The following is a 144,179-nucleotide window of genomic DNA, read 5'->3' on the forward strand; positions in this document are numbered from 1 at the left end:
TCTTAACATAGATCCCAAAAAGACACCTGGTATTGATAGCAAACCTAACGCGTTCCTTGTGACGTATGCTGAATGGTTCTCGAAGTTTTTGTGCATAATGTTTCAGAAATCACTGTCACAGCGCGCGCTTCCAAATGACTGGAAATTCGGAAAAATTGTCCCTATACCCAAATCACCTAACACTTCTCTCGTCTCCGCCTATAGACCGATTTCTCTGCTTTGCTGAGCGCGAAGGTGTTAGAAAAAATTATATTCAAGTACCTCTGAATTTTTCTCGAAAACAATCTAATCAATGACCGACAACACGACTTTGGAAACGGATTCTCAACCGTCACACAGCTGTTGGAAACCGTTCATTACATTGCAGCTATTCTAGATAAGCAAGGCCAGATTGACATAATTTTCCTAGACTTCTAAAAAGCATTTGATCGCGTGTCGCATCCAAAATTTCTAGCGAAACTTAAACCTATAGTGAAAAACGATACATTAATTTCATGGATTGAGGCCTACCTTTCTTGTCGAAGTGAAATAGTTTCTATCGATAACGTCCACTCCGATTCACGACCGGTGAAATCGGGAATCCCTCAGGGTTCTGTGCTTGCGCCACTTCTTTTTTTTTAGTTTTTATAGGCGACATTGCCCATGATATCCCGGTTACTATTAAGTTATTTGCAGATGATTGCATTCTTTATCAGGAAATACGTAGTACAGACGACCAGGTTCTTTTAAACGCAGCGTTAACGGAAATATCTTCTCGGTGTGCAGTGTGGCAAATGAAGGTTATTGGACAGAAAATGGTAGCTATGACCGTAACACGCAAGCGGCTTGCTTTGCAACACTCATATTCCATGAATGATCAAAAACTATCGTTCGTTAACACTTATAAATATCTGGGGGTCGTATGAAGTGCAGATTTTAAGTGCAATGAGCATGTTGCCTACATTGAAAAGAACGCTTTACAGAAATTAGCATTTCTAAGACGTTCTTTGCGCAAATCTACCCTAAAATTGAAATTAATTGCATATAAAACTTTTATTCGTCCGATCCTCGAGTACTCATCTGTGGGTTGCGACCTTCACAGCGAAGTAAATATTAAAACACTTGAAATGATTCGAAGAAAAGCAATCCTCTTTGTTTATAATCGCTACAGTGCTTTTACGTCACCCAGAGAACTGTTAAAAAATTCTGACCTAGATACATTGCAGGCAAGACGACAACACGATCGATTGAAGTACATGTTTCTACTTTACTATGACAAGCTGCGCATAAACAAGGACGCGTACAAAGAAACGGTTCACCGTCGATCAACTCGTTCCGAGCATCCAAAAAAACTGAAGGAGTATTCCTGTAAAACAAAAGCTTTTAAAAACTCATTTTTTCCGCGCACCGTCACTAATTGGAATGCTCTTTCTGCGGATCTGATAAACTGCAAAACTGTTCAATCGTTCATGGCCAAACTTAAACACCAGCAACCCGCTTGACTTTCATAATTCTTTGCACTTCGCCCTCCATTATTCCACCACGCATCCGGAACAAGCTTCAGTTTATGTTCCACTCTCTAGCACTTTTTCATTTCAATGCGTTGTATTCTGAAAGGTTGCTGATTTTTGCCCGTTATATGATGTTTGCTCTTTAGTTGTGTATGAACATATGTTTGTCGTCATTGTCTTTTATGTTGTTTTCTTCTTTTTCCACTTTTTTTTTCTGTGCGTGTGCGCGTAAATCACTATAATTGGGTAAGTACTGGCGTTTCACTTTGATGCACTAGTTCTCGATGGTGCAGCTCTGCGTGATATGTTTTCTTTTCCTGTTGTATTTCCATATCTGTGTCACCCACCCCTTCCTAAGGCCTCATGTTAGAGGCTGACAGTACTTCGGAAATAAAAATAAAAAAAAAGTAACGCTGACCTTGATCAACGCATAGCTCGGCACGAAATTTCAAATGCACCTTCGACCTTAATTTTCTATTCTATTAATAAACCTATGTTGATGAAACTAATGACAGTCGCGCTTTCAATGAATAACCTATCAGCCTAAACTGATTTATTGTTTCACTTTAGTGTCCTTTTAATGAATGTTGGATATTATGGAAGCCAGCACAGTTATAGCTTCAGAGTTGTTAATAATGTAAGAGCGAACTTCGGAAAAACAACAAGCCCTTTCCATTTGAAGAAAACAACTACCAAATCGAGCTTGCTGATTTTAGCAAAAAGAGAGTGGGTGGGTACGGGTTTCGACAACTGCCTTTGCAAAACAATTGTGAAGTCTCAAGCTTGGGGCAGTGTAGGGGTTACACCTACCCACTGGTTGGTTGAACTGTTCCGACAGTTTCGCTAAGGTTGCCGTCGCCTTCTCGACAAACATTGAGCGGTAATTTTTCTCGCGCTGTAGTCGATATAACAACGTTTACATTTTGTTTTTCCCAGAGCGAGTTTCCAGGGTCAACCGTGCATGATTCTTCTTTCCGGCCTCTTTTCAATCTGTCGCGCACATTTTTAATTTTCTTTTTTGCGTAAGTCTCAGTGGCTCGCTTTTTTATCGAGCGTGGGAGTTTCACTTGCACGATCAACAAAATCAAAGATAGTCGTTTCGGGAAGGCGAAGACTTCGACCTCAGAAGCGAGTGATGCCCGCGTTCGAGACGGACACAGTTTCGTTCGAAAAGTTTATAATGTTATAAGCGGAATGCTGGAAGCGCGTAAAGATGGAATACAACGCAGTGACGGTAGTGCTAGCTTGAGTCGTTTCTATGCTCTTATTGGAGATAAGTATGAAATTGTTGCCGTTATTCAATAGTGCGGACTCGTTGTCCGAGCAGAGTGCTCAATACAAATAGAAAAGGAGCAGAAATGAAAAAACAACAACAAATGCCGAAAAATTATTTCGTAGTCAAATCTACGTAGTCACTTGGCTTGGTATGGCAGTTCCATTCTTTAATGGTTCCTTGAAATCAGAAAAGTTAATACGTTAGGACGAGCGAAATACGGGGCCAGGGCGCATTGTTGGTGGTGCCAGGTGGGCCTGCTAGTAAAGGGTGCCTGATACGGGGATTGATCTAGGGCTAGTGTGTTATCCGACTGTTGGGAAAAACAATCATCATCTAGATTTTGCCTTCGTGCCTGTTATAGGGAAATGTCACTAGCTCACAATCAATTAGAGGGTGAGTCTAACGCGGAAAATTTCTTACATGTAAATCTTGCAGCCTTTCTTTGAGTACGTTCAAGACTAAACGGTCCCCTATTATGCACGCGTACTCTAGTCCTGGTGGTACGAGGGCGTCCCCTTGGAACGCGCAGGGCAGTATGCCACCAAGTTAATACATTTAGGCGCAAGTCATTCTATGGGCAGTAAATGTTTCTATAGCAGTTGTTAGGGTTCACCTAAACAATATCGTTTTCGAAGCAAAAGCTGGAAAAAATAAGAGCGGTAAAGTAGGACATTTCAACTGTCATGTGAAACTATAATCATTCTGGAATATAAACCGCAAGATGTAACTAATTTTAAAAAAAGGCGATTAGGGATTCGTTATGACTGATTGAGAGAGTGAGCAAGCAAGCAAAGCCGAGCTATCCCTCGACAAACTTGGATTAAGCGCTTTCAATCATGTTAAAGATCTTCCCTTTCGCCCGAACCGTCGCGTACTCTCTGGCCGACACTTGCCTTGCCACGGGAAAGGTTAGGTGATTGGGACCCTTGCGTATATGTTCTGGAAGCGGGATAATGGTCAGGACCAGACTGCCCCTTGCAAAACCGGACGGCGCGACCAACAAGAACGAGAGAGGGAGAGACGAGAGACATTCGAACAACGAAGGATGAAAGATCCTCAGCTCCCTCACCCGCAGTTGTGAATATGTAGGATAAACCTTTTGTATCATCTAGAAACCTCAGCGTCATAGAGTTATTGAAATCGAACTTTCTTATAACAAACCACGCTCTTTTTTTTTCATGCACGCGAACGCCACGAAGACGAATTCAACGCGCAGCAGCTCGAGCGCCTTGCGCCACAGGTCGCATGGTGTATTTTGTACCGTTTCGTGATGATGAAAACGTTGCTTTATTAAACTGCCAAGAAAACAGGGAGGGTCCTTATTCCGGGACTCCTATGACAACCACTGCGATAGCCCGGGCCACAGGGGTGCCGTCGTGAAGGGTGCCTTCTCGCTGCTCTGGTGTACGGGTGGACTGAAGGATTGGTGGGAGGGAAGTAGGCAGCGGTGCACTCTACGGTAGAGGTTGTGGGGATGGCGCCACATCATGGACTGTCGTCGGTATAGCGAGTTGGATATAATTTGTGCAGGAAGTGCAGATTTGCAAAAGTTCGGGTCTGCAGCCGGCGAAGTGCGACAGCGTCCTCTCTTGTGGAGGGTGTCGGTGGGGGTTGATATCGCTGGTCGTTGGCGTATGCAATGCTGTGTGACCTCGTGATATTTGAGAAATGGGGAACCTAGCTCTGTGTTGGCCGCCTCATTGCGCGGGGCTGCTCGGAGGGTGAGTTCTTGAGCGGCCGCATGAGCGCGTTCATTACCCGACAGTGAGGCATGACCAGGAGTCCAGAGCAGGTGTATGGTGTGGCAGATGTCTGAAGCAACTTTGGATTTACGTAAAATAATATAATGTGGGGTTTTGGGAATGCCGCGACCTGTTAGGAAAGCCCGACATGCCGCTTGCGAATCGGTGATTATGTAGCATGTTTCTGCGGGGAGGCTCAAGGTGTGTTGGATGGCCAGGGTAACCGCCAGGATCACGCCCGAGCTGGTGGCTTAACATGGTGAGGAGATCGAGGCAGCACTTACTATCTCATGAGTGCCGCTAACCACCACGGCCGTGTGTCCGTTTGCCGTGCAAGCCCCGTCCGTGTAATACACCCTATCCTCTTCAACCTCGCTGAGAGTGCGGCTTAGGTATCTCACCCGTGCCCGCCGACGACCGGTGTCGCGCTCAGGGTGCATGTTGCGTGATAGGGGATGCACGCGAAGTACTCGAGTTATTTGGAGTGGCACGGAAGTCCGCTGTGTTTCCGGAGGTGCATGGGTGACTGGGTGACCCAGGCGGGTGAGTAGCTGTCTACCCGTTGGAGTGAAAAGGAGGCGTTGGCGCTGACTAATCCACTGGACCTCGAGCACATCATCGAGGGTATTGCGCACTCCTAGCGACAAATGGCGCTGCGTAGAAGTATAGTGCGGAACCCCCAACGCGACCTTGGTGACCTTACGGATGAGCGTGTCCACTCGTTCACGTTGTCCTTGCGTTACCTAATGAAAGGGAAGGTGATAACTAAAGCGGCTTTGAATGCACGCGTCTGTTAGTCGAAGCACGTCCCGCTCCCCAAGGCCCGAGCGTCGAATGCTTACGCGTCGGAGCATGGCGATGATCTGTTCCGTCTGGCGTCAGAGTAGAGAGATGGTGTGTCTAGCAATGCCATCTGCTTGAACGTAAAGTCCGAGGATGCGTGATCGCTCTTCCTCAGGGATAAGTGTCCCTTCGACGAGTACATTGATGTCGGGATTCTTACTGCGGCCGCGGAAGACGAGGAGCTTAGACTTGTTCGAGGCACAAGTGAGGTCGCAATGTCGAGAATACTCTAACACGTCCTCTACTGCTTGTTAAAGCCGGTCGTGAATGGCACCGTCAGAACACCGAAGGGGGGGGGGGGAGGGGGGGGAGTATCACTACATCGACTAAGAAGAAGAAGATGATGGCTTTCACCTTCGAGTGAGTCGTTTTATGCGAATACATAATGGACCCTGTGAGCATTTTACAGCGAAAGCTGTTATGAGATCATTTCACCGGCCGTTTTTGGCGCCGTAGTTGTCCGCCGCCGCCGCCGCCGCCGCCGGTGTCCGTAACCAGTATCGCTCGAAATAAGAAAAAAACGAAATAAGAAAAAAATTCCAGGATGGAACGAGGTTCGAACCTGGGCCCTCTGCGTGGGAGCCCAGTATTCAACCTCTGAGCCATTCCGGTGCTTTTTTTTTTCTTTCATGGTATTTATTACAAATGTGTGTAATTAGCATACATAGCGAACAAAATCCTCAAGGCGGCCTCTACCAGCGTACAAGCGTTACACAGAAGTCCTAAAAGGGTAATAAAGCTATACATTTCATGAAGAGTGGATACCAGTCCGGTTGAAACTCTAATTGTTCGTAAAAGTCTTTTAGCTGAAGAGCCATTTGAATGAGATGCAACCGCGATGATACCATGGGTTCCGCATGCCTGTCTAACATGCGAGTTTTCCATAAACTGTGCATACCCATTAGTAATAGCATGTCAACAGGCATAGAATGGCTTTTGGGTGGCATGAGATAACGTATGCTATACGAATTTAAATCGAGTTGTTTTTTAAAAGCCCTTTGTAGAACGTCCCAGAAGAGTATGGCGTCTTTACAGCTGATGAAGCAATGTTCTATAGTTTCCGGAACTTCACAGAGGCGACAGTTAACTGAAGGTACAAAGATGCCTTTGCTGCTTAACCAGGTCTTCACAGGCAGCGTCTATGTATGCACTTTGTAGAAGAATGTCTTGGATGTTGGTGAAATAGGCATTTTCTTCACACGCACAAGCACGTCGTGTCCAGGCAGTCCAGCGTATAGTGAGCGGTACAAAGGTGCAGGAAACAACATATCTAATATGGCATTATATAGATCTTTTCGTGAACTAGAGAATAAATAGTCGTTAGAGAATCTTACTGTCAAAAACCGCACTGATTCACACACTTCACGCAAGAATCCTTGCAAATAGGGAGGCGAGGCACAATTAGCAGATACCACTAAACTTGGTAAAACATCGACGAGATTCACTTGTAAAAATGTTCGAAGCAGCGGATGATCGCAGTCCCGAAAGTAGAAAAAACGGGATACCAATTGTTTAATAAAGAGATGCACCAACCCAAGACCACCTGCGCAAACTGGTCTAAAAACATTGTCACGCCTCATCGGCTCGTAACTTGATGACCAAATAAAGGTAGCAAAGATTCGGTGAAACTTCTGAATGTAAACCCTGGAACAATGTAGTATTTGTAGTACGTAGAATAATTTTGTTGCCAGGAATAGATTGCATGCTTTAGCCCTGCCAAAAATTGAGAGGTTATGGGGAATAAACGTCTGGGCGTAACGCTTTAGGCTGGGTACACGTTCTTTCCAATAATGTGCGCTTGACTTATATGCATCCAATGGAACGCCAAGGTATTTCGGTGGCACACAAGACCATGCAATACCCTCGAAATTCGTTGGTTTATAAGCCCACGGGGCAAACCACAGTCCTAAACTTTTAGCAAAGTTCGAGCCATTCCGGTGCTTGGAACTGCTACGCAAAAAGGTCCTATACAGACTTCATGTCGGGAAGGAACTACATTAGCATATGCAATATAGCGTGGTAGAGAGTAAAATAAGCACCAAGCGTCGCGCAACGCGTCGCACAACGCGAATTCTGTAACCAGGTGTCACACAATGCTAATTGTGCAATGAGTACGTTGTTGAATGCTTCCAACCCATTACAAAGGACTCTGCCATAATTCTTCTTCGTCGTCAGGCACAGCATCAACAAAGTGCGCATAATGCCTTACATGCGTTTAGCAGGTACGACGGCTCTTCGTAGAATGACGAAAAATGGCCCAGTGCCTGCTGCCCTACTTCTCAAACATTACAATGATTTATAGCGTAGTGGGTTCCTCGCAAGTGCACTTGTATTGGTTGCCAATGAAGCCCGTCAGGGCATGATCCATTTCCTCGGGGTCTCAGTAAAATTACAATGATTTAGAGCATAGTGGGTTCTTCGCAAGTGCATTTGTATTGGTTGCCAAAGAATCCCATAAGCGCATGATCCATTTACTTGGGGTCTCAGTAAAGTTCTTCACCCCACCCGGTCTTTCTCCCACGGCAACGTATGTTATACAGCATGACGGGAGAGGGAAATAGCAACCGGGCGTCACCCAATGCAAATTACTTAACTGGTGGGCCGTTTAAAGCTTCCAACCCATTACAAAGGGCTGAGCCATAATTCTTCATCATCATCAGTCGTCGCGTCAACAAAGTGCACATAATGTCTTACAGACGTGCGGCTGGTGCCTCGCTTCTCCGCAGAATGACGAATAATGGCTTAGTAGGTGCTCCCCAACTTCACAAAAATTGTGATTTATGGCGTAGTGGGTATCTTTCTAGTGTACTTGTATTGTAGCTCCAAGAGAGCTGACAACGGGCTCTAGAAACGCCGCTCTCCCAGCTTTCGCTGTGACTGTGCTGCGGTTTCAGCGCAGGCCTGGCGTTTTTTATTATTATTATTAATATACAACAGTGCACGGGATTTTATTCTGCTGGCACGACAGCGTACGACAGCCGGCACGTCAGTCCAAGGAATTAAAGTGTATCACACGAAAGCAAGCGCAACATGGCGGAGCTGTGAACACGCGACTACAGTGTCGCCTGTGCGTGTTTTCCAATGCTTTTGCCTGTCACCGCCACTGCTGGCCTAGTGTCGTCTGCGCGCAGCGTTCCATTCGTCTTCACTAGGAGCGGCCGCAACAGAGGCAGCGGCACTCGCACCCACGCGTGAGCTGCCTGTCTGAGTGGCAAGTTCCACGTGATATTAATGCGCCCACGGGCCCTTGCCGCATCCCAGCGTCCTTGTCTTGGGTAGGCGCCTTCTTGGTGTTTCGCTGCTGTCGCTGTTTTTTATTCGCGTGGTTTCTTATTTCACCGGAGGCCTGCTTTTTCCTGGTTAAACCAATGGTCTCGGTTCGGCCCATGGCGCATGGCTGGTGCGTGCGTCAGCGTCGAGAACTTAGTCGCCACATTATTTTGCAGCAACGAAGAAAAAAAAATAACAGTGAGACAGCGTGTGGCAGCCGATGATATGCAGACTAAAGAGAGATGAAAAAATACGTCGGGAATGAAGCAGACGACAAAAGAAATTGACTCAAAGTAGCGTGATCTGTATTTATAAAAATAATCACAAAAAGCTAACAGCACAACTTAGGAAACTTCCATTGTGGTTTATATTGCGGTGTTCCATCCAGTGCAACTGACTGTAAGGGTTACTTATAAGATGAAGTGTTTCTGAGAAGCCTTCTTGGAAATGACTGATGATATATTGTGAATCCCCGGTGCGTGAATTTCAGTGTGTAGTGCTTTCTTCTTCTTTTTCCTTCTTGCATATATACTCGCTTTAAAGGGACACTAACGAGGAACAATGAATTGGCCTAGATCGATAAATTTTGCTCTGAAAACTCTAATGTCGTTAATTTCGCCATCATGGGCTTTTCAATAGGGGAGAAAATCAAGTTGAAAGTTTCGTTTTTAAATTTCGTGCCAGTGATGTCCCCTCGTGAAGTCACGGATTTCAAACTGTATTTATCATATTTTGGCGCCATTGGCTCAACAAAATTACCCCAAACTTGGTTTGTTAAGTCTATGGCCCCGTCAGAGGAATATGTACTTCCTTTTTACCAATTAGGAACTAGGCCTACTAGTCCCTAGTAGGCGCCGTCAAAACATGTGACGTCACGTGGAATGGTGCGGAAACTTCAAGGTGGCGTCGCCACACACACTGTTTTTGCGCGTTTTCTCGCTTACTAAGCGTCTTCTAGCAGCAAGCGTGGTGTTTTCGGTATCGTGAAAGAGTACTTCACTAATATGAGAAAAAATCGTTTTGCTCTTTACTGTCCCTTTAACTTCAATCGCCTGTCAGAGCGAGATGCTCACGCCGGTTTTCCGCTAGTAGGCAATGTAGAAAGAGTCGCTTCATGAAGAGATAGAAATTATAAAATACACACTGTCTTCACGCTCTCACTGCGCAAAACGCATGCGAGCAGCGTCGTGGAGAGAGAGAGAGAGAGAGAGAGAAAGTGAAAAGGTAAGGCGTGGTAGATGGGTAATCAGACTGAACCCGGTTGGCAACACTTCACTGGAGAAAGGGACTGAAGGGTAACAAGAATTCCCTCTCTTTTTAATATTAGGCACATTACAAGTTCCGACAGCGGCGCTCTGTCACGTGACATCACTGTCTAAACATTTCAAAATTAACACACCACGGACGATGAGTAGCCTTTGACGAAGATAGCCAGCCTGTCTGAGGCACCTATTCCTATTTAAACAACTTGTATAATAGAGTTACTGAATATGCTACCTTTAGGTAGCAGAGTTGCGCATCCGTCTTCCAAACACCGCTAGCAACCATGCGTTGCGGAGAAGCTGACGCTCGGGCCAATTCTTGTATTTCTAGATCGCGCCGCCGCAGAGAACTGGATTGACACTAGTCATTCACAGTAAAGTTAATCACCGGTCTTCGACACGCCAAACTTGCCGATCGGTGACCCGGTAGGCATGTCGCCTGCAAAAACGGAGCGCGTCTTCGCCGCATAGCTGTGCTTGTTAGCCAGACCTATGCCCAACTCTGCTACCTAAAGGCAGCATATACAGTAATTCTACTGCATGACACACTGTGCTTCCATCCACCGGTGCCCACCTGTACTTTGGAGTAGGGAAAGAGAAGTTCGCGCTTTGCACACACACACACACACACACGCGCGCGAACGCACAAAAGTAAGCATTTATTCTTCATTTCATTAAGAGCGGTAACACTCTTGTGCGTCTAAAAATGTGCAGCAGCACCTGTGTGGCTTTTTAATATCGCGTACGCAGCGAGACCACGATCTGAGGTGCTCTAATACTGTCCGAAGGGCAAGACAAGTATTCGTACGTCACAAAGCGTGAAAAACGACCTGGCCCGAAACGAGAGAGGGCTTACACGTTCTGTCTAACTTCTCTATTTTTGTCATGCGTAGTGCGAGCGCTACTACAGTGATCCTTTTTAAAAGAATTCAGCAGTCAAGATTTGTACCTCATTGAAAGATTGTCGTAAAAAACGCCAGGCCTGCGCTGAAACCGCAGCACAGTCACAGCGAAAGCTGGGAGAGCGGCGTTTCTAGAGCCCGTTGTCAGCTCTCTTGGAGCTACAATACAAGTACACTAGAAAGATACCCACTACGCCATAAATCACAATTTTTGTGAAGTTGGGAAGCACCTACTAAGCCATTATTCGTCATTCTGCGGAGAAGCGAGGCACCAGCCGCACGTCTGTAAGACATTATGTGCACTTTGTTGACGCGACGACTGATGATGATGAAGAATTATGGCTCAGCCCTTTGTAATGGGTTGGAAGCTTTAAACGGCCCACCAGTTAAGTAATTTGCATTGGGTGACGCCCGGTTGCTATTTCCCTCTCCCGTCATGCTGTATAACATACGTTGCCGTGGGAGAAAGACCGGGTGGGGTGAAGAACTTTACTGAGACCCCAAGTAAATGGATCATGCGCTTATGGAATTCTTTGGCAACCAATACAAATGCACTTGCGAAGAACCCACTATGCTCTAAATCATTGTAATTTTACTGAGACCCCGAGGAAATGGATCATGCCCTGACGGGCTTCATTGGCAACCAATACAAGTGCACTTGCGAGGAACCCACTACGCTATAAATCATTGTAATGTTTGAGAAGTAGGGCAGCAGGCACTGGGCCATTTTTCGTCATTCTACGAAGAGCCGTCGTACCTGCTAAACGCATGTAAGGCATTATGCGCACTTTGTTGATGCTGTGCCTGACGACGAAGAAGAATTATGGCAGAGTCCTTTGTAATGGGTTGGAAGCATTCAACAACGTACTCATTGCACAATTAGCATTGTGTGACACCTGGTTACAGAATTCGCGTTGTGCGACGCGTTGCGCGACGCTTGGTGCTTATTTTACTCTCTACCACGCTATATTGCATATGCTAATGTAGTTCCTTCCCGACATGAAGTCTGTATAGGACCTTTTTGCGTAGCAGTTCCAAGCACCGGAATGGCTCAGAGGTTGAATACTGGGCTCCCACGCAGAGGGCCCAGGTTCGAACCTCGTTCCATCCTGGAATTTTTTTCTTATTTCGTTTTTTTCTTATTTCCAGCGATACTGGTTACGGACACCGGCGGCGGCGGCGGCGGCGGCGGACAACTACGGCGCCGAAAACGGCCGGTGAAATGATCTCATAACAGCTTTCGCTGTAAAACAGAAATCTATTTCACTGCAAGGAGAATATCGTCCGTAGCGACATAAAGTTTTCTTCGAATACATATGGTTTTCGTAAACGATAGGTCATAGTCTGTCGCCCCGCCACGGTGGTCTAGTGGTTATGGCGCTCGACTGCTGACACGAAGGTCGCGGGATCAAATCCCGGCCGCGGCGGCTGCATTTTCGATGGAGGCGAAAATGTTTGAGGCCCGTGTACTTAGATTTAGGTGCACGTTAAAGAACCCCAGGTGGTCTAAATTTCTGGAGCCCTCCACTACGGCGTCTCTCATAATCATATCTTGGTTTTGGGACGTTAAACCCCAGTTATTATTATATGATCTATTATTAGGTCATAGTCTGTCATAACGGTATCCATTGGTAGCATGAGCTTAAGGTATCCATAGGACCAGCCTAGTACCACAGTCGCGATAAGGATAGCTCTTACGTACATACTGCAGGAAAAGGGCACAACGACGCGCTCGTAACGTGCACTTTCCTGCCCTTATGTTCTTGCACTGCGATATGTAATAAGAAATTACAACGGATAGGAAAATATGTGTCATCGTATCAACAATGATAACATGACAGTGTATCAACAGATTTTCCACTAGAGCCATAATCTTCTTATGACTACATTTTTATTCCTGTAAATAGAAAGAGAAATTAAGGTAGGACGTGTGATCAAAACTGGAACGAGCATTACAGGAATGCTTGGGCGAAAATCAACAAAAAAGGTGCACAACTCCTACTCCAAGACCGTGCTGGAATATCCATACTGTAAGCTCACCCACCCCACACTATGAGCCCTCTTAGTTTGAGCTTGCTTTCGTTATGGCATCCAAAGAGATTATCAGCTTAATGAGCTTCATTTCCTACTGGTGATTACGCTGTGTATTAATTTTTATTAACGGCGCTCCCCTCGCGAGCTTCGCTCGAGGCGAGCTTGTGCTTCGGATTTTAAGCCGTGCGCGGATGGCAAGAAAGTTAAGTGCGGATTTAGCAAAAAAAAATAATAACAAAGACATGGAACAGGAATATCTCAAATTATTAACGCTCCTCTTTCGACTGAAGCAAGCGTGCTTATAGCGCCCTCTCGATCAACGCGCAGGAAGAAAAAAAGCGAAAAGCGAAATCATAATTAAATGCGGGCGCGAAGAATGCAAACTACCAAATGATCTGAATAGATCATTGAACAGCCATGATGGCGCGCACACACCATACGTAGCCGCCGGTCTCTCTCGATATAGAACCGTGCTGCATTGAGGCAGATACGGACCCTAACGCTTGAAACAACAAGAAGGCCAAGGATTCAAATGCGCCTGACGAAAGAACAATTTCTGATTGGGTTACGCTATCGCTGCTCTTGCTTCGGCTTTTCGTGATTGGTCATATGCAGCGGGGGAGGGGGGGGGGGGGACATATACCTGGAACATGTATCGGTGTAGTTCTAGTTTCTTCCGATGCTGCACGCATTTTCGCGTCTCGGGGAGTGTGTATAGCGGCTGCAACAGCTCGGCTCAGTTTGGGGAGTGGCGGGCGCTCGCTTCGGCAGTAATTAACCGAAAGATTATGACAGCACGCTCCTAAATCAGACTCTAAGTGTATTCTGCGCTGAATTTTTAATTATACGCTAACTCGCGCGGTAATAGGAGCAGACAAGCACCGGGGGAGCCCCGGGTTTCGGATGAGAAACGAACTTGCGGAGCCGTGCGCCAACAAATTGACCAGGCTACGTACACCCTACAGGAGAAGGCAAGCAAAAGATAAGCGAAAGAAAAAAAGAAGGCAGCCATTCGGGGGATTCGACAGTTTGGAAAAACCTTAGCGAGAGAGAGAAAGAGAGAGAGAAATGCATGAAGGAACACTGCCTAGCCCCTGCCGGTTAGCTACCCGATATTAAGGTTAGGAGACGCACTCACGCACGAAGGTGAAGTGGGGATGGAAAGAAACGCAAACATGCGGCATCTACGTTCTCTGCTGTTTCGCATTTATTTTCAAGTGGTTGTAGCCTGGATGGTGATAAAAAACCATTAGAGTCATCCATGATACAATAAAGAACCATTTAGCATGTTTTTATTGCTAGCAGGGTCAGATCGTGATGAAAACAGCGTGCCGCGCTGTTCGCGTTTCTTTCCGTCGCCCCTGTACATTCACTCACACAGTTGAACGCCCTGTGGTGATTCACTTTAATTCAATTCAATTGAATGCTTTATTTATATTTCATTGAAAGAAAGGAGCAGTCACAAAAGGCTACTGCAATGAGTAGCTTGACGGGGTGACAGCCCCCTTAGAATGACAGCAACGGCAAGTGCGTAGGACAAAAAAGAAATACCGATTGAACAAAAGATACACAAGAAATAATGATAACGTTAGTGGAAGGTTGCTGAACATTGGTATAACAGGAAACCATGGTGTAAAAACAGTTTTAATAATAATAATATCTGGGGTTTAACGTCCCAAAACCACCATATGATTATGAGAGACGCCGTAGTGGAGGGGCTCCGGAAATTTCGACCACCTGGGGTTCTTTAACGTGCACCTAAATCTAAGTACACGGGCCTCAAACATTTTCGCCTCCATCGAAAATGCAGCCGCCGCGGCCGGGATTCGATCCCGCGACCTTCGGGTCAGCAGTCGAGCGCCATAACCACTAGACCACCGTGGCGGGGCCTAACAAGATGAAACGGATTAGGTAAAAAAATGATAACGGTAGAAATAAGGCAACGTACATAAACGTCGCGAACACTGGAAGGATTTGTGCAGATACAGTCTAATAATATGATTAGTGCTGTAGGATATTCATGAGAGCATGTCCCGAAGCTCTTTCAATGTGATGTTTAAATGTTATGCTTGCTACTTCAACGCCTTTTTTTTTTTTTTTGCAGCCGGTTTAACAATGAAGGTAGCTGGCTATTCCGTTCTCGAGTTAGCGAGTTCGAGTGCTTTCTCGGAGTAGCAAACGCCACATTTCGAAGGAGCTCCAAAGTAAAGGTGGGAGTTGAGGGATGGGAACACAACGTGATGTAGAGGTTTTATGAACCGCAATAGGTGCCTCGGGCAGGCTGGAGGACGTTTCCATAGGTGGAATTATTTCTGTCAAAGGCGCCTCGTCATCCTTGGCGTGTTGGTTCTAAAGGGGCTTAGTTTTTACGTCACGCCATGCGGTGTCGCTGTTGGCACTTACCATCCGGAAGAGATGAAACTGGAAAAATGAAAATGAGCATGTCTTTTCAGATTGTTTTCTTCAACTTATACTACTTCGTTCTACGATTGTTTTTTTTTCTTATGAACCAGCCGCCATCTTCCCCCAACGCCCCCCAAAACTATAAAACATTTGCTGAGTCATATTTATTGAGAAGCAGGACGTTACGTCTTGTCGCTTGTAATAAAAAAGAAGAAACTTGCCACTGTTTGTGGTGACCTTGTTACACTTGTATCGTGCGAGATCGTGGGAGCAAATGCCAGCTGCTGCAGCCGTACTCCCAAAGGGTGGATTTCAATCACGTTCGCGCATCGCACCCAGAAGTGGACAACTGTTAAGGAACCCCAGGTGGATAAAAAAAACTAACAGTGTCCCCTATGCATCCGCCTAAGGCGACTCGAAGGCGAAAGCCGTCTTCTACCTTGTCTTCTCTGCCGATGTATTCGTCCTCTCCCGCTCCCCTGCGAAAGCTTTGGGCACTTAGCGTGGTTTCGCATTGCCTCAAGGACCGGAGGCATTGCAAGCTTTCTGCACCTCACATGGTTTTGCACTGCCTCCATGATCGGCCCCCTTTTGACCGAGTGACGATGTCATGTGATGACGTCACGTTATGTGACTTAATGACGATGTCACAAGTTTTGGCGAGCTGTGACCTCATGATCAAGTTATTTCGAGAAGTCATCCCGTGATGATGTGTTTTGAATCACTCGCGTCGACGCCGACGCACGCCGGTCAGTTTTCGCGTTTAATGAAGCATCTAAGTCTTTCGCCTTATAATACAACCGGAGTCTCCTAGTGCGCCGTGCCTAATTTTCATATCCTGGTTTCGGCACGTAATTCACTCCAGGATTATGTATCTAAAACAGAGTATCATTATTATAATCAATAAGGATGATGCTAGTAGCCTGCATAAAATATATTGCGTAAGGCTCACATGTCTCTTGCCCTGATTTTTTTAGTAACATAGACAGACTTACGAATTCCGATTTAGATGGAAAAGCCCTAAAAATGTTCAGGTATATTGACGATTATTTGATTTTAGGCCTTAACACGGAATGGGATATGCTCACCAAAAGTGTGCTGGAAACATTCAGAAAAAGAGGCAGAGGCCTAGTTGTCACATATGAAGAGGCCACTGATAGCTGTTTACAGTTCCTAGACGTGACGCTCATTTTTGAAGACAATTTATGCTGGAAGTATTGCGCGAGAACGCGGAAAAGTCTTTGTTACAGTATGCTTCCCTCCATCCAAGGATAATCAAAAACGGAATTGCGTGGGGTGCTTTCAATCAGCTTTAACAAAAACGTGCAAGCACAAGTTGAATGAATCGATCCTGCAGCAGAAATTTCGGCTGGAAAAGGCCGGATACCCCACCTCGGTTCTTCTAACTGCAGGCGAAAGGCTAAAATAAAGTTTGAGGAGAAAGGGGTGCAAAGGAGCCGAGACGCTAAGAAAATTTCGGTAATCCCCTACATGCATGGCTTTTCACATAAACTTAAGAAGCTGGCCGCATGGTGTGAGTGCAGTATCTTCGGCAAGAAACAAAGTAGGGGGTGTTTGCCCTGCTGTAAATAATCTGTACGGAGACAAGCCTAGTAGCATCGCTAAATGCTCGAAGTGTCCTGATCACCAGGTTGTGTATTGCAAAAGAAACGTAGTTACCAGATCCCGTTTAAGTGTGGCCAGTGCTACGTAGGTCAGACCGGCCGATGTTTAAATGTAAGAATAAAAGAACACTTGGCCAACCTGGGGGGAAGACCTGACACGCATATAGCATTACATTCCGTGCGTTGTTCATTGAAGTCAAGTAGTCCGTTGTGTAATCAAACTGCTGTTTCGTACGTTCACCCTAATCAGACAACAAGCGAGGTCGCAGAAGCTTGGCATATCTCCAGACTTAAAAACGCCTGTGTTAGTGATCCGTCCATCGCGTTGAATGAAGAAGAAATTAACTTGCTAAACAAGATGTGATAGTGTATCGGTCTGTTAATGGTTTTATCCTTGTTATGTAAACGAATATGTGCAGAGATTGTGAGGTACTTATCGGGAATGTATATGTGTGCTCTCTTGTGGAATAAAGGTCCATTGTTAGGCTGCGGTGGTCTTTGTAAACATTTCCTTTGTGTCTTCGTGGGGTGTGCGCAAATTTTCCGAAATGCAGTCAAACCAACTAGCCCGCCTTTCCGTCTTATTGTTGACACAATCGTTCAAATAAATTAGGCCTACTACGGTATGTGTCATAATTATGGAAGACTTCCTATGGAAATGAATCGAAAGCCACAGGATTTGCATTGGCAGTGTTATTGCGCAAAGTATGCCTCGGAATTCTGACAGCGCCTTGGAGTGGACAGGAATCAGCGTAGCTTCCACATGCGATGGATTTGGTATCTGACGAAAGGATGGGGATATAAAGAACGGATAAGTCATATTCCGTAATCTTATTGCCTTAATCTTATTGTAATACATGCGCCGTGGAAAGTAAATGATGTTTCCATTTCATCCTGTTTAGCTACAGCTAATGTGAATTAAGCTTTGTAACTCCTTTAACTAGAGCAGTTACTTGTGCTAGTCAGAAAAAGATCTGTCCGCCGAGTTTAGCTACAACAGTCAAAAGGTGTGAGAGCGAGAAAGAGAAAAGCTGTGCGCATATATAGCGGATTAACGTCATGCCAGTGTTGGCGGGAAACGCCGAGGGAAAGGCTGAAAAAAATTTCACTCCCCGCGGTGCGAAACTCCCCGCGAACCTCCGTTCTTGTGCCCGGGGTTTCGTGGAACCAGATGCACTGAATCGATCCGTGTTCTCGGAACACGGCGCTGCGTTTGAACGCGTAGAACTCAAAGGAGAGCGATGCCCCGCAGACTGTTTTGCTTTGCTGTATCGCCCCTCCCAATCTTACCAAGTTTGTCGAGCACTCCCTCTCTCGACTGCGACAGAGCACCGGGGAAAACACGCTTCGATTCCGGCACGCACAGCGCACGTAGAAGACATCGCGGGATTCATACGGGCAACTCGGGTGACAAAGCATCGGGCATTTAGTGACACGGGTGTTCTGTTTTTGATAAATCACAGAGTGCGGTTATGGTTGCATTGGCAACAAAACTCAGAGCCCCTTATGCCTTATCCTACGACGTCTCGAAGGCCAAAGTCATGTTCTTCTTCTTCACAGTCGTTTAAATTAAGGAGCGCTCCTTCCCCGTTGTGCAGTGAGTGCAATGAAGCTGGGGATCGCCACATCTGGTCGTGTGAGCGCTTTTGCTCCGAAAGGCGGAGACAATTTGAAGAGCGTTTGCCCACGGATGCTGTGAAGACATTGTGTTTCCGGTAGGTGTTGATTCGCAAGCGAGTGGCTACTATACTTTTATGTTTTCTACGAGAGACGGGTTTTGGTGACATGGAAAGAGTCGCTCAGGCGGAGCAATTGCCGGCCAGGTCTGCCAGGCTAACGTGGTGATGATGAGGCAACATCATCACCACCACCTTGCTCCTCCTTACAAAAATGCTTATAGAGATTTAATTGAGGCCAAATTTACTTTTCTCCATAGGATGTATTGTGTTTAAATTGAGCGCCAATTGACTTTTTCTATGGAGTTACACAAAAATATTGGCCACCATGTTTCATTGAAAATCAATCTTTGCGTGTCACTTAGCGTCTTTTGCGCGAGTCAAAAGGAACATAGTTTCAATTGAAACAGTTTAGGGGAGTGTATATTCAAACCTGATTGTGTTCAGTCAAAAGCATCTGGTATGGAAGGGTGTTACGCAATTGTCAGAAATGGTGGCTGAGCCCCTCCGCGTTTAGGAACGTAGGCTATTTGCGACATTTCTTGAAAAGTAGCCACTTAAATCTTGTGTTTTAGAGGCGGTACCCAATTATATGCATTAAATGCAATCAGTGCATTCTTTTAAAGCGACACTAACGAGCAAAACGATTTTTCTTATATTAATAATAATAATATCTGGGGTTTAACGTCCCGAAACCACGATATGATTATGAGAGACGCCGTAGTGGAGGGCTCCGGAAATTTCGACCACCTGGGGTTCTTTAACGTGCACCTAAATCTAATCACACGGGCCTCAAACATTTTCGCCTCCATCGAAAATGCAGCCTCCGCGGGTTTTCTCATATTAGTAAAGTACTCTTTCGCGATACCAAAAACACCACGCTTGCTGCGAGAAGACGCTTAGTAAACGAGAAAACGCGCAAAAACAAAATGTGGGTGGCGACGCCACCTTGACGTTTCCGCACCATTCGTCGGGACGTCACATGTTTTGTCGGCGCCATCTGGGGTCTCTGAGGGGGCCATAGAATTAATATACCAAGTTTAGGGTAATTTTGACGAGCCAATGGCGCCAAAATACGATAAGTACACTTTCAAATCTGTGACGTCACGTGGGGAGATTTGGGCGCGATATTGAAAAATGAAACTTTGAACTTTATTTTCTCATCTAATAATACATCTATGATGGCGCAATTACCTACATTGGAGTTCTCAGAGCACAATTTATCGATCGAAACCGATTCATCGTTTCTCTTTAGTGTCCCTTTAAGCAGTTTCTAGCCATAAGGCTCATCATTCGAATTTACTCCGCCCAACATGAAAGAAATTATGCATGCCGCCTTCAAGACTTTGATCTAGCAATTGTTCAATCCTACATTCAATCCTACGAAGAAGTTAAAAACTGGGCGAGAAGCCGCAAATTAGGACACGGGCACGCAATTCACATGAATGACACCATACACGCATATGCACAGTGATGCAGATGTTGTGATTTCTTCATTGTGTAAGTTGCAGCTGACCTTTGGTGTTCAATAAAGTTTTCAAGCCAAAAAGGAAGGCACAGATCTGTTAGCATCTATATTTATTTATACGAAACCTCCAAGAGACGAATGCCATCATTTAGTTAGTGTAGCACCTGTTTCCAAATAACCAAGGCGAGGCCTGCCTGTAAGAAATACAAAAAAAGCGAGGGAACCTTGTCATAAAAATAAAGTAGCTACACGAGGACGGTTTAATAATGTGAACCACAATAATTACGCAGTTGCATACTCACAAAGCATCCAGCGCACAATACCTCTTCAAGATTTTATAACTTTCGAATAGAACGTACGAAGGCAGTGAAAATGACAAACTTACCTTCAAACTTCAACAATCGGCGCAGAACAGACAAGGGACAAGAAAGGGAACACATATGAGCACTATGTTCCCTTTCTTCTCCCTTGTCCGTTCTGCACTGATTGTTGAAGACGGATGACCAACGAGCCCAATCTCAAACTTTGCTTCAGTTACCTTCAAAGATAATCAACAGAGGCACGTGGTTTGCAGATCCAGAAAATGCAGAAAACTTTGATCACACATCAAGGTGACGGTGCCCATCTCTGCAGCTTTGCAGAAAGGAAGCTGCGATGAAGTCTTGCATGTAAGCTTAGGTGTCCATTTTTCCACAGGAAAGTTGCGATGCTGGGTCTGACGAACAACTGTTCCTCCGAAACAAAGTTCCATATACGGCCACAATAGCAGCACATGAGGTTCTTCACAATTTCGTTGAAAGCCTGCGTAAATTGCGGCACTCGCTGTCCCCGAAATCGGAGCAAGAGAGATCACAAGTGACGAACACGAGCGGCACTCGCGACTCCGGTGAGGGATTCTGAAGAAGAAAGTGTGGCGTGGAGGGATATACAACAGGAGCTAAAGTGACCGTGAGAAATTTACACGGGTATAACTGCCAATAAATACTGTGAAGCTTATTTGTGAACTAAGTTTCAAGTTTTCATAACGCAATATTAGCTCCCAATAAAATAAAAATTCATCTTTTCTTGCGTTATTTTCTTGATCGCAACAGTAGACGGGCAGACGCACCTCCTTGTATCTGTGTAGTGGACGTTTGCGACGTGCGTTCTCCGAATTCTTCGCCCGTCATGGTCCCGCCACGTCCAAGGACTACCACCCGCGACTTACCAGACAGGCAAGTTTCGGTACAATACAGGGCGCGCCTTTTGCCCCCACGGGCGGAGAACAGCTACAAATTGCACGACCTGTGAAAGACGCGTTCGTCGAATCATCAGACTTTTCGCGTAAGCCGGGTACAACGACGTGTTCGAACCGCATTTTTATCTTCCTTCTCATGAATAAATAGTAATAAAATAATAATAATAAAGACACTGCCTGTCAAAGCATTGAATATACATTGCGATAAACATTGAATCAACGGTATTTTTTGCTAATCTCGGAAGGCAAAATTTTATCGCATCATTGAAGCAAATGCACGTGTCATACTTGACCGTTATAGGATCCGTCTACATAGTTCACAAGCACGTGCGCCACACAGTCAGTACCTGAAAGCATATGCTTGCATGCAGTCTTGTATAATAAACTGCTGCTCCACTGACTGCACTAACTGTATCCTCTAGTTTGGTTTATGGCTTATGCAGGACCCATATTAACGAATGCGTCTTGCAGAGAAGTAGAAAAATATGCGTAAGGGAAAACTACAGCCAATCGTGGTGCTGGCCATATCATTTGAGAAACCGGCCGACCAATATGAAGGGGATCGTGTACACACACACACGCGCGCGCACACGCACACGCACACACGCGCGCGCGCGCGCATTAAGTTTTGTGAATTTGGCCCCTGAAGTTAATGTAGGCGTCAACATCCCTCACTGAGAGTGCTCAATACTAGGTCGATTAAATATGTAGTGACCGTGGGTCAGTTGACTATTGCAAACCTCATATGAATTAAATTTTAATGAAAGTACTAATTAGAAGCTGCAGTTTAATTGATCAGCTGTTCAGTCAAAAAGGCCTTGGTTCATGAGCCATTGAAACGCAAAATGCATTTTGCCCCCCTCTCCCCCCCCCCCATGTCGGACAAAGCTTTCTGCACATAACGCGGTTTTGCACTGCCTCCGTGACCGGCCCACTTTTGACCAAGCGACAATGTCGCGTGATCATAACGTGACGTCACCTTATGCACTGTCATCATGACGTCACACATGTTGTAGATCTGTGACACACACAGATCTCACACACAAACTTTCACAAACACAGATCACAGTTCTCACACGTAGATCTGTGTGACAAACACACATTTCGGCCAGAGTCTGGCCGAAACTGTCGAAAAAACACTTCCGTTGCGACTGTTCGCACAGAGGATCTACTTCACTGTTTGCAACTCTATGGCCACTTTCGCCACCATGCATGTATATATTATATATATATATATATATATATATATATATATATATATATATATATATATATATATATATATATATATATATATATATATATAAGTGATCTTTTCGTCCATTTTACTTTCCTCACATTTATATCCTAATTACTACACATAACATCGCCTATACTTTCCTTGCCATTATTGTCTGTTCGTTCTCATAATATTGTGTCTAACAAAGAAAAACGAGCCCTCAAAAGTCATCTTCTTTCCTTCATTCATAGCGAGGGTCTCGTTCTGACAGACGATGCCGTCAGGTAGTACTCGCGCGCCTTTCCAATCCGCCCGTGCTCAAACTTCGTTGCATTACCAGGAACGCTCACCTTTCAAATATATAGACCCTTTCGCTGTTTACAAACAAAGCTGCTGGACGACTTCCGGTTTTGTGCGCCGGAGTAGCCGAGTAGCGTTGGCGAGGAACAAAAGCCTTAGCGAGTAACCGGCACATTTTCAACACTTTTCTCCCTGTGCCTGGCCAAATATTTTATAAAATATTTTACTGAGCTGCACACACAACATTATAAGAGTTAGTCCTTCACTTTCAGCGACTTCTTTTTACCTGAAAGTGGAAAAAGAGTCTTTCCTTACTTTGGCACAACTTCAAAAGCATGCTTTCTGCTTCGGTGTTAGAGAGTGATAATTGAAGTGACCGGAAGTTTCTTGGGTGCAACACCTGCTGCTGCTATCGCAATCTTGAAACCGACCGAAAAGGCGAATAAACACAGCTGCTGGCCGGCTTCCGGTTTTGTGCGCCGGCGTTGCCTAGTAGCATTGGCGGGGAACAAAAGCCTTAGCGAGTAGCCCGCACATTTTCAACACTTTTCTCCATGTGTGTGGCCAAAAATTTTAAATAAATATTCCTCTAAGCTGCACACGCCACATTACAAGAGTTAGGGCTTCACTTTAAGTGCCTTCCTTTTACCTGAAAGCGGAAAAAGGGTCTTTCCTTATTCTGGCACTACATAAAAAAATCCGCTCTCTACTTCGGCGTTAGAGAGTGATAATTGAAGTGACCGGAATTTTCTTAGGTGCAACACGTGCTGCTTCTATCGCAATATTGAAACCGACCGAAAAGGCGAATAGAAATACTTGTACTAACCCCACCTCCAACGTTGCTAATTTGTATCGGTCTTCGTCAGAGTCACGAAGACTGGTCTTCGCGTCGAACTACACATTCCGTACGTGAGTCCACCGGTATTCCTGAATATTGCAGCAGATCTTTTGAACTTCATCATTACATGTACGCGCGTTAGAGGCACGAACAGAGAGAGAGCGGCGAATGCCATGGGCAAGTGCTGGCGTAGAGGTGTTGCGGGCGTCACGCCTGCTCCGTGATCGACCGCGTCCGGACGCTGGGACAACGCCCAGTCTTTGCGGCACGGGCGTGTTAAAAGCGGCATGCGACGACGGCCCACCCCGCGTTGCTGGCCGTGCACCGCCGTTATCGTGGTCAGCGCCATCAGCCTCGGCCGCAAACGCGCGTGGGTTTGTTTACATAATTGAGGCTCCGAGAAAAATTCCAGGCCTGCGCGTAGCGGCTAATTGACCTCGCCAGGAATGCAGGGACGCTGGCCCGTCGATAAGACACCAACCACGCTCACACCACCTGTCCCTGACATCCCGGAAACATCCAGTGAGGGGATGCTTCTGCACGCACATTTGAGTGTCTCGGCTCACGGTGTGTAAGTACCCCCCATCCTTACAGCTCACACGTTTTAAGGCAAATACCTTATGTCTCATGCGAGCATGACCCTGAGCGAAAAGCTGGAGTCAACTCGAAATCGTACAAAGTGTAACTCGAGGCGCGGAAGCTACGCGTTCACTTCCTGTTTGCAGTACTCGCGTGATAAAATGGCTCGGCAAAATAGCCACGCCGGATGGCTTTCGCCTTCGAGTCATTTTAGGTAATAGCCTGTGAGTTGTTATTTAGGGCGAAAACCTTAGGTGCCTCATCAAACGTGAAAATTGACTTGGCCATATGACGACATCAACATGACGTCATCATGGCGTCACATTACGTAACGTCATATGATGGCGTCATCACATGACATCGTCGTTTGGTCAGAGATGGGCCAATCACGGAGGCAGTGAAAAACCACGTTGGGTGCAGAAAGCTTTTGGAGGGGGCCGGGGGAGGATCATTGCATCGACTGAGAAGAAAACGTAGATGGCTTTAGTCCTCTAGTCGTCTTAAGCGAATGCATAACAGACCCGGTGAGTTCTTTTTTTTTTTAACACGAAGGTGTTTTATGCCGGGGTCCACCACGGCTCCACTGACGTATTTCCGTCACGGTTATGACGTTGTGAAATATAAAGACTAACAGTGGGCAAAGAAAAAACCAGAAGAGAAAGTTCCGTCACCGGGAATCGAACTTACGACCCCTCGCTACGCAGCGCGCAGTGCGAAACGATTCGGCCACGGACGGCACGTTCTTCGCAATGTTAACGGCGAGCTATTTATATACACCATTTTCCGGTGGCTGTACTCGGAGATCTGTGTTACAGCGTGTTTTCGTTATCACTAGCGAGATGGCGCGAAGGGCTCGAAGAGCGCGCTTGAAAGGTCGTGGCCGTTGCGACGAGCGCCCGCGTCTACAGGGCGTGGTCGCTTGTGCGTGCGCTTATCTCGTGATCGCGGTGGTTTGTACGCCTGGCGTTGAGAGCACGAAGGTCACTTGGCTCACTGCAGTGGCCGCTTTTGCGAAAGGAGCGCGGTGCTCACGCAGAAATAAGTTACAAATGTGACAGTTAGTTCGCTCTCATCCTGTGTATGTTCGTTACGTGCATCCTTTGTGGTTGAGCAGCGCGTTGCAAGTTTCGAGCTGCTTGCCGTTCTTCGCGTGACATTACAATTTGTTGCTGTAGCATTCATTCCTTTGCCCTTGGGGCGAAAGAATGCGCAACAAACGCTCAACTACGTCCGTGAAGACACGTTTCACTTTCGTGTTATACCGATTCCTATGACAGAGGGATCAGCCATGTTTTTTTTTTTTTCATCCATATGGTCAATGCAAAAGGGGTGATCGTGTATACAGAAAAATAGGTGTGTATTCAGCAATCAACCACAACGACTCGGAACCGCCCACTCATTTTGTTAAGGGATGCTGGGGCGCTAGAGCAATACGAAAAGTGCAGAAAAAGGAGATAGAGAGTGGCTCTTTCGCTGCACGAACTGTAGTCTGAGGGCGTCTGTTTAATGTGCTCTTGTAAGAATCAACACCTGGATGTGTTCTTAACAGGCGTTAGCCATGATGACGGTAGAATCAGTGTTATCTGGCATGCGACTTGCCTATACAAAGCAAAAATGTTGTTCATCCCTCCGTCATAAGAATCGGTATGACACCAAAGTGAACCGTATCTTCACAGGAATATAGTTGATTGTTAATTGTACATTGATGTATGACAGCTTGCACAATGTATGTTAGTGTTTGGCAGCTATAGCGCCATTTGATGTGGACGCACCCACGTTGACGCCTAGATGCACATCTCCATCCCGACGACTAACGTCCATGATTTTAATTTAACCATTGCGGTAGATGAAGTAATTAACATGCAACTGGAAACAGCATAGGCTGAATCGCGCGCAAACGTGGCGTCAACAAGCACAAAACACTAGTACTCGATATGCACTCATTCAAAGCGTCGTCATTTGAGGAGAGAAACGCCAAGGTGTGCGTCCCTCAATAATAGGGTAGCGTACACCTGTGCTTATGCTTATACCACACAGCGCCTCAGGAACGCGAGAGGCATATTTCGTAGCTTCAGACATGAACGTGGGAAGGTGTTCTGCTTCGCGCGCTGGCGTGGCTCTCGCTGCACCGAACGCTGAAACTACCGAAGCGCTTCCTGTCGGCTCTCGGTGGTGCCATGATGCAGTACTTCACCGATTCCAGATGGCGATACCGCACCCCGCCAATCAAGGTTACAGTGAAAGGGAGAAGGTGTGGAAGATTTAAGGAGCGTTTCTGAAGCCTGATGCATGAGCATTGGTAGCGCAGTGTGTACAGTGCTCGGTGCCTATTGTTGCGAACCGAGATGTCGTGGGTTCGACTACCAAGTCATCCAAATCAAAGAAACTTTTTTGTCTGGTTTTTCTTTGTCATCTGTTCATGCGCATTTTACAGAGGTCACGTCCTTGACGGAAATGATGTCATTGAAGTCTTGGTGGATCCCCGCATAAAACACTTTCGCGTTATAAAGGAATAAGGAGCAGAGTGTTTACGTTACGGGAAAAAACAACAGTCTGATTATGAGACGCGCCACAGGGAAGGACCCCAGATTATTTTTACCGTCTGGGGTTCTTTAACGTGCACGTAAACCTGAGTACACGGGTGTTTTGCATTTTTAGCAGGATCGCGGCTTCCGTGCAACTTTCCCTTAATGCCTTCTTTTTGTTTATGCGCTTGATATGTGATACCATAAAGAAAGTGCAAATATTATGTCAATTTGGAACAGTGTATTATATCAATTTTCATAGAATCGCTAACGGTATGAGTCACCCGAATGGTGCACGAGTTTTTGACTCATTTCCAGCGCCTGAGAAATGTGGGGAAATGAATCAGAGTTTCATCGCAAGGGCGAAGCAATGAATGAGATAGCAAGGAATTGGAATGTTATATTAAGACAGGCTAGCAGCTAACTCTTTTGGGTCCGTTCTCACGTAACTCAAGAAAACGCTGGTTTAAGCGAATACGGCCGCTCCAAGGAGCGAAGCGGTTTTCGTGTTCTCAGTCGTCTCAACGTGAAGTAAGCGGTGACAGCACAGCACGTATACGAGCCGTCTCCTGCTGTATGTCAAGATACCGCGCGCGCCGGCTTGCGATAGCGCCCTTATGAGCGGCGTTGCGTAGGCGGTTAGACAATGCTAAGACGTGCTTTCATCCACTATACATGCTTTTGGATTGCGCAGGCTTTGAAGACACTCGTAACCACCGTCTTGAGGTCGGAAAAATTCTGGAGAAGTGGGCTTTAACAGTGGAGCGGTATAAGCTCTTGGTTACGCCGTGTAGCGTCCGCAAAAACCAGTTGACGGGTATACGCTAAAGTATTAATTCTAAAAAGACAGGGGGTGCAAACATAAGAGACAGTAGGATTGGGCGTTTTGGTACAACATGATAAAAAGTGCTTAACAGCGCAAACGACAGGAGGGGATAGAAGAGAGGAGACAGAGCGCTGAACTGCCAACAATTTATTCCATGCGAAAGTCTTCGCTTTTATACAGTCACCAGTTCCACCAGTCATGCGCGAACACAATGACGCTTGTGCAAAGTGCCCGTTCCAGCGTCCAGACCCACCCTCGGGTGCACTACCAAACATTCAAATAAATTTAGAGATTGCATTTGTAATGTAGTGTATCAGCTACCGTTGTCGTGTGGAAGATACTACGTCGGCCAAACAGGTCGTTGTTTAAATGAGAGGCTGAAGGAACATCTGTACAATGTGGATCGGTATAAACAAGGGTGGCTGTCTGCTCATTGCTGCACGTGTGGGTGCAGGCCAAAGTTTTCAGATTGCACCATTGTCGCAAGATGCAGGGATCGCACTACACGCGAAATCATCGCGCCAGAAAAGATTTTTTCAACGTGGGAGCGGCCCGCTGCACGTTGAGTCGTGCACCTCAGGACTTACAATAAAGTTTTGCATCCATCCATCCATTAAAAGATTATTGTGTTAGCACCCCTTTTGTCGCGCTCACCGATAAAGAAAAGTTGTTCCTTGGCTTGACGTTGTGATGTACTTGTGCAATATCATTGTGCTTCGGGCATGACTTGTGGAACTGGTGACTGTATAAAAGCGAAGACTTTCGCAAGAAATAAATTGTTGGCAGTTCAGCGCTCTGCCTCCTCTCTTCTATCCCCTCCTGTCGCTTGCGCTCTTAAGCACTCTTTATCAGGGTGCAAAGACAGACACAAGAAAGAAGTCAGGACACCACAAACTCCGACTAACAGCTCTTTTTAGAATGAATACTTACCAACTAGCTCAGCTCTCTGTTATTTTATGCCAGAGGAATCGGGCAAGCCCCACTATGGAACCATATGGCTGCGTTGCTGGTGGGAAAAGAAAGTGAAGGTGAGGAGGAGTGACGTGAGGGGGAAGAGGAAGGAGGGAGAGAGGGTTAACCATAGCATAGCCATGTATAGTATAGTAAAGCAATAGGTCAGAAAGGGAAGTGAAGGTGAGGAGGAGGGGAGAGGGTAAATATAATCAGATATAGTACTGCAAGGGGGTGGAAAGGAAAGTGACGGTGCGGGTGACTGACGCGAGGGTGTGCAGGAAAAGGTGGAGAGGAGGCGGTGATGCATAGCAATGCCTTGTATAGTATAGTATAGCAAAGGGTGGGAAAGGGAAGTGAGGGTGAGTAGGAAGGAAGGAAATGAAGAGGGAACGCTACTAGCTCCGCTGTATCCTCTGCCTTCGCAGCACTAGTGCGTTTCCGCCCCAATTTTTGCCTCCCGCGACGGGGGTCCTTCGATCCACGTGGCACTTGACCACGGATATTGCACGGACAGTGGGATATAGGTCATCCGGGGTGGGGTGCATAGTCTTTCGTCACCGTCATGGGCGTTGACAGTCTTAGCAGCGTCTCAGTATACCTTCGACGGCAGCGAACGGTTTTATCCCAGCCTCTCTTCGGTACACCGTACACATGTTCTCGCACTCCAGCATAGGACACAGAGCTATTTAGCTGCCTTGGTGAAATTTATCTACTAAGGAAAAAGTGGTATATGTCTCAGTTATGCCGTTCATAACCCTTCCGCCACCTTGCGGGATTCCGCAGAACTCATTTTCGATATTCTGTGTCCATGTGCTTCGAATTATTGAATAATTCGCCCTCGCGCTGCTAATTGCTGGCATCCTGGTTGGCTCAGTTGGTAGAGCGACCGCCTCGGAAAGGCTTTGGTCCCGGGTTCGATCCTCGGACCAAGACGAATTTCTCTTCAACTAGAAGCTTTGCTTTCTGAGAAATTCGTATGAATTTCCATGTGTGTTCGTGCTACGAACGGGTGGTTGTCAATTATCCCTTTCATGTCTCATGTGAATGTGACCTTTAACGAAAAGCCGGCGTAATAAATTCAGGTAATAGTGACGACAAAGTGACCAGGGGTTACCGTCCGTAAAATGAAGGAAACCAGAGGGATGCACACATTTCGCTTCAACTATTTACTTTTCCAACAAACGTAAAAGAAGAATACACACAAAAGGTACTGTCATCTAAATTACATTTCTAATGGCTGATTCGAGTTCGACATCGCTAATTAAACGTCCAAGTCACAACATAATTTCGCTGCACGTAAAAAACAATAAAGTTCGAATTTACTGTCGTTTGGGGCAGCTGACTTCCGGGGTTGCACTTGACACTCGCTGGCGCCCTCGGAACGTAGCTGGGGCAACGATTTGAAACCAGGGACCGGAGACTAACCGATGTGGGTTCTATCCAGAGGGAGTCACTGCGCGTCTCTCTTTCGCCGGAGCCAAGGTTCGACTGCCTCGAACTCTAGGTCAGCTCCTTCGAAATCTTGCTGCCCTCTCCCGAGATTCCTTCGGGGTCAGTTGTAGGAGAGGAGCCTTGCTTCATGCCGCGCCTGTGCGCACGGTGTTTACACTGAACTTGGCCCGGCGCCGGGACCATGGGGCCCTCGCAGTGGGCAACTTCATGTACGATTCGAGAGGCTTCGAATTTGCACTGTTTGGCGACGTCTTCTCTTGGCGCAAATTTACTTGGCATTTGGTTATTCAACGAAGTCCATTTGAATATGCACGCTCATAACACCGGGTGAGCTGCGCGTTCACTTGTTTTTGCGTCATTCGCGTGATGCAAAGTGCACTGTAAGATATTGTTACGAATATATTTAACTTGTTTACAGTATGGAATAGAGGTGACCGGGAGCGACGATCGTGTGGGGACGGCGAACGGCTGGAGCGTCGGACCGATGTCGTCGGAGCCTCATCGTATGGTGCACCGTCGCGAGCGGGAAAATGCAGGGGTCGGTGGTTGTCGTCACGTCGATAGCCAGCAAACGAGCGAGATGGAAAGGTGCGAGAACGACAGTAGCGGGAAATATGTCCTACACCGTGGCAACGAAAGCAGATCGGCTTGTCGTCCTGTGTTCTCCACTGGGCAGGGTCACGATAGCGGCGAAACATTTCCGGTGCACGAGGAGGCGTTATGGAACTGACACGAGGTTCTGTCAACGAACATACCGGCTGCAGTCCGACATTTGCAAGCTCCTCCCTCACCACCTGCTGGATCAACGAGATCGTTGGTCGAGGATCATCAGATGGCCGCGTCAGGAAAGATGATGGCGACGCCGCCTCGATTTCTAGGCGCACGATGCGAACTACGCTCTCGTTGGTAGGCGGTTGACCGCATGGCGGCTGAAGGTCCTCGCAGGATGATGTAGCGGCCGTGTTCGGAAGTCGCATGAAATGCTGGGCAATGCGGCGACTCTTCAGCTCTTCGAACCGGCGGCACTCTTTGATGATGTCGTCCACGGTTGAGCAGTCTTTAGACACAAGTAAATTAAAAGCGTCGTCCGCAATTCCCTTGAGCAAATGGCTTACTTTGTCGCCCTCTAACATGTTGGCGTCGACACGACGGCAAAGGGCCAGGACGTCAAGGATGTAGGAGACGTATGATTCGGTGGAAGTTTGTGCCCGACAGGAGAGTTCTTTAGAAGCGGCCCGCTGGCGTCCGACGGCTCTACCAAATAGGTCGCGAAGCTTCTGTTTACAGGCATCCCAACTTGTTAAGTCAGCTTCATGAGCCTGAAACCACGCGCCTGCTGTACCGCAGAGATAGAAGTCAACGTTGGCGAGCATCATTGTAGGGTCCCACCAGTAGACCGCTGCAAACCGCTCGTACTTCGCAATCCAGTCATCGACGTCAACGTGGTCGGTGCCGCAGAAGTTACCGGGATCGCGCGGTTGAGTCAATACGACCGGCTGTACCGGCTGTACCGGTTGTACCGGAGTCACGGTCGAAGCGGCAGCAGCAGAGTTGCTTTCTGTTGACATATTGAGACCGTCCAGGACACGTCCGCTGCGGAGTTCCGTCTTTCGTAGTACCCAGCACCTCCACCAAAATGTTACGAATATATTTAACTTGTTTACAGTATGGAATAGTCCAGCAGTCAAGGTGGCGGTTGTGTATCTTCAGAACACCGACACGTCGTCTGCCTCCTCTTCGCACACCTCCCCAGTCATAGCTGCAACCCCGCTACAATATCACGGGGTACCCTTCGCCTTCGAGTCGACTTAGGCGAATGCATTAGGGACCCTGTGAGTTTTCCCTTCATTAATGAACGACCGTTTTGTTTACGAGAGCAAAGTGAAATGTAAGAGTGCATCAACGCGGCCTCAGCGGAGAGTGGCCTCAGCGGCATTGCTAAGAGGTTTATTAGTAGCGGATGCGGGGGAACGGGCAGAGGTCATCAGCGTTCGGCCAAGTTCAGCAGCCACGAGCTCATGGCGATGGCCATGCTGTTGATCGACAGAGCAATGCCACTAAGGCCACTCTTCAATTAAAAAAAAAAAAGATGGTTGATCCCTCCTTCATAGGAATCGGAATAACACGAAAGTAAAGCGTGCCCTTGCAGAAGTAACTGAATGTTTACAGAAGTAACTGAATTGATATAAGAGAGTTTGCACAATGTATATTGATGTCTGGCAGCTACAACACCGTTTACCGTGTACTTAGCTTTATGTGCACGTTAAAGAACCCCAGGTGGTCGAAATTTCCGGAGCACTCCACTACGGCGTCCCTCATAATCACATCGTGGATTTGGGACGTTAAACACCAGATATTATTATTATTATTATTATTATTATTATTATTATTATTATTATTATTATTATTATTATTATTATTATTATTATTATTATTATTATTATTATTATTATTATTATAGCACCGTTTAACGTGGATGCACCCACTTTGATGATTGGTGGTACATCTCCATCCCGACGACTAACGTCCATGTTAAATGATTAAACAAACCCTTCTAGTAGCTGTAGTAGTTAACGGTGAAAGCGTGATCAGAGAACGAGGTGTTATAGCCAGAAGAGCGTCGCATATTGGGCGCTGAACTTGATCGCCATCCCATGGCATGGTTAAAATGTGATTGAACACCACGGCCGGACTAAAGGGAAACGCAAAGCGCGTCCTGCCGCCCCGGTAGCCCAGCTGCGATTTTTCTCGGGGCGATCGCGTTAGCGGTGAACGCGATGTTACAGCCAGGTGGTAGGCGCGCGTCGCAGAGCTATATTTGGTTTGGATTAGCGTGATGCTATGAGCGAGGCCGATGCTCTTACGACACTTGGTCTAAGATCGCCACCTCGTGGTGTATTAAGGCATTGACAAAATTGAACTTCTATTGAAAAGGCGCCGAATGGGACGGACGTGTACCGCGTTGCAGGTGCTAATCGCGGAGGCCACAGTAGTGACAAATTACTTTATCGCTCCCAGAAGGCAACACCACCCCGCCGACCGGGAGAGTGGTAGATATAAAAGGCGCGATTGTAAAGCCTCTAGAGTCTGTGGCCGTGGCGCAGTGGATAGCGTGCCCGGCATCTGTTGTTGCGGACCGAGCGGTCGTGGGTTCGATGCCCGTTGACGGAACTCTTTTTCTTTGATATCTGACCGTGTAAATTTTTTTGACGTCATTTCCGTGATGGAAATACGTAACTGAAGTCTTGGTGGACCCCGGCATAAAACACTTTCGTGTTAAAAGAAAAACAAGTTGACTGTTTAAGCGTAAAAAACAGTAACCCCGCCACAGTGGTCTAGTGGTTATGGTGCTCGACTGCTGATCCGAAGGTCGCGGTATCGAATCCAGGCAGCCGCATTTCGCTGTAGGCGAAATGCTTAAGGCTCGTATAGTTAGGTTTAGGTGAACGTTAAAGAACACCAGATGGTAAAAAATTCCGGAGCCCTCCATGCAGGCGTCCCTCATAATATCGTGGTTTTGGGATGTAAAACCCCTACAATTACTATTAATAAAACAGTTAGTATATGGTGGTGGTTGACTAATTCTAGCCAATAATAATACGCCGGGCCAGTATTACGAACAGTCGCGTACTTTCTTTCCGGCAAACTCAGAGCATCCTGAAATGGACCACTCATTAGCCAGCACATGATCCCACTTCTAGGGCACTGCACGTAATTGTGTGGTCATGGCTAGCAAAGCGCATAAGGATCTCACTCAACGAGTACGACAGACGTGGCGCCCCGAGCTCTATTTGCCGGCGCCGGTCGATGACAGCACGACGCCAGAGTGCGTCACTGCGGCTACCTGTGCAGCTGTCAGCCACTGGAGGTTTGTTTACGTAACGCCAGCGTGGGTGTCGACAGCGACGGTAACAATGTTGCCACTGGAGGACGGAGCGATAAGCACGGAGACTTGGAAATTCCGAAAAAGCAGAAATGAAACATGTGCTGCTCCCGTAAGTTGCATATGAGGAAGGAGAAAGACGGTATATGCGACACGTCGATAGCTTCGGCTAGAAATCTTCTGAAACGAGCGTGCCTCACGACACCGCCTCGCGAGTGCGCAGTTAATGAACGAGCGAATGACCTCGGCGATCGAACGAGTGCTCTCGCGGCTTCGTCCGATTTGAGTGCCGCCGAGCGGTAGAAGGTCTCTGCTTGGGACATGTTTTTGAAAGTGCGAAGCTTTGTATGACGCTGTGCTTTTATCGAAGGCAATTCGACGAGCCGCAAACAAATGCGAGATTGATTCATGAATAAAATTAGCTACTCTTTAAGAGTTTATTAAGGAGAAACCCCTAGATGCCTCATCAAACGTGAACAAGGAAAGCAGGGTGCTTTGCAGGGCGAGTTGGGACGAGATGAACGCTTAGACGGAGAGCGCTCGTCCCGTCTTTTTGTATTTCTGTGTCAAGTTTTTCTGCGCTCGGCTTCTTTTAGGGGCGAAGCACCTTAGGGTCAAGGCTTGTCCGTTGTGCGCTGTTGTCCGCGCTCACGCCACAACACCATGTAAAATCGAAACATCGGGTTTAACAACAGCCTAATGCCAATCATAATTGCGACGAAACAATAAAAAACACCTACAAGCACGAACCCTTTATACTAGTCGGCGACTTCAACGTACACATTATGAACCTCAGGACCTAGCTTTGTCGTCGACTCTCACTGTCGGCTGTAACGGTATATAGAAAACCATTGCTATAGTCGAAACATATATGTGTGTATGTGAATGAAAAAAGTATACAATAGACGAATATCAATCATAATTGTGACGAAACAATATAAAACACCTACAAGCACGAACCCTTTATACTAGTCGGCGACTTCAACGTACACATTATGAACCTTAGGACCTAGCTTTGTCGTCGACTCTCACTGTCGGCTGTAACGGTATATAGAAAACCATTGCTATAGTCGAAACGTATATGTGTGTATGTGAATGAAAAAAGTATACAATAGGCGAACATCAATCATAATTGTGACGAAACAATATAAAACACCTACAAGCACGAACCCTTTATACTAGTCGGCGACTTCAACGTACACATTATGAACCTTAGGACCTAGCTTTGTCGTCGACTCTCACTGTCGGCTGTAACGGTATATAGAAAACCATTGCTATAGTCGAAACATATATGTGTGTATGTGAATGAAAAAAGTATACAATAGACGAATATCAATCATAATTGTGACGAAACAATATAAAACACCTACAAGCACGAACCCTTTATACTAGTCGGCGACTTCAACGTACACATTATGAATCTTAGGACCTAGCTTTGTCGTCGACTCTCACTGTCGGCTGTAACGGTATATAGAAAACCATTGCTATAGTCGAAACATATATGTGTATGTGAATGAAAAAAGTATACAATAGACGAATATCAATCATAATTGTGACGAAACAATATAAAACACCTACAAGCACGAACCCTTTATACTAGTCGGCGACTTCAACATAAACATTATGGACCTTATGACCTAGCTTTGTCATCGACTCTCACTGTCGGCTGTAACGGTATATAGAAAACCATTGCTATAGTCGAAACATATACGTGTGTATGTGAATGAAAAAAGTATACAATAGACGAATATCAATCATAATTGTGACGAAACAATATAAAACACCTACAAGCACGAACCCTTTATACTAGTCGGCGACTTCAACATAAACATTATGGACCTTATGACCTAGGTTTGTCATCGACTCTCACTGTCGGCTGTAACGGTATATAGAAAACCATTGCTATAGTCGAAACATATATGTGTGTATGTGAATGAAAAAAAGTATACAATAGGCGAACATCAATCATAATTGTGACGAAACAATATAAAACACCTACAAGCACGAACCCTTTATACTAGTCGGCGACTTCAACATAAACATTATGGACCTTATGACCTAGCTTTGTCGTCGACTCTCACTGTCGGCTGTAACGGTATATAGAAAACCATTGCTATAGTCGAAACATATATGTGTGTATGTGAATGAAAAAAGTATACAATAGACGAATATCAATCATAATTGTGACGAAACAATATAAAACACCTACAAGCACGAACCCTTTATACAAGTCGGCGACTTCAACATAAACATTATGGACCTTAGGACCTACCTTTGTCGTTGACTATGTTTGAAACCCGATGTTTCGATTTTACATGGTGTTGTGGCGTGAGGGCGGACAACAGCGCACAACGTACAAGCCTTGACCCTAAGGTGCTTCGCCCCTTAAAAGAAGCCGAGCGCAGAAAAACACTGGACACAGAAATACAAAAAGACGGGACGAGCGCTCTCCGTCTAAGCGTTCATCTCGTCCCAACTCGCCCTGCAAAGCACCCTGCTTTCCTTTTCACTATTCCTTTCCTTTTGTCCCATTCTGTTACTTTATGTCACTCAATTCACATTATATGGGGCAACGCTCGTATGGTTATTCACCCATACGATACCCAGTGCTTCACCCACTCGTCATGATTCACTTCGTGGAGATGCGTGGATTTTTTACATTTTTTTATTTTCTTTTATTTTTTTATGGAAAGCAGAGTGCTGCAGGAGACCACGAGATGGCACCTTAGAATCTTTTTTTGTAATCTGGTTGTATGCACACCGCCAACTGCGTCGTCCTTTCTAGAAGCCACGCGATTACTCTGAAACTTTCAACGAGTCATGTGTAAAATCCGACTCGCTGGACCCACAGACCATGTTTTAACGCGATAGCGTTTAAGAGCTCGTGTCGCAAAAATTCCGGTGCCGGTGGTGTCGTCGGCGGGGCCCTTGGTTGTGAGCAAAAAATAAGCGGTTTCTGTGAGCGAAAATTCGAGATAGATGCAAATAAAGAAATAGTAAAACATATTCGGTTCGAGTGAGACCGCGGATGAAAACCTGCGACCCCTCGCTCCGTGGCGCGATGCGTTTGGCCGATCGGCCACGGCGCATTCTTTTTTTTTCTTTGTTACACGCTGCCATCACGCATACATCCTTCACACTAAACAAAAATAACCAATGAGGTAATAAACTGCTTGTCTTCTAGCGCATTCCCTTTTCTGTTTTATTCTACTACGTCCCAGCCGACGTAAAAATTTAATGTCATGCTAACTTAGTTTTTGAACGTAGAAAAAGGAATTATTTACCCCGCTGAGGTTTTCAGCGAGTATAGCCAGAGTAATTTTTTACTGCCTTTACCAATTTTTCCCGGTGATTTATGAGAGTTATTTCTTGGTCGAGAGTTTCCTGTGGCTGATGTATGAGTACTTCTTTACTTCCGCACCTGTTTCCGCGGCTATTTCTGGTGGTAAGAAAAAAAATAAGGGTTGCGATCGCACCATCAGCCATCGAATTTCATCAACATCGGGGGACGCAGTATTGGTGACATGTAGAAAGATAAACATGCACACAAACACACACACAACCAATGCAGAATAAAACACTACATAAACCGACTGCTCGCGCGTTTTTTTTTTCGTAATTGCCAGTATTCGACATGTATCACTCACGCTGTAAAACTGTACACCGGCCACCCGGTATATATAGGCACCGCATCTTGACCGGCCATGTAGTGCCGGTGAGAGACTTATGTTTTGCGTGGTTGAAGTCACAGCGTACGTGCAAACTTAACGCGGGCTACAAGTTGCCATGAGTCACACCGACCTTTTATTATCCTGCAGGCCCCACGTTGGGCGCCAAATGTGAGGTTTCGTGCGGCTGGCCCAGAAACCCCTCAGAGACGAGACCAAGACAGACCAGCAACCATCTTTACTCTGCCGAGCCTCGGCCGCAACTGCCCGCTGCCAGTGGCTGCTGACCGCGTGACGCGAGCACACACATGATCATCGTTCCCTTCTTCCATGAGCGCTCACAGCCGCCGAGCGCTCCCATACTATAAACCCGCCTGATCTCACCTTTTTATTGCGATACCAGTTATATGGACAGTCTTGGCTGATTTTTGCCGTCCCCGTCGCCGCCGTGATGTACCGTATATATATATATATATATATATATATATATATATATATATATATATATATATATATATATAAGCCACAAAGAAAAATAATTCAGAAAAACTTTCCGACGCCTGGAATTGAACGGGCGACCTCTCGCTTCCCAGCGCGCGGCGTTAGACGGTTAGGCCATGAACACTACAGTCTTTCAGACTGCTAACGGCGAGCAATTTATATGCACCATTTACTTCAGCATGCTTTCTGAGTCACCACATAGATGGCGCGATGTCCTCGCGTGGCGCGCTTTAAAGATCGTCGTCCCGCTCCTGCGAACGTCGTTGCTCTTCGCTCTACAGGGCGTGGTCGCCTTTGAGTGCTTATCTTGAGGAAAGAAGGGGGCGGCCGGAGGGTTGGAGCAGGGGGTTGTATGTCTTGTGCTTTCCGCGCGATGTCCGCGCTGAAGTCACAGAGCGTACGAAGGTCACTTCGCTCGCTGCAGCGGCCGCGTTCGCGAAAGGAGCGCGCTGTTCAAACATAAATAAGTAACAACTGTGACAGTTAGTTCGCGCTCGTCCTATGTGTACCTATTCGTTCGTTTCGTGCGTCCTGCTTCATGTTTGAGCAGTGCGCTTCAAGTGTCGAGCTGTGACACATGATAGTTCGTGCTCGTCCTGTGTGCGTTCTTTTCGTGCGTCCTTTGGGCTCGAGCAACGCGCTGGCAATTTCGAGCTGCTTTCCGTTCTTCGCGTTACATTCCTATTTATTGCTATGATTATATGCTTGTTAGCTCGGTAGCATCTGGCAACTCTGGTAGGAGCTGGCCCGCGTCCACACTTTGGCTCTCCTTGCGGCACGGCACGGTTTAGGTGTCGACCGAGGAGCGAAGACAGGCTAGCGATTGGAAAGGTGATATGATCACGGTCCGATTACTCTATCGCGTTCTACTTTTGAAAGCGAAACTCAAGAGTTTTTCAAGTTTTTTAACACGATATGCCGGGGTCCACCAAGACTTCAATGACGTATTTCCGTCACGGAAATGGCGTCGAAAAAATTTACACGATCAGATGGCAAAGCAGGGGCGTAGCCAGAAATATTTTTCGGGGGGGGGGGGAGGGTTCAACCATACTTTATGTATGTTCGCGCGTGCGTTTGTATTGTGCGTATATATATATATATATATATATATACGCAAGCAAAACTGAAACATTTCGGGGGGGGGGGGGGTTGAACCCCTCCAACCCCCCCCTTTGCTACGCCCCTGTGGCAAAGATAAAAAGTTCCGTCAACGGGCATCGAACCCACGACCACTCGGTCCGCAACAACAGATGCCGGGCACGCTATCCACTGCGCCACTGTCACAGACTCTCGAGGCTTTACAAACGCGCCTTTTATATCTACCACTCTCCCGGTCGGCGGTGTGGTGTTGCCCTCTGGGAGCGTGAAGTAAAGTAATTCTTCATTATTGTGGCCTCCGCGATTAGCACCTGCAAAGCGTTACACATCAGTCCCATTGGGCGCGTTTTCAATAGAAGTTCAATTTTGTCAGTACCTTAACGCACCGCGATGTGGCGACCTCAACCTAAGCGTCGTAAAAGCGTCTGCCTCGCTCATAACATCAAGCCAAGCTAATCCAAACCAAAAATAGCTAAGCGACGTGCGCCTGCCTCACCTGGCTGTAACACCGCGTTCCCCGCTCACACGCTCGCCCCGAGAAAAATCGCAGCCGGGCTACTGGGGCGGCACGACGCGCTTTGCGTTTCCCTGTAGTCCGCCCGTGGTGTTCAATCACATTCTAACATACCGCGGGATGGCGACCAAGTTCTGCGTCCAATATGCGACGCTCTTCTGGCTGTCACACCTCGTTCTCTGATTACGTTTTCACCGTTAACTACTACAGCTACCACAAGGGTTTGTTTAACCATTTAACATAAACGTTGGTCGTCGAGATTGGGATGTACCACCAATCATCAAAGTGGGTGCATACGCGTCAAACGGTGCCATTAGCTGCCAGACATCAATATACATTGTGCCAACTCTCTTATGTCAATGTACAGTAAACATTCAGTTACTTCTGTAAGGGTACGCTTTACTTTCGTGTTATTCCGATTCCTTTGATGGAGGGATCAACCATCTTTTTTTTGGCCAGTTCTCACAAAACAATAGGCAAGGACACCGGTGGAAGCGCTTCGTCTGTCGCAGCTGCTAACAGAGCTGCCCGAGCAGAGGCTATGTTCCAGAGCTGCCCGATCAGAAACATAAGTATCGAGAGGCACGCGCCACCGAAGCACAAGCTAGGCACCGTCGCCAAGACGACCCGCTCATACTACAATAGAGCGGTGGGTGCGGCTGTCTCCTTGCTTACGTGTCTGTCTGCAATACCTCTAGAAGTTCTTGGGACATCAGATGAAGTGGGTGTACTGTGTGACCCAATATGGGTCAACGGCTTGCTGGTAGTGTCTCTTTACTCCTAGAACTTGTTCCTGGGAGAGTTGATACCTAAGTTTGCTAAACATGTTATTTCTGGTGCGATGCTTAGAACATGAGAGACCAAACGGCGAGGGAACTATTAGAAGCGTTTCACATTAGATTCAAAGGGTCTGCCTGTGTCAGTGGCACATCTGTCGTGCTATATAGACCTGAGGTATGCTTTTTTAATGGACAGCTTATGTGATGACATACCTGACGTCACTCTTTCACGCTACTGCGCATGCTCGGAAGTTTGTTTTCCAGAGTTTACCGTCAATAAACAGTTGGTAGTGGTGCTCACCTGTCTCTTCTCTGTTCTTTCTTCATGTTTCAAGCATTGTGCCAGAAATGACATGTTTACTCCTCGCCTACCGCGCTCACACAAAAGACGTGGAGCTTATATCCACCCATTGCTTTGGCCATAAGGCTTTCTTAATAGCCATCAAGCACTTGGAGAGAGGTGTTTTTTGAAGAACAAGTGTGTGTAAAAGATGAATAGTGTGTACGTAAATATGTGTCTCTTTCGAATCCTTTGCTTCAATATATCGCGCTATAACCTACGCATGGAGCGTCGCTGGACTTTCGCATTAGGGAGTATATATGACTTGAGGCATTTAATTTCATAGAGGAATTCACAGATGAACTGAGCAGTTTAAGTTGTACAGGCACAATTACATAACAGGAAAACAATGACAACAACACAAGAGAAAACAAGCGATGCGTAGTTGTTGTAAGAAAGCGTTTTCATAATAATGGACAGACGTCAACACAGCGGCTCTTGGAGATACTTATTCAAAAGGTTGGCATGAATTCCGCAAGGCGTGGTGCATACATTCACGTCAATAGTTTTCAAGAATGCCCGTGATGGATGCATTGTGCAACGCATATGCATTTAATGATGATAAAATTCATTATTGCGCTTACTGCAGTGATACAGTTTTTTCCAATCTGCGGCTTCGTTGATACGGCAGTATTCCCTTTGTTGTCAAGAGAGGTCACCGAACTTCCTTATAGCGAAATGTTCCACTAAACTTCCTTAGCCGAAGGGTGACCGTGTGACACGAAGAGCATCTACCTTAACCTAAAGACGAAGGAGTTACAAGAAGTTCAGGAGTACGCACGTGACAGGAGCTTTACCGGTACGTCATGTCTGCTAGGTGTGCTAAGACGCAGCAATAGGTCGAAGCGGTAGCCGAAATGCCAGTACACTCACTAACGTCAATATGCGCCACAATAAAGGGCTCCGAATATTCCGATACTGTCACTTCTGAAACATTGCAAGTGCTTCAAGATTTTAGCATCGCAAATTCAGAAGAGCTATACTCGGTTACATCCTGCGAGAAAATGTACGCTCCGCCTAAAGCCATTGCTGTCTCTCACACACAATATCTGCATAAATGCTCCACTCGATAGCGCTTACTTATTTTCGTGACGTCAAGCACTTCTCAAGAGTTTCATATAGTTGACTTTCTCATGCAGACACACGTGCCCCTGGTTTTAGGTCGGAAACATACCGTACAGGTAAATTTCGCGAAGGATTCTGACATCGCAGTTCAGAAGAGCGTGAAATTTTCCAAAATTACGACGAGCCTTTAACTCTTAATACGCGTAGTACTGACATTAGCCGAGTAAATTTACTTACAGATCGAGCGGAAACCAGCGTGCATGACTGTCTTTCACAGGAAAAGGGTAGACGCGCCGCGGTTTTCTCGGGCGGAGCTTATCATTTTTCTTAATTGTAACCGAGTAATACGTTCTCCGGTAAGGTCAGAGTTGACTGAATATGGGGGTTTACCAGCCAAGTTCAACAACGTGCGTTCTTTTCGAAAGTCGAGCAAATAGCCATTCGAAAATTGTAGAGCAAGTCACTTACTCGTGTCTTTCACTTCAAAACGATCTCGTGGAAGCACGCCACCTCTTCATCACACAGGGCGGCAACAGCACAGGGTACGATGCCCGCTGCCTCGGCCCACAACGAGATCTGGTCGTGGCTATAGTATTATGTACACTAAATCAGCAAATGGATCACCGCCCGTCACAGGCGAATCCGGCAAAACCGCAAGGTTAGACACACAAACTCCTGAAGCAAAAAATAAAAGCAAGGGCGAACATTGACGAAGTCGAATCGTTCAGCCGCCTGTATCTACAAGAGCGTAGCGTTTTTTAATCACCACAGAGTGTTCATCCTTCACCATGCACTCAGAAACATGTGTCCGAGGCTGTCGGTTGACAGGTGCCGTTACGGATGAGCCAGAGCCAGGCAGACCACTCGGTGATCAACGCTTCTTTTGGGGCAGTCGCAGTTTCCTGCCATAGCGGCCGCCCTCTGAAGCGCTCTCCATCTTCCTGTCCTAGTTTTGTCTCGCAGTGGTTTTCTTATAAAAATGAAAATGATTTCCTTAATTTGTGTTTCTTTCTTGGTAGCCTAGGGTCCTCTAATGCCCAATAGGTATAGTAAATAAGGTTACCCGCTGCATCTAATTTGGCAGCTGAGATGCCAATTACGTTAGAGCCGAGTATACTGAGCGAAGGCTGCTTTACTTGCCATAATCTCGCTCCTGAAAAAAAAAAAAAAAAAGGCACGGGACGCGGACCTTTGCTGCGCTGACACTGCATGAAACGGGGTTAAGCCTTTTCCAAAGCATCGAGAATAATGTTAACCCCAAGTAGGAATGTCGCTTTGGGGTAAACTAGCGTTGACCCGCCTCGTATTTCTTGCTTAGTAAGTAAGCAAGAGCGCTGCCGGCAAACTAATGGATGCCAACTCGAAACACCATGCATTTCTCCGGCTATGCCGGAGTTAAATGGTGCTCTATTCTATAGTTATTTATCCTTTCTTTTTAGTATTTTATTCCTTGTTTCTTCACTCTATTTCATACATTTCTTAGTCGTTGAACTTTACTTCTGATGACTATTAACCGAGCCTTCGGTGCCTATCAGGGTTCTCCCCACGGTGGGTGGTGGTGGAAATGACGGCAACCTTCACCACCCACCGCTCTGAATCATCGCCCACCGCTTTCGAAAGACTGCCCGCCACTTCGATTGTCCTTTGAAATGCGTGCCTAAGAAACCAATAGATAGGAACTGTGCGCGCGCAACGCCAGCGAAACGTGCCTCCCGCCACCGGGTTACGTAAAAGGAGTCTGAACAGGTGGCCTCGTGGTTTTAAAGATCGCCAACTCCAGTGCCAGCGCTAGAACAGAAGTGGATGTGTGTTGAAAACGGGAAGCTTGAAAACTTGAAATTCCTCAACTTAATATACCCCCTCCCCCCCCACACACACATACGCCTCCCAATGTCCGCCCCTAAAAAATTTCAGGTGTCTTTTTTACCCTTTGCTTCTAGTTTAAAAATGGACTTTTCTTTTCTAACCAAGTTTACAGCCATGGAATTTCCACAGGAAGACTAATATATAACTTAAAGTACCATTGTTTTCATCAAACAGAGTTCTGAAAAAGTATGAAAATCCTAATTCGTATGTTCCAGAAGTAATGTTTTTTTTTGCTCCAATAGTTACTATCTAAAGAAAGAGCTGGGTTCGGTAGGAAACTCGTGATGCCGCGGACGGGTAAAAGGAGGAAAAGTTCCGTGAAGAGCTGGGGGCAAGCACTTCTACAAAAGCACGCCAGCACTTTCGTTTGGCAAGAATAACACAGTTGGACAGTATATTCACAAAGAAACCAACTATGGCGCAATGACCAGGCAAGCGGACGCGTGGTGAAGGATGTGCACCAGAGAGAGAGAGAGTGAAAAATAAGTAGCGCGATTGCTCCCGATTGCGGCCATCCATTCTAAAGGAGCGAGTCTGGGGTCCTCCTCCCGCAGTTCTTCCTTGGCGTTTCTCTTTCTTCGGGCAAGACTTTGCTTCGCGCGCAGACTTCTCTACTCGAGACACTGAGGGGATTTTCTGGGCGATTTCTTTTTTTTTCTGTTTTTTTCTCCAGCCTCTGTGTGGTTGCTCTTTCTGCAACGCCAGCGAACTTCAGCCTCGCTGTACTTTGTCGCACCAACTTGCTGCAGTGTACATCTTAAGAAAAACTGCGCAGCAGGACGAGACACCAAGAAAGAACTGACGAAAACGAGCGCAGACTCACAACTAGTTTATTGAAAACCGTGTGAACCTTAAAAGGCCGCAGCAAAGATGATGTGTCACAAACAACGAAAGAACACGTGAAACCGCGTAGCCTAGAAGCAACACCGGTCAAAGATTTCAAAGTGACAATCACTCCCGCTTAGTTAATGATAACACGTGGACCGCAGATAATCAAACTCCTTGTCGGACAAACTGATAGAGGGAGCGCTGACACATCTTTCACCCTTTCCTCTGACGTGGAAGGTCTCTATTATCTTGCGGCCCAAGTACCTGCTATCCCTGGACACTACTTTCGCGTCATTAAAAACGGCTTCACACCCACACTCTCCGAAATGCGCGGGCAAATGCAAGCCCGGGGAAAGTGATCGCTCGTGCTCTCTTAGTCTGACGTTGATGCATCTACCGCTTTCTCCGATGTACGATTTCCCGCAAGTTAAGGGGACCTGATAAACTATGCCTTCCTTACATGGTACATATTTATTCCTATGTTGTACATGACATTCATCGCTGTGCTTCCTGCTATCGCGTTCCATCCTATGGTTAACTAAACTGCAGACCTTCGAAAGCTTAGCTGGTGCTGAGAAGGCAATACGTACGCCATACTTTGCGCCTATTTTCTTTAACCCATGGAAGAGGCCATGGATGTACGGGATCACCGCGAACTTGGTCTTGTCAGTGGCCACCTCTCCCTGTGCATTTCCTTCTCTTTGTTTGATTACGCGAACCAGTTTATTTCAGACATTGGCAGTCACATGGTCTGGATAACCAGCGGCGTTTAGCCTCTGTTTGTTTAATAAGACTATTCTGCATTTCGGGAGTACACGATTTGTCTAACGCTGCTTGCAAGGCCGTAAAAGCTATGCCTACCTTAATAACCTTCAAGTGACTCGAACCATTATTTAAGTAGCGGTTTTTTGGCCATGGGATTATATGTCCAGCACACATGGTCAGTCTTAAATTGTGTCAGCGCTCTCTCTATCAGTTTGTCCGACAAGGAGTTCGATTATCTGTGGTCCACGTGCTATCATTAACTAAGCGGGAGTGATTGTCACTTTGAAATCTTTGACCGGTGTTGTTTCTTGGCTACGCTGTTTCTGGTGTCCTTTCGTTGTTTGTGACACATCATCTTTGCTGTGGCTTTTTAAGGTTGACACGGTTTTCAGTAAACTAGTTGTTAGTCTGCGCTCGTTTTCGTCAGTTCTTTCTTGGTGTGTCGTCCTGCTGCGCAATTTTTCTTAAGAAGTTCCCGTACCAACTTGCCCAACTTTCAACCCTTGTTGCTGCAGTGCCCCGAAAGCAGTGGGTCGCCTCAGCCAATCAGAAGCCACAATCATGAGCTGAAGCGCCTTTCCAATTGTACAAAGAACGTTTGTTTCCTTCAGCGAAGTTACGAAGAACTAAAAGTTACTGGCAGGCATATCAAACCGTTGAAGCTGAGTAACGTGCAGCGCTCTGTCACGCCAAAGATTACTACTTTACTTACACACTTACTTGCAGCCTTTTTAACAGACAATCCTAAAGCATTTTGGACAAGCGTAAATGTGACGGAAAACACTGTTATTTATCTTAACAACCCTACAAATGAACCTATACCATTTAAGAATGCGCCTTAGTGTTTAAGAGGAATTTTCCGAAGTAATTTACTTCATGTTTATTAATCGAACAGACAAATTTGTTTGTTGGATTCATTTAGTTGTGTCCAACGCAGTCAAATGAATATTACTGCACGTGTGACTCCGGCACTTCTTCTGTAGGACTGAAGTGATCAGGGAGAGAGTTGTAGGCCTAACTCACTCACTCTCAAGAATTTCATTGCTTCGTTATATGGGCTATCCGCCGCTGTGGTGTAGCGGTTACGGTCCTCGGCTGCTGACCCGAAGGTCGCGGGTTCGATCGAGGCAAAATACTAGAGGCCCGTGTGCTGTGCGATATCAGTGCGAGTTAAAGAACACCAGATGATCAAAATTTCCGGAGACCTCCACTGCGGCATGCTTTATAATCATATCCTGGTTTTGGCACGTAAAACCCTTGAAGCTGCAGCTGCTATATGGGTCACGCTATGGTGTGACCTTGCGTTTCTAAAGATAGGCCGTGTGCGTAGTGACATGTTTATTCTTTGCTGTGCATTTACGATTGGTGAAAACTTCTTTAAAAATTCAGGCAACTTCGCACTAGTGGTGCCAAGTCTGAAGGAACAGCGGAGCTGGACGGCCTTGCTTCTTTTTCTTTATTTTTCTCTTTCTTTCGTTCCGTTTCTCTATTTTTTTCTATCTATTTGTTTTCATTCTTTATTTTGTTTCTTTCTCTCTTTCTTTCTTTCTTTCTTTCTTTCTCGATCTCTCCCTGTTCCTGTCTTCCTTCTCTCTCTCTCTCTCTCTCTGTCACTTTCTCTCCTTTCTCTTTCTCTTATCTGTTCTGTGCTTCTTTTTTGTTTTCTTCAGAAGGCACACGCATTGAAGAAACGCCTACATTGCACATCCATCGTGTCAACCTCAATGGGTGTGCTGGTCACATGTCTTAATAGCCAGAATACTAGGCGATACAGAAAAATATACTATAACTATCCTCATTTCTCGAATGTACGCTGCCAAAAGCAAACTCTCTTTATTTATAGTCAATCCTAAGAGGAAGAAGAGCACGAAGAGAGCACGCGCCGGTCGAGTTATTGTGTTGCACGCACTGGGCGCAGCTAGGCCGTTCATGATGATGACAGTTTCTGTTAACGCGAAACGGCATGATGGCGAGCTTAAACAGTTCCACTGTTCAAAAAGTGGGTGTTTAGTCCAGTGGTTACGACACTTGTCTTTGGAAAGGGAGTGCCCCCCGCTCAAAACCCGCCTCGCCAATAAAAATTTATTTCGTTTGACCTATTTCTTTATTTGGTTCAGCATGACTGCAGTGGCACCGGCGAGCGCGCTCACACCTCCTACCCGAACGGAATTCATGGCGACAAAGACCGTCTGAACTGCGCGCTCTCTTTTACTCGACAGCGTTAAAGAGCTCGTTTCGCGGAAATTCCGGTGTCGGCGGCGTCAACGTCTTTGATTGTGAGCGAAAAATCAGCGTTGTCAGTGAGCGAAAATTCAAGGCAGATGCAAATAAAGAAATCAAAATTACACCATCTCCCACTCAACGGAACCATGAGGGGATGTGGAGCACCATTGGGGCCGCAAACCAAGTTTCCGTTACGTTCACTCGGCGTTTCCATTAGTGTGTGAGGTTTGTATTTAGTGTTTCTGTTATCATTACGTTGTGTTTGTGCGTTGCTTTCTGTTAGCGTCGAGTGGACGAGTGGCGCCGACGTTGACGTTACCACTCATCTGAACGGCAGCGAAGCGAGAATGACGGAAGCCGACCGAGCGCATGCGCTTGTATACACATGAAATGGCGGAGGGAGAGGACAGAGTGGGTTACAGGCTGTATTTGGCTGTGGCACGGCTGCATCACGTGGGAGGAGAGGCTGCGCCGTGGCTGCAGCGCGGGGGAAGAGAGGAGAAAAGGTGACCGAACATCTGCGTAAAGAAGGAGAGTGGGAGAGAGAGTAGGCACATGCGCAGCGGAGCGCGGACGACACCACCGACGACGGACACAGCCCCGAGAAAAAGTAGCTTCGCATATAAAAAAATCTTCGGTTCGAGTGGGATCGGGGTTTAAAACCTGCCACCTCTCGCTCCATGGTGCGATGCCTTAGCCTCTCGGTCACCACGCATACATGCTCTAGCATACTAACGGCGAGCTATTTATATACACCATTTAGCGTTTGTGGTACTCACACCACGAAGGTTCTTCAGCAACATTACAGAAAAAGTCACAGTTTCACCGCAAGGGCAAAGTAATGAATGCGATAGCAACAAAATGTACATGAAATGAGACTAGCTAACTCTTTTGTATCCGATCTCGCGTAACTACACAACGCTGGTGCAAGAGAATACGGCGGCTCCAGGGAGAGATGCTCTCTGCATAGACACTTCGCGTTGAGAGCGCAACACTTAGAAGGGTATACGAGCCGCCCGCTGTGGTGGCTGTCGAGATAGCGCGCGCGCCAGCGATCGCGACCACGCCTTTAGATTCAAAGTTTAAAGTTGCTGCTCGCGTGAACCCCCACCCCTCGCGTCTTTTCATGGTCGTTAAAGACGGGCGGGGCGTTTCCTGTCTGCTTCGATGGCAGGCCTCCCGGGCGGCGTGATGTTATCGCATGCACCCTCCGAGCTACGGAAATGGTCCGGCTCGTTTGATCTCTGTTTCGGCCGCGTTCGTCGCCCCGCTCGCGCGCTTTATACGCGGTAGAACATACGATGCGTGGGGGGATCTTATCAATTTGTACTTCATACGGGAGGGACATGACGGCGACGGCAACGGCAAAAACCTGTCGAGACTGTCCATATAACTGCTATCGCAATAAAACCCACGAGATGGCGCAAAGGGCCCACGGGCGTGTTTTCTCTGTTCTGTCACGCCGCAGGCATGGATATAGGAGCTGGCCTGCGCCTGCGCTTTGGCTTTCCTTGCGACATGGTTTAGGTGTCGACCGAGAAACCAAGCCAGGCTAGCGATTGAGAAGGCGATACTAACACTGTCTGATTACGCTATAAAGTTCTACTCTTGAAAGCTAAGCTCAAGCGTCCTCCAAGTTCTTTTCCTTTGATTCTCCTTTCTTATCACTTGCCGCGAGCTACTTGGCTCTCTCGAAGCCGCGCCCCTCGCAAGGGCGCTGAGTTTTGTGAAGTGGTGGCGCCCTCTCTATACCCAGCGGGGAATCAGTGGTGAATGCCATCTGGAGTGTGACATCAAGGAAAACGGACAAGGTGAGCCTCTTAATAGCTCCGCTGTTAGAAAAGTCACTATCGGTGTTATTCGTATTCGAGAATGTTCGATTTGATTCACACTTGGTATGCATTATTTGAATTTGCTAGGAAGTTGAGTTTGATATTCACGCGCCACTAGTAATCAGCCAAATGTACATTTGTGGTTCTAGTGCACGTAATGTCCGACTCAAGCAATCCGTGTTATAGTGAGTCAACCTGTGTTCTAAGGTACACGCGCTTTCATTTTATTCCAGTACGAATTATATGGAAACTCTCGGCGGGTTTTGGCAGTCGGCGTTGCAGTCAGCAGCAGCGAACTTTGACCATAAGCGCGCGCATTATCTCGATAGACATCGCTAGACGGCTCGCATACGTGGTGTTCTCTCACCGCTTTGTGTTGATACGACAAAGAGCGCGAAAACTGCTTCGTGCGCTGGAGCGGCCGCAGTCACTTAAACCAGCGTTTTGTAGAGCTAAGCGAGATCGGTTCCAAAAGAGTATGCTGCTAGCCTTACTTTTTATAACATTCCACTATGTTGCTATCGCATGCATTGCTTCGCCCTTGTGGCGAAAATGTGATTTTCTTTCGTTGATTCTGAGGATAACATAACAACTTGTTTTAATTCGTTTACATGTGTGGGCACGCATATGCTCCTAATAAGAAACCTCACCGGGTCCCTTATGCATTCACCTAAAGCCTCGTTCACACCTGCGACTAGCACCGGTCGCGCGACCATTTGCGACTGGCGACCAAAACGCGACTCACAGCAACAGATGTTTGCGCATGCGTGCAACTCATCATCATCATCATCATCATCATCATCATCATCATCATCAGCCTGTCTACGCCCACTGCAGGGCAAAGGCCTCTCCCATGTTCCGCTAATCAACCCGGTCCTGTGCTTTCTGCTGCCACGTTATACCTACAAACCTCTTAATCTCATCTACCCACCTAATTTTCTGTCTGCCCCTCACGCGTTTGCCATCTCTTGGAATCCAGTCAGTTACCCTTAACGACCACCGATTATCCTGCCGACATGCTATGTGCCCGGCCCATATCCATTTTTTCTTCTTGATTTCAACTATGATATCCTTCACCCCCGTTTGTTCCCTGACCCACTCTGCTCTCTTCCTGTCTCTTAAGGTTACACCTATCATTTTCCTTTCCATCGCTTGCTGCGTCGTCCTCAATTTAAGTTGAACCCTCTTTGTAAGTCTCCAGGTTTCTGCTCCGTAGGTAAGTACCGGTAAGATGCAGCCGTTATATACCTTCCTCTTGAGGGATAGTGGTAGACTACCATTCATGATTTGATAACGCTTGCCGAATGAGCCCCATCCCATCCTTATTATTCTAGTTATTAGATGCGAACTATCTTAAGGCGGAGCTCCATTCGGTGGTGGTGGTGGTGGTGGTGTGCGGCGTGACCACCCTTACTGCGCATGCGCATACCCTCCCCACACACCACCTCTCCACTCCCCCTCACCATTCCCCCTGTCCTCCATCCTCTCCCCTTTCCTCTCTCCCCTTCCCCTCTCCCTCTCCCATACCCCTCTCCACTTCCCCTCCTCCTTTCCACTCTTCCTCTGAAACGCGGGCTAGACATGCCGAAATTCTCTCCTGCGCAACGCCGCGATGAGCTCGAGCGCATGCGCGTCCTCTCCCCTTCTCTGTCCTCTCCTACGCTGCCCCCCTCTCGCCCGCCGGTCGACCGCGTTCCCTGCTCGCCCTGTGAGAATTAACGGCCAGGCTAGATGGGAGATACGACGCGCGTAGCGTCCCTCTTCGCGTTCCACGACGCGAGGTCGTAGCACGCCCAACGAACGCCAACAGAACGCGATCGTGCAAGTGATCCGGCTTCGCATCCGCTCATGGTCCCCTTTAGCGGGAGATGGTGTAATTTTTTTCACTCTCATGGTTCGGCTCCGCGGTTACTGCCTGTCTTAAGTAGACGTACTCCTTTACAACTTCCAGTGTCTCGCCACCTATCGCAAAGCGCTGTTCTCTGCCAAGATTGTTCCAGATTACTTTAGTTTTATGCATATTAATTTTCAGACCTACTCTTCTACTTTCCGTATCCAGTTCAGTAATCATGAGCTGTAATTCGTCTCCCGCGTGACTCATCAATGCAATGTCATCAGCGAAGCGCAGGTCACTGAGATACTCTCCATTACCTCTTATCCCTAATTCTTCCCCATCTAGGGCCCTGAAAACCTCCTGTAAACAGGCGGTGAATAGCACTGGAGAGATCGTGTCTCCCTATCGTACGCCCTTCTTTATTGGGATTCTGTCGCTTTCTTTATGGAGGACTATAGTGGCTGTGGATCCGCTGTAGATTTCTTCCATTATGTTTATGAAGGCTTCGTCGATGCCCTGATTCCGTAGTGCCTGCATGACTGCTGATGTCTCCACCGAATCAAATGCCTTCTCGTAATCTATGAAGGCTATGTATAGGGGTTGGTTGTATTCCGCGCATTTTTCTATCACCTGATTGATAGTATGAATATGGTCTATTGTTGAGAAGCCTGTACGAAATCCTGCCTGGTCCCTTGGTTGATTGAACTCTAATGTCGTATTAATTCTGTTGGCAATTACTTTTGTAAATAGCTTGTAGACAACGGACAGTAAGCTGATGGGCCTGTAAATTTTCAGGTCCTTCACGTCCCCTTTCTTATGAATCAAGATGACGAGAGACACTTCGTATGCACGGTGGCCAGTTTTTCTAACATAATCTCCCCACCGTCTTTCAACAGGTCTAATGTTACCTGATCCTCACCAGCGGCTTTGCCTCTTTGCATTCCCTTTAGGGCTTTCTTTACTTCTCTGTCAATACTGGTGGGATGTCAGATCCCTCTGGGCTATTACTGCTTCTTACGTTATCATCCTGACTGTCTCGGCTGCTGTACAGATCTCTGTAGAACTCTTCCGCTACCTCAACTATTCTATTCATATTGGTTGTGACCTTGCCTTCCTTGTCCCTTAATCATAGGCGTGTGCACAGGGGGGGGGGCGCAAATCTGCCCTAATCATCTAAGAGGGGGGCGCAAAATCTGCCCCGTACATTGACCCTTCTAGTCACCTAAGAGGGGGGGGCGCGCAAAATCTGCCCCATACATGGACTTAGTAGGGTGGAGGGGGCGCTGCGATGAACCTTCGCCCCCCCCCCCCCCTAATGAGGAACCCTGCGCACGCCTATGCCCTTAATGCATACATCTGATTTTTGCCTATGCACAGTTTTGTCTTCATAACATTGAGGCTTCTTCCGTTCTTTAGAGCATGCTATATTCTCTCCATATTATACTTTCTTATGTAGGCTACTTTACGCCTATTTATTAACTTCGAAAGCTCCGCCAGCTCTATTTTGTCTGTTGCATTTGAGGATTTCATGGCTTGACGTCTCTTAATGAGGTTTTTCGTCTCTTGGTATAGCTTACCACTGCCCTGTCTAACGACTGTACCCCCGACTTCCACTGCACACCCTTTAATGATACTAGTCAGATTATCATTCATTGCGTCAACGCTAAGGTCGGTTTCCTCGGTTAAAGCCGCGTACCTATTCTGAAGTGAAACTCTGAATTCCTCTACTTTCCCTCGCAGAGCTAGTTTATTAATCGGCTTCTTGTGCAACTTATACCCGTCGCCAAACAGAATTCACGTCTGCTCGCGTTGTCATTGTCGCGTAAAATAAGCTTACGTCCTTTTCCTGCGCATGTGATTGCTTTAGAGGTTTGTGACTGCAGTCGCACGACTGAAAAATCGCGCAGCGAGCAGCTGGGCCAAGGTAGTCGCTTTTCGACCAAAGCGGCCATTAGTGACCAGTCGCTTTGCAACTAACTTGGTTGCGCGATCGGTGCTATAGTCGCAGGTGTGAAAGAGCCCTAAGTCAACTCGAACGCGAAAACCATCTTTTTATTCTGCATATCGTAATGAAAAATTGGTAAACAGAGTATGTCAGCTAAAGTCGACGTTTAGAAACGTCTTGAAAAGACTTAAAGAAGAAGAGAAGACTTGAAAACGCAATTGCAGCCTTGAAGACAAGGCCGCGTGTCGAAGCGCTGGCTCCATACACATACCCTGTTTACCAATTTTTCATCGCAAGCTTCCAAGTTTAAGTCTGAGTGAGTCTGAGTGAAAAAATCCTTTGTGAGTCTGAGCCCGAGTGAACCCTCAAAGCGGAATGTATTTCTTCAGTGAGTCTAAGTGAGTTCCACCCAAATTTTTTGCTTACCAGTATGTAAGCGCAGCGTCTGATGAGTTCAAATATAAGACCATCCCTCGTTATCGTTGCCACTGCGTGATTCTACAGTAAAAACTGTTGTTTTGTTTCTAGCGATTGGTCTATAATTTCTTTTTCATATTTCATATTTTCTCCGCGTTAGCACGCTGCTGCTCGCGGCTACCAGGCCGCCGATATTTCAATATCGCTTGGGAACAAAAGTAAATTAAATATCAAGTTGATAAATGTGAGAATGCTGAGTTTTTTTCTTCAAGCTGTTGCGCAAAACAATGAAGGTACCTTACTGGAGCGAGAGAGAAAACACAATGCACTGAGATGAAGATATCAATTATGTTTTTTCAGGAAAAGAACGAGATACACTGACACCTTGGTACCATACCCAAAGTTTGCCTCCCAAGATTATCGGGGGGTCACTGCTAGAGATTATATTTATCAACTTTTTTTCCAAGGCCTGAGGACGGTGCATTAGCACAGACTTTTCGAGTTTTTGCGCAATAGCGGTAATATACGTATATAAACAACGAACCCACTAAAAATGCTCTTTTTTTACGCCCATTGAAGAGATGCAAGACCATGTACATAAATAAATAATTTAACAACAAAGTGTAAAGGCGAAGCCATCGCCAAGGAATGGCACTGCCGCCTTCACTTATGTTGTATTTATACAAAAAGCCTACGTAAGAGGAGAATATATATATATATATATATATATATATATATATATATATATATATATATATATATATATATATATATATATATATATATATATATATATATAGGATCCCTAATTGAACGAGGCACCAGCTCAAGAAAGCCTGGCTGTCTTTAGTAGGTTCTCTAGAGAGTTTTTTTTTTCTTTGTTGATGATGATAAAGAAATACCAAGCTGAAATAAGCGTTAATCTGATATTTGCATCGGGAAGGGGTGAAAAGGAGCGGATGATAAATGCGTTGTCGTGGAGGGAGACGACGGTGAAGCCCAAGAGGGTGAGGCGGTTTTGCATGCGAATCATGCGTCTGCTCCCTCAGGCCGTTGCTCCGCGCAGATTTGGTCGTAAAACGCGGCGGGAGCGCCCTATCGTGGCAAGTAATCTGCGGCAGTTACAAAGACTCACCTAATGCTGCAACTCACGTCAGCTCAAAGAAGCGAGCAAACAGAAGCTTCTGTTTCAGCTATTTTTCGGCCCAGCGTGATGGAAGACAGCGTTCGATTTCCTCGAGTGAATGCGGTCATGTTTGTGCGCGCATTGCACCGTTGTCGTTAAAGGCAAAAGCCTTAGATGCCTCATGAAACGCGAAAGTTGACCATCGGCGTCGACCGTCGTCCCGCGGCGTCGGCTTCAAAACGAGGGACGCAAACAACATCATCATGTGATGACGTCACCATATGATGCTACAATGACTTCGCAGTTCGCGAACTTTTCGGCGTCACCATGACGTCAACATGTGACACAGTCACTTGGTCTAAGGTGGCCGATCACGTAGGCACTGCACAGCCAGGTGAGGTGCAGAAAACTTGCAATGCCTCTCATCCCGAAAGCAGTGCAAAACAACTTTAGGTGCTGAAAGCTCACGGAGGGAGTCAGGAGATGATCACTACATCAACTGAAAAAAAAAAGAAGATGGCTTTCGTCTTCGAGGGGTCTCTGAACCTCAAATGGCTTTGGATTGCCTCCGTGATCGGCCCACCTTTCACCAAGTGTCGGTGTCATGTTACAACGTCATCATTTGACGTCACGGTTTGTGACGTAATAGTGACATCATGGTGAGTTTATCACGTCATGATTTATGCATCCCTCGTGTTGAGGCCGACGCCGCGGGACGCCGACGCCGACGTTCAGTTTTCGCGTTTGTGACACATCTAACAATTTCGCCTTAATATTATCGCTGTCCTATTTGGCTGTACAAGGTTACGTTTAACATTGGTGCGCTTCTCTACATTGCAGCCCATAATGCCGACACTTCTTACAAGTATACACTTCTCGAGACCCCACTTAGGCATTCGGCAATTGCAAGCAGTTAAAAAAGGCAGGGCCTGTGTTAGGATATAGAGAAAGAGCCGCACACTTCTGTGAGGCATATCAACGGAGAAAAACGGTGCATCGATCGTTCTTCTGGGTGTAAACTAGCACGTCCGAAGCAAATTGTTGTTCTCTGTAGAAGGGATTGAGACCGCGACAGGAGATAAGGCGAGAAGGCCCACGCATCTCCCCTGTTCCTGCCAATTCACGCAGTTTGCGTTGTTCCAGTTCACTGCTCCCGGTGACGCAGAGTTGAGTCAAGTTTCCAGAACGCGGGAATCGCCCTCGATCCCAGGGGGATGTAAACATTTTCCAAGCTTAATATGTGCACCTGAGCCCGCGCTCTGCACCGCGTATTTTGCCAATATTGTTTCTGAGCAACGTGCGCTGGTTATACCATAATTCAGGTAACGATTCTTCATGTGCCCAGTTCTGTGTTTCGTGTGTCCACACAACGTGGCACGAAAACTATACGAATTCAAGCAGCTATCCAAAGCGGCAGTACTTCTATCAGAATGGAGCAAAAGAGTAAATAAATAAGCAGTATAAAGCTATAGGGGAGATCAGATAAACGACAAAACGGTCAAGGGTGTGCTCGCTGCTCTCGTTTTCAGTATCACTAGGGGCGCGGTTCTCACTTGTATCCAAACCTTCTTGAACAGCCAATTTGCCGTAAAAAACGATCTATTTCGGTCTTTTTCCTTCTGTGATTCACTACATAATCTAAATGAAATGAGAGGCTTGTCCTTTCACATTATATTACCACACTTAATCTGCCGGAAATTGCCTAGGAGAGGCTTGACCTTTCACTTTACATTTCTACATTTAATCTCCCTGAAATTGCCTACGAGAGGCTTGACCTTTCACTTTGCACTTCTACAATTAATCTGCCTGAAATTACCCAAGAGAGGCTGGTCATTTCACTTTACACTTCTACATTCATTCGGCGTGAAATTCCATATGAGAGGCTTGTCCTTTCACTTTTGTAGTTCTACACTTAATGTGCCTGACATTGCCCAAGAGAGGCTCGTCCTTTCACTTTACACTTCTACATTTGATCTGCCTGAAATTGCCTACGAGAGGCTTGTCCTTTCACTTTTGCACTTCTACACCGAATCTGCTTGAAATTTCCTACGAGAGGCTTGTCCTTTAACTTGACAATTCTACATTTAATCTGCCTGAAATTGCCTACAAGAGGCTTGCTTTCACTTTACACGTCTACACTTCATCTGCCTGAAGCGTCTGACAGGATTGCCTATGACAGGATTGTCCTTTAATGTTTCGACGCTTATACTGCCTGAAGTTGCCTACAGAGGCTTGCCCATTCACGTTACACTTCTACACTTTATCAGCCTGAAATTGCCAACAAGAGGCTAGTCCTTTCACTTTAAACTTAACATTTAATTCACCTGAAAATAAGTACGAGAGGCTTGTCCCTTCACTTTACACTTCTACACTTAATCTGCCTGAAATTACCTACGAGAGGCTCGACCTTTCACGTTATACCTCTACACTTAATCTGCCTGAAATTGCGCACTACAGGATTGTCCTTTCAATTTACACTTGTCCATATAGTCTACCTGAAACTGCCTACGAGAGGCTCGTCCTTTCAGTTTCCACTTCTATATTTAATCAGCCTGAAATTGACTACGAGAAGCTTGTCCTTTCACTTTACACTTCTAAACTTAATCTGCCTGAAATTGCCTACGAGGGACTCCACCTTTGACATATTATTGCGATAGCAATTATATGGACAGTCTCGGCTGAATTTTGCCGTCGCCGTCGCCGCCGTCATGCACCGTATATGTATAAGTATGTATATATATATATATATATATAAAGCCCCAAAGAAAAATTCAGAAAAATGCTTCCGAAGCGCGGAATCGAACCAGGGACCTCTTCCTCCGCAGCGAGTGGCGCTAGCCACTACGCCACGAAACGCAGATCCTTCACGTAGCTAACGGCGAGCGTTATATACACACCCTTTACCGCTGGACGGACTCGGAGACGGCAGGCGCTTATAAGCGTTTCTTCATTACCAGCGAGATGGCGCGAGGAGCGCGTCGGCGAGCTCGCTCGCTTCTTCTTATGTTTGCGCCGGGAGAGCCTTGCCCTTCCGCTGTCTGCTCGCGCGGTTTTCTCGTGCTGAGGGGAAGGGGGGTGTTTCACGCTTTCACCGCGATGTCCGCGCTCATGTTACGGAGCGTACGAAAGTCACTCGAGCTCAAGGGACGCCGCTAAACAAACAAACAGAAGATGAGCCCGAACTATCAAGTGTCACAGCTCGACACTTGAAGCACGCTAGTTTCCTTCGCTGCTTCGGCCGCCTTTGCAACAGGAGCGCTGTTCAAACTGAGAGTATCCATTGGCGAGCCTCACTTCGTATAGCATTAGTTTCTTGCTATCGCATTAATTGCTTCGCCCTTGCGGCGAAACTGTGACTTTTTTTCTACACTTAATCTGCCTGATATTGCGTACGACAGGCTTGTCCTTTCACTTTACACTTCTACATTTAATCTGCCTGAAATTTTTTACGAGAGGCTTGTCCTTTCGCTTTACACTTCTACATTTAACCTTCCTGATATTTTCTAAGAGAGGCTTCACCTTTTCGCTTTACACTTCTACATTTATTCTGCCTCAGATCGCCCAAGAAAGGCTCGTCCTTTCACTTTTGCACTTCAACGGTTAATCTGCCTGAAATTGCCCAAGAGGGGCTTGTCTTTTCACTTTACACTTCTGCATTTAATATGCCTGAAACTGACTACGAGAGGCTTCTCCTTTCACTTTACACTTGTACATTCATTCTGCGTGAAATTGCCTACGAGAGGCTTGTTGTTTCACTTTTGCACTTCTACACTTAATCTGCCTGAAATTGCCTACGATATGATTGTCTCTTCACTTTACACTTGTACATTTAATCTGCCTGAAATTCCCTACGTGAGGCTTCTCCTTTCACTGTACACTTCTACATTTATTCTGCCTGAAGTTACCTACGAGAGGCTTCTCCTTTCACTCTACACTACATTTAATGTGCCCTAAATTGCGTACGAGAGGCTTGTCCTTTCACTTTACACTTCTACATTATTCTGTCTGAAATTGCCTATGAGAGACTTGTCCTTTCACCTGACTCTTCTACATTTAATCGGCCTGAAATTGTCTACCACTTAATCTGCCTGAAATTTCCCAAGAGAGGCCTCTCCTTTCACTTTACACTTCTACATTCATTCTGCGTGAAATTGCCTACGAGTGGCTTGTCCTTTCACTTGACACTTCTACACTTAATCTGCCTGAAATTGCCTACGATATGATTGTCTCTTCACTTTACACTTGTACATTTAATCTGCCTGAAATTCCCTACGTGAGGCTTCTCCTTTCACTGTACACTTCTACATTTATTCTGCCTGAAGTTACCTACGAGAGGCTTCTCCTTTCACTCTACACTACATTTAATGTGCCCTAAATTGCGTACGAGAGGCTTGTCCTTTCACTTTACACTTCTACATTACTCTGTCTGAAATTGCCTATGAGAGACTTGTCCTTTCACCTGACTCTTCTACATTTAATCGGCCTGAAATTGTCTACCACTTAATCTGCCTGAAATTTCCCAAGAGAGACCTCTCCCTTCACTTTCCACTTCTACATTCATTCTGCGTGAAATTGCCTACGAGTGGCTTGTTGTTTCACTTTTGCACTTCTACACTTAATCTGCCTGAAATTGCCTACGATATGATTGTCTCTTCACTTTACACTTGTACATTTAATCTGCCTGAAATTCCCTACGTGAGGCTTCTCCTTTCACTGTACACTTCTACATTTATTCTGCCTGAAGTTACCTACGAGAGGCTTCTCCTTTCACTCTACACTACATTTAATGTGCCCTAAATTGCGTACGAGAGGCTTGTCCTTTCACTTTACACTTCTACATTATTCTGTCTGAAATTGCCTATGAGAGACTTGTCCTTTCACCTGACTCTTCTACATTTAATCGGCCTGAAATTGTCTACCACTTAATCTGCCTGAAATTTCCCAAGAGAGGCCTCTCCTTTCACTTTACACTTCTACATTCATTCTGCGTGAAATTGCCTACGAGTGGCTTGTCCTTTCACTTGACACTTCTACACTTAATCTGCCTGAAATTGCCTACGATATGATTGTCTCTTCACTTTACACTTGTACATTTAATCTGCCTGAAATTCCCTACGTGAGGCTTCTCCTTTCACTGTACACTTCTACATTTATTCTGCCTGAAGTTACCTACGAGAGGCTTCTCCTTTCACTCTACACTACATTTAATGTGCCCTAAATTGCGTACGAGAGGCTTGTCCTTTCACTTTACACTTCTACATTACTCTGTCTGAATTGCCTATGAGAGACTTGTCCTTTCACCTGACTCTTCTACATTTAATCGGCCTGAAATTGTCTACCACTTAATCTGCCTGAAATTTCCCAAGAGAGGCCTCTCCTTCACTTTACACTTCTACATTCATTCTGCGTGAAATTGCCTACGAGTGGCTTGTCCTTTCACTTGACACTTCTACACTAATCTGCCTGAAATTGCCTACGATATGATTGTCTCTTCACTTTACACTTGTACATTAATCTGCCTGAAATTCCCTACGTGAGGCTTCTCCTTTCACTGTACACTTCTACATTTATTCTGCCTGAAGTTACCTACGAGAGGCTTCTCCTTTCACTCTACACTACATTTAATGTGCCCTAAATTGCGTACGAGAGGCTTGTCCTTTCACTTTACACTTCTACATTATTCTGTCTGAAATTGCCTATGAGAGACTTGTCCTTTCACCTGACTCTTCTACATTTAATCGGCCTGAAATTGCCTACCACTTAATCTGCCTGAAATTTCCCAAGAGAGGCCTCTCCTTTCACTTTACACTTCTACATTCATTCTGCGTGAAATTGCCTACGAGTGGCTTGTCCTTCACTTGACACTTCTACACTTAATCTGCCTGAAATTGCCTACGATATGATTGTCTCTTCACTTTACACTTGTACATTTAATCTGCCTGAAATTCCCTACGTGAGGCTTCTCCTTTCACTGTACACTTCTACATTTATTCTGCCTGAAGTTACCTACGAGAGGCTTCTCCTTTCACTCTACACTACATTAATGTGCCCTAAATTGCGTACGAGAGGCTTGTCCTTTCACTTTACACTTCTACATTATTCTGTCTGAAATTGCCTATGAGAGACTTGTCCTTTCACCTGACTCTTCTACATTTAATCGGCCTGAAATTGTCTACCACTTAATCTGCCTGAAATTCCCAAGAGAGGCCTCTCCCTTCACTTTACACTTCTACATTCATTCTGCGTGAAATTGCCTACGAGTGGCTTGTCCTTTCACTTGACCTTCTACACTTAATCTGCCTGAAATTGCCTACGATATGATTGTCTCTTCACTTTACACTTGTACATTTAATCTGCCTGAAATTCCCTACGTGAGGCTTCTCCTTTCACTGTACACTTCTACATTTATTCTGCCTGAAGTTACCTACGAGAGGCTTCTCCTTTCACTCTACACTACATTTAATGTGCCCTAAATTGCGTACGAGAGGCTTGTCCTTTCACTTTACACTTCTACATTATTCTGTCTGAAATTGCCTATGAGAGACTTGTCCTTTCACCTGACTCTTCTACATTTAATCGGCCTGAAATTGCCTACCACTTAATCTGCCTGAAATTTCCCAAGAGAGGCCTCTCCTTTCACTTTACACTTCTACATTCATTCTGCGTGAAATTGCCTACGAGAGGCTTGTTGTTTCACTTTTGCACTTCTACACTTAATCTGCCTGAAATTGCCCAAGAGAGGTTGGTCCTTTCACTTTACACTCCTACATTTATTCTGCGTGAAATTGCCTAGGAGTGGCTTGTTGTTTCACTTTTGCACTTTTACACTTAATCTGCCTGAAATTGCACAAGAGAGGCTTGTCTTTCACTTTACACTTCCACATTCATTCTGCGTGAAATTGCCTACGAGTGGCTTGTCCTTTCACTTTTGCACTTCTACACTTAATCTGCCTTAAATTGCCTACTAGAGGCTTGTCCTTTCACGTTACACTTCTACACTTAATCTGCCTGAAATTGCCCTAGAGAGTCTTGTCCTTTCACTTTACACTTCTACATTTAATCTGCGTGAAATTTCCCACGAGTGGCTTGTCCTTTCACTTGACACTTCTACACTTAATCTCCCTGAAATTGCCTACTAAAGGCTTGTCCTTTGACGTTATACTTCTACACTTAATCTGCCTGAAATTGCCTACGAGAGGCTTTCCCTTTCACTTTACACTTCTACACCTAATCTGCCTGAAATTGCCTACGAAAGGCTTCTCTTTTCACTTTACACTTCCACATTTAATCTGCCTGAATTTGAGTACGAGAGGCTTGTCATTTCACTTTACAGTTCTACGCTTAATCTGCCTTTAATTGACTACGAGAGGCTCGACTTTTCACTTTATATTTCTGCACTTAATCTGCCCGAAATTGCCTACGTGAGGTTTGTCCTTTCACTTTACAATTCTACATTTAATCTTCCTGAAAATGCCTACGAGAGGCTTGTCCTTTCACTTTGCACTTCTACATTTAATCGGCCTCAAATTACCTACGAGAGGCTTGTCCTTTCACTTTACACTTCTACACTTAATCTGCCTGAAAGTGCCTGTCCTTTCACTTTACAATTCTACATTTAATCTTTCTGAAAATGCCTACGAGAGGCTTGTCTTTTCACTTTGCACTTCTACATTTAATCGGCCTGAAATTACCTACGAGAGGCTTGTCCTTTCATTTTACACTTCTACACTTAATCTGCCTGAAAGTGCCTGTGTTTTCACTTTACACTTGTGCACTTTATCTGCCTGAAGTTGCCTACGAGAGGCTTGTCCACAAAATATTCATGCACAAAATATTACACAAAATATTCATGCGAAGGAGGGCGTTAAGTCGAGAAAGAAATGCGAATAAACGGAGAAAGACAGTGAAAAAAGTGCTCATGCTTGTCACTGTTTATCACGCCTGCAATCAGTCCCACTGACACGAAAGAACCCGAGCGTCTATACTGTCACATCGCAACCACTGTTAGTAACCAGACAGTGCTAGAACTGTGAATCCGAAATATAGCTCTTTACAGTTCTGAATTGCGCCCCAGAACAACAAGAAAGCTCAAAGCACAATGATAACGACGAGAACAGCCCTCGTTCGTCAAAATCTCGATGCGAGTTTTAAGTGCATCGGTTATTTGTACACAACTCATCGAGATTTCCGGAGTAATCTCTGGTCATGGGCATTAGCGTTTTAACTTCGTTTATCGATCACAAATCGATAAGGCCGAATACGCGCAGAAGCAGAAAGGTAGACACGGGGAAACTTTGAGCCGATGAAGACTGGTGGAACGCGTCGCACTAATTTTTTTTCGCACGTATGACTGTTGCGCCATCGTTTGGGACAATATTAAGGATTTGGAAACATTGGAGCCGACGTCCAATAATAACTGTCGCCCAAGAGCTGAGAAGACGCGTGATCCACGATTGCTCTGTACAACCTCTCTGCCTCCCCTTTCTCGCTTCCGTCTCCGCAGGAGTTCAGAAAGCACGTGAACAGAGACCCCCCTCCTTCGCAGCACCTACGCCCGCTGTCATGAGTCTTGCGCAAACCCCAGCCGTCTCGTCATGGCCTGACACCTGTCACGACCGACGCTTCCTAGAAGACACGTTCACTCTCATCAAGGTAGGCTCCGGCGCGACACTCAAGTTCATCGCCTCGCTCATTCGGCAGGTATGCGCACCTTCCAGTGGCCGCACTGTCGTTAGGCACGCACGAAATGCACACTGATGGTGTGGTTCAGTGGCGTCCCAGAGTCACGTGACAGATAGTTCCAGCGCTTCTCTACTCCTTTTCTTGTTACCCCACAAACTATATGCATTAAATACCCAGCATCATGTGCGCAAATCGATGAAGTAATGATCAGCCCACACAAAGCCGGCCTTTCTAAATTCTGATCTCTTCGGTCAGATCACGACGTCACGCATCTATGATGCTCTTTGCAGCACGTGACATACAGCACCGTCACGATAGCTTAGAGCAATAATAAACCTACAACGTTAGGTCGAACTGCGTACGTGACTTCAGCCTCACCAGTGTGCAGATGTTTGCTGCGTTACAATGCTTTGCACGTGCGCCTGCAGTCGCGTAACAATATGTGCCAAATTCCCATGATGTAAGAACGGTAAAAATGGCAAAGCTACGAAGATTTCGACCATGGATCTAAGTTTTCAGTGCACGAACGCATAACCCTAGAAAAATGTCACAGCGTCACCACAAGAGCCAAGCTATGAATGCGAAAGCAGGATATGCTAATGTTATACAAAGTGAGGCTGGCAGCTAACTCTTTTTGATTCGATCTCGCGTAACTCTACAAATGCCTGGTGTAAGAGAATACGGCTGCTCCGGGGAGAGATGCTCTTTCCGCACAGTCTCTTCGCTTTGAGATCGTATCACATAGAAGGGTATACGAGCAGCCCTTTGATGGCTGCCAGGATTGCGCGCGCGTGCGTGCCCCTAGAATCAAAGTTCAATGTTGCTGCTCGAGCGACACCGCCCCCCCCCCTCTCGCGTCTTTTCATGCTCGTTCAAAACGGGCGAGGCGTTTTCTTTCTGCTTCGATGGCAGGCCCAAGCGGTGTCATGTTATCGCATGCGCCCTCCGAGCGACGGAGATAGGCCGGCTCGTTTGATCTCTCCTTCGGCCGCGTTCGTCGTCCCCGTTCGCGAGCTTTTACCCGCGGTAGAACATACGATGAGCGGTGAAATGTTATCAATTTGGAGTTTATCCGGGACATGACGGCGACGGCAAAAATCCATCGAGAGTGTCCATATAATCGCTATCGCAATAAACAGATAATAAGAAATTGCGGGACCCTTAAGCTTCGCCTTTAAGATTTGAACGCGATAGCGAAATCCGGCCCCTAGTGTGCACTTCAACCACTAAGTACATACGTAAACTCTATGCAATTTCCTGCACTGGCATGGGATGCTACATCTATGCGCAGCGGTGAGTGCACGACGCTTTGCTAAAACTGTCAAATACAACCGTAAAGCGGCAACGTGGCAGCAAACCAAGAAACCTAGCGGTCTTCAGCCTCTTTGAACAACAAAGGCACTGCTTGAGTGCTTTGCAACGCACCCCACTGCCCACGCCTCGCGAAGCAAAGAACGAAACTTAAACTATAGAAAAAGATCCGTAGACAGTTCGCTAGCTAACCAAATCCAATCTGAAGCCTGTACTTCCCATCATTCCCATGGTGGTTTAACGATCGCAGCGCCAGTTGCTTCTCTAGGTTACTCTATGAAACTCCATGGCATAAGCTCTGACGGCGACATTCGCACACAGAAAAGGGAAGCAACGACGCTTGTGTTCGAGCACTCGCAATGGCGTTGGCGATCTTTGAGGCCACAATAACACCTGTTCACACTTCTTTTTGGAAAAGCACGTGGCGGGAATCAAGGCCCTCTCTAGTAGTGAGCGCACAAAGTATTACCCCAATGTAATACGAGTCCCTTATATATAGACTTTCTACCCGCTGGTGCTGCGTACGCACTGCAGCCTTTCCTTTCTTTTTTCTGTCTCATCCGCGCATATTAAGGGATCAGTAGAAGTGGCGGGTGGCCTGTCAAAGGCGGTGGGCGGTCAACCAGAGTGATGGACGTTGAAGCGGAGAGGTGGGCGGAATTTCCACCGCCGCCCACCATGGGGAGCCCTAATATATACAGCCACTAAGCTAACCAATCGGCACAAGGATGATGACGTCATCCCTGTCAGCGTTTACATTGTTCTTTCACGTGGAGACACTCTTATGAGGGCGTGCACCTAGTGGCAATGACGCTGCATCGCTCGCCCTTGGCTATGGAGTCGTCACATTACGCGTGTACGTGTTGTGCCTCCTTCCCAGAGTGTCGAGTCTGCGATGCGGCTTGGGTCGCCGAATCGCACGCGGTACAAATCAGCGGCTCACTCAGTCTCACCGGTTCTTCTTTTCAGCGTTATTCAAAACCAGCCACCTGTAACCGAGAGTTCTTTTCTTTCTGGGAAGAATGGCGAGAGAGACGACGTTTTGTTTGCGCGGTTACTGTCCCGCAGAACACAAAGACGAGTCGTCGCACCCACAGTGCTTGTGAATATACAGAGGAGAGCTTGATTGCCGACCTCCGTCTGTAGCGATGATGCTGCGTACAAATCGACCCAGGGCTTTCGAGCGACACAGAGCGTCATGCCGGAACTAAACAGTTCCGGCGATATTGAGAGGCGAGAGTTCTGGCTCTGGACGGCTGCGCTACGACCGCATATTGGGGCAAGGAGAAAGGCGCGCCGAGCGAGTGTTCGTGGGGCGAAGGATGGCTCTTTCTTTTGGGAGGCGTTGAAGCGTGAAGAGCCGAAGCAGCGCAAGAGAGACAGGAATACGGAGCCTTGACTTGGCCCCAGCCAGCGTGGAGCGGCGGCTCTCCAGTGAGCCAACGAACGTTCTGCAGTCATTAAATGTTTGACGAGGCCCTTACCGTGACCGTTAGGGTCCGTTGGTTAGCGGCTTTCCTGCTCCACCGTCTCTGCTCGCACCTCCTCATCACCCGCACTGCAGTGCGGCTTTCAAACGCTTCCCTCTCTCAACTGAAATGGCTTCCTCTTTCTTCGCTGCGCCATTTATCACCTTCCCTTCCTTCTTTCCTCGCCTCGCCTCTTGCTCGATTGTCGCCCGGCTATTATGGAAATGATTCACGCGATGACGGCTGTGGTGCGGAAGGTGCCTTCTGTTCCCGCATGGCCCATCGCGATCTCGGTAATGGACGCAACTGTCGTTTCGTGAGTGAGCTTGATCTTAGTGGCACTGCATCTTACGAGCGATGTGCAAGGGCAAAACCAATTCAATACAACCCAGTATAATAATCAGTATTTTCATCATGAACCAATACAGGTGCTACGCGTCCTTTTGTTCTTGTTGCGGGGTCTCATCTATGCGCACTGTGTAACACAGTCGTCAAAACAAAGCAACGGCTCTCGTTGGAAAGCGCTGTAATAATTGCTGGGGATTTACGTGCCAAAACCACGATATGATTATGAAGCACGCAGCAGTGGAGGGCTCCGGAAATTTCGACAATCTGGGGATCTTTAAAGTGCACCTAAATCTAAGCACATGGGCCTCTAGCGTTTTCATCTCCATCGAAAATGCGACCGCCGCGGCCGGGATCGAACTCGCGATCTTCGCCAACCACCGTAAGCACTGCACCACCGCGGCTATTTCGTTGTGAAATGTTCTTCTTAATCCTTCACCCATAGCACGACGAATAGAATGCTCACTGACTGGTTGTCTACTCGTATATGTAGTACACATGACATAGTGTATCTAGTGACAATTAAGTGCCGTATTTTATCACATCAAAGTATAATGTTAAAAATAGCCGTGTATTAATCATTTGCATTATATACATCAAGGACTCACGTCACGTTGCGCCTCTGTGAAATCTATTAATATTTGCTGTTACCGAAACAATCTTTGATAACTAAAGCTTGAGCGGTGATGCTCACGCTTTTCGACAACTTTCTCTCTCTGTCTGTCTCTCTACAAAACAGCGCTTTGCAAAGGGGACGAGGTCCGTTCTACCGTTCAGAGTACTATTAGAAAAAATCGTACTCTCTAGCTTACTGGATGCGCTGTCGACTCGGGAACAGTGACCAGTCTTGGATCTAGAAATCTCCCGAATACAGTTTAATTCAATGGTGCAATGAGAGCAGTAGCGATGAAGGAGTGAACTGACGAATCAACGGATGGAAATACTCGTAGCATTACTAGACAATGAATACAGGAAAAGTGAACGTGCAACGGGCACAGAAGGGGTGACAAGATGGCAACGGATATGCGCCCTTTCCATACTTTTGTTGCAGCAGCAATGCAACTAGACACTGCGCGTGCGCTTTATCTGCGCCTTTTCTCACGTATAACTTTTGCTCTGTTTAATTGGAGCGTCTTAATAAGCGTATTACTCGTAAGTCGTCGCTCAAGAGAACAAGCACATTCTCGTAAACAACATAGTACTCTGCTTTGGCACACGACAAGAAACTGTATTTTTTTTTAAACTGAAAATAAGCAATGTCGACAGGAAGGCCTGTTTGGGACCAGCTATTATTGATCTGTACGCTACTCAAAAAAGTCACAGTTTCGCCGCAAGGCCGAAGCAATGAATGCGATAGCAAGAAACTAATGCTATATGAAGTGAGGCTCGCCAATGGATACTCTCAGATTGAACGGCGCTCCTGTTGCAAAGACGGCCGAAGCAGCGAAGGAAACTAGCGTGCTTGAAGTGTCGAGCTGTGACACTTGATAGTTCGCGCTCATCTTCTGTTTGTTCGTTTAGCAGCGTCCCTTGAGCTCGAGTGGCTTTCGTACGCTCCGTAACATGAGCGCGGACATCACGGTGAAAGCGTGAAACATCCCTCTTCCCCTCAGCACAAGAAAACCGCGCGAGCATACAGCGGAAGGGCAAGGTTCTCCCTGCGCAAGTATAAGAAGAAGCGAGCGAGCTCGCCGACGACTTTTAAATGCGCCCGTCGGGCTCCTAGCACCACCTCGCTGGTAATGAAGAAACGCTTATTATCGCCTGCTGTCTCCGAGTCCGTCCAGCGCTAAATGGTGTGTATATAACGCTCGCCGTTAGCTACATGGAGGATCTGCGTTTCGTGGCGTAGTGGATAGCGCCGCTCGCTGCGGAGCAAGAGGTCCCTGGTTCAATTCCACGCTTCAGAAGCATTTTTCCGAGTTATTTTTCTTTGGGGCCTTTATATATATATACATACTTATACATATACGGTGCATGACGGCGGGGACGGCGACGGCAAAATCCAGCCGAGACTGTCCATATAATTGCTATCGCAATAAAACTAATAATATTTAGAGATTAGGGGAGAGCCAGATCAACGTCCTTTTCGTTAGCATATTGTTGGTGATGATGGTAGATGTGACGATCACGTGACATGACCTCTACCGAATGTGTGGAACAAGGACGACAGTAAATGCCTATGTCTTCGAATCGCAGTACTATAGAAGTTTCTTCGCTTAAATTGATTTTTTTTCTTCTGCCTTTTGGCTTTCAAGTAGACCCTTCACTCCACCAATTTCTCTTCCCCCTTTAATTCTGTCTATTCTGTTCGCCCGTCCTTCTTTCGACAAGAGCCGCTCGTCGCCGAGATTCTCATTGTTTCGAGGAACAAAGAAGCCACGCGCGGGATGGCTTCTTTTCATCGCGCAAACCACGCTGTCAAGAACGGAGCCCGGACGAAGGATCTGAAACTTTGTTGCGAGTTCGTTTCGCCATCGGCGATCGCGCGCTGTTCTTCGCTGTCTTTCGAAAAGAAACCTCCTCTCTCATTCCTTCACCCTTTCCACGGGTCTGTGCGCTGAGATGTATTCCCCTACGGTGTTGTGGAAAATAGCCCGTCATCTTCTCCACAACCATACACACTGTCCCTCAGACGATGAGGCGGCCGTAGCGTATGCCACGACAACGCTATTGCGAGACGCGTTCGCCTGCCGGGCCGAATAAGTGTGCGCCTTGTTGGCGCTGCTGGCTTTTGAAAGCGCGTCTTTCTTTGCCTAACCAGCCATCCCTACACGTCAGTTGGTTAGTCGCTCGGTTGGCTGCCTTAGAGTCGCAGAATATGGCCCATCTACTAGGAGATTCTTGCACAACAAACTCCATAGCGGCACGAAGACCGGTGAACTCGGAGCTCGCAGATGTCGTGACGTGTGAGGTCGTGAACTTGGCGGTGATTGATCGAGATGGTACTACAAAGGTATCTGCCGAACTTCCCGAGACCGAACCGTCCATGTAAACATGAATTCGCTGCGTGCGAAGTCTACGACGTGGAAACTACCAACAGTTCGTGCCTCATATCAATAAAATTTGTCATCGCGCCGCTAATCAAGGACACGACATTGTTTCACAATGGCTGCCGGGTCACTGTGGCATCAGTGGTAAGCACCTCGCCGACGACACTGCCCGATGTGCCGACGATGGAGCGCCCACACTGTTCATACAACTGTCAAGAGTAGACGCTGCTAGAGAACTTCGTCACATCGCGCATAATGCCACGCTTGCGCACTGGAATTCTCCGCTTAACTCCAATCGTCGCTCACAGAACCTTGAATCGTTACTCCAGCTACAACTGCCATCCAAGATTTCTCGGCGTTACGCTACAATGCTGTGCCGGTTGTGGATTGGTGTAGCGTTTACCAACTCATTCAGCCATCGCATTGGCATGGCGGATTCATCCATGTGCGAAAGCTGCAACTGTGTAGAGACTATTGAACATCTCTTGTGCCACTGTCCCCAATTTGATGAAGATAGCCGGACTGTGTGCCTTGAGTATATAGACTCGATGATCGGCCCTTTAATGAAGGAAAGATCTTGGGAGCTGGGTCGCACAGCACATCAGCCCAGAAAGTCGCACGAGCCCTCCTGCAGTACTTAAAAGCAACTTCATTGAGCGACCGCCTGTGAAACTCGCCACTGTGTGCGTGATGTGAAATGTGTCTATCTTTCTCTCTCTCTCTCTCTTACTCCCGTATTCCCCTCCCCATGTGTAGGGTAGCAAACTGCACGTGTAGTCTAGTTAACCTCCCTCCCTTTCCTATATTCCTTCTATCTCCTCCTCCTCCTCTCGCTCGGTTGGTTAGCTTGTTGGTCGATGAGGGGAAGACGGCCTTCGTAGGTTGCCTTGCTGCTTGTCTCGCGTGCCTCACAACTATACTATGCGAGGTCGCCCTGGCCGTCCTCGACGTCCACCCGCCCACAACACGTCAGTGCCAGTCACCCAGCCTCACGCTCACCACGTTCCAACCACTGATTTGTTGCATCTTTAGTTGCATCTGGGCGCGCGCTTGCCATCTAGCGATGACGACGTGATGTCAATTCATGGTGGGGTTCTGAAGATTGTCCTAGCACGTTGATGCGAGTTTGATTCTATCCCACAGCGGATAAATTTTAAAGAGCCCCTCACCAGACTCGGAAAACATAAAACACAAGCGCAATATTCTCTCCTGGCGTTTCTCCTCTTCCTGGCGCACTTCGTGAAGCAGAACAGTGACCGTGAAGCAGAACTGGGCTCGTGCCCCTCCCCTCCCCCCCCCCCCCAATTTTTTTTTATTTGCCATGGCATACAGAGCTCAAAATGACATTCGATCTCATTTGCCTGCCCGACCCCCCCTTCAGATCAAGCAGGTGCCCCCCCTCCAAAAAAAAAATAATAAATTTCTCGCTACGCCCCTGACGCGTTAGTGACTATCAGTCAAGCTACAGCGGCAGTTGTTCCTTTTTCCCATGTACAAATTCCCAAACATTTAACTCGCAAATATATAGTTCGGGTTTCTGCTCCCACCGGAGAAATGCGTATCTTGTTCGACAACCATAATATAAATCACTGTTATTTAGTTTCATGACAAAAACTGTTAAATTCTCATTAACGGATTTCTTTCTTTCCAACCGCTGTTCTTTTTTCTTTATTTTAGCTTGGCGGCTGCTGACACGAAATTCGCGAGTTCGATCCCGGCCACGGCACTCGCATTTCGATAGAGGAGAGATGCTAGAGTCCCGTGTAGTGTTCGATGTCATTGCACGTTAAAGAACACCAGATGGTCAAAATTTCCGTGTGCCCTCCACTACGGCGTACCTCATAATTATGTCGTGGTTTTGGCACGTAAATCTCCAGCTATTATATATTATTTTAGCTTTGATAACCTAGTGTAATTCAGGAAAGAACGTGTGCGCATCGTCGAGCTGCGTTGATAGGAATCGAGACACCGCGACTGTCCTTCCGGCGGAAATTCGTTCGAAATGAGTGGCTCCACTTGTTGCAACGGCAGATGGCCACGATCCATTTGTCATCGCGACATGCGTTCCTTTCCCGAAGCGGAGCACGGAAGTTTAAACGCGCTCCTGTAAAGGCCGTGTGCTGCGCGTGCGCAGCTGTCACATCGCGGGTCAACGCCACGAACTCGCCGACGTGCCACACTCGGTATTATACGGCACCATCTCTCGCCAGGAGCTGTCACTCGAACTCGAAAACCCAGAAATGGGTCGCCGTCTCGTGAAACGGAGGTGATCCGAGTTTGTTGACACTTGGTGGCTCAGCTGTATTGTTGTTACTGGAAGCTCACAGAACGTTTTCTTTTTTTATGCATTCGTCTGTGTTTACACGAAGTAAGGGTACTCTTTTATGCCGAGGTGATTGTGCTCATCGCCTAACGATATCACATAAAGTCAGCTGCTAGGTTACCATCGTGTGCGCTGTGCTGGGTCGGCCTTTTTACAAAGCGATGATGACATCTAGTCGCTTTCCTTGTCGTATCATAGTGACTGACATGAGGGCTCTTGCTTAAATGGACACTAAAGGCAAATGTTAAGTCGACGTTGACTGTTTAAATAGCGGTCCAGAAACCTCGTAGTGCTACTTTTATGCCAAGGAAGTGCTTATTTTGAAATAAAATCATGTTTTAGTAGACCGCATCGCGTTAGCGCACTTGAAGTCACCCGCCTTAAATCAGTCACACGTCACTGCTGCCGTGCCCAACGTTGCCCGCCTTTACTGCGCGGCGGCGTGCACTGTCGGCGTGCGCCATTCGGGCATCCGGCAACATCACATGCATGCGGCATTTTGTCGAACTTTCTGTCAGAACGACTTTCACGAGCGCGCCAAACACACGCGGCAGTACGCGATACCGAAACTACCGCTGAGACGCGACCGCATGAGCGAAGTCATACGTGATCATGATCATTTTGAAAATGTGCCGCTCGTGGCGCTCATCGTGTGATACATTTAGCTTAATTTCTCGGTAAGTAGGGCACTGCTGTTTATAATATTGCCGTTTTAGACGTTGTCATACACTGAGCTTTCACTCTGACATAAATTGTTATTTGCCTTTAGTGTCCCTTTAGAGAGCGTGAATCGTAAACCTTCCTGTTTATTAGGACCCCGCAGTCAGCCCAATTTGCGACTATTACAACTGCTATACGACGAAACAGCGCCAGCGGAAAAAAAAGGCCGCTGATTGTATTACTTTGTGCAGCAGTCACACCTGCATGCAGCAGTCGCATTGGCATGCAGTGTACTGGAGCCAAGTGCCACTTGGACGGGGCCGCATTTGCAGAAATAATGCAATATTTAGTAAAATGACACCCGTAGCAATAATCTTCTTAATGCGGCAGCACAAACGACTAAGACACAAAGTAGGAAAAAATATAAAACATCAGCCGCTGGCTTGTAGATACTTCGTATTTGTACGTGTAGATACTTGCAGACCTTGAGTATGACAGTTTATGGAATCGCGCATAAAAAAAAGGACGACACAGAGCATAAGAATAGACAAAAACGTAACTGCTTACTATTCTTATGTCCCAGTGCAGTCATCGTTATTCGCTCGCGCTAATGTAAGCTATCACGACCAACGAACTAGCCCACATCTTGAAGGGACACTAGAGAGAAAATTGATTTTTCCACTATTAGTAAATTACTCTTTCACAATTCCAACCTCACCGCGCTTGCGGCGAGAGGACGCTTGGTAGGCGAGAAGACGCGCAAAAAGAAAATGTGGGTAGCGACGCCACACTGAAATTCCCGCGTCAAACGCCGCGACGTCATAAATATTGACGGCGTCGACTAAGGCCTACGTAGTTCCTAATCGGGTAAAAATGAACTAGATTTACCTCTGAGGGGACCATAGACCTAACATACCAAGTTTGAGGAAATTTCGTTGAACCAACGTGGCCAAAACGTGGGAAATACACTTCGAAATTTGTGACGTCACACACGAAGATTTCAGCGCGACATTTAAAAATGGTACTTTGACCTTAATTTTTTTTCCTGCTCATAAAATTATGATGGTGAAATTAACGACAATAGAATTCTCAGTGATAGCTTTATCAGATTAAACCGATTCATTGTTTCACGTTAGTGTCCCTTTAAAGGGCCCCTCACCGTCTTCCGAAAATACAAAAAAAAACGAGCGCGTTATTCTCTCCTGGCGTTTCCCGTCTTTCTGGCGCACTTCGTGACGCAAGAACAGTGATTCACGTGACGTCATTACAGTACATGCTCTCGATTGGTCCATGCATGCGATATATCAATTGTGAATCGTCTCCTACACTGCTTTGTCACGCATCCGCCCACCCGTTCTTCCTTGTCTCGCATGGCTATCGTGCGTAATTAAGTGATTTCACTTCATTTCCTGAGTTTCCGACTGCGCAAACGGAGATGACAGCGTCCAGCCGACAAACGCGAAATCTTGATAGGCTCCACGTGTGGCTCTGTAATTGTACACATGCTTTTAAAGAAACATGTGGTGAAGAGGAGATATCGCCTGTAGGAAGGGTATAGTGAAGTCGACAAGAAAACCACTCTCTCGTCTTTGATCTCGGAGTGGAGAGGGGCCCTTTAAGCAAACTTATTAGAAAACACGCACATACTGTCCAATAAAACCGGGTGTCTTCCAGTCGACGACGTCATTTTCAACACATTTATAAACAGCAGCAAGCCTGCACAAGCGTGCCATCTTATACTATTATGAACGAATTATCCTTGAGCCAGGGTTCAACAAAACTTGACATTCGGTGAGATGGTGCGTAGCTTTAGGGAACATTAAAGCGCAAAAATAGGCATTCACGTGGATTGAGGGAGTGTCGCTGCAGCCAACGTTTCGACCTTGTCTTCGTCAAAGCAGCAACTGCTACGAAGCTGTTCAAACATTAATATCCAATGGCATGCAGAGCTTTTTTCCTGCCTTGTGTGTTTGTCGCTTGCGCTGCTTTATCAAGAAGTGCAGCCAATACCTACCTGGCCAAATGCCGATTGTACTGACCAATAGCATTGTTAATCGTAGCGCACGTGCTCCTTTCTTGCAAGATTGTGCCGAGCGCCCGCGTTACATCTCAACATCTCAAACAGGCCTATATATATATATATATATATATATATATATATATATATATATATATATATATATATATATATATATATATATATATATATATTGTAGCGAAGCGTTCGAACTTGGTAATGGGTCGTCCTCTCGAGCACCTTCTAGTGGGTCGCCCTCTTCGGCTCGAAGAGAACGCAGCTCGCGCTGAGAGTCGGCCCCGCCTTGACTGTCGCTGTATCGTCGAGTATCGTCGCCGCTAATAAACCTCTTTATAATTTGGTGGAGGTGCTGGGCCTTCACAACAACCTCGGCCCTCATTCGATGCCCCTGGCTCTTCGATCCCGTACCCTGCCGCCTACCATGCCTCAAGACGCCTCCCAGCAAACGCCCCCGCCCGCACCGACCTCATGTCCTGGTGTCCCTCGTATTCGCGACCCTCCCGTCTTCACTGGCGCCGATGGTACCGACGTGGAGGACTGGCTCGCGATTTACGAGCGCGTGAGTGTCCCCAATAAATGGGACGAGGCAGGAAAATTGACTAACCTGGTTTTCTACGTCGCGGGTGTGGCGGGCCTGTGGTACAACAACCACGCATCCGATTTTACGACGTGGTCCGAATTCAAGACCGCCATTATCAACGTGTTTGGCCGCCCTGCCGTTCGTAAGCTGCAGGCCGAACAGCGCTTACGTGAACGCGCTCAGCAGGCCGGCGAATCCTTCACCAGTTACATTGAAGACGTCCTCGATTTCTGTAAGAAAGCCGACGCCACCATGTCCGAGTGTGACAGGATCAGGCACATCATGAAAGGCATCGACGACGACGCCTTCACCATGCTCCTCGCCAAGAACCCCAGCACAGTGGCAGAGGTCATAACGCTCTGCCAAAGCTATGAGGAGCTGCGCCGGCAGCGATCGATGACCCGTCGCTCTCCATCACGCGACGCCGAGCTCGCTGGCTTGTCGACCGTACCCGACCACTCCGCGTTGCTCGCAGAGATGAAGACATTCGTGCGCGAGGAAATCGCGCGCCAGTTCTCTCTGCTGGACTTTGCTCGCCCTCGGTACGCTCAACAGCCGTCGCCCACCCTTCTGCCTCCCCTCCGTCGAGCAATCGAGCAGGAAATCGCGGAGGTCATGCCCGAGTACCACCAGCATCATCCGGCTCCTGCACCTTTGAGCTACGCCCAAGTTGTCGCAAGAACGCCCCCACCAATCGCTACGGCTGCCCCACACATTTACGCCGAAGCCTCCGCTCGACCTCACTCTTTCGAAGCGGATGTACCGGTAACCTATGCCGACGTCACGCACAGGCCACGACTGCAGCCCACCATGCAGTCCTATCAGTTGCCGCCCCGTCAATCCCGTCCTGCACCATGGGCGGGTCCTGCCCCAGCGAACCGATGGCGCACACCTGACAATCGCCCCATATGCTTCGCATGTGGTTACGCCGGCCACGTGGCGCGCTATTGCAATCGCGTGCAGCCGCCTAGAGACGTGTCGCCTGCCACCAGCCAGTCGAACCGCCCATATTACGACCCACCTACGCCTCCGTCGCCGACGTCTCGCCCAGCTGCATCTACCCGCCGTTCACAGTCCCCACGACGCCGCTCGCTGTCACCGATGCGGCCACGTCCGGTCCCACGCGACCAGGAAAACTAGTCGTCGCAGTCCACGAGGCAAGGGCTGCGACGCAATCGAACTGCGAAAGCCCTCAGCGAAGCCCATCGAACGTGATAGACGTTTTTGTGGACGGTGTTCGCGCCTCTGCCCTTATCGATACTGGAGCCGCCGTATCCGTTATGGACGCTAAACTAAGCCGCCTGCTACGAAAAGTGGCGACGCCACTTTCCGGGCTCTCCCTCCGTACAGCCAGCGCCCAAAGTATTCACCCGACGGCGGTATGCACCGCCCGCGTCATCATTCAGGACGCTCTGTACGCCGTCGAATTCATTATAATTTCTTCATGCTCTCACGACGTCATCCTGGGATGGGATTTTCTCGCCCGCCACGACGCCGTCATTCATTGCGCACCAGCCGCAATAGAGCTCTCACCATTCTCAGACTTGACGCCGGCAGACAGTTCATCGGCTGCGACCAAGGTATTCGTCAAAGACGACACCACAGTTCCTGCAAATTCGTCAACGGCTGTGTCAGTCTATTGCACCAGTCTCTGCGACGCCGTTGCACTCCTTTCTCCATGTGACCGCGTTTTCACTAGGAAAGGCTTGCTGGTGCCGTTTGCGACCGTGGAAATCACTCAGGGCGACACGGATATTTTTGTGACCAACCCATCCCCGTTCATTGTTACGTTGGTGCGAGGGGAATGTCTCGGCGGAGTGGAACCCCTCGAAGACGCACAAGTTATGGACGCACCCAACGACACGCACTGTCCCAGTTCCCGTACGCTCAGTGCTGTTTCCACGTCCGATTCGTCACCTGCTGATGTGTTTAGGTCCTCCATTGCTGACAACCTCACATCGGTCCAGCGTTCCCAACTTCTGTGCCTGCTGGAAGAATTTCGTTCTTCTTTCGATATCGGGCAAACTTCTCTTGGCCGCACTTCTGTTGTTACGCATCGCATCGACACTGGCGCCCAACCACCACTGCGGCAACGTCCATATCGCGTGTCTCCCGCAGAACGTCGGGTCATTAATGAGCAAGTCGACGATATGCTTCGACGCGACGTTATTCGGCCCTCGGACAGCCCATGGGCGTCTCCCGTTGTTCTCGTTGCGAAGAAGGACGGTTCCGTGCGGTTCTGTGTGGACTACCGACGGCTAAACAAGATCACTCGCAAGGATGTTTATCCGCTGCCGCGAATCGACGACGCGATTGACAGCCTGCAAGGAGCCGAATTCTTTTCATCTCTTGATCTGCGCTCGGGGTACTGGCAAGTTCCCATGGCGGATGACGCTCGACCGAAGACAGCCTTTGTCACGCCCGACGGCTTGTACGAGTTCAACGTCATGCCGTTTGGTCTGTGTAATGCGCCCGCGACCTTCGAGCGCATGATGGACACCGTTCTGCGCAACTTGAAATGGCACACGTGCTTGTGTTACCTGGACGACGTCGTGGTTTTCGCTCCGGACTTCTCCACGCATCTCCAACGTCTGCGGCATGTTTTGACGCGTTTACGCAACGCCGGCCTCCAACTGAATCTGAAGAAGTGCCGATTTGCATCACGGCAGCTGACAATCCTCGGCTACGTCGTGTCCAAAGACGGAGTCCTTCCCGATCCGACCAAGCTTCGGGCCGTGGCCGAATTTCCCAAACCTACATCCGTCAAAGAACTGCGCAGTTTCGTAGGACTGTGTTCGTACTTTCGACGCTTCATACGAAACTTTGCCACCATCATATCACCGCTGACGAAGCTCCTTGGAGGTAACGGACCCCTAAAGTCGTGGTCGTCCGAGTGTGACGACGCGTTCGCAAAGCTCCGTCGTTTGTTGACGTCTCCTCCCATACTACGCCACTACGATCCTACGGCCCCAACGGAGGTACACACGGATGCCAGCGGTGTAGGCCTCGGCGCTGTCCTTGCGCAGCGCAAACCAGGGTTCCCCGAATATGTCGTGGCATACGCAAGCCGTACGCTTACCAGAGCCGAGACCAATTACACGGTCACGGAAAAAGAGTGCCTGGCGATCATCTGGGCCCTTACAAAGTTTCGACCTTATTTGTATGGCCACCCATTTGATGTCGTCACCGACCATCATGCACTATGCTGGCTGTCGTCACTCAAGGATCCCTCAGGCCGTCTCGCCCGCTGGGCACTTCGCCTGCAAGACTACGACATCCGAGTGCTGTACCGCAACGGACGCCAGCATGCTGACGCCGACGCCCTCTCGCGCTCTGCCTTGCCTGACGACAATGCCCCTTGCTCAGTATCTCACATAGCTGTTGCTTCAATCGACGTTCACACCATCGCTACCGAACAGCGCAAGGATAAATGGATCACCTCGCTGATCGACTTGCTCACTGATCCGTCCGCAACACCATCCACTCGCGCGCTGCTTCGTCAAGCCCACCATTTCGCCGTTCGCGACGACCTACTGCACCGACGCAATTACGACGCCGACGGCCGCCAGTGGCTACTAGTGATACCCCGCAGTCTGCGTTCTGAAATATGCGAGGCCTTCCACTCTGACCCGCAATGCGCGCACTCTGGGGTATTCAAAACTTACCACCGCATTCGACAACGATACTTCTGGCGAGGGATGTACCGCTACGTGCAGAAGTTCGTTCGCTCCTGCCTCGATTGCCAACGCCGAAAACCTGCAACGCACGTGTCGCCACCAGGTCTACAACCATTACCTTGCCCTAACCGTCCGTTTGGGCGCGTGGGCATCGATTTGCACGGGCCACTTCCTCTGACTTCGGCTGGTAACCGCTGGGCCATCGTCGCTGTTGACCATCTAACGCGATACGCCGAAACCGCCGCCCTCCCAGCGGCTACAGCGCGCGATGTTGCCTCCTTCCTACTACACCGATTCATACTGCGTCACGGACCACCCCAAGAGCTTCTCAGCGATCGAGGCCGTGTCTTCTTGTCGGAAGTCGTGGAAGCCATTCTCAAAGAGTGCCATGCTGTTCACCGCAAAACTACTGCTTACCACCCGCAGACGAATGGCCTAACCGAACGCTTTAACCGCACGCTCGGCGACATGCTCTCGATGTACGTCGCCGCCGATCACACCAATTGGGATGCCATTCTGCCCTTCGTCACCTACGCCTATAACACCGCCCCTCAGAGCACTACTGGTTTTTCACCCTTCTTCTTACTGTACGGAAGGCACCCGTCGCACACCATGGACACGATACTTCCATACAAGCCGGATCGCTCTGAATGTGCGCCTATTTCTGCCACAGCCAGACTTGCTGAGGAGTGTCGTGAGCTCTCCAAGACCTTCACTACGCATAACCAAGAGCGGCAGAAGAGCATTCGCGGTGACAACACCACTTCTGCGCCCACGTTCCTCCCTGGAGCGCTCGTTTGGCTCTCTGTCCCTACCACTGCAACTGGCCTCTCTTCCAAACTACTGCCCGAATACGAAGGCCCCTACCGTGTCGTCGAATGCACATCCCCGGTCAACTACCTCATCGAACCCATAGAACCGTCTTCGGACATGCGCCGTCGAGGGCGCGACATTGTCAACGTGGAGCGCCTGAAGCCCTACCACGACCCCCTCATAGTGACTAGTTGCTAGGTCGCCAGGTGGCTCCCTTTTCCTACCCGGGGGTAATTGTAGCGAAGCGTTCGAACTTGGTAATGGGTCGTCCTCTCGAGCACCTTCTAGTGGGTCGCCCTCTTCGGCTCGAAGAGAACGCAGCTCGCGCTGAGAGTCGGCCCCGCCTTGACTGTCGCTGTATCGTCGAGTATCGTCGCCGCTAATAAACCTCTTTATATATATATATATATATATATATATATATATATATATATATATATATATATATATATATATATATATATATATATATATATATATATATATATATATATATTATGACACGACGCCCAGTTCGGTAATCGAAAGGTTATATTTCAATGTCCCAAAGCGGCGCAGCCCGCGTGACAGACGAAGATGATGATTACAATGGTTTCTGTACAGATGAAGATGAACTATATAGTCAGCGCTCACACTATTTTCCCCCTTCGCGAAAGCGGGCAGCAGGTTAAGGGTAGGAACGCCGAATATATGGTTTCAGGCGAGAGACATGAGCGATCTCGGTGCTGCGGCGACGACGATCAGTAGCCGCGCTGGCTGGAGCGACGCGATAGTTCACGGCAGATGTCCTTTCCAGCACGGTGTATGGACCGAGATATCTATGAAGAAATTTTTCACAGAGCCCAGGGGTACGAACAGGTGTCCACAGGAGGACTTCGTCGCCTGGACGGAACGAAACAACTCGACGTTTCGCGTCAAAACGGACTTTCCTCTTGTCCTGAATGGTAGCAGTGTTGGCGCGGGCAATTTCACGGCAGCGGGCGACGCGAGCAGCGAACTCTTCTGGAAGGGACGAAGATGGAACAGAGGGCGTGGATAAAAATGTGGTGTCCAGAACAAAAGTCGGTTCACGGCCAAACACGAGGAAAAACGGGCTGTGATTCGTCGTGCGTTGTGTGGCAGTATTATATGCAAACGTGACGAAAGGGAGTACAGTGTCCCAGTTTTTGTGATCTGGCTGAACATACATGGATATCATGTCGGACAAAGTTCGGTGAAAACGCTCTGTAAGACCATTTGTTTGCGGATGATATGCTGATGTGGTCTTATGTACGGTGTTAGAGGCCTGGAGGACTTCAGCAAGAACATGGGAAAGAAATGTCTTGCCACGGTCACTAATGAGAACCCGAGGGGCACCGTGGCGCAAAATAATGGCGCGCAGGACAAAATCGGCTACTTCCGAGGTAGCACCAGAGGGAAGAGCTGCCGTCTCTGCGTAGCGAGTTAGGTGGTCCACGGCAGTAACAATCCAGCGGTGACCGGCTGGCGTAAGCGGGAGGGGTCCGTATAAGTCGATGCCCACGAAGTCAAAGGGAGCGGACGGGCACGGCAGAGGTTGTAAAGGGCCTGCGGGAAGAGATGTGGTACGTTTTCGGTGTTGGCATAACGCGCAGGAACCGACGTACTTCGCCACACTTGTTGAGAGGCCAGGCCAAAAGCACCGAGTTTTGATGCTCTCGTAAGTCTTGTGAAAACCCAAGTGGCCAGCTGTCGGGTCGTCGTGCAGGGCTTGTAAAACCTGGAGACGAAGTGAACGAGGGACGACTGGAATCCATTGGTTACCGAGAGGGTGGTAAATGTGCCTACATAACGTTCCATCTCGAAGTTTAAAACGTTCAAGCTGTCGTCTTAAGCGGCTGTTGGGGGCACGGGATAAGCCTGTAAGCCGATCGATGATTGTGCGGCAGTATGTATCTGCATGTTGGAGCGAGGTGAGATCTGTGGATGAAAGAATGTCCACTGAGGCAACGGACTCTCTCGGACTACCGGCCGTCTGCTTGGTCACTTGGCTGGTTGGTGATGAACAGATTGAAGGCGACACTTGGGCGCTTGGCGAGAGCGGGCACCGCGACAAAGCGTCAGCATCTTGGTGTTGCCGACCCGACCTATATGTGACACTGTAGTCATACTCTTGCAAACGCAGTACCCAACGGCCAAGGCGTCCCGACAAATTCTTGAGAGACGATAACCAACAGAGAGCATGATGGTCAGTGACGATTGTGAAATGCCGGCCGTATAAATAAGGGCGAAACTTTTGTACGGACCACACGACGGCGAGGCATTCTTGTTCGGTGATGCTGTAATTTCGCTCAGCAGGAGAAAGAGTGCGGCTCGCGTAGGCCACGACTTGTTCTTCGGAAGCGTGGTTCCGCTGCAGCAGGACGGCACCGATGCCATGTCCACTTGCGTCAGTGTGTAGGACAGTAGACGCTGCAGGGTCGAAATGCCGAAGCACTGGCCGCGATGTGAGGCATCGCTTGAGAGTGTGAAAAGCGGCTGCGCATTCATCCGACCAGACAAAAGGTGCGCTCGCGGTCAAAAGCTTGTGCAAAGGAGCTGCAATAGTGGCGAAATCACGCACAAAGCGGCGGAAGTACGACGCTAAGCCGAGGAAGCTGCGAAGGTCTTTAGGTGTGGTTGGTGTAGGAAAGTGCAGTACTGCAGCAACTTTGTCGGGATCGGGCTCAATGCCATGCCTGCTGACAACGTGACCTAATACCTTGATGCTGCGGCTGGCAAACCGGCACTTCTTAGTGTTTAGCTGGAGACCGGCCTTAGCTAGACAGGTCAGAACTTCGTCTAGCCGTTCCAGGTGCTGTGAGAAGCTGGACGAAAAGATGACGATGTCGTCCAGGTAGCAAAGGCAGGTCTTCCATTTTAATCCACGCAGTACCGTATCTATCATTCGTTCGAATGTGGCTGGGGCATTGCAGAGGCCAAAAGGCATTACATTGAATTCAAAGAGTCCATCAGGTGTGGTAAATGCAGTCTTCTCTTTATCGGACTCGTGCATCGGGATCTGCCAATAACCAGAGCGCAAGTCGAGGCTCGAAAAGTACTCGGCACCTTGTAAAGTATCAAGAGCGTCGTCGATCCGAGGCATAGGATAGACGTCCTTACGAGTAATATTGTTCAGCGCTCTATCATCAACGCAAAATCGCACCGAGCCATCCTTTTTTTTAACGAGCACAACAGGAGAAGACCACGGGCTTGCCGAAGGCCTGATAATGTTGCGTGTGAGCATATCGTTGACTTGTTCTTCTATAACTTTGCGTTCAGAAGCTGATACACGGTAAGGGCGGCGACGAATGACACGAGATCCGTCTGTGTCGATGCGATGAGCGGCCACTGTTGTTTGACCCAGGCCATCGGAACAAACGTCAAAGCAAGCGTTGTGTTTCATTAATATGGTCAGCAAGGCATCAGTCTGGGTCGGATTGAGATCTGTACTCAAAGTGGCCTTTAGAGCACGCGATGAACCTTCCGCGGGCGTACATTGTGGAAATGACGAGTCAGTTGAAACAGTAACGACACATACCGGTGCGTCTTCAGTAATGCTGGCAACAGTAGTCCCCTCTGGCAGCAGTAGGGCTTCTGGCGTCGTGTTGTAGGCGGTGATGCTTGCATAACCACGTGTGAACCGCACTAGACAAGATGCGATGGCGATGCCTCGAGAAATACAGCGCTGGCAAGGTGTAACCACCGCGTCGCCATCTATAACGTCTCGTGACCTGATCGTAAGTACACGTTCTTGCCCTGAAGGCAGGAGAAAATCCGCAGCTGTGACAAGGTTGGGCGGGGAAAAATCGGCAGCAGAAGAAAGCGAAGGGGAAAAATACCGGAGGGTCTCGCTGCGACGTACTCACTGTGTAGTTAGGCCCAACTGGCGGAGCAGCAGCGGTTGCGGCAGCGGAGGCGTTGTTTTGTGCCATCACAGTCGTTTGCGAGCACAACCGTCGACCAGACCGGAGCTCCAGGGGTGACCGGTAGAGCAAGAGGACGTGGGAACCACAGCACTCTCCACCACTTATGAGACGACGCCCAGTTCGGTAATCGAAAGGTTATATTTCAATGTCCCAAAGCGGCGCAGCCCGCGTGACAGACGAAGATGATGATTACAATGGTTTCTGTACAGATGAAGATGAACTATATAGTCAGCGCTCACAATATATATATATATATATATATATATATATATATATATATATATATATATATATATATATATATATATATATATATATATATTAAACGGCATACATATGTACACGGCATGCGTTTGGTACGTAGAGTCGATAACAAAGGAAGGCGGGGTTGCAACAGGCTGTCAGAAGAGTATACCTATGGTTTCGTGTAAATCTTAGCTTTGCATGTGGAGCAGCTAGATTATCTGACGTTACTTTTACATGGACCGAAAAACACTGAGGAAAGAAGTGAGTACATATGTGAGAGCACGTGAATGCAACACGCGCACGCACGCACATGCACACACAAAAACGTTCGCGTGCTGGTATGCTGTAGACACAGAGAGACAAGCTGCAACACTCGTGAACCGATTCGCTTAGCTTTTCGCGCAGTCAGCAGCTGCATATGCGGAGGCTTCAGGAACAGGCCGCTCATTTGTAGCACCGCATTCCGACTCGCTAAGCTTTCCTGCAGCAATACGCAAACGCTGCCGGAAGCTTCGCCGAGTCGTATTTACGTGCAGCTAGTTCAGCTCTTTACAGCTTCACCTCGTTTGTTGGAAAGGCAGGCCGGCACGAAGGAAAAGACCCAGAACCGAGAGTGCTGGAAAAGCAGTAAAACGCATGCCAAAAATTTTACGACTGGAGCAGAGTGTCTTTCTCTCGACAAACTGCATGAGTTTTTCCGTTTCTTCGCAAAAGCCCAGTATACCAACGTCACCAGCGGTTCCCTACTTATTCGCAATGAGATCTTTCAGAAAACTATCGCCATGCGAGAGCGAGCAACCACTTTGTTTTATTTTATTTTGTTTTGTTTTACTCTACACCCATCTGACTCTGCGACATTAGAGCGAAACCAAGCTCGCCACGTCAGCGTTGTTCTATAGCAGTGGAGAGGATCATCCGCACGCGAAACCATAAGCGGAGGATGCAAATGCGCTCGGAGATAAAGTGCGAAAAACAGGGGACATCGCAAACGGCGCAAACGTTCGCGTGAGAGAGAAAAAGCTTAAGGCCCTCTCTCGTTCCTTTTGCGATTGCGCACTCAATGCTAACTTTGCGTTCACCCGAGTCAAAACATCTCGCTTCGCTCGCCAATACTCACATACAAGCAATGGCGTCTGCAGCTTTTCTCGCTGCTTTATGTTTTTCTTTCCGGTTGCGCGCTCAGTCTTTTCCTCTCTCCTCCCACCTGATTCTCTTTGCACTGCCATCTGAAAGGCATTCAGTGGCACGCTTGGATTACGCGTCAAACCCAATGCGACAACGTTGGTGGCGGCATCCCTCGTCTCTCGCCTTTCACATCTAACCGCAAGAAAATTCTTTGGACAGTGAGTCGCTCGCACAGGGATACGCGGGAAGTCTGTGTGTTATGCGGGCGCCGCGATACGGTTTACGTCACTGCGTTTGGGAAGAAATCCGATTGTTTGCCCTCAGGCGCGCTGTTGAAGAGTAGAATGGGAGGACGGAGAGAGAGAGAGAGAAAAAGAGGAATAAAAGTCCGCAATGCGGGGACAGCCAAAAGCGCCAGCGGTGCGCTTCGCCGCAGCCTCCTCTGTCGATGGCTTGTTTATGAAGTCTGGTTCGGCGGCCGTTTGCTGCTATAGGTGTCTTGACATGCCGAGCACAGTGTGCAAGTTTTGCGAGAGGACTGATAGAGGCGGAAGACTTGTTTCAGTTTCTATAGCGGGTTACAATGTTTTGGAAACGCACGCGTAAGCACGTCCGTATACGTACGTGTCTGCGAGTGGTTGCGCCTGTCCGCGCGCATTGTGTGCGTTTGTTCTTCGTGCGATGGCGCGTCACCGGTAGCGCTGTCGCGCCGACGAAATTGTTTCTTCCGGTTTCGATTTTCTTGCGGCTGTGAAGACCCCGCCTATTTATTCGGAAGAGAGCCTCGTTGTTGTCGAGGGCTTCTTTCTGCGTGACGAGAGGAGAAACGGCCACCGCCGTCTCGCGCGCTCGATTGTTCTCCTGACGGTTCGAGTAAACGCGAATGAATGCCGAAACACACGTACGAGTGGCGGATGAGCCGCGCGTTCCATCTCATTATCTTCGGCACGTTCGTCTATATGTGGCCGCCAGTGAGTGTCGCTGTCGCCTCGCTTTTTGCAATGCCATTTACAGACGTCTAATTTAAGCCGCCACGTACTCCTTTCTCTCTCTCTCCGTCTCCCTTTTGTGCATACGTAATCATTCACTCACGGCAAGTGCCGTCGTGGCTTAGTTGCTTCCGCATTTGACAGTAGCCAATCTTCCATGCCTACGCCTCTTTACGGCAGCATCTGCATTGAAATGAAGTTCGGGCAAAGTTCTGTGACAACAAAAATACGAGGTGATGCAATCTTGTATAGAAACGTAAATACTGGATAGCGTGCATTCGACACAGGACAAGGAAATAACACTGAAGCACGGGACAAGCGCTCACTTCAATGTTTCAGCGTTCTTTCTTTCTTTGTCCTGTGTCGATTCCGCACTATCCAGTACTCAAGAGTGTGAGCCAACTAGCCCGGCAACGAGTTTTGTTAAGTTGTATAGAAACTTTTACAAAAAAAGTGGCCGCGTATCTGCATGCTTCGCTGCAAATGTCGTCGAAAGACGATAGTCCTCTGCCATTTATATTTTGCCTTGCCTCAGACAGCGCCTCCTCTATGTTGAATCGGTCGCATCTGGCTGGCCTTGATAAAATAGAGGAGGCGCTGCGTGAGATATGGACGCCATCTGGCAGTGGCGTCGGGAAACATGAGCTTGTGCAGAACCCAGGGCCACGGCCAGGTGGCAGCACCATATCGTCGGCAGAGGGCTTTTTCGTGCATAGCGTCGCATTTTCAGCGCAGCCTAAGAAACACTGGGGTCTTTATAATTACGTATCTATGTCTTTTCTAGTAAAGGAACACACCACCTAATACTTACACATTGATGTTGCGCTTCAGATATGCGTAATATTTGCTTTTTGATCGACAATGTTCGCAAGTATGAACGCAGCTACCAGTTCAAGATGGCTGGGCGTTCAGCAAGTGCTTAAACTTTGGCCGGGTGGCTGAATCGTGTGACAGACAGACTGAAAGACAAACCAAAATTTCTACGTTCAAGTATCCGAAGAAAGACTATGGTCTTTAAAACAACATTAACAAGGACTTAACAGAACATATGGACTAGTTGGCAGTGCTGGGCAGTATCGAAGATACATGTATCTTAGATACTATCTTAGATACTCTATGGGTATCTTGTATCTGTATCGCGATACGTCTCGAAAGACGAGTATCTTTATCTGTATTTCCGATACATTCGATAATGTATCGTGTATCTTAAGATACAAGATACTTCTATCGCAACACAACCACGCGAAACAATAATCGCTGGCCAAGCTCCGATTCTCACGCTGGTACTGTTGACACTAAGCCATCTGAATAAGTCTAAGGGCAGTGACGTTATTTTATTTTTACGCCAGAGTCATCCAGTGAGGGTCGAAGATCAGGAAGACAAGCACGCAGAGGTCTACGCCCAGCCCTAGTACCTTTTGTTCTCTCGATTTATTTTCTTTTTAGTTGCGCCAATACCGCGATACTTGCTCTTAGCCACTGTCTTGCACCGCGTACTCCAGTGCGTGCGGCGTCTATCGCGCAAATTCTGATGTTGTTACAGTGTCCTTATTAGGGAATTTTAGTGCCACCGCCCCAAAGCGGCTTGGGTACGTAAGCCCTTGCGTTCCTTTGTATTCTCCGTGGATGCGGCTGGGAGTACAAAGGAACGCAAGAGCGTGCGTAGGCGGGCCGCTTGGGGGCCCCGGCACTAAAACTCTCTATTGAAGATTCTCTTGCGTCTTGCTCCTTAACGAAATGTGATGCGTGCAAGAATGGGGTTGCTTTGCGTCGCGTGGATTTTGCGTGAACACTGAAAGAATAAGCGCTAAAATTGACGAGCACACAAAGAGGAGAACAGACAAAGGTTCTCCTCTTTGTGTGCCCGTCAATTTTAGCGCTTATTCTTTCGGTGTTCATGGATAACCAACTAGCCCAACAGTCTGTTCTGCTGAAGTAGATTTTACATATCAGCGATTTGAAGGATCTCGTGGATGTAAGTTTGACTTGCATGCAATGAATTAACTTATATGCAAATAAGATTCTAACAACTTTAGCACCACTGGTACTGATGCTAGATCTAATAGAGCAAGCGTTTACCTAAGAGAAAATATCTTGGCATACCGTATTTTTCACTTTCATCTACATTTATTCAAATAATTTATGAAATAATAATTTGATTATTAGCACAAGTGCTCTCTTAGCTGTCATTTTGCATCACACACATTACCTAGGCCGCTTGCACTGTTTTTCGGTCTGGTCACTGCAGTATGTCTTTTGTAACGCGCTCCCAAAATAAGATTTCTGCTTTAGTCTTCTGTCTGCTTTATTTCTACTACTGTTTACAGATTTACACGTTGCCAAGGCAATTTTGAAAACAAATATATTATTATGTGGGCGTGCCTTGAGTATACAGTACAAAATATTCTGCTTACCGCTTAAGAAAATAGCGAAATTGAGTTTTCATTATAATAACGGTAATCATTAGGAGCCATCTTAAAATTGTTAGCAAGGGGATTCGAGAAACGTTGTTTTACTGAATGCTCCGTTTTACTCATGAGCGTCCCAACGAGTCGTTTCAGGCAATTCTCCATAGGCACTGAATCTTCTATTGTCTCAACAGGTAAGTTGACGATACTTCATGCTGATAGCTAATAAGGGCGCCGTCTGTATTGTTTCTGTACTCATTCAATATGAATATTTGATACACAACCACCTCTCTATTTTACTTATATTTGTTTTCTTGTCTTAGGCCTCCTTAAATATTATTTCGTATTAATAATCGCCATGTAATGGAAGCTATAGGCGGCAATAGCGCGAATAGCGGCGGTGTCCTGCGACGCTTTGTGCAACTATACAATACGTCTGAGAGATTTCTGTGTTGCACATGTTCTCTCGTTGAAGAAAAATTGCTAAAATATTCTACGTTAGTGAGTATATCAACAAAGAATCCCTTACGCCAGCAGCTAAGTAGAACATGGAAATTCATTGCAGTTTTACGTCATCTACGTGTACACTAGGGGTCTCAAACTCAGCTTATAGTCGGCGGGCCGCAGTCGCGAAATTTAGCTCCAAGGGCCGGGACAGTGATGATGGTGGGGTCGGAGAGAGTTTGAACAAAATTACGTTGCCATTTGAAAGAAAGCCTTTCCAATATCTCATATATAGGTCATTTCTGAAGGGGATTTGGAGTCAGGATTCGAGAAACATCGATACCGATGTACACAACGAGTGAAATCTGGACGCGGATTGAAATATAGTCTTTGTTCCGCGATTATGTCTCAGCACATGGTGACCACATGTTCCTCATGAAAGAAATGCTTGAGACCAGTCATATGTCTGTGTAGCTCACGAACATACTTATTTAGAAAATAAAAACAAATGGGACGGAGACGGTCATGTGTGCCGGCCGGGCCGCTAGCGAACACTCTCAAACCTCATATACACCATGCGCCCCTCCCCCTCCCCCCCCCCCCCCTCCCAAAAAAAAAGTCGCTACCAGCGTTGCTGCTGCTGTACACCTGTCCGGATATATGGTATTGTGCAAACTGTATTTTACGGACAAGGTAAAAGTCCACACCGGTCGGTATTTGCGCCGCCGTGCGAAGGTTTCTTATTGACGTTATTGTGATCATATGGCAACCCGCTAGCTGGTCGGCAAGCTGAGAAGCGACTCCCATCAATTGCAAAAATGACAAGCAAGAACCGCTGTGAGCAAAGTGTATAAAGAGTTGTCCTGTGAAGAAGCTAAAACAAGCCCCAATAAGTTGCTTTGGAGAAGGAAACTAATGTACTTTGAGCAAGAAGGGCAAAACTTTTGAGATACTAACAGACATTTAATTCAAGTGAAACAAAATAGGTCAGCCCGGTTAGGAAATTTTCAAGCATACATTCTCTTGTATAGGCATTTGCTGCTACATTATATGGATGTATATTAACAAATTCGAGAATGTATCGAAGTATCTTAACATACAATTGCCAAGTATCGTATCGGATACAATTATTGCGGCAGTATCTTGTATCTGTATCTCCAATACTTTTTGCCTCAGTATCTTGTATCATATATCGATACCATTTCAAAGTATCTTTGCCCAGCCCTGCTAGTTGGTTCATAATCTTAAATACTGGATTGCACAGATTCAACACAGGACAGTGAAAGAGCACTGATGCACAGGACAAGCGTTTGTCCTGTGCATCAGTGTTCTTCCTCTGTCCTGTGTTGAATCCGCACTAATCAGTATTTAGGATTATGAACACAGATGTTTCCGTTGCGCCCTGTATCTTGTTGCTGTAGTATTTCTGCCCTTAACGTTATTCTCCGCTTACTTTTAAGCAATCAGTCAAGCAACCAGTCAAGCTACTTGCACGTAGCTTTTTTCCCACCTTCCCAACCACATCTCAAGTGCAATTGTTTTTGTACTTTGTGTGGCAAAATAAACCAAACTTCAAAACTTCAAACTTCAATGATAGCGTTGTCAACGGGTGAAATATTCTGAGAAATAAAAGTCGAGTAAAGACTGCCGAGTTGGCCGCCGATTGTATTTTACTTTGATTTCTGAAACACTCGAGGTTCGATAAAGTGGAATGCGAAAGCGAGTCAAGCTATAATGGCCAGAAAATATCATTATTGAGATGTGCTAAGAGACGAAGACAGACACAACCATAAAACGTGTCTCGTGCTGTCACCTGGCTTCCGCATTCCCAACAATTGAGCGCGCAACCTCCACATCCGACGACTGCCCAAATATAACGGCAACATCAGTTATCTTTTTAAAGAAAGTCGCATGGTACGCTGGCTACTGGTCAACTGTCGCGCATAATCTTGGCGATAGATACAAAATTTAGCGTCTTCTGGCTCCCTACCTAAGGTGTTTTTGTACGCTTGTGTAAATAATAAAAATAGGAAGATTGAGGATAACAATACATTGTTAATAGTTTCGAGGGTCTCGTACGCTAAAGCAAAGACGACTCGAAGACGAAAGCGTGAGTGCCTATGCATTAAAGACAAAGGTCCCGTGACAATCCGCAAGCCTCATCTGGCTTGCATTCTTCTTCTGCCTACCACGCAATCCGCTAGGCCCTGGCTCAGCCTTGACTTGCATCAGTAAGCCGAGACACGGGAACGCCGCTTCTCAGCAGTGGAGCTGTCCTAGGGCTTCGCCCGACGACAGATGAGTCTCCGCGTCGCATTTCACGCTCCGGTTTCCAGATACTCCCACAGATGGCGTAAGTGCCTCGATCACGTACGAAGCGGTAGCCACGCAGTGAAACGGGGAATGGCTACCCCAGCGTGAATGGGGTCTAAAGTCACTGCAGCAGGGGCGGGTGTGGCAGTGGCTGCCACACTTCCTTTCCCGCGCATCGCTAAGGCGGAGCCTAGTGACGTCAGCTCGCGAGGAGAAGTCTCCACAAATGTCCCCCACTCACACGGACGAGGCGAACGGAGGGGGAGACCAGTGTTACTAGACTACCCTGGTGGCTTGCACCACTCGTTTGACGAGCTGCTGACGACGAGCTGCAGACGACCATGTAGCTGCAGACTGTACACCCGCTGCCGCTCTTTGCAGGAGCAAGTGCAACAATGTGGTCAAACAAAAGCTCGAAATTTCGCTATATACCCCACCGCCGGGGGATTGTTTGCCCTTTCGAGGAAAAGGTCCCCGTCTCCCCCGAGGAGGCGCGGGGGGGTCACGCCTACTCGCTAATCCGTGACGTCCGTGATCCGCAATCCCCTCGACTCCCCCGAGCATTTCTCCCCCGTCTGAATACCCCTTTACGGACGGGCCGGTTCACGGCGCATCTTCACCTCGCGACGTGCCCGGACTGCACTGGCGGCGCTTCGTCCGTTCTGGCAGTCGGGACGAAGGACACGCTCGTCATTTGTATGACAACGGCGGAGGTGCTGAGGTCGGCAAACCCTACTCGTCCCACTAGCTTATCGGACGGTTTGAAATCTGTTTACGACCGCCAACGTTTTCGCGTTATCCAGCAAGTGGGCTGAGTGCGCCTTCTGCGTCACAGGGAGCCTATTTTAAACGAAGGAACACCGACGTGTGTTCTTTCTCTCTAATTTATTGCCAGACACTTAGAGCAGCATCGTGTTCGCGTACCGTTGTTTGCAAGTCTTCAAACCATCGGTGAACTGCAACGCGAAACCATACAAGCGTATCCCGAATGCAATGCGAAATCGCTCGATTCGCAATAAAAAAAAAATGTGCAGCACGCGTAATGCTGAACAAAGGCGGGCATATACAGGGTGTTTCATATAAAAAGCACCAAGTATTCCAAAATTAAGCATAGGCGCTACGTGTCTCCAATTAGCGCAGTATTGTTCTGAGCCATATAGAGCACGTCCGAATATTTTTTTTCCCATCCGCAAAGCTCGGCAATTAACAGAGATTGCTTAATGAACTTTCTGAATAGTAACTCTAGCGAAAAATCTTCAATACAAAAGTTGTAGCGCTTGTTCAAAAACATCGAATTTTTCCATCTATGGTAAGATAACTCCCCTGCTTAATCTTTTTACGGCCTTTCTTTAAAGCGCGCGAATTTTTTAAAAAATGCCACGTGACTGCCGCCTCACGCGCGGCGCTTTTAGTGCCCTCAAATGTGAGTTGAACGAATTATCAAAGGCTGCTCAGCGCACGAAGATAGATTTTGAGCAGGCTATCAATGACTGCGATGGACGCTAAATGATGTTAGGGGCATACCGTCTCAAAAAAAAAAGCATGGCTGATCCCTCTGCTATAGGAATCGGTACAGCATGAAAGTGAAACGTGTCTTCACAGAAATAGATGATTTTTAGTGCGCATTTATATAGGAGAGATTGTACTACGTCTATTGATGTTTGGCATCTATAACACCGTTTAAAGTGGATGCATTCACGTCGACGCCAAGTGGCCCTTCTCCATCCCGACGACTAACGCCCATGATCATGATTTAACCGTGGTGGTAGCTAAAGCTATTAGCGTATACCTGGTACCATCATATGATGAATCCCGCGCAAGGATGGTGTCAAGAAGCAGATAATAAGCACTGGCACTCGACATGCACTCCTTCAAAGCGTCGTCAATTGGCGAGAGCAACGGCACGGTGTGCGCTCCCGAGTAACAGGGTAACCTAAGCCTGTGCTCATGCATACACTACCACACTGCGCTTCGGCAACACTGGAGGCAGAGATTCGTAGCTAGTGCCGTGAACGCGCGACGGCGTTCCACGTCCCGCTGGCCTCTTTCTCGCTCCAGCAAGGCACGACACTCGCCCGTCGACACCTTTGCCTTTCTGCGGTGCTTATTGCAGCAGTTTTATTAGTCGGTGCTATCGCACTCGAAGTGGTAGGCGGCGTAGAAACGCCGCTGGTGCATGTGGAAGCTGCACTACTCCAAGGAGCAATCACGCTCTAACACGAAGCGAAAGGCAAAGAACGCAACTGCGTCTAGGGCGACTCCACGATGCTAGCGCGGCCAGCTTCCGCACTGGCACCGATACACTTTAACTGCGTCGTCGCCGAATCGCTCCCTGTCGACGTCGTTCGTTATTGTTATGACGCAGTACTTCATTTCACCGACGGGGACACCGCCTCGGAAGACAACGGCAGCGTGCGAGAGAGATTGTGCGGGAGATATAAGCCGCGTTCGTGGAGCTTCGTACATGTGCGTCGATGGCGCAACGGTTTAAGCGCCCGCTATTAGTCATCGCGGATCGAGAGGTCACGGGTTCGATTCCCGGTGCCTGAACTTGCTCTTCTGGTCTTTTTTTTTTGTTATCATTCCTTACAGTGCATTTTACCAATGCCATAACCGTGACGGAAATACGTCAGTGAAGTCTTGGTGGGCCCCGGAATAAAACACTTTCGTGTTTAAAAAAATCTACGAAAAAGCGGCCGCCACGTGCGAGTGAATCTTTTATCTCGGTCCTTCATCACGCTGTCACACTCACACCTTCCAATGTGCTTCTTCGTTGGTGCTAAAAGAAAGGATAAAATCCCTACGCTGCATCAAATGCTGCCTACCGCATAATGTGGCGTTTGCATCGTGGCTGCCGCTTTTTCGATGAGTGATTGAGTGAGTGAATAAACTTTATTACAAGATCCGGCATGTTTGTGGTCCGGGCTAGGCCGCGCAGGTAGACACCAAGAGACATCTCCCTATAGCCTCCCTGGCCTGCTGGATAGCCCATCGTTGGTCTTCGACCTCCGAGCTGAGCAGCACTGGCCACCGCCGCTCCCGGAGGGCCTCAGGAGTGAAAAATTTCGGTTGTTGTTGTTGAAACGGTATGCTCCTCTTGTCGCTTAACGTTGATCTCAGCAACCGATAAGCCGTTTCAATCGATGTCCGCGCTCGAAGCAGCCTTTGATAATTCAACTTACATTTGAGGGCGCTAAAAGCACCGCGCGTTAGGTGTCAGTAACGTGGCATTTTTTTTTTAATCTGCGCGCTTTAAAGAAAGGCCAAAAAAATTAAGTAGGAGAGTTATCTTACAATAGACCTTTCTCAAGCAATCTCAGAACGCCCCGCGGGCGCGTGGTGCACTATGAGAAAAGTGTGTACGTCGAGCGAGCCGGTTGTTCGGTCGCCCGCGGCTTGTTGGCGCCGTGGGAGCACGAAATGGAAAGAACGCGTCGCCGCTTGTTGAGTGTTATTAAATCATCCGAACGCACCGGCATGTACGCATGAAATGTAAAAGGAATAAGTGGAACTCCTTGAAGAACGATGGGAAAATCTCCCTGCGCCATACTCTCAAGGAGGTATACCTACAACTCCGACTCGACAAGTGTCTTTACCCTTTGAATAACAGAGAGCTGAGCTAGTTGGTAAGTATTCATTCCAAAAAGACAGGGCGTGCAAACACGGACACAAGAAAGAACCATAAGTACTTCTTTCTTGTGTCCATGTCTTTTTAGAATGAGTCTTTACCCTCCTCCTCATCCATCGCTCACTGTGTTAGGGGCTCGAATTTCACGGCACATGCAAATGAATTGTCTGATCACCCCCTCTCGCCTTTTTCTTTACAAATATATATCTGACCCCTGCTGCCCCAATTGCCCCTCCACATATACAGACCTGTCACACTGCCTTTTCTACTGCCCGACTGCTCAGCAATCCAGCTCTTATCCTCCCCATTTCCTTTCCGTCACCACCTGGCTCGAAGTGGATCGGCGCCGAAGGGGGAGAAGAACAGAGTCGACTGGTCGCGCAGGCGGTCGAAATGCTCGGCCTATGAACCTGGCTGAATAAAAGTTTATTGCTACCACTACTAAGGTATCAGTACCGAGCGGATGCAGCAGTGAAGCGGCATGCGAGTTATCGCGTTGTCGAAACGTACTACCGAGTATTATGTGAGCTGGAACACTTTATTTATATTCAACGATCACGTGTTCACAAGCTACTAAGCGGCTTGTGATCGAACTGTTAACACCTAACTACAGAGAGGTGCTGCTGTATTCAGCTACGTATAAAGATGATTATTTGATTTTATTTGACAAGTCATGCGCTGTACAAAGAAGTGAGCACATTAAAAAAGTGTTTAAAAAAAGAAGGAAGCGGACTAGAATTCAATTGCGAGGTGCCTTGCTCTGATGATTTGCAGTTCCTTGGTGCATGCTTACCGCGTGGCATGTTTGCTTGCAGTGTACTTACGTAGCCCGTGTGGAATGAAACCGGTATTTAATTTCACGTTCGGTGCATTCGAATGTCATTAATCAATGAATTGTAATGACATGCTCACGCAAGGCATTAGAAAAAAGACTTGCGCACATCAGCAGTATTTCAGCTGCAAATTAATCGCCCCAAGGAGGCGGGGTATTCTGCGAATCGTTGCATCAGTTTCCGAAAAGCTCATTCGCGCTGCAAAGAAAGATAAATACAGACGTCCTCTAACCATGAATAATGGAGAAGCTGGGAATATTGCACTTATTCCATATATGCATAGGAAGTCGCATGGCCTGAAAAATGTAGCGGAGTGATATGGGATGGGGGTTGTACGCGCCGCAAAGAGCATCTGTATTCATCGAATGGAGCCGCCTCATCTCGCCTCGCATCGTGAGCCATGCACATGGAATCGCATCTTCGAAAGCGAAAAATCTCTGGGGCATATCATACCATAAAGGACGCCGCACTTAATCAGCTGTAAACACGCCCCTTGGTTGCTTGCCTTTTTGTGCCTCGTTATGACGTGAGCGACACACCCCCATTTTTTGTATGTATGTTTTTTCACACGTGCTATAAATTTTCACTTATGAGTGAGCGCTTGTGGTGTGTGTATTTCTATTCCAACCTGTAGTTACTAGGCCGACGAATGTTGGCAGGCGCTTATCGATTGTTACCTATAATGCGAGCGACGCGCACGCTGTCTAATGATTGTATCTTATTTTACTAAATATCAGCTATACTTTCTTGCGTAGTCTTTAAATATCAGTAATTCACATTCTACTCCTCGAAAGTGTCCGATGGACGTTCATTCCAAATGCATCCGCGAATTATAGAGTGCTCCTGCACTTCATAGGCAATCGAGTTGTATCCTTATTTACGTCATTTTGCCGTAAGGTGTACTGGCGCAAAAAAAATTAAAAAATCGGCAGTTCCCACGTGTTGCGGGAATCGGTTTCATGCGAAGCAGTCAGCGAGTACTTCTATGCTGTACTTTAAGGCTTGGAGCCAATCGTTACGAGAGGGATCGACGCGATTTTGTAAGTGTGGTAGCTATGTGCACATCGCTGGCTCACCAGGCACGTCGACAAAACTGGCGTTTGAAGGGTAACTTGTGGGGCGACATAATGTCAGCCCTCACGTTAGAGTACAAAAGTCAGTATTATCGAAACTAAGTGCACTTTATGGTGCACATCACACGTAACTTTCGTTAATGTACTTTACCGAGGTCGAGCAATGCTTCAATATAGCTTGCTCAATCATACGAATAAAATGTAATATTAATTAGAATACTATAAAAGCGGAGTCAACACTGGAACCACAGACGTTAATCTGATACGACGCCTGTATCGTAGGAGCACATATGTAGTGTTTACTGCTTTCCTGCAAAATTAGATAGCCAGCACCACAAACACAATTGACGATGCACCGACATTACGCCTGCATACGCTGTTTTTCCAAACCAGTTTATAGGTCTGACGTGGCTCTGTGGTAGAATATCTGATTGCCATGCGGAATGCTTGGGTTTGATTCCTGCTGGGATACTAATTCTTATTCTTTCCATTCGTCGGGTGAACGCTGCCTATGTCGGTTTTTCTTAACGCTCTCTCATTTAAATTACCATTGTGTGTTCTCGCCGTTCCTGGGTAGATACAAACTGTCAATCACCTGTGGCGCATACCCGTACACCGCGGCCTCTGTAACACGCGTCTGGACGAAAGGGTTTGACGACGTACGCGACAGGATTTTCACGTTATTCATGTCATGACCCGACAATCACATTCGTCAAATCATCTTACCTTTCCATGCCAGTTTTGGTCTACATCGGGTTAAGGAGGCGATCATGAGAGCACCCAGACGTAGGCGGCTAGATAGATAGATAGATAGATAGATAGATAGATAGATAGATAGATAGATAGATAGATAGATAGATAGATAGATAGATAGATAGATAGATAGATAGATAGATAGATAGATAGATAGATAGATAGATAGATAGATAGATAGATAGATAGATAGATAGATAGATAGATAGATAGATAGATAGATAGATAGATAGATAGATAGATAGATAGATAGATAGATAGATACGCTCAAAGTGCCAAACGTTCGCGAAGAAATGCTTCGCATTTAAAAAATAATAAAATGTGAAGCTTCTGGGCCGCTCAGCTTGTTAAACAGCGGGACAGATGGAAATCGTACAGAGGTCGTCGCAGCTAAACACTGAAGTTCCCGATTGAATTAAAGCAGTAATATGTTGCACCTTAGCAAATACTCTTTATCTGAGAAGTGCTGGCCCGGCGCAAGCGGAAAGCTATAGCGTGACGCCCGCGCGCTCGTCGCGGCGACCGCTGCGGCGTACACACTTTTTTTTTAATGGCGCCAGTATGCCCTATGGCATAAGTTAAATAAAAAGAAAGAGTTCAGTTTCGCTGATAAAGGCCAGGAGCGGTCGATGCAAAGGCCCGTGCGTCCAGCGCATTAACTACCGCCCCGGTCGTACACACTTTTCCAATGAGCGTAAAATTTTCTGACGGGCTCTATATGGCTCAGAACAATACTGCGCTAATTGGAGACGCGTAGCGCCTACGCTTAATTTTTTATTACTTGGTGCTTTTTATCTGAAACATCCTATACTATTCAGAATTTCTATATTCGCGTCCACTTTTTATTTGCCGTATACCATTTCCATGTATCGTTTAAAAATGATTGTTTAATTTCCTCTATTCTTTCCTTGACATTACTTTTTTTAATTTCTTTGTCGGGTTCCGTGTAACGAGCCATTGAACCCTTCGGATGCATTCATTCCTGATCTCGAATGCCTACAGTTTTACGTGCGCCGCCTCGATTCGTTCGTACCTAGTGCATTTCGTGGATCTGGACAGGTGTAATGACATGCATAGTAGGCACAAACGTATCATTCAAATATATGCCGGACTTCGAGGTCGATTCCTCAAAGAGAGAGAGAGAGAATCAACTTTATTGAGCTCGAAAGTTCGATGGTACGCGCAGGCACCAGACGGGGTGGTTCCCTATTCAAGGGACCCATATGCCTCCAGCAACACCTGGCCCCTGGCCGTCAGTGCGAGCTGAGTCGGCAGGGCGGGGCTGAACAACAAGGTCTCCCATCGCTCGGTGGGTTGGGGGAAGGGGAGTTCTCGAGGTCTTTACACTCGGCTATGATGCGTGCCAGAGGGCCTCTTTCCGTTTTGTAGAAAGGGCAGAGTGTGTCGGGCTCAGAACGGGATGCGCTAGCGATACCACCTGCCTGCGTCGCAGGATCTTTGCTGTTGCCTGGTTAAATGCGGGCGTGGTTCGGGAAGTATGCACCTCCCGTTTCTGTGCATCTGAGTAATGTCTTTAAAGCTCGCCACGGTATGCGGTAGCTCAACCGGCTCGTCCTCGGCCCGGATGGACAGTTCTCGGGCGTGGTTGGCGAGGGCATTGCTTTCCACCTTCGAGTGAGCCGGGATCCACACGAGCTCAATGGCTCGTCCCGGAAGCTTGTGCTTAGAGATAATGGCCGCGGGAGAGATCGCCCCCCTGCGGAAGCTTCCCTATGCTGACTTCGAATCTGTGACCACGGTGTCCACGTTCGGTTGTACGAGTGCGAGGGCCACAGCCGCTTCTTCCGAAACGGCTGGGTCTGTCGTCCTCAGCGACGCGCTGATGATCAGCTTGTCGATGGACGTGGCTACCACCGTTGCTCGGTCGTCGCGTTTTGTGAGCGAGGCGTCCGCGTATAGAGTACATTAGGGTTCTCCTCAGGCTGTCGGGCCAGGGCCTTGGCTCGCGCGGTCCGTCTTCCTTCGTCCTTGCCCGGTCGCATTTTCCTGGGGAGTTGCTTGGTTTGAATGGCGTTTTAGATGCGAAGTATCTTATGGCGGAGTTCAATCCGGTGGTGGTGGTGGTGGTGTGCGGCGTGACCACCCTTACTGCGCATGCGCATACCCTCTCCACTCACCCTCTCCCACCCCCTCTCCACTTCCATCTCCCCTCCCCCTCTCCACTTACCCTCTCCCCACTCCCTCCCCACTTACCCTCTCCCATCCCCCTTTACACTCTTCCTCTGAAACGCGGGCTAGACATGCCGAAATTCTCTCCTGCGCAACGCCGCGCATCCCCTCCCCCTCTCTCTCCTCTCCTACGCTGCCTCCCTCTCGCACGCCTGTCGACCGCGTCAGCGCCCTCTAGAATATTTTCAGGCCTGCTCACTACTCCGGGCATGGCCTCTGACGTCAGTCATTTTTGACCCTCGTCTCCTGCTGAGTAGACGTGCGCATGCATGCTCACGCCGTTCGAGAGAGCAGGATTGCTAAGCCTGACGAAGCCTGCCGTGGTATACTGGTGTTTCTTTTGGCGTCTGCTTGAAGACCGTGGTCTGCGTTTGTGAAGTGCTGCGTGGTGATGTGATGTGCTTCGTTCACGGAATGTTGTACACCTGCAAGCTCTCCCAATGGAACAGTGGTGTGTTCCCAAGTGTCGCCGATATTGGCAATGTACCGAAGGTTCCAGTGGTTTCATTCTCCCAAGGCGACCAAAAAGAGAAATGAGAGCGTGCCGCTCATCGGGATGACATCGATATGCATTCTCTCCGTGATTCAAAGGTATGTGTAGTCTATGCTACTTGCTTTTCAGATGTTTTAAAGGCACCACCTCTAACACGTTCAGTCATTTCGATAAAATAATGCCGTGTGCACTTCTGACTTGTTAGCGTAAGCATTTACATAAGGCACATTTAGCTGAGTGTCGCAGACGCTCACCCCCGCGATGATGTAGCGTCTCTAGAGAGTGCATAGATTTCCCGTTTTTGACGAGCGCGTCTTGCCGAGACGCGGTGAGCTTGGCTGCTATCAAGCGACTTCACAAGCGGTGCGAGAGACGCGTTTTGCGTTCCGCTGCTCGCATCCCGATCTCATAAAAATTGAGCAATAAACGCGCGTGGCAGTATATGCTCAGAACAGGCGTTTTTTTCCTTCAGGGTCGGTAAACATTTCGCTATTTGCGCGTAGCACCGCGGGCTTCCTTTGACTGAGAAACGCTAAGGAGTGTCGGTGCGTGGCGTCGTGCATCTGTTTTGTATACATAGTATTTCTGACTGGTGCTCCGACCACTTTTTGCGGTATTATAATTATGCGCCAGTCTCGCCAGCACCTTCGCCTAATTTGTTTCCTTGAAATGTGTACTGCTGCAAGTCAGCCGAATTGGGATGCCTGTAGACACCTCAAGATTTTGTTGTTTTGTAACTGAGAAAATAAGGATCACACTGGAGCGGAAAGCCTGTGATAAACCGCTTTCTTAAATGGTTTTCAGCCAGAACACTTAAGGACGACTACCAAGTACACCGATCCAAGAACCAGCAGGACAGTAGTAGCTCCCATGGGGGCTACTCGGCTGACTCTGGACCTCTGGACGCAGTGCCGACAATTTTTCTCAGTTTACCAAATAAATAGGAACAGTTTCTGTGCATCTTATGGACAGTGTGACGTGTGTGCGTGTGTGTGTGTGTGTGTGTGTGTGTGTGTGTGTGTGTGTGTGTGTGTGTGTGTGTGTGTGTGTGTGTGTGTGTGTGTGTGTGTGTGTGTGTGTGTGTGTGTTGTGTGTGTGTGTGTGTAAATAAAGAATGAAGTATTAATCAAACTTGCCTTATTTATTTCGTCACTTTTCGGGGCCATCAACCTTCGCATTTATAAATCGGTCACATTTTCGATAGCGCACAATCTTTTCTTATTTTTAAGTGGAATAATAAGTCGCTTACAGACCAATCACCAAAGAGTCTAAACCGTCACACATTCCTTAAGCCAGCGCTAATCCCGACGCAAAAGGCAAAATAAAGCTGTTACGCATGTAAAACTAGCCGCGAACGCTTTATCATTTCATAGGAGATGATAGTGGCAATGGCTTCACTGTCTTCCGCGCTTTCGCTCGCTCGGTCAAGACGTGTGACGTCACGGCGGCAGTGAGCAGGCCTGAATTTTTTTTCTAGGTGGCATTGACCGCGTTCCCCCCTCTACCTGTGAGAATTAACGGCCAGGCTAGAGTTAAGACAAGACGCGCGTAGCGTTCCTCTTCGCGTTCCACGACGCGAAGTCGGTAGCAGGGGCGTAGCCAAGGGGGGGGGGGGGGAGCTCAACCCCCCCGAAATTTTTCAGGTTTGCTTGCGTATATATACACGCACACATACAAACGCACGCATGAACGTACATAAAGTATGGTTGAACCCCCCCCCCCCCGAAAAAAATTTCTGGCTACGCCCCTGGTCGGTAGCATGCCCAACGAACGCCAACGGAACGCGGTCGTGCAAGTGCTCCGGCTTCGCATCGCCTCATGGTCCCCTTTAGTGGGAAATGGTGGAATTTTTCGCACTGCTCGGGAATTGCCGTCTTGCTTGGCAGTGGTTCTATCCGCCATCCTATTTTGCTTAGGACGGCCCGGCCGTGCTCCGTTTGGCTTAGCCGTACCCTTCGGTTACACAAGTGGGCCTCAATCAGCCCTTCCACCGTGTTGTGGACGCCCATTTCCAGCAGTTTCTGCGATTCCTCAGAGATCAGGTGACATACACATAGTTTTGTCTGCGTTTTCATATGGGCTTCGAAACGATCGTCAGCGCACTGCTCCCTTTTCACACTCTCTAAGCAGCAAAAGATGTGTTTTTAAGGCGAATGCCTTACTTGCCTCATCAAACGCGAAACGTGACCGTCGTAGTCAACACGAAGTCATGCAAAAAAATCATGTGATGAGGCCATCATGTGACGTCGTCATGACGTCACGTACTGCCGAAGTTTGTGACGTCATTCTGACGCCATCATGACGCAATCATATTACGTCGTCGCTTGATCAAAGGGGGGCTGATCCTGGAGGCACTGCAAAACCACGTGAGGTGCAGAAAGCTTTCAAGGAGGAACCAATACATTCGGCCGAGCAGAAGAAGAATAAAAGGAAGAAGAAGAACGTGGCTTTCGCCTTCGACTCGTGTTTAGCAGTTTGGGGCCAGCCGCAGTGCTATTGTGACTGCGCTACACAAGTTCATACAAGCAACCGGAAGAGTACGCTGCTAGTGTTACCGACCACTGAAACCAACCTTTTTTTTCCTGTTTCATTATTATTCTTTTCTTTTATTCTTTTTTTCAATCGTTATCCTACGGCTTTTTTAATTTCTTAACTCTTTCACTATTTATTTACATCGTGTCTCGTTCACAGTTATTTCTTTTTGACGTTTCATAGGGTTTACATTTCCCTTTATAATTCTCAGTGTGGTCAATCCCCCTCGTGGCTATGAGCCAGTCTCCTTAGGGCAAATCTTTGGTGAGTGCATAAGAGACGCCGTGACTTTTCTTTTTTTTTCAATTTTTTTACCACTGATTGTTGGATCAGCACCAATTCGAGGTAACCACAGCTACGAAGTGTGTAAACGAACAACGCCGCCCAGTATAAACAGTGCGGCACCATTGCGACACTGCAAAACAGAATAGATTGCACGGCATTTGTTACAGCAAAACGCCAACCATTCACGTAGAGTGACCTGAGCAGGGGTGTGAAGTAATATCTTATAGTGACAACTCCTTCTGCCCTCTATTAGACAGTTCGTCGCGTGGCTTTTTTTTTGCATTTTTACTTTATTGCCCCCGCGTAATTGTCGCTCAACTTCTCCACATCTCTCTCGATTCGATTTCGAAGCAGTTTCTTGACATTTTCTGACCGACATAATCGAAATCAGCATGTTAGGAGTCGCTGGCCCCCGCGACTCCGCTACAGGGCTGCTACAGTTTGACATTTTGATCGCACAAAAAAGACGAGGACAGAGGGAGGTACGACGACACGGGAGGTATGACGACCCTCTGTCCTCGGTCTTTTTTTTTTTTTTTTTGCGGTCAAAATGTCAAACAGTAAGCACCAACTAGGCGAAACGCAAGTTCTCCTGAGGGCTCCTACAGTCTCGCATATCCTCAAGCCGCGCTTGCGGCCTGAATGTCCAACGAGACGGAATGTACAACGAGACTGAATGTCCAATAGTGGACATTCAGTCTCGTTGGACATTTCGTCTCGTTGGACATTCCGTCTCGGTTGGACATTCAGTCTCGTTGGACATACAGTCTCGTTGGACATTCCGTCTCGATTGGACATTCAGTCTCGTTTGACGTACAGTCTCGTTGGACATTCAGTCTCGGTTGGACATTCCGTCTCGTTGGACATTCCGTCCCGGTCACAAATTTCACTTTTCCGTTTTCGTTCCACACATCCCAATATTTCATGTGAAAATTTTCCGAATGTGCCCTAACATTTGCGACGTGCGTGAAAATTCGTTTCGTCGTGATAGGACGCGGCGCTGAGACTGCGTATTACGTACGGCGCGTAATACTGCTCGATACCCAGTCGTGTACAAATGGCAGGGATATATATATATATATATATATATAAATATATATATATATATATATATATATATATATATATATATATATATATATATATATATATATATATAGAGAGAGAGAGAGAGAGAGAGAGAGTGCAAGGACACGAGGGAATAAAATAAGGACACAAGACGCAAAAAAGAAGTATTTAAAAAGAAGAAAAAAATATTTAAAGAACTCCCTTTTGCACCCGTTTGCTCGTGTTCATATAACTTGATGCCTTTTCAACAAATCGAGTTGAAAGTTTGCGCTTTTCATGCTTTTGTTATGTGCGTCCTCCCTAAAAATATGTACCTGTAACTTTAGCACAGTTTAACAATTATGCAAAACCAAATAGCCCGGTACCTCACCTTGTTGAGTAATCGATTAGCTTTCAGTTTTTTTCTCCGTAATTCGTTAGTTTTTTTTTTAAGTAATTGTACTCGCTGACGCTCTTTCACTGTAATGCGTACAAGTCTGTTCCCGACCCAGTTTTTTTTTTTTTTTTCACTTGAGCTTCACAGCACTAATATCGATATCATTGGAAGAGTAATAGAAAAGCTCGTGTTCAGGCCGGTTCTGAAAAGTCCTCAAATGATTTTAAACATCATAAAAACGGTTTTATTGTCGCCAACGATTACCTGTATGCTATGTGTTGTAATGAAAAATTATTCACGCGAAGCACTTTGCAAAACGCGAGCAAGATTGGCTACTTCGGCGATAAGCTCAGAAAAAATTAGCAGTTCGCAGCGGATGGCCTGATGCTCTCTTGACTGGCCCGGTGCAGCGGAGCTGTAGGTCACCGCTCATTGCACGTCACTCTAATGTGGTGTGACGTCACTAAAACTTTCGTTACGCTTCCTACACAGTGACGTCGGTGTCAGTCGCGCTAGCGATGGGTCTCGATCGCGAGAATGAGCATTTATACAAACTTTGGAAGTGAATTAAAATATATTCTAAACGTTTGCTGCGTGCAATACTTCGTGCTGAGCGTCCTTGCTTACAAAGAAAGCCTACGGCAGGCTTTTTATAGCCTCAAAATTTGGTGACACCACCTCTTTAACGGCATGGTCTTTCCTAGACCGGCCTGCAGTTCTCTTGTAGCCGAAATGCCATGACATGTTTCCATCAAGGTAGTCAAAACTAAAACTGATATCTCACACTCAGCATGCTTCATAATCATTTCGTGATTCTGGCGCGTAAAACCCAAGAAGTTAATTTTAAAGGAACATTTCGTCCCTAGCATCTTCGACCCGCATTCTTTAAAAGGAAAGAAGAATTGTTCTAGGGGCTCGTAGAAAATCAAGCCAAGGAAAGCATAGGTACGTTATTTGTTGATGTTTTTTACCGGTGGTGTAACGAATATGACCTAAATTGAAAGGACTTAAATGGCACGAAAAAGCACACTTTCTTTCGGTGTGATTCGAACCCACAACTTTCGCATTACGCGTCTGATGCTCTAACAATTAAGCTACGACGGAGGGCGCTCCCTAGCCACTTTGTTGGGTATTTGCGTGAGCTTGATCCCTGGGAGTGTTAGCAAGCGCAAATCGTCGCCGTAATTATAAGGTTGCGGGTTCGGATCCCACCGATGGAAAGGGTGTTTTTTCGTCTGCTTGGATTCCTTTGAATACAGGTTATAATTATTACATTGCAGTTAAAAAAGCCACAAATAATGTCCCCAATGTTTTATTTGGCTTAATTGGCTGTTGGTTTTCTAACAAATAAGTGAGTCCCTCGAACTATTCTTCTTTCGCACTTTTCTAGCAAGGGCTTCTTCCTGCCTTGTGACGCTTTCTGGCAAAAATAGTGTTTCACACTCGCCGCCTTAGCTACGAGTGGCGCTGGTAACACTCTCAAGGATTAAACGCACATAGATACCGCACAGAGTGGACGAGGGAGCGCGCTCTCTCGTAATCTTTTAAGGGGCTGTGATGTCCGATTTATGACAAAGATAAACAGGAACAGCAAAACATGCAAACAAACTAAATAAAGCAATAATGTAACATATTCAATAACATATGAAAACAAAAAATACAAAATATAAATAAAACTAACAAAACTTGAAATTATGATAAATGCAGTAAAGCGAATACGGAAACAAAAATACGACGCCCGACGCCACAGACAGTCAATATTTGCAAAACACACAAAAAATGCGATCTTCCGTTAGGCTATCTTAACCCAATGAATCAGTTGCCTGAGAAATTTCAAACGAGGGCACGTTTATCTCTTCTAAATTGGACATTCCGTCTCGTTGGACATTCAGTCACGTTGGACATTCAGTCTCGGTTGTACATTCCGTCTCGTTGGACATTTCGTCTCGTTGGACATTCCGTCTCGGTTGGACATTCAGTCTCGTTGGACATTCAGTCTCGATGGACATTCCGTCTCGGTTGGACATTCCGTCTCGTTGGACATTCAGTCTCGCCGGTCACGTGACCTATTGGACATTCAGTCTCGTTGTACATTCCGTCTCGTTGGACATTCAGGCTCTGAATCCTCAAGCCGCACAGCCACCTCTCTTTCGCACTTCCGGAGGCCCCCTCGGTCCGTCCAGGTTACCTTTATTTCGTATTTATTTCGTCGTCGCGGTAATTTCATCTCCCCTAACTCTCCCCTCCTGTCCTCCTCCTCTTTGTAGAGCGAAATACTCTGCACAGCGAGAGAGGGAGAGTAGTGATAAGAGAACGCACGGGAGCGGAGAGGCAGAGCGAGGAGGCCTACGTAAGCGTCGTGGGAGTTAGCCCGAGGCGCCCTTGTTTACGGCGATGAAACGGAGCGCTTCTCTAATGACCACGCAGCCTGGGGACCATAAAGGCGTACTCCGGCGTGGCCGTGCGTTTCCCGCCATTCCCGCGGGCTCGGGGATGAGAGAAAAAAGAAAATGTGTCAATGTAAAAAACCAAAAGAGAAGGAAGCCTCTTCTGTAACGACCATAAGGTGGCGATAACGTGCCGCGCTTCGCACGAGTTTTATAATATGTATACATATAGGAGCGCGCCGCGGTATCGTGTGAACCCGAGAATCTGCAGAGTTTTGCTCCGCAAATTCGAGGCGCTTAGCTGTGAAGGCCGTTTTCGCTGCACGGTGTGCAATTTGAAGGCCGTCTCGGTTGGTTCCACGTGAAGTTTCTCTCCCCCCCCCCCCCTCTCTCCCTCTTCCTCCCTCTATCGCTTTCGCTCGCGGTGTTTATCTTTGCTGCTGCGCGATGCGAGAATATATTGTCTCCGACGCTTGCGCACGTTATTAGCGACAATTATAAGTTTGGAAATACTACGAAGACACCTCGGTTTGTTTTGATTGTGGCTAACGCAGTCAGTATTAACTCGTATATGCCTAATATATAAAATATTTAGTGCGTTGTGGCATGCATAAACCGGCGGGTAGTAGGAGAAGTGCTCGAGCGTAAGATATGCGTGTAGATATACATCGTAACTTTATTACGCAGTTATCTACCAGTGGCACTGTTGTGGGGGGCAGTGATATAATTTAAACCACTCTATAGAATGGCCGCAAACTTAACCGTGCGTGGTGCTTCTCGTGCTTCGTTTTTGTTTCGTACTTTGTCAACTTACGAGATAACATGGAAAACTTGGTGCAAGGTACACTGAGTAAACATTAAAGAACAGTAGAGTAGAGAACGCTAAAGGGAAGTACAGAAAACAACACAAAGAAAATTCCAGTCACATAACACTAGAGTTCACATCAAAGCCAGTCACACGGACACCGAATACGTTGAAAATAATGCACACACAACGGCCAGTTACATAACAGCACGAAAATTGGCGAAGTCCAGTTGACGCTTCTTGCAAAGAACGCATGCCTGGTAAGCACTTTTCATTCGAAGATGTTTCGGTTACATTGCCATGCTAGGCAATGTGACGACCGCTACGAAATTTACGTCTCTGCAGCCTTTTCATGAACGCGTATGATGTAGTATTTGAGACCGCATAAGGGGCCGTCTATCCATGCCAAAGGGCCCCACAGTGTACAGCAGACTTGGAAGTTGGGCCTTACTAGCGGGAGCCGCTGGTCAATATTTTCTCAAAAAGCGGGACCGGAACGCGCTCTCTTCTTTCGAATGCAAAACACTGTAGAACAATGAATTCACAGAAGCTCCTTACTCGCCACCTGTGGACACGTGGAACCCTGCTATACTGGTGTTTGTCCGACGCCTCCGAGTACGTAAAGACTCGCAGCCCGGCCACCTATTCGCGCCCTCGACGCTGAATTGGGCCAGTGTCTACGAGGAGAGCCCAGCGTTTCGGCGGCGAAACCTAATTAGCGGGGCGAAGACGCCCTTCATTTGCGCACGCAAATTAGGCCTCACTCTCCCCACGCTGTCAGCCTCTTCCTGAACAGCTTGCTGGGGCTCCTTCGTCTCGGGAGATCAGAGTGTCTCGGGTTTGCCCCGCCCGGTTGACTCAGTTCACGCGCATTCGTGCGGCTTTTCTCGTTCCACAAAGAGCGTTTGGAGAGCGTAGTCGAGTACACGGTGTACGAAGATTCACGTATGCGTGAATTCACGGTCCGCCGGGATGAATCAACACCGTCGCACTTCGGTTGGGAGAAAGGATCCGGGAGCGATACCGCTCGTGCTATGTGCATACAGGGGACGCAGAATGTAGTCGAGAACGTTATTCACGGACGCTGGTGTCAATGTACTCACTGAGTGTGCGTTGTAGGCAGATTTCAGATTCAAGTGCGCCTCGCTTACCGAATTCGCCAGAGAAGTTTGTTTCGGGGAACTGTTCGTGAGATGTGGTGTGAAGAGGCGGATGATCGGGGAGAAGGGAGCCGTACTCCTTTAGTTCGCAGTCTGGTAAACAAGCCCCTTCGGATGCACGCGGTTACTCACTCGCCGGTGAATACGGAAAAGTTCGTTTCTCACTGGGTTCTTGACGAGGTAGCTACATCAGCATGACAACCTTCTGCGATGTTTATATAATCTGTTCCTTCTGACTAAAAATTTTTGGTGTCAGACCAGCGCTTGTTCCGTCCTCTTTCTGCAGGTTTCGTTAACTTGTCTGATGCTAAACAATGGATGGTATTAAATAATTAATTGCTGGGTTTTACGTCCCAAAACCACGATATGGTTATGGCGCACGCTGTAATGGATGACTCCGGATTAAGTTCGACCATCTGGGTTTTTTTAACGTGCACCTAAATCTAATAAGCACACGGGTGGGTGTTCTTTTTATCTTGCTCTCAGCTAAATGTGGCTGCCGCTGCCGGGAATCGAATCAGAACCTTCGAGCTTAACCACGCAACACTTTAATGCGCTTGGTTCAGAAAAAAAAGGTTCTGGGTCTTTACGTGCCACACACAGACTCGCACATATAGACGCTAACGCTCAGGACAAAGAAGAATGCTCAAGCACATAAGTTTAGCATTCTTATTACGGTGGCTGACTGCACAGAATTATATATCAATGCCGAAACAAAGGCTGAGCTCACGACACGTCCATATGCAAGTAGTGTCTGTTCTAATATCAGGCCAGGCGATTCACCGAAACACTACCCAGGTGTCGTACCTGCCTTGTGTGCAATGCTGCAATGAAGTCATTTCAGAGAACGACGCTAACAAGAGAAACCGGAAAGAAGGAAAGAAAAAAGACAACGCCATGCACTTGCGACAGCGTCAGTCAGATGATGACTGGCAAATAATGCACCGATGACTCAAGCGAAGCGGGTATTCTAGATAAGCAGATGCTCTGGTAGGTGAGTCAGATTGCACGCAAAATCAGAAATAGAAAAAGAGAAAATAATAATGGCGGGTATCGCAGCACAAAGGAGGCCTCCAAAAAAGCAGCAGCAACACACTTTTGACATGAGAGAGCTCGTAGAGACATTATATAGGGAGATTTTATCTACTGCAACAGATAAGTTATTATTCAGGGGCTCTATATTCTTTGTGTTGGCGTCAATATGCTGATCATTCGAACGTACTACATGGAATAAATTCTCATTCGTGACGAAATGTTAGCGCAGGTACGTCAGCGTGATGTCCCTATATTTCGGTACGTGGTCCTTTGTTGGAAGCAGTGTAATTGGCTCCTAGAGTTCGGCATAGCTGCCTCCTTTGGAATACGTGTTTCACATTTAAAAGTTCATCTAGGCCAGAGCAACCATCGTCAAAATATGTAAAGTCATGGCAACTGGGGCTTCCAGGGTTAATACAGACAAGGACAAACATGTTTGTCCTGGTCCCCGTCCTCGATTTCGATGAAAAAAAAATGTTCCTGCACAGGAACTCTGAAGCGATGTCGCCATCCGGTTTTAAGGCGAACGACCTTATAACAAGTAAATCTTAGTAAACATTGTAAAAAAATCCACTCTGTATCCACGAAGTGAATGATGATTGAGGAGCTGGCTCGGAGATAATCGGGTAAACCGTGAATGCTCCGTACAAGTGCTCTACTGTCATATGAAGACGTCACACGTTGTTATAGTAGCGACTGTGGTCAGGTTGTTTTCTAACCACAAGCGGTCGCAGACCTTGCAGCTGTGGCTTAACGTGTGGTCGAGAAAATCGCGCTTGCCGCGCGGGTCGGCGCCACCAACTTCAGGTAGCGACCGCTTTCGGCGCTTGGCCGCTGCATCCCGCACCCGGACCTCTTCGAGGTTCTCTTGCCGCCGCTTCCGCGCTGCTTCGGCTTCGCGGGCTTGTATATCGGGATCCGCACGACGCTGACGTGTCTCTGCGGCCTCGCGAGCTCTCACCGCAGAGTCCTGGCGGCGAGCCCTGCGCTGCTGTCTTGCGAGCCCTCCGCTCCGCCGCCTTGTCTTCTTCGTTCATGTTATCAGTATCGAAGCGAACTGCCGGAGTGGAGCGAGCGCCGCATTCTACAGTTGGCTATGCTATATGTGGTTTTGCCTGCGTTAATATCATCATGAAGGCGCTCGAAGAACAAGAGGAAGAAGACTTCTCTTTCGCGCGAGCTGCGCCTGTAGTGGTCGCCTCTGGAACTAAGGTTACGCGTACGGCGCGGGACATTGCCCCAGCTTATGAACCTGGCGAGTAAGCTCCTAAAAACGCCTGGCCTGCGCGGAAAGGCAGAACAGTCACAGCGAAAGCTGGAAGAGTGGCATTTTTAGAGCGCGTTGTAAAGTATCTTGGGGCTACTAATATAAGTAGACATTGCAAGGTAACCACTACGCCATTACTCGTCATTCTGCGGAGAACCATTGTAGCCGCTACACATTTGTACGGATTGATGCTGTGCCTGATGACGATGAACAATTATGCTAAGCCCTTTGTAGTGGTTTCGAAGCCTTCAACGACTCACTCGTTGCGCAATTCACATTGCATGACGCCTGGTTACAGAATTAGCGCTGTGTGACGCATAGCTGTAATTTTACTCTTCGACCGCGCTATATATGTTAAATATGTTAATGTGGTTCCTTCCCGACATGTAGCCTGTATAGGGTCTTCTTGCAAAGGAGTTTCAAGCACCGCATGATGCATATATGATGATAGTTTCAAGCATTGATGATGATATTAACGCAGGCAAAATCACATATAGAATAGCTGTGTGGTAGAATACTGGGCTGCCACGCAGAGGGCCCAGGTTTGAACCCCGTTCCATCCTGCATATTTTTCTCATTTTGTGGTTCTTTAAAACGAAAGTGTTTTATGCCGGGATCCACCAAGACTTCAGTGACGTATTGCTGCCACGCAAATCGCGTCGAAAAAATTCATACGAGCAGATGGCAAAGAAAAAAAAACAGTTTCATCAAAGGTAGCCGAACCCATGACCTCTCGGTCGGTGACAAGAGACGCCTGGCACGCTATCCACTGCGCCACGCTCACACACTCTGGAGACTTTACAAAGGCGTTTTTTATATTTCCTCTCACACTTTCCTCTCACAGTGCTCTTGGCAGGCGGGGTGGTATCGCCGTCTGTGAGCGGTAAAGTGGAATAATGCATTATGACCCTGACCTCCGCGATTAGCTCCGGCAACGCGTCGTTGCTACGTGTGCGTCCCATTCGGCGCGTTTCCATTAGGAGAAGTGCATTTTTGTCAACGCCTTAACACACCGTGAGGTCGCGACCTTAGCCGAAGCCTCGATCATGGCATCTATCCATATTACAAATAGCTCTGCGACGCGCGCCACCGTGTTCCCCGCTTACGCTCGCCCGACAAAAATTGTGGCCGGTCTAGAGGGTAGACACGGAGCGCGTTGCGTTTCCCTCTTGTCCGGCCGTGATGCTCCATCATTCTTCTGGCTGTCACACCTAGAGGGAAGTCTGGCGCTAGTGAGCTGTTGTATGCATGGGAATGGCGATATACGTGAGCTTCGGACTTGGCTCGGATTGGTATCGTTCACGTAGAGCCTGGACGCCTCGAGACGCGTCTGGCTTCAACGCGTTCCTTGCGTCAAAATGGTTGATTTCGTACTGAAGGAGCACGTAGTAACCTATTTCTTTTTTATCATTGCAAAGAAACAAGTTTTATTTAACTTTGGAGACATATGCGTTGATGTACAATTTGGAAACTTATGCGTTGATGTACAATACGGTGGCGCCAGATTTCCCTCTAGGTATTGTTGTGAGAAAATCTATGCTCACACCACATTTTATGATTACGCTCTCACCGTTAACTACTACAGCTACCACAAAGGTTTGTCGTTTGTCGTCAAGATGGAGACGCGCCACCAATCGTCAACGTGGGTGCATCCACGTTAAACAGTGCTATAGCTGCCAACACCAACAGACGTGGTGCAAGCTCTCCTATATCAATGTACTGTAAACATTTAACTACTTCTGTAGAGACACGTTTTACTTTCGTGTTATACCCATTTCTATGACGGAGGAACCAACCATGTTTGTTTTTTTTTCGCGGGATAGCGGTTACGGACACCGGCGGCGGCGGGGCACGACTGCGGCGCCAAAAACGTTTGTTGTTGTGATCTCATAACAGCTTTCGCTGTAAAAGTGAACGTCGTTGGAATTTTTTTTCGCGCATCATTAAGAAATAACGAATCTAGAACACATGCTCTGGCGGTGCCCCGCGTTACGTGACGGCGCAGTCATCACACCGTCAAAATGGGAGGCTGCTGTTACCAGTTCCGGGCTCGAAGAGCAGCTATGGACAGTCCAACGGGCCCGCGACGCAGCAGAGAGACTTGGTCTTTCTGTTCTGACGTGAGAGCAACCCACAACGTGCTAGGGCGCGTTCCGAGAGACCGAAATAAAGTTTATTCATCCATCCATCCATCATTAGGAAAACCATTTTAACCGCTGCAATTGCGGTATGAAAACTAGTAATGTAAAGAAGCAGATGCAAACTACCATCAAATATTCCATCAAAACAAAGGATACATCATAAATTTAAATGTGCATCAGTTAGTCTGAAGCCTATACCGCGTGAAACCTATCGTATTTGCTCGTATAACACCAGCCTTGGCTAACCGTCAGATAACGTTGGTTACCCGATATTATAAAAATGTAATAAAATAATACATTTGTACTAATAGGTCTGTACCTCACACATTAAAATCCTCCGTAAAATTAAATTCCACATGTCTACCTTTTCTTCGTTTATGCATATTTCCTCACTTGCCGACATTCTAAGAAAAATATTCACCGACGATTACAGTACTCCCTAATGAGAATTCTGAGCGCAGTTTCGTGTTGGGGCAGCGCCAGCTGTGTTTGGAGTTTTGGCTATTCGCAGTTGTAGCAATGTAACATTGTCACAAAGTTCCAGCGCTCAAGTGCTACGCACACCACTCTGCGCATTGCAGACGTCGCGAACCAAGCGAAACGCCGACAGCTCCGTTACGACAAGCGAAGCCAGCCGCAGTGCACGTGCCAGCCCTGCATGCGCACGATCTCCGACCGGAGGGCCAGCGCACGTGACGGAGGAAGAAAGCGAGGTTAGAGGCCAGTGAATCGTGATATCGACGACAGACTCCGCGTTCGCTCTCTTTCGTCCTCGTTCGCTCAATCGGTTACGCCGCCGACGCCAACGGCGATGCCGCTCAACGCAGGAACGAGCGCGTAAGAACCACGCTCTAAAAGATCACCTGTTGCCCTCTTTGATGAGCCCTGACTTGATAATTCTCTTTAAAGACGCACGTTAACTCGCTTTTGGAGAAGAGTCTCGCCTCAAAAATGGAGTTTTCGAACTCTCCAAAAGAGTTAACGTGTATCTTTAAAGTGAGATATATATCTGGCAAGTGAGGACTCACCAGCAACAGCAAGCGTGGTTTTTTTTTTTTTTTAGAGTCTTCTGCGAGTTTAGCATTCCCCCATGGTTAGTGTGATAGTAAAGCAAAGCGTTATAAGGGATCTCTGGCAGGCTGTGCTTACTGTGGTTAATGCGGTGATGCTGAAAGAGAGAGAAAGGAAGAGGGAAGAAAAGAAACGAGGGAAATGAAAGGCGTGTAGGTCAACCAGGCCTGCACAGTGTGTATGGGTTAAGGGAAAAAGGAAGAAAAAGAAATAAATGAGCGAACTCAAATTATGGCACTTCATACAAAAGTGCATAGCGACACCCCAATTATTCAGTAAGCTCTGTAAAGATCGGTTTTTTAGCTTCAAGTACTCTTTGTTCATATAGTGTCATATAGGAAATACACGTCATATAGGAAATATAGCGTCATATAGCGTCATAAGCGTCATATAGGAAATACACGTCAAGTCCGCTTGAGGTTTTCTGAACGACAGCAGTAGCCACACAGGAAAGCACTCATACTGCGATTCGGCTCCTACGTATACCCTCCTTCATTATGCGCATGGCTGAGTTGAGTTGAGTTGAATAAACTTTGTGTCCAACGGTTGGTATTGTGCCCGTGGCTTGGCTGCCAGGCATCCACCATTCGAGGAACATCTCCCGAGGTCCTCGGCGACCGCCCCGCTGGACGGCCCACTCCTGGTCTTCGGGGCCTTCGCTGCGAAAGGCGGTTTGCCATCGCTCAGCAAGGCGCCCGGCTTGAGAAGGTCCTTCAGTTGTCGTCGTCCTTCCTCGTAGACTATCTTCATTTCTTGGGCATTCCCAAAGTACATGGGCCATATCGGCCCGTCCGTGCTCGCACCACAGGCAGCCAGGCGACGGGTGCAGCGCGGGCCACAGGCGGTGCATGTGGTATACGGGTTGGTGAAAGTTCCCATCTGCAGCTGCCTCAGGTCCACCGCCTGTCTATACGCACGTGGGGTTCCGGATATTTCTTCCGATCTTTCTTATAGTGCCCAAGCACCTCGTGGTACGTGGCCGGGAACTCTTCGGCATAGCAGTCGGCGTACCTCTGGCTCCTTGCTCCTTCCGCCACGGTTGCCGCAACCGAGGCGGCGGTGGTGTCAAAAGCGGCAGCGCCGGAGCTGGCTATGCCTCTTTTCCCCCGTCTGTGTTCGCCTTCTTGACGGATGAAATGGACTTGCTCGACACAACACCTCCTCGAACAGGCCATTTTATGCAAATAGTGAAACTGTGTACTTGGCGGATCAAGGAGGCAGTGCAGCCTGCAATCACGTTGGTCGCGTGGTGGAGGTTTTCGCGCCTTGCTGATTTACCGGGGTTAAGCACACAATATTTATGCTCATAGCGGGCACCGGATCCTGCACAACAACAAAAAAATCACAGCATATCCACGGAGTGAATGATGATGAGTGGGCGAAGCTGCGGAGGTTCATCGGTAAACCGTGAATCTTCCGTGAATTCTGCCCAGTACATCATCACCGACGTGAGATCGGGCGCGTTTATACTAAAGGTTCGATGAGAGTTATGACGACTTGCAGCTCACTTTAATTTTACATGTACGCTGTGAATTTTAATTGTTTAATCACGCACAGGAGAAATCGCACACACGCACTACCTTGGAGGTCAAAATCCAGTGCCTATATATACGGGGTGGTCAGCTGAACGGTTGTGCAGCGCGAGCGGTCGGTTTTTTCAATCAAGACGCTGCCGCGACGCTGCCTGCGTCGGCGCCGCTGCGCCGCGAGGCAAGATAGGAGAGGAGAACATCTGGCGTCTTTCGTTAAAGGGGTCATGAACCACTTTTCCAAGTAATAATCTAATGACCTTAGTATCAGAGTTTACTGCCTCCCGAATCGATTGCCGCAAAAATTTCTCAAATCCGTGAAGAATCAGCGGAGTTACGGGGGTTTGGCGCACGCTCCCAGCGCTTTCTCTCTTTTCTCGTGCCGACGAGCGCACTCGAAGCTAGACAGGGAGGGATGACACGGGGGAAAGAAGTTACGTCAGTGCGCGTCATGAAACGCGATCGCTCTCCCGCTGTGATTCGCTTGCGCGAGTGCGGCGCCGGCAAGTGGCGGCACCCCGCGGCAAGAAGCGCATCTGATCCGAACGCCGCTCTCGATTTACGTCGGCTATCGGCCAATAAGCATGCTATGTCTCTTGCGACGTAAACTGCCAGACGCCCCGCCCACCGACGAGAGTGAGAACCGACCTCTGTTTGAAAAGAGGGCGCCTGGGGAAACGGCAACTTCGCGCTCCGCTTGTGGCCTTTACGCGGCGCGCACGACTGTAGTATTTGGCAGAGCAGTTCATAGCCGTGCCAGCTTTCCGCAGGATGTGTTTTTTCAACAAGCCCAAGGGGTGCTTCATGACCCCTTTAAGCAGCTGGCGTCTTTTCGTTTTGCTTTAGAAACATCTGGCGTCTTTTCGTTTTGCTTTTAGACAACATCTGGCGTCTTTCGTTGGTTTATTTCATCAATCAACGGCGTTTTGAACAAAATTTTTATTGTTTAATCACGCACAGGAGAAATCTCACCAGGCACTACCTTGGAGGTAAACAATGGCTGCTAATGGGAATGAGAGACAGAAGAAGTCGGCTTTTAGCTAACACTTACACTTCTACTTCTACTAACGTTTCCTACTGGAACATGCCAATGGCTGCTAATGGGGAATGAGAGACAGAAGAATTCGGCTTTTAGTTAACGCGCACGCTGCGAATTTTTTTTTTTTTGTTCAACAACGCACAAGAGAAATCTCCCACCGGCACCACCTTGGAGGTCAAGATCTGGTACTAGCGTTAAGACTGGTTACGCACTACGACGGGGACGAACGGGTGCCGCTTTGAGGAGCTTCGCCCCTAAAAACATGGTTGATCCCTCCATCATAGGAATCGGAATAACACGAAAGTAAAACGTGTCCTTACAGAAGTAGTTGAATGTTTGTATAGACATGTGAGAGAGTTTGCACAACGTGTATAGATGTCTGGCAGCTATAGCACGGTTTAACGTCGATGCACCCACTTTGATGCTTAGTGGTTCATCTCCATCCCGACGACCAACGTACACGTTCCATTATTAAACAAACGCTTCTGGTAGCTGTAGTAGTTAACGGTGAAAACGGCGAAAGCGAGGTGTGATAGCCAAAAGAGCGTCGCATTTTGGACGCAGGACGTCGCATATTGGACGCAGAACGCAAAGCGCGTCGCGCCGCCCTGTAGCCCGGCCGCGATTTTTCTCGTGGGGAGCGCAAGCGGGGAACGCGGTACTACAGCCAGGTGAGGCAGGCGCGCGTCGCAGACGTATTTTTGGTTTGAATTAGCGTGATGCTATGAGCGAGACCGACGCTTTTGCGACACTTGGGCTGAGATCGCCACCTCACGGCGTGTCAAGGCATTGACAAAATTCAATTCTATTGAAAACACGCCGAATGGGACGGACGTTTAGCAACAAGCGTTGCAGGTGCTATTCGCGGAAGCCACAGTAATGACGAATTACTTTACGTTACGGCTCATAGAGGGCAACACCACCCAGCCTACCGAGAGCACTGTGAGAGGAGAGTGGTAGATATAAAAGGCGCGTTTGTAAAGTGGCTAGAGTCTGTGACTGTGGCGCAGTGGATAGCGTGCCCAGCATCTGTTCTTAAGGACCGAGCCGCCGTGGGTTCGATGCCCATTGACGGAACTTTTTTTCTTTGCCATCTGATGGTGTACATTTTTCAACGTCATTTCCGTGACGGAAATACGTCACTGAAGTATTGGTGGACCCCGGCATAAAACACTTTCAGTGTTTAAAAAAAACACGACGAGGATAGGCCATAAGAATAGGGGGGGGAGGCACCTTAGTTTCATGGCGTCCTCTTCCCACCCCCTTAGCCTTTTGGCGCTCTTCACGAAAAAACTGCCTTATTTACGCAAACTGCGTCGTATGTCTCCAGAAAAACCTAGACTTCATCCTGCATAAATTCATGGCAGTAGCAGTACTGCGCACGTTCACTACAGCTTACAGCTTTGCTAAGCTGGCATGTAATGCAGCTGTATACAGTGGACACACTGGCGAGCAGTTTCATGAAATCGACCGACATGCAGTACGTTTCCCGCTAGCGGGATCATTTGCGTATTTTATTTCGTACGTTTTCATTCTGTGCAGAGCGCTTCGTCGTCATTTCGAGTTAGTATAGATATGTGAGCTTCCATGTGCTTCTTGCAAACTGCTGTTACCGTGCACTTGGTGATTCCTTTTGATCAGTGATTAGAGTTCGAATGAATTGTACTCTTGTTGTTTATGCTGTTACCACTGACTCGATGTTCCTTTTGCGCCTGCTAGCTGTTATAGCAAATTAGCTCATATAGCGTGCTAGCAAATTTCTCTTTTAGAGGTACTCGGCATAATGCATATTTAAAATCTTAATTCTGGTGATGGGTGGCTTCCACACTGAATTGACCCCTAATATGAACTCCTAGAAATGCAGCCCATGCAGCTACACTGTGTGACGCTTCAAAACTGGTATCCCACTGGTATCTGAGTGGGATAACCTGAATTAGATAGCCGGAGGGTTTATTCGTGAAAACTGGCGCCCATTAGTTCCGGACACGATTTATGCAACGCATTAGAAAGGCATAACTTGACGATCCCCCTCTTAAAAAATATAAGGCAGAAGGCCAATGTCAAAGTAGGTTTTTCTGCTCCTGAGAAAGTTCAAAAACTGTGCAGAACGACGAACCCCAGTTCCTCTCACAATCCCGGTTGCAAGAAGAAACATAAAGGGAAGTTCATCGATTGTTCGGAATCTGTCGTGTACAGCTCGCCTATTTCATGTGGAAAAAACCTATGCAGGACAAAGCGGGAGGTGTGTAAATGCATGATCGCCTCAGGAAACATTGTCGAAATGTTAGGGAGAAGTGCGGAGGGTTCTTGGATGTTCACTGCAGAAGGTGTGATGGTTGACATAATCCTGGTGTTTCCAGTGCTGACCGTAATACGGATCACTGTGTGGAAAAGAAGCGCTTAGCAATCTTTAATCAATGCACAAATGTAACAATAAGCAAAAGTAAACTCGCGCGGGAGATAACTGAGGCGGAAAAGATAGATAGTTTAGGAGATAAATGTGTGGCCAAGCCGTCGATTGCTATATCTTTCAAAGAATTGTGTTGCCTGCGAAGTCATTGACGGTGTCGTATTTTATGCCTGCTGCTCCGGCGTCATGTAAAGTCACGTGTGCCCTTATATATTCTGTTCCCCTGGCTTCAATAGAGTGCTGAAAGATAGCGCCTGTGTGTCATACGTGTTCTTTGTCCGCGTCTGTTTGTGCGCTTAGAATTTATTTTCTCCCACGTCTCTTACCTCCTAACCGTTGATCCCCTCCCTAAGAATATGAATCCTTAGCACCACCTCTCTCGTAGAGCAGCGCGAGCCTCCGCGCTCTGGCGTAGGTTCGGACGGCAACCCGCCGTGGCTTATGTGGTAGCTGCCCCGTACCGCCACTAAGCAGCCCACGCCCTTGCAATCACCGACAACTCCCTCCGACCCACTATTACGGCGTCCGTCTACACTTCCACCTCGCCGAAGAGGCAGCTGTTGCCCTTGCCATTACACAAACCTCCGCGGAAAACATCTTCTGTGATTCCAAGCCTGCGGTAATAGAACTACGGAGTTGGACGGGTGGCACGCCCGGCCGCGGGTATCTTGCGTTCTGGCCCCACTACCTCTCGCCCCATTTATATCACCTGGGTACCCGCTCACGCGGGTCATCCGGGCAACGAGGCGGCGAATTCCATCGTTCACGATTACCGAGCAACCCCCTCACATTGCGCCTCTCTCGCCTCACTCTCCCCCCACCGCACCTTTCCCAGCAACGCTTTCAGGCCCACACCTTCCTTTCTTCCGCACGTCTTGCCCTCTTCCACCTCGGGACGTACTTGCCGGCCTGCCGCTTATGTGGCAGCTCCATCGCCAATTACGGCCATATCTTGTTCTCATGCCCGGCACACTTGCCCCCTGCCTCTTGCCACCTAACAAGTCCGCAGCAGTGGGAGGCTGCTTTGTCCAGCAGCAGGCCGGATCTCCAACTTCGACCGGTGACTTGGGCGGAGGACCTCGCGGCTAGGCACAGCGCCACAACCGGCAGCTTGAAAGCCGCCTACAATGCTGCTTTTTTAATTTTTAAAATTATTTTTTGTACCTTTTAGCCTTCGCACAAATACAGTTGTTCACTACCACCCACGGAAGTGCATGGTTTCCCAAACAGGACTCAAACGGAAGAAAAAGAAGTGATGCTTCAAATTTAACAAAAAAAGAGGGGGGGGGGGGACGATGGAAGAAAAAAAACATGGTTGATCCCTCCGTTATAGGAATCGGAATAACACGAAAGTAAAGCGTGCCCTTGCAGAAGTAACTGAACGCTTACTGTACATCGATATAAGAGAGTTTGCACAATGTATATTGATGTCTGGCAGCTAATGGCGCCGTTTAACGTGTATGCACCCACTTTGATGACTGGTGGTACATCTCCATCCCGACGACTAACGCCCATGTTAAATGATTAAACAAACCCTTGTGGTAGCTGTAGTAGTTAACGGTGAAAGCGTAATCAGAGAACGAGGTGTGATAGGCAGAAGAGCGTCGCATATTAGACGCAGAACTTGGTCGCCATCCCGCGGCATGTTAAAATGTGATTGAACACCACGGCCGGACAAGAGGCAAACGCAAAGCGCGCCGTGCCGCCCCGGTAGCCCGGCCGCGATTTTTCTCGGGCGAGCGCGTGAGCATGGAACGCGGTGTTACAGCCAGGTGAGGCAGGCGCACGTCGCATAGCTATTTTTGGTTTGTATTAGCGTGATGCTGAGCGAGGCCGACGCTTTTACGACGCTTGGGCAAAGGTCGCCACCTCGCAGTGTGTTAAGGCATTGACAAAATTCAACTTCGATTGAAAACACGCCGAATGGGACAGACGCGTAAACGCGTTGGAGGTGCTAGTCGCGGAGGCCACAGCAATGACAAATTACTTTACATTACCACTCCCAGAGGTCAACACCACCCATCCGACCGGGAGAGTGGTAGATATAAAAGGCGCGTTCGTAAAGCCTTCAGAGTCTGTGACCGTGGCGCAGTGGATAGCGTGCCCGGCATCTGTTGTTGCGGACCGAGCGGTCGTGGGTTCGATGCCCGTTGACGGTACCTTTTTTCTTTGCCATCTGATTGTGTATATTTTTTCGACGTCATTTCCGTGACGGAACTACGTCACTGAAGTCTTGGTGGACCCCGGCATAAAACACTTTCGTGTTAAAAATTGGCCGCGTATCTGCGTGCTTCGCTGCAAATGTCGTCTAAAGACGATAGAAGAGGCGCTGCGTGAGATATGAACGCCATCTGGCAATACGTCGGGAAACGTGAATGCTGTGTTGCGGGCTGGTAGTCCCGGCGCAGCAGCAGGAAAGACCGGCGGTGACCAACGCGACCGGCGGGGACGCCAGCCAGCCCGAACACGTGGTTTGGCGCGAAGCGCCGAAGCAGAAGAAACGTCCGCACTCAACGAGTACTCTCCACACACTCTTTCATATTCACGTCGCCTGGGTAAAGCAGGAATGCCAGAGCGGCGCCCCATGGCACTCGTATAGTGCAATACTGAACTGAAACCGAAACACAACAATGAGCTCGCGCAGAGGGCACGGAGGAAGCCAAGTTTCGGCGCAGTCGCAATTTCAGCGCAGCTTAAGAAACTAGTGTCTCTAGAGTTACGTATCCATGTATTTTCTATTAAAGGAACACACCACCTAATACTTACCGAGTGATGTTGCGCCTCAGATATGCGTAATGTTTGCTTTTTGATCAACCATGTACACAAGTATGAACCTAGTGAGCCGTTCACGATGGCTGGCCCTTGTGCAAGTGGTTCAACTTTGGCCGAGTGGCTGAATCGAGGGACGTGCCGACAAACAGAAAGACAGACCAAAATTTTTGCGTTTAAGTTCCCCAAGAAAGACTATCGTCTTTAAAAAGAATATATCTGATGAGAAAAGCAAGATGTCGGCATGCGAAGCGCGAGGACCTGAACGCATGCAGGAAGCGCGCGCGCCTCGACGCGTAATGAGATGAGAGGCGGGTAATCTAGTAGAGGAGGATGAAGAGGAGTCAGAAGGGGACAGCCCGTAGGTGGCCATTAGTGGCAAGGAGCATCTGCATTCGAGGAGATGAATATTAATAGTCGAGGTGGTGCGGCGCCCATTACTCGGCAAGCTCGCGTGCGCGCGCCCGACTTCCTCCGCCATCAGGGTGCACTGTCGTCGTCTGCTCAAAAACATTTCGACCTTGTCTTCGTTCTCTCTCGCAAGCACACTCGCACATTCACTCGCTCACTCTTTTTTCACCGCCTCCATGACATTCAGGAACGCGCTGCCACTTCTCTCTAACCGTCTATACTCCCTGGTGGTTACAGGAGGTCCTTCGCTCTCATCCCCCTCACCCTCTTGCACGCACTTCTTGCTCAGACGAGAGTGTATGCAAAAGAGAGCTCTCCCGGCTGTGCCCTACTTGAGCAGCTAATGCGAGCCTCTCATCTAAAATAAAGGCATTGTTCCGAGTACGCTGACTTCGCCTCCACCAATAAACGCAACCTCATCCGTTACGGAGCCGGCCTCCTTCTCGCCAACCTCTCCTTGAAAGTAATGTGAGCCACCAATCTAAACTGAAAGCATTGTTCCGAGTATACCGGCTTCGCCGTGCCTAAATGCGGCCGGCTCTCTCTTCTTTTTCTTTTGTTTAATGTAAGTCCCCGCTCCCTCGTTTTACCGGGGCGTCGTCATCAGCCTCGCGCTCGCGTGCCTACGCGCACTGTCGTCTCTTATGCACCGAGAAGAAAGGTTATAGTAATGACATCGCGCGACGCAGGAAAGGAGCGGTGCAGAATAAATGGGCTATGCGAAGTCAACAAACTTGCACAAAGAAAAAGGTATTGAAGGAAAGCGAAGAAAAACAAGAGCGATGATGATAACAGGAAAGAAAAATTGTGAAATGGGGACTCGGTGAATCGAGAGATAGAGAAAGAGAGAGAAAAATATATAAACGAGCGCTGCATGACACGGCGTCACTCGGGCACGATAAGAAATGAGGAACGTTACAAGCTAAAGCGTTTCTGCAGACGATCGCCGCGACAGGCGAGCTACAGTGTCAAAAAGTTCGCGGAAATTTGTGAGCATTGCCGAATAGCGGCGTCATAGGGCGTGCAAACAGGGACACAAGAAAGAAGTTAGGACACCACAAACGCCGCACTCGCACACGGCGTTTATGGTGTCCGGACTTCTTTCTTGTGTCCGTGTGTTTGCATGCCCTGTCTCTTTAGAATGAATATTTACCAACTAGCTCGGCTCTCTATTATTCTAGGAGACCCTCAGCTTTTCTAGGATAATTGTCATCCGGTCCTCCTCTCCACAGCACCTGCTTCGCTGCCGCCATAGCATCGCCTTTGCCCTCCTCCTCTCTACCCAGCTTCACCCTGTCCACGTCGCTACCCTTTCTCTACCAGGCTCAACTCGCTACACGAGGCTTCCCTCTCACCCACGTAGCTTTACCCATGCTCTCCCCCACGTCACGCTTCGCTCTCGCAGCGAGGCTAGAAAGTGCGGACGACGGATCTCCGGGGATTTACCTCGGCCTTAAACGTGCTTATGAGAGGGCACTAAAAACAAAAGCTGGGAGTGAGCAGTGCCGCTGCATCGGGTCCTATACGTATGTTTGCAGATGACAGATTCGATCTGGACACAGGCTTACCGAATGATTTGGAAAGCGGGAGCTTGTAGCCTCGTATTGCGTCATCAATATAGGAAACCAGCGCTGACCAGCAGGTGCACCGACTATCTTAGGGTCCTGCAAATAGGCGCTGACGCCACGTGGTATAGCAGGAACACCACGAAAATAGCGATTATTTGAGTGGTAAGGTAGTGATTACTGATGAGTTTATTTGTTATTTTTTATTGCCTATTTTTTCAGCGGGGGGGGGGGGGGCGATGCAGGCGTCAATTACTGTGCGGCCGCCTCGTCTTTCGTTACTCTACAGTTAGCAACCACCACTCGTTGTCAAGGCGGCATGAGTGAAGAATGCTTTAATGGAAACGTAAAGTAAATCCTTGCGTTGGGCCGATACGGTGGTTAAACCGAGAAGTTTCTTAGATAGTCAGCTGATTAAGAAAATGCGACTTTCCCTTCTTTTTTATTTTTTTCTTAATCTTTATTTTTATTGTGTAATAGCAGCAACTCGTTGGCTTGGGCGAGACGGTCTAATCGGCGGTCGCCCCGTTTTGTTGGTTCTCCATTCTTTTCCTCGAGTTTTCGAAATGCTTCAAGCTTGTCGCTTCTTTTTTATTTTTGTCGAAAAACCGGGTTTGACCGTTTGCTTACTAGAATAATATATTACGGTAAGTATGCCTCCTTCGATATACTGGCTGTAATAAATAATATTTCTGACCCTCTTTTATTAAACTGCGGTATTTTATATAAAATCTGATCTTCAGAAGCACCACCTTAATTTGTGTAATGAAAGCTTCGCAAAGCTTTTATCTATAATTAATTTCGTTTTCTCTCGCAGAACATAATCCCTGCCATCCACAGCCGTAATATTAGTTAGGCTGTGTTCACTGTGTATGTGGAACGAGGAAAAATTGAGCGAAAACAGGAAAACGAAGAGCACGAGGAGAATCGCCATGGAAAGCAGCAGGAAACAAAAGTGCGAGTGAGTGAGTGAGTGAGTGAGTGAGTGAGTTAGTGAGTGAGTGAGTTAGTGAGTGAGTGAGTGAGTGAGTGAGTGAGTGAGTGAGTGAGTGAGTGAGTGAGTGAGTGAGTGAGTGAGTGAGTGAGTGAGTGAGTGAGTGAGTGAGTGAGTGAGTGAGTGAGTGAGTGAGTGAGTGAGTGAGTGAGTGAGTGAGTGAGTGAGTGAGTGAGTGAGTGAGTGAGTGAGTGAGTGAGTGAGTGAGTGAGTGAGTGAGTGAGTGAGTGAGTGAGTGAGTGAGTGAGACAAATCTAGTATGGCGTAAAATGCTTGCTTAAGATTACCGTGTTCTCAATACAAGTCTTTACGGCACGCTATTCGAAAGCGCTTTAGTGTAGCGTAAACAAGGACCCAGCACAAAGCACAAAACTTCACCGGGCCAACTGAAAGCCGATACCGTATACAAGTCTGAAATGTCGTCTGTAGCTTATCACCAAAGCTAGATGACCCAAAGACAAAACGAGAAGCTCTGTTACTACTCGCGTGAGCGAGTTGTTCAACTTCAAGGCAGCAGGCTGGAACGATAGGTGTGATAGGACGTTGCTTTGATGACGATGATGTTGAGGGCATACCCTTTGTATCGGGTGGCCACATTTGTCAACCCTAACCGATCACGAAATGAATAGAAACAGAAATAAAGCACAAAAATAATAACACAATAAAATATGTGCAGGCATCAGGACACAAGTACAGAAACAAGGTGGCCTAAGAGACCAGGGGGAACAGAGCACAGGGGGGTTAAATACACTCCTGATGGCCATGGAGAGTTACTCTCCAGGGCCATTAGACACGACAGTAGACGCCTTCAGGAGAGGTGAGCCCTATTGTCGAGGTCCATGAACGCTGGGCACCTGGTCAGGAGAACGCTCGTGCCTACCTATTTTACTTGTAGCTACTCGGCGATCAAACAGAGCTATCGTTGGGAGACCTCTGGCTCTGGGGTTTTGCTGACCGCGTCCGCTGCTAACACAATTTAGACTTTCATGGCTGCGACTTTTCAGTGCTCTTATTGCCGACGACATTCAGTTGTTCAAGCAGTCGATTTCGTTCGCTTGGTGTACGGAGTAGTTAGATTTTGTTCTTTTCCTCGTAGGTAGGTAGCAGACTCTGTTGCTGCCGCCGTTCTGACTTGTGTGCGTGCGTGCGTGAGTGTGTGTGTTTGACGATGATGATGATGATGAGCTTTTGGTGACTGAATAAACAACAGTAGTGTTGTGAAATAAAAATGATTAGTCAGTACGTATTCGGTGTTTAACATTAGTGCCGATTAAATATCCGAACGTGAGAGACCGCCCTCGTCCGTAGAGGCAGCGCAGCTGAAGCCAATTTTGCACCCTGTGAACGCTTTCTGAATTACATGAAAAAAATCCCAAACAGGTCGATGTGTGCCCCGTAGCTCGGGAAGTTCAGGTAGGGCCCCCGTACGGCACGTCAGCTGAGAAGCTTCCGACAGGCTACAAAAAGTCGGACTCCATATTTAATAACTCGCACGTTCTTATCCTTCGTGAGCTAGCGAAAAAAAAGGGAATGGGGAAAATCTCAGCCATCGGCGCACAAGGAAAGTGACACTGCTGCTCCGGTCGAGCCAGCGCGACCGCCTAATCTTTTCACGAAAAAAAAATGACAAAGAAAAGAACCCTTTCTCGCAACACGCTTTTATCTTTGTGCCTTGGTATCGAAACGCGCACTTTCATACAGCTGGCAGGAGAAGTGGTGCTGTAAATGAGATTTGAGCGGGGAGACAGAATCCGGACAGGCGACGTATCACACCAGATTGGAGATCTAGAACTTGAACAGAAAGAAACGCAAGAAGATAATGAAGGAAGAAAAAGAACACTCGGGCTGGTGAGGGGGAGGAGTGACGGGCCGTGCGGCGGCAGCCGAGATAAAGATGGGTCGATGGAAGCTGGTGTCATAGATGTGTTCACTGCGGCTCTGCCGTTGAAAAGTGCCCAGATTAAAACCTCTCGGCAAGAAAGAGGACTTAGAAGGGGGGAGTAATGAGGAAGAGTGTGAACCCGAGGGGTGCGGCTGTGTGAAACAGCAGGATGGGCGGCCAAAAGGATGGGTGAAACAGCAGGATGGGCGGATGGGCGGCCAGCAGGATGGGAGGCCAAAAGCCCTCTCGTGGCCGTTCTAGGCGAACACCGTTCACGAGGGCGTGTCTTCTACTTTCTCATCTTGTTGAGCGCTATGCACGTATTTCGTTCCTTCGAAAGGCGCGTTAGAATTATCCGTGCAGCGAATGGTGCACTTCTTCGTCTTTCATTTAGAATTCTCTTAATACCACTACCACCACTATTCCTGCAGGCAAACGTCAATTTAACAAGGAAGAACTAAATTTTTTTTTGTATTTAACATAACGCTTTCGATATCCCAGAACACAAGCTCGAAGAAAACTGAACATGTGATAATGAAGTATTTTGGGAAATACGAATGAATAATAGCTGAAACAGGCATAAGTTCAAGTGAAGGATGTCACTGATTTCTAAAAAGGGTGACTACTCGAACAATGGAAGACAATTATGAAGCGAGCGTATGTCTGTGATAGTAGGCTTCACTGCAGCAGACACTGTGGGAAGGCCCGATTACAAAAACTAAGCTTACGCCCATTTATTTAAAGTCGGCGTCACTTTTAAACACAAAAGCCATAAAATATTAAGGTCATATACTCTTTGTTTTTACTATATTAATAATTGTTTGCTGTTGCTCCAAGGCGCCCTCTGGCGCCGTTCCCATTCCGGTTGCTGTTCCCTTCGTCCTTCCTCGTAACCACGGTGGTGGAAAATACAAGGCATTGCTATGGGGCAGAAGCTCAGGGGCAGACGGAAGCTTGAGATGAGAAACCTTGGACCACGGAGCGTAGCTCGAGCCAACGTTTCGACAAGCGCGCTTGTCTTCTTCAAGGTCGCAACCTTGAAAAAGACGAGACCGCTAGTCGGACGTGTTCCAAGGATTGTTCATCTCCTCGAGGCATTCGTATGGTTCAGACATATTCAACTTTTGTAAGCGTGGTTGTGTAGCCTATGGCTAAGGCAATAGCGAAAAAGATGGGTGTGTCCTAGTGGCTGAGATATTTCACTTCGCAGTTCGGGGGCCCGTGTTCAAACATCAGCACCGGCAACGAAACCCTTTTCACTCAAATGCATTAGTTTCTTCCGCTACTCCATAGAGGGCGCCAGCTGTTTCACTTTAATGCTTCAAAATGTTTCATTGCACGTTAGTTCTTGCACTGCTGGATATAGGGCGCTAAGAGTTATGCGCGCGCACACCACGAAATCCCGACTGCTAGCCATGGACTTCTTCGTTGTAAAGCATTCAGTCGTGGATCGTGTGATGTTCGTTGCCCGACAACGTTGCTCTCACTCTCGAGCTTAGTACTACTGGAATATCCGCCCAAACACCACGTACACTAACGCTGTGCCACGTATTTTATGTTCAGCCGAGCTGTGGCCCGGTCATTTCTTTGTTTCTCAACCTGAGGCTCGCTGCTGAATGGGAGGCTCCGTGCAGGTGTGGTAGCAATCCGAAGTGACGTGAAATTGATATGTTAATGTGAAGAAGCGCATCCCAGATGTATATTAGTTTGTTCGACTCCATAACCTCCAGAAATGGCTGAGGCTGTGCTTTGATAGCTGAGGGAACTTCTTTACCGTACTGTATCGTGAATTTGTTTGCAAGTTTAATAAGTAGCTTTTGGAAGACCAAACCTACAACTTTTCTGACAATGAAAGAAATAACCTTCGTCTGCCGCGGTGGTGTAGCGGTTATGGTGCTCGGCTGCTGACCCGAAGGTCGCGGGTACGATCCCAGTCACGGTGGTCGCATTTCGATGGCGGCTAAATGCCAGAGACCCATGTACGGTGCGATGTCAGTTTACGTTAAAAGGCACAGGGGGTCAAAACTACCGGAACCCTCCACTATGGCGGGCCTTATAATCATTTCGTGGCGCGTAAAACCCCAGGTATGAACATCATTAAGAGAGAACGTAAGAAGGGGGAAGGCGGGGAGGTTAACCCGATGAACGACCGATTTGCTATCATGCACTGGGGGAAAGGAAATGGGGAAGAGAAAAGAGAGAGAGAGAAGGCGAGCAGTGCACGCCCACAGGAGTACGCTCGGTCACACATGTGGCCGGTGTTTCTTTGAGATACGACTTCGGCGATCTGGCATTCTATCGGGAAATCGCGTCGTTTAAGAGCGGTCTTGGCGAGCCATTGTGATTACTGGCAAAGTTTGTATTTGTTCATAGAACGTTCCATATGCTCTCTGTCCGGCGGCGAAGCTCCTGTAGCCGAAGAAAAAGAGACAGCCACGTTCTGACCATCGTCCCACTTTTCAATATTCCTTAAGGTTACACATGAATTGTATAAACTATATTTGTGCGCAATTCATGTGTAACCTTTATCTCTCTGCCATTTTTATAGTTTTATTCCTTTAACTGTATGTTCATGGCTACACCATGCCTCCTGTTGTTTATGCCCGTTCCTTCTGATATACACGGCATGAATACAAATGCGCAGAGACGCTCAATATGTCGCTGCAAAACGTCGTATATGTGCTATTATATTTGTTCACCGCATGCAGTCTTGGCTCTGCACTCATTGGTCTGCTATGCACACATTCTTTTCAAGTGTCAGGAACTAGACGCGCGTTGTGATCGATCGCTGCTATATAATTTAATAACTACTGAACACAAATATCAGCAAAATAGCATGTCGACGCCAGACAGGCAAACGCGTACTACGCACGGCGCGCGAAAACTTCGTGCATTGCTGACGCTTCAAATATGTGTGTACGTTCTGAGCTTGACAACACATCCAAGGCACGACCGAAAAATAGCACGTCGACATGGTGTTCAACTGTCGATGTCGACCTTCACAAATCAAAGTGTATGCGACACCGGCTTTCGACGCGCTCGACTTGTTCGCCACACTTTATTCCATTGCAAGTGTTTGAGAATATTTTAGTTATCTTTATTTTTTCTACATATGTGGACGAACAGTTCACCTAGACTCGAACATTAGTGATGACGAAAGCAATTTTCACGAGATGACAAATATGCTCGTTGATTGGCAAAATTAACAAAAGCTATTCCTCAGAATATGAAAGAAATTCGCAGACGGCCACGTGTTAATGTTGTAAAATTATCTCCAAGTTTCTCACCTATATTGCGGAGTCTCCTGGGACACAATGAACACGAACACATTCTAAAAAAGTGAAAAATAAACTGAAGGAACGCAAATGCAGAAACAGACACTAGAGAAACGTCTTAACCATTCTACACGGGGCGTCGGCAGGGCGGGTGTCGGATACATGAAGCGCGACTAGGACGAAAACAGGAGACACATAAAACACAGACGAGCGCCGTCATTTTATACGTCTCCTGTCTTCGTCCAAGTCGCGTTGCATGTATCCGAGTATGTACCAACTCGCCCAAGTCAAAGTGTTATTGGGTGTAATACGTCTGCCCCTCGTAAGCCACATTAGCGCCCCCCCATCGCGATGCAACACCGGTTTGCACCCTCCGCTCCCCCTAAGTCAAAATCCTGCGAACACCCATGGTGGAAGTCATCACAGGCGGACATGCTCGCTTAGTTGACACAGGTCGCAGGCATGCGGACGCCTGCCTCACGCGTATGGTTAAACAGGTTTGTCTCTTTTCCTCTGTTTCTGTTATTAGGCGGCTCACTTCTCTGTGGAGCCGAGTCGTGCTCCCGATATCGTGGCTGCAGGGTGGTGATGATGATGATGATGATGTTCCTTTACACATGGCTCATACCCACACTGGGGGACTGGCCAAGGATTGTTGATATGAAGTTTTAAAGTTATAACTAATGAGTTAACACAAAAGACAAGCAAACGTATAAAAGAACGAGTGCAATAATTATTTGTACATTCAGACCAGACTTCTATCCTAACTAGAAATTAGAATAATGAAATTAATGTGTTACCGAAGGTCGTATCATTTTTTATTGATAGCACCACTTTTTTTTCATAACAAAAACCGCTCTGCACATGATAACCATAGACTACAAGGAGACCGATGCACCAAAGACAAATGATGAAGCGAGATGTTCAGGAACGCAACGTGGCTCTTTAGCGTACTCATCACATTCTCCATTCGCGTCCTTGTAACAAACAAACGTGCGTACGTGCACTCTGATGGCGCTGGTGTGAGAAAACAATGGAAGCACGACGTTCGAGCCGCTAGGTGGCACATAGTACGAGGCATTAATTATGTTAATACGTAACAGTGGGGAAGCTGCTTCTCCACAAGGAAACAAGAAAGATGATTTCGTGCAAGTAGCGCAGTTTGTTTGAGCAGCCATCTTTTTATGCAGTATTGAGGCAGTTTTTAAGCAAACACTAGCAAAGCACTTCATGTTTCTGCTTTGTGATATGTTGTGGATGTGCTGGTATCCGCAATAGACGTTTTTAACGGGTGCAGAATCCCGTTGTAGTTGAATACAGCTTTTACAAAAGAATATTTATTACGCAATAAAAATGGTATCAACACTTTGACATTCTAGCGTGCGTTAAACCCGCCACGGTGGTTTAGCGGTTATAGCGCTCGAGTGCTGACCCGCAATTCGCGGGATCGAATCCCGGCCGCGGCGGCCGAATTTTCGATGGAGGTGGAAATGCTGGAGACCCGTGTACTTAGATTTAGGTGCATGTTAAAGAACCCCAGGTGGTCGAAATTTCCGAAACCCTTCACTGAGGCGTCTCTCATAAATATATCGTGGTTATTATTATTAGCGTGCGATAAGAGATTGAAGCAATCATGAAAAGGCCATGCAGCATCTACGGTTAAACAGTGGTGTATTATGTTAGCTGAAAAGCGAGGGAAAGCATAAAGTTAATCTTTATTGCTAGATGACCAGATAAAATGTTGGACATGTAGACAGGGGGACTTGTATAGGCTGTGTTTGGTTTAGGCAAGGTAAGATAACTAGAGAAGTAGAACTCGCTGTCGGGCTAGTTGGTACATGTCTGAATTAAATAGTCAACTTCGCGCCAAAATCACATCCACACAGAAGAAGAGCGCCCGTCACAGAGCGCCCGTCCACAGAGCGCCCGTCCTGTCTTGTGTTTCTTCTTCTGTGTGAATGTGATTTTGGCGCGAAGTTGGCTATTTAATTCAAACTAAGATAACTACAGAGCATTGCTAAAGTTTGGATAAGATTTTGACCCTTCATTGGTAATGTATTCCGGTTACGATGACGAAAAGAACAATTGTTATGCCCAGTAAAACAAGCGCTACTAAGCATGCTTTCTTATGTGTCCGTAGTTCGGAATCACGCTCTCATCGTCGGCTGTGGGGGTGCTATCACCCCCTGTAAAGTAGTCTTCGCCTCACGGTGCCCACGCATCTTAGCATAGTTAACTTTGTCGCTGCCGAGCGAAAGTTGGCGCCAGTGGCGCCGTCTGGAGGGAGCGAGGTTACGCAGGCGCATGAGGAAAAGCACACTCATTCACTTTTGGGGCTTGGCGCGCAAGTCGGCGGTCGTCTCGCGCGGAAGGTCCGTGGGGACGATTCCGCGGCTCGGTCTCCCGCACTTTCGTGGGGAGTCAGCGATGCCGCATTACAGTGTATGTGTTATGTTATGTCTCGGTTATATTGGCATTATATCGGGTTATTTGTCATGTTACTGCAGATATTTCTAGAAATATGCGGCTGATGAGCTCGCCCTTACGTAAAAGCTGTTAATCAATGTACACATGTTTGTTACATTACCGTGAATTCTGCGTTCGCTTGTTTCGAGCGCGGCTCTTTCGAGATTCCACAATATTCGGAGATAAGGCGAACTCCAAAAGAAATAACTTTTCCCGCTCATCGCGATGGCGCGTCAGTAGATTCGCCATGGATACTCGCAAAAACGAAAAATAAAGGAGATGAAAATGTAGCCCAAGTAAAAAAAAAACAAAAGCCACGACAAAGCGAAGACGAAAGGAGAACGGTCGGTTGGCTTTCGGGCAACGCCAGCAGCTCTTCAATGGAACGGTGCCTGGTGGCCGAACTTATTTCACGTCTTGCTACGTGACGCTCATCACAAAAGCGCGGTTGTCCCTCGTCGTAGTCGTCGTTGCGGCGGTGAACCAAACTCGGCGCACCGGAACGGACTTTGCTCCGCGCACGTCTCCTCGCAGATTCGGCCAATGGCACTTTTCCCCCTCGCCCTCTCGTCCCTTGTTCTCTTTTCTTTCCCTCAGGGTGTTTTCTGCAAAGCAATCGCACGAGCTCACTCCTACCGGAAGGGCAGTGCAATGAAACCGAACACACAAGAGATAGTAATGCACATAATAGCAAAAGCGAGGGAAGGAATGAATCCAGAGTGCCACATGGTCCACTGCACAATGTGGAATCGTTATCTGGCTCAGTAATACTGTTCAGTATTACGAAGAGTAAAGCTAACTCTAGCTGTACATTGCGCAGTCCAGTTTTTAACGTTCTGGCTGTCCACGTTGAACAGAAAGATAGGGATGTGAAGGAAACACTGGGACGTCATGTATGGCAGCAAGCAGTACGTATATCTACAGTTTGATGCCCAGTTAACGAAGATAACTTTACTTAGTATCGTGGATCAAAGTTGGTTGTAAAACCTCCCGCAACCGTACTGTGAAATGCCCTCCATGTTTACCTACACATCACTTGAGTTAGCAGCTAGGTTTCTCTCGCCTGTGTATTATCATCCGCCTGTCACTTAGGGCGCAGTGAAATTTTGACATGGACAGCGATCCTATATGCAGTGTGTTTCACGTAACTAGAACCAAATATTTACAGAAAAGTGTTTGAATGCAACTAAAGGAAAGCAACGAAATGGTTAGCCGACACGTGGTGCTCTGTCACAAACGATCGCGTTATAAAGCGCGCGCGAGGCCGCTTTCAAACTGCTACCAATACCCGGAAACACTGCCGCTCCGGCGTCCCAAAGAATTACGTCTTGATGACGTCACCGACACCATCTTGAATAATTTGCTAGTTCGGCGGCCTTTTAAAAGGGGCCGTAACTGAAGGTGAAATTGGCGCTAGTGTTCACGGAGATTCAAAATTAAAGCAGCCAATGGCAGGCCGCCGCCGTGCCGGCAAAGCCGTGCACCCCGCGCCGGCCGCGGAGGCCGCGCGCGCGCCGCGACGCTAGTTTTGAATTCCTCGAAGTTCCGTTGTAGCATGAAGCGAGTGCTGAGAGCGGGTACCAGGCTGGCCGTGCAGGGAGGCTATGCTTGGCGGACACCTGCAAGTCTCCCGTTGTGGTTAGCGAGTCATTGTTCGCTCTTGAGACTTATCGGAGTGGTCGTTATGTCAGCCGTGCTCCGTCGCCGCCATACAGGAGCCCGTTCTAGTCGCCGGCCTTGATATGAAGTTTCGTGATGTTCCGTTACATGAAGCGAGCTTTGGCCGGCGTGTGGAGTTTTTGTGGTGTTTGCGTGTTGTGCGCTCTTGCCGCTGTGGTGGTTAACGACACGCACCATTCGTACATCATGGAACGGTGCACGGATACTTCAAGACCGGCCGAGTTCCGCAAGATTCTTCGAGGTTCCGAAATACTAAAGGTGAGCATGCGGCTTGCCTTCGCAGCCACACATTTACGAATTGCAGTTGGACAACACAGTTATTGTTTTTTTAATTACGGCTGAATCGTGAAAAGCACGATGTTGCAGTTAATATCGCTGTTCCTAGAAGGAATGAAATTAAAGAACTTGAGACTCATAGTTTAACTTTTGCGTCTATGACAGAACTGCGTGATGGAAGTGCGTTTTGCTTTTTTGCCTGTTTATCACTCGCCATCGTTTAAATACGCGTTCCTGACACTCAATAGGCAGTTTTAGAATAGCGTACGAAAAGCTTTGCGTTGGCTTTTTGCGTCGTACGCTAACCGCTTGCGGGCTCCCGTAGTGACGGAAATAGCGAGCCGCAAACGCTAAAATAGCGTACGCTATTCTAAAACTGCCTAATGTATCGCAGCTTGCACTGAGCCGAGACGACGAAACTACGTTTGCCTCATGCGACTGCGTAATTTGTATCGTTGGAAATAATAGTTTTCAATTGCTTTATTTCAGGACCGAAATGTTTTCGGAGTATTCGAGAAGGCAAGAACTGATGCGTTTGCCCAAGGAGGGGTTAACAGCTGTAGAATCAGCGCTCTGCGAAGTCTCGATCCGCAACTCAAGTCGACCAGCTTTCTACCCTGCCCCCAGTGCTTCTTCTCGGTGCGTGAATATGCTATGTACTTTCGGCTGAAGAAGTAGTTTGTGTGTTTATCTATTGTCTCTGTTATTGCCTATGGAAAAACCGCTCTAAGGATTCATGTGTAGGCATGAGACATGTCCTATATGCAGAATTTTACTCTTTGTGTTTATCACAATGAAGTGCTCAGTGTATCCAACATGACGTCCTCCCTTCAGTGGCGTTATATTCAGCTAGGCATTGTATTCGCGGTGAAAGAAAGCTGCGTATAGGCTTATTTCACCTGGTCGTTGAGTAATACGCTTTTCTTCGAATGTCATGTGCTGCTACATGAACTGACCATGGCCTGCATCCCGTTGCCACCAACTAACTTCCAAGTAGTGTTCAAGTACCGTATATTGTGTCTTGCTCTTTTTAGCGCAATGTACATACTACTTACTGTGCTAAATCTTATCTTTTTCATTTTGTTTATCTGGTGAAGGTGTCCAGCATTTCATGTATATTTGTGCAAAATCTGAGCAAATATGTAAGTGGTTGTTTTGTGTTTCGTATCATTTCAACGGTTAATAGTAAATCATTGCAATATTATTTCATATTTACATATTTTGCGCTTCGTTATGTTTTTGTCATGCACTGACATTTCTTTAAACTACATGATTAGCTCTCATCAGAGGCTCCTCTGCGCTTTGCTCGGTATTGCACCAAATGAAAATCGTGTTTCTTATATGTGTGTACGTCAAAGGGCCTAACACTTTCCAATGTGTTCGATTTTTTAATTTCTAAATTTTACAATGAACGTTTGTGTTTAGTCATGCACACACTGTGAATTCTTCCCTTCTGTTCTTCTCCTGAACTTGTATCGTGCCCCATTACATGCAAATCTTGAGTTTCGGAAACAGAACAATAAAAAGAGGTAACAGAAATGTTGTAGGTGGATTCATCATTTATGCTCTAGCACATGCTGGATGCGGGCAAACGCGAATGCGCGGCCAAGCACAGCACGCGCGCGAGCGCACGCGAACAAAAAAAAAAAAATCCCGGCGCGGGGCATAGGAGAGGAGAAAAAGCAAGCGTACAAAATAAAAAACGGTGCGCGGCATGGGAGAGGAGGAAAAGCAAGCGCACAAAAAAATAGAAAGAAAACGGCGCGCGGAGAGGGAGGAAGAGGGGGTGGAGGCGAGCGGCTGTTGTTACTGTTGCCCTGACGACGTAAGCAACGTAATCGCTACGTCACCGCCCTTTGAGCTTGGCGGCCTTCTGCAAGGGGCGTAACTCAATAGCGCTCTCGGCGCTGTAGGCGCTTGCGTCGGCGGAGCGTTTGAATTTCGCGTCCTATGGGAGGTATACGAAGAAACCGACCCTTGCTGCTACGAGACAGAACGGCGCGAATCGCGCGCCCAAGAAGCGCGAAAGACGAAAAAACAAGCATCAAAAGACGCCGGCGCGCCGCATCCTCCTCACCCGCTCGACCAGACGCCGTAACCACGATCGAACCATCGAACGCCTGGCAAAGCCTGGATCTTTCTAGAAGGAGAGGGTGACGCGTCCGCGAGCGATGCCGTCACGATTCGAACATACGAGAAAGCTCTCGCCCTTTCCCCAGGCTTAGCTGTACTGCACGCAGAAGAAACATCCCGACGCTTCTAGAAACCGGGGAAGAAGGGATAAAAGCGTGCAAACGACGAGGCCAGTCGGTCAGTGAAGGGAGTAGTGAAGTCAGTGAGAGAAGTCAGTGAAGGGAGTCGGCAAGTCAGTGAGCGAGTCAGTCGGCCCGGTGATGGTGAAGTTACGCTAAGTGTGGCTCCGTTAGCCAAAGAAGACGTGTTTTTGATGGTGTGCGGTCAATCGCTCGTGGATCTGGAAGAATCCGATGACGACGCCGTGTGAGCCGTGACAAGTCACGACGACGGTTGAGCTACGACGATCAACGCTGGAGCTGGCGTGAGTGTTTCCTTGAAGAGAAGCATTCGTTTACCGTCCAAGTATTGTGGACTGGATACGCCACTATCTATCCAGGACTTTAACGGTCATCGAATAGTTTAATGCATGTGATTGCATTGGTTGCGTGTGATCTGTTTGTTTAGCTCCCGTTGTGTAAACACCATCTGAGTTATATTGTGAAGTTGTAACTGGTACCAGCCGAGTGTGCACGTGTTTGTGTTATTTGTATTGCCTTAACGGAGAATATATTTCGTTTTCGTTTGTGTTATCGACTCTCGGCTCTGACTCGGTCTTTGGACCACAACCGGCGTTCGCTGGCGCGCCAAAGGACCAACTCTAAATTGTCCGCGCTTTCGTGGTGCGTTTTCGGAGGGCCTTGACGCCAGCCCTTAGAATCCGCCCGGCGATCGCCATCCCCATTAACGGGATCAGTGACAATTATTCTGGCGTCCGCGACACAGGACCTTTTTGGTGCACAGTGTGTCCAAAGTAGGGAGAAAGAGCCTTGAGACGTTGATAGTGCTCGCGAACGATTTTTAAGTGTTGCACCGCGTTCTCGCTAACCTGTGTGCAGAGTGTTTGGTATTCGAAGTTAGGCAGATATTTCGTGCACGCGGCTAGGTTTTGTTTGACGGGCATCATGGATCTCGAAAAATTAGTTGCCCTTGGTGAGAAGATGGGTCTGTCTGGGGCCGAACTACGAAAGTGGGTCAGCCAAAAGGAAAAAGAAGAAAGAGAACGAGCTAAGGAAGAAAGAGAGATGAAGGAACAACAGCTGAAAGCAGAGCTTGAAAGAGAGAGGTTGGCGGCTGAGAGGGCCACCAAAGAGAGAGAAGCAGAGCTGGAGAGAGAGAGGCTAGCAGCTGAGAGGGAGAGAGAAGAAAGAGAGGCGCAGATGGCTGAGAGAGAAAGGCAACGGCAGCACGAGATAGAACTCGAACGGCTCCGTTTGCAACAGCGCATAGAGACTCCCGTCCAGGCTAGAGCGGAGAGCAGCGAAAGGGAAGATCATAGCTTCCGTTTGAACCCAAGCAAACTGCTTGTGGCGTTTGACGAGAGGAAAGATGACCTTGATGCATACCTGCACAGGTTTGAGACGATAGCTAGAAGCCAAAATTGGCCGGAGCAGCAATGGGCAACAGCTCTGAGCACTTGTTTGAGTGGCGAAGCGCTCAGTGTGTACGGTAGGCTGACACCTACCGATGCAGCTAATTACACGAAAGTAAAAGCTGCTTTGCTGAAGCGATTTAGATTCACCGTGGAAGGCTTCCGAGATCGGTTCCGTACGGGAAAGCCAGCTGATGGCGAGACGGCAACGCAGTATGCCGCGCGGCTCAGCCATTATTTTGACAGGTGGATCGAACTTTCAGAGACGGCGCAGGAGTACGGTGAGCTTAGAGAGCTTCTAATCAGAGAGCAATTTCTCACCAGTTGCCACCCGAGCCTGTCGCTGTATCTGAAAGAGAGGAAAGCTAAATCGCTCGAGGATATGCTTGAATTGGCCGACCAATTCTTGGAAGCGCAAGGTGGCACGAATCTAGCCAAAGTAAAAAAAGAAGTTCACGAGGAGTCAAAGAGATCGGCACCTGAAGAAACCAAGCGTGCACCAGAGAGTGTTCCGCGATGCTTTCTGTGTAACCGCGTGGGTCATCGCGCTAACAGTTGTCGGACCAACTTCTCACGCCCCAGTGTGATGAAGTGTTTTAAATGTGGTCAGACTGGGCACAAAGCAGACGCATGTCGAATCGATGCGAGTAAAGCCCACCAAGCAGCTTGTGCGTATGCCCCGCCAAAAGTGGAAGCGGAAGGTATCAAAGATGAATTAGCCGATGTGAAGAGCGGGAAGAAGATGGATTTCATTGGTGCTGCGGTGACAACAGACTCAACGAAAGGAATGCCGACACTTAAGGGGAAAGTTGGTGGAAAGGAAGCCACGGTATTAAGAGATAGTGGATGTACCACAGTGATCGTGCGAAAGAAATTGGTCCGAGGGAGTGACTTCACAGGCAATACCCAACCGGTTCGCTTGCTTGATAGTTCCATTCGAATGCTTCCCGAAGCCAAGATTGAGGTTGAGACCCCTTACTTCAGCGGGAGAGTTACTGCCCTGTGCATGGATAATCCCCTGTTTGACCTAATCGTGGGAAACATCGACGGAGCTCGAGGGCCCTACGATCCTGAACGTTTGGGAGAAGCCCCGAAGATGGAGCCCTCGTCAGTTCAGGAACCGCGACGTAAAGAAACCGCGGAAGAGAATCTCAGGAAAGATGTCACCCGAGCTCATACTGAAGCCGAGGCGTCAGAGAATGGCAACAATGGAGCTCCAACGGTCACTGTACCGCCGGCGACGACACGCAGAGCAGGTGACATTGCAACTGAGCGGCCACCATCATCTGCGGCTCAAAAGATGACGAAGGTGGTCGTTCAAGCAAAACACCACGACGCGCAGAAGTTGGCGAAGCACCGCGAACGTTCTAACGAACGAGACCACGCCTTGCTAGCGTCAAATGTGTCGACGGCAGCAGAGACGCCCCCTCCGGCACCGTCAAATGGAACGGCTCGCAAGAAAAACAAGAGAAACAGAAAGAGAGCGAGCGAGCACCGAAAGAAGGGGCGTAAGCGCGACCCGAATTTAACAGGATAGGGTGTTGGAATCGAATTTGTTTGAAGTGTTTTGAGTTTGAATGTGTTGTGTTTATACCCTGCGGGAAGTGTGTATGGCTAGTGAGCCCAAGTGTTACTTGCGTTATTTTATGTGTACAATGCTATTGATATAATTGTATATGCATTATAATTGAAGAGCTTTGTTTTGAGCGTTCGCACTGTTTATATGAAATGTATGATGGCGTTTTGTACTTATGTACTTGTGTTTATATTTCGACATTGAAATGCCCTGGAATTGTATTAAGAGTTCTATTATGAATGTGACGCGCATTGAGTGTGGACTGAGTTATGGACTCTGTATGTGAGACATTTTTGGATGTGTATCTGCGCGCTCGTTTGTGTTGTTTGAATATTATGTGATAATATTCTTGAAGTGGGGGGCAGTGTCACAAACGATCGCGTTATAAAGCGCGCGCGAGGCCGCTTTCAAACTGCTACGAGACAGAACGGCGCGAATCGCGCGCCCAAGAAGCGCGAAAGACGAAAAAACAAGCATCAAAAGACGCCGGCGCGCCGCATCCTCCTCACCCGCTCGACCAGACGCCGTAACCACGATCGAACGCCTGGCAAAGCCTGGATCTTTCTAGAAGGAGAGGGTGACGCGTCCGCGAGCGATGCCGTCACGATTCGAACATACGAGAAAGCTCTCGCCCTTTCCCCAGGCTTAGCTGTACTGCACGCAGAAGAAACATCCCGACGCTTCTAGAAACCGGGGAAGAAGGGATAAAAGCGTGCAAACGACGAGGCCAGTCGGTCAGTGAAGGGAGTAGTGAAGTCAGTGTGCAGAGAAGTCAGTGAAGGGAGTCGGCAAGTCAGTGAGCGAGTCAGTCGGCCCGGTGATGGTGAAGTTACGCTAAGTGTGGCTCCGTTAGCCAAAGAAGACGTGTTTTTGATGGTGTGCGGTCAATCGCTCGTGGATCTGGAAGAATCCGATGACGACGCCGTGTGAGCCGTGACAAGTCACGACGACGGTTGAGCTACGACGATCAACGCTGGAGCTGGCGTGAGTGTTTCCTTGAAGAGAAGCATTCGTTTACCGTCCAAGTATTGTGGACTGGATACGCCACTATCTATTCAGGACTTTAACGGTCATCGAATAGTTTAATGCATGTGATTGCATTGGTTGCGTGTGATCTGTTTGTTTAGCTCCCGTTGTGTAAACACCATCTGAGTTATATTGTGAAGTTGTAACTGGTACCAGCCGAGTGTGCACGTGTTTGTGTTATTTGTATTGCCTTAACGGAGAATATATTTCGTTTTCGTTTGTGTTATCGACTCTCGGCTCTGACTCGGTCTTTGGACCACAACCGGCGTTCGCTGGCGCGCCAAAGGACCAACTCTAAATTGTCCGCGCTTTCGTGGTGCGTTTTCGGAGGGCCTTGACGCCAGCCCTTAGAATCCGCCCGGCGATCGCCATCCCCATTAACGGGATCAGTGACATGCTCATTAGGGTATTTTTTATAATGCCCTTGGTTGTTAATTAACTAGGATCAATTATGAGAAAAATGATTAATATCCATTTTAAGGCCAAGTGCATTTTGCATTTTCTTACGTTGCACGTTGCATTTAGAAACGGTCGATACACACACACACACACACACACACACACACACACACACACACACACACACACACTATATATATATATATATATATATATATATATATATATATAGATATATATATATATATATATATATTATATAATATATATATATATATATTGGCAAGGTACATGCTGCCCGGCGTTTAAAGAAAGTTCACGAAATATAAAATAAAGCTATGTGACTGGACTCGTGCCCCAGCGTATACTGCAGCGCTCTCAAACGTGCTTCGAGCGAAACGGCTGGCGCGTGGCTAAATGAGCGGCCGCAGCCCTAAGCATCGGCTTCCTAGTGCATGAGCATTTATGGCGGCCGCACACGGCAAGGAAGAGCCGTCATCCTTGATAAGCAATAAGATGACAGTCCGCGCGCCGGTTGTTTCGCTCGAAGCACGTTTGATTGCGCTGCAGTACGGTAGCGCATGAGCGCAGTCGCGTGGTTTTATTTAATATTTTGCAAAGTTACCAGTGTACTCGACTGTACCAACAAACGTTGACAGGAAACGTTAACTTGCAACATAACACGCACTGACACGCCGTTAACAAAGATAGACTCAACTAATCCAATGTGTATAATGAGAACAGCCATCGCACTCAAGCAGACTATGCGAATAGGACATCTACGTCTCGAGTAAAAGGTTATCTGGTCGAAGGATGTCGCGGCCGCGTTAGAGTAAAAATATAATTTTTTTTGTACGGCCAAAGTAATAAATGCGATAGCAACAAATTGGAATGTTCAGCTAGCTCCTCTAGTAACCGACCTGGCGTCACTCAACAAAACGCTGGCGTAAGGAAACGCGGCACCTGCAGTGAGCGAAGCGATCTTCGGGCTGTCTGTCTATCGCTTCAACGCAATCTGAGTCCATGCACAGCTAGGCCCGTTACATGCGGGAGAATCACGTGACATAAGCAGAAAGGTCACCTTTGCCGTTATGGGTAGAGCGGCCCATCACTTGTGTACTAGATCAAGGGAGCGCTCGGCACGAACTTTGATAAGAGAAGCCAAGGCAAGGCCAAGACGCTTGTGGCGCTGCTATCTATAGCCTGCAATGTGTCGTTGTTTAAAAGTTGCGCGCGGCTGCACCAAAGTGATGCAGAGGTAGAATACCCGCTTCCCATATGAATGACCCGGGTTCGAGTTGCAGCTATAGTTTATGTCACTTGTTTACTTGTACCTTTTGTTTCTCAAGCTAGCTACAGTTGCTACGCATTTGTACAAAAAGTAACGTAAAATGTGAAGTCTCATTTCGAGTCTCGTATTCGCAAAAATCTCGGAGGCCATACTTTACGTTATTGTGTAATGCCGCGGGGCGGCCCTGCAAATAATTACGCTCACTGTCAAATTTCTTCTAGTTCACATTTCACGTTACCTTATGTAGCAATACGCAGCAACTGATGCCAGTTTTAAAAAACAAAGGAAAACCAATACAGCTATAACAATTGTCACTAATGCTAAGAGGTTTATTGGCAAAGAATATGGCAAGAACAAGCAGCGGTCAGCAGCGTTCGGCCAAGCGCAGCAACCACGAGCTCATGCCGATGGTGATGCCGCTCAAGCGCAGAGCAATGCCGCTGAGGCCACTCTTCTTCTTTACAATTGCCGTCCGCAGAAAAAGGCGCCATACTGGCGGCTTAGGGTGAGGACACAACGATTGGGTCGTAGTACGGCTTAATACGAGAGACGTGGACCAGTTCGCGGCCCCGATAGCGTAGATCTGTCGATGGTGTGATGGGCTCCACGAGGTAATTGACGGAGGACGTTTGCTCTACAACGCGGTATGGTCCGAGGTATTTGGCAACGAGTTTTGCGGAGCGGCCGGGTGCGGTAGCGGGTACCCGAAGCCATACCAAAGAGCCAGGGGGAAAAGTTGGTGCCGAACGGTCTCCAGGTTGACGGGATTGCTGCTGCCACTGGTCCTCGGTAGAAAAGGAGCGGGCAAGCTGGCGGCATTCTTCAGCATGTCGGGCAGCTTCGGACAGGGGGGTACTTTCGGACTCGTCAGGTTTATATGGAAGAATGGTGTCAATTGTATTGGACGGTTCTCGTCCGTATAGAAGAAAGTACGGAGAAAATCCAGTAGTAGCTTGTGCCGCAGTATTGTAAGCGTAGGTGACGAAAGGGAGAACTTGGTCCCAATTTGAATGATCAGAGGCGACGTACATTGATAGCATATCGCCAAGAGTACGGTTGAAGCGCTCTGTCATGCCGTTCGTTTGCGGATGATACGCTGTACTTGTGCGGTGCACGATTCGGCATTCGTCAAGTAGTGCCTTCAAAGCGTCGGCAAGGAAGGCACGCCCTCTATCGCTTAGGAGCTCGCGAGGGGCGCCATGTCGCAGAACGAAATGTCGCAACAGAAACGTGGCGACGTCACGGGCTGTGGCAGTCGGCAGGGCGGCTGTTTCGGCATAGCGCGTCAGATGATCTACCGCAACGATAATCCAGCGGTTACCTGCTAGAGTTGATGGCAGAGGTCCGTATATGTCAATGCCAACACGGTCAAAGGGTCGACTAGGGCAGGGAAGAGGTTGTGCCGGATAGACTTGTCCGGCAGGTAACTTTCGTCGTTGGCACTGAGCACACGAGCGAATGAACTTCCGTACGTAGTTATACATGCCGCGCCAATAAAATCGGAGTCGAAGCCTAGCGTATGTCTTGAAGAGGCCTGCATGCGCGCACTGTGGGTCCGCGTGGAAAGCATCGCATATAACAGCACGGAGGTGGCGGGGTATCACAAGAAGCCACTTGCGACCGTCGGAAAGGTGGTTGCGTCGATAAAGAAGGTCATCCCGAATGCAAAGGTTGGTAGCCTGGCGACGGAGAGCACGAGATGGCGAAGAGGTGACGGGATCAGAAAGGATGCCAGTGAGGGCACTGATCCAGGGATCCTTCCGTTGCTCCGCCGTCATGTTGCGTAGGGCGGGAAATACAAGTGCAGGCTCAAGGACAGATAGGCAAGCACCGTCATCCGATACCGGTGAGCGGGAAAGGGCGTCAGCATCCGTGTGCTTGCG

At 47.7% G+C, this 144,179-nt stretch overlaps 1 long non-coding RNA gene across 1 annotated transcript; it reads right to left on the reverse strand.

Moving 5' to 3' along the window:
- Positions 1–20,090: 20,090 nt before the first annotated feature.
- LOC125760361 (uncharacterized) lies at positions 20,091–85,962 on the reverse strand. The gene is made up of 3 exons (XR_007417921.1): positions 85,886–85,962; positions 28,446–28,521; positions 20,091–20,185 (listed from the first exon to the last, which is right to left on the reverse strand). It is a non-coding gene; the product is annotated as an uncharacterized LOC125760361 (long non-coding RNA).
- Between the last annotated feature and the right edge of the window lie 58,217 nt (positions 85,963–144,179).

This window comes from Rhipicephalus sanguineus, chromosome 11, assembly GCF_013339695.2.
Source record: "Rhipicephalus sanguineus isolate Rsan-2018 chromosome 11, BIME_Rsan_1.4, whole genome shotgun sequence".
Lineage (NCBI taxonomy): Eukaryota > Metazoa > Arthropoda > Arachnida > Ixodida > Ixodidae > Rhipicephalus > Rhipicephalus sanguineus.